Genomic DNA, 119,951 nt, shown 5'->3' with positions numbered 1-119,951 from the left:
TTTAATATCTTCTTGAAACCAGACAAGCCTCAACTACATTCTGTGGGAGTGAATTCCATACATTCACCACCCTCTGGATGAAGAAATTTCTCCTCACCTCAGTTCTAAAAGTTTTATCCCTTATCCTCAAACTATGACACCTCTAGTTCTGGACTCCCTGCCATTGGGAGCATTCTTCCTGAATCTACCCTGTCCAACTAACACTGTTAAAATTCTATAAGTTTCTATGAGATTCCCTCTCATTCTACTAAACCCCAGTGAATATAACCCTAACTGACGTAGTCTCTCCTCATAAGACAGACCTGCCATCCCGGAATCAGCCTGGGAATCCTTCGCTGTACTCTCTCTATAGCAAGGACATCCTTCCTCAATAAGGATGGAAAAATTGCATACAATGTTCCAATATTAGTGAGAAGAATGCTTTGAAGGAGAATTTTACAATTAGCAAATACTTGAAAGTTCAACTTGTGCCAGTTGGCTCAGAGATCAAACCCGTATTTTTTTTTCCCACAATGTTTAAAGCGTACTTTTACACATCCTGTCGTCATGCGGGTGTTTATTTAGTAATTTAGATACATTTCCTGTTCCGGTTGTCATATTCGAAGCCAAGCGTTTCTTTGCCAGATAACATTGATATAGAGAGGGCACAGAGTTGCACGTGCGCTTGATATTTTAGTTCAGTTTATCAACAGCAACTTGCATTTATGTAGCGTCTTTAACATGAATATGAAACATCACAAGGGGTTTCTTAAAGGAAAATTTGACACTAAGTTACATAAAGCAATATTGGGACAGATGGAAAAAATCTTGGGAAAAAAGGGGGGTTTTGAAGAGAAAGAAATATTAAGGGAAGGGGATTCCAGAGTTTAATGCCAATATAATTGAGGAAGTTAAAGGATCCAGAATTAAATAGGGGCAGGTGTGATCCTGGAGGAGATTAGAGACATAGAGAAGAGTAAAGCAACGGAAAGATGTGAAAACAGGAAGCAAGAATGAGAATTTTGAAATCAAGATGTTGCTTTACTGAAAGCTATTTAGGTCAGCTTGAGCAGGGACATGAGCTTTTGACAACATGAAGTTTACAGAAGGTTTAATGTGGCATGCTAGCCAGAGGAATTAAGAGCAAAGGACAAAGAAAAGTACAGCACAGGAACAGACCCTTCGGCCCTCCAAGCCTGTGTTGATCATGATGCCTAACCAAACTAAAAAAAAATCCTTCTGCCCTTACTCGATCCGTATCCATCTATTCCCTCCCTATTCATGTACTCATCCAAATGCCTCGTAATGTTGTTAATGTTCCTGTTTCCACCACTTCCTTTGGCAGCACATTCCAGGCACCCACCACTCTCTGAATGAAAAACTTCTCCTGAGCATCTCCTTTAAACTTTCCCCCTCTCACCTTGAACCTATGCGCCTTCTAATTGATACTTCTACCCTTGGAATAAACCTCTGATTATTCACCCTGTCTATGCCTCTCATAATTTTGTAGCCCTCTATCAGGTCTCCCCTCAACCTCTGTTTTTCCAGTGAAAACAATCCTAGCTTATTCAACCCCTCCTCGTAGTCAGCGCACTTGAACCAGACAACATACTGGGTGAACCTTCTTTGCACTCTGTCCAAAGCTTCCATGTCCTTCCCATAGCGCGGTGACCAGAACTGCATGCAATATTCCAAATGCAGCCTAACTAACGTTTTATATAGCTGCAACGTTGTACTTAATTTTGTACATTTGTAGGAATGCTTCATCAGGCTCTGCCTTGAGCCTAGGCTAATTGAAAATATTTAAGATTATGATTGATATTTTGTTATTAAGGGTATTAAAAGATATGAATCCTGATGAAGCATTCCTAAAAATGTATAGCTATATACATATACCTTAAGTGTACACGTGAGATTTTCCAGTCCTTCCTGCTGGCAGGATCTTCCAGTCTCGCCAAAGCCAATCCCCGTCATGGGGTTTCTGGTGACAGGACAGCAAAACCATGCAAATTGTTATTGACTTTGGCAGATGGAGTTTAATCTGGACAAATGTGAGGTGATGCATTTTGGAAGATCAAATTAAGATGTGAATTATACAGTAAATGGCAGGATCCTGAAGAATATTAATGTACAGAGGGATCTGGGCGTACATACCCACAGATCCTTGAAAGTGGCAGCACAGGTGGATAAGATGGTCAAGAAGGCATACAGCATGCTTGCCTTCATCAGCCAGGACATCAAGTATAAAGGTTGGCAAGTTACGTTACAGCTGTATGAAAGTTTAGTTTGGCCACATTTGGAATATTGCATGCAGTTCTGGTTGTCACCCTACCAGAAGGATGTGGATGCTTTGGGAAGAGTGCAAAGAAGATTTACCAGGATGTTTCCTGATCTGGAGGGCTTTAGGCTTTTAATAAACTTTAAAGCTTATTTATTAGTATCACAAGTAGGCTTGCATTAACACTGCAATAAAGTTACTGTGAAAAGGCATGTAGTAGGCATGCAAAATAGGCATGTTAGCAACATTCAAAGCATATCTTGATGGACACATGAATAGGAGGCAAACTGAGGGAGAAAAATTGTGAATAGACAAAAAGTATGGATCAAAATAAATGTTAGGAATCGGCGTAAGCTTGATGGGCCAAAGGGCCTGTGCCTGTGCTATATCGTTCTTTGCTCTTTGATTTTAGTGGGACTGGAAGATCCTGCCAGCAGTCAATGGCGAGCATTCCCTGTCGCAAAGGGGCTGGAAAATTCCGGCCTATATCTCAACAATTGGCAGTTCACATCATATTCCACAGGAGGTCTTTGCCTGTATCTCATCAAACCTCACATCAAAATTCCAACTTAATTCCATGCATTACCATTCCATTCCTCTGATATGAACACTGGTAATTTTGCTGTGTAAATACCATTAAACTTGTCATGTTTTTATTTGTTCGTGGGAAGTGGGCATCGCTGGCTGGGTCAGCAAATATTGCCTATCCCTAACTGCCCTTGAAGAGGCAGTTATGAATCAACTACATGCTGTGGACCTGGAGTCACATGTTGGCCACACTGGGTTAAGAAGGGAAGATGTCCTTCCCTAAAGGACATTAGTGAATCAGATGGGTTTTTACAGCAATCGGCAATGGTCATTGTTAGACTTTTAATTCCAGAATTTTATTGAATGCAAATTTCATCATCTGCAGTGGCAGGATTTAAACCCAGGACCCCAGAGGATTACCCTGGGTCTCTGGATTAGTAGTCCAGTGACAATACCATAATGCTATCGCCTGCTGTGTTTCTATTTGAAGGTCCTCGCTTCTGCTAATTATTGCTTTCTATGAACATCTGATGAGCCTCTTGTCATGCTTGAATTTGCTCTTCCAAAAGCGATGTTGCCCTTCCATGTTTTGGCCACCGGTTGAATCTGCTGAGAAATCCTTGGGCCAAGATATTTCAGATGCCGGTGTTTCCCTTCTCGCCCACCAAAGAGTTGGCAGGAACACACATTCGTACCGTCTCCGCCTGCCCCACAGCCATTTCACCCTTAAACGAGCGTCAACTGGCTGCAGATGGAACTCCTACTCCTCACTTGGAAGGAAGACCCACTTTTGAAAGCTGCCGATCAGTATGATTGGCTGGCAGCTCTCTTGTACCTGAAGTGCCAAGAATTGGAGTGGACAGAAGAAGAATTGCATGAAGGTGATGGTATGTTTTTGTGGTTGCAAGGGGAGGAGGGTAGATGAAACCTGGGGACTGAAGAGTGGACAGCTGGGGGGTTTGCAGGAGAGGCAAGTGGGCGGGGAAGGATGTCCAGTGGCCACTGGTGGGAAATGGCTCTTGAGTGGCCAATAATTGGGCACTTAAGGACCTCAGTTGGGGAAAGGGAGGGTGGCCGATCAGAGCCCTTGCTCTCTCCCCTGAATAAAATCTCTACAAGGTCAGAATGGGTAGAAATTCAAGGGGAAGCCCATTCCTTCTATCTCATGCCACCCACCAATGCTCCCCCCCCCACAACAATGGGCTGGTGGGGAAGCAGGAAATTCAGGCCTTGCTCTACATTCGTGGAAAGTAAGATATAGAACATAGAACATAGAACATTACAGCGCAGAACAGGCCCTTCGACCCACGATGTTGCGCCGACCAGTTAAAAAGCAATGACCCGCTAACCTAAACCAAAAGCTTTCCATCCATAAACCTATCCACGGATCTCTTAAACGCCCCCAAACTAGGCGCATTTACAACTGCAGCAGGCAGGGCATTCCAATCCCTCACCACCCTCTGGGTAAAGAACCTACCCCTGACATCCGTCCTATAACTACCACCCCTTAATTTAAAGCTATGCCCCCTCGTGCTAGCTTTCTCCATCCGAGGAAAAAGGCTATCACTGTCCATCCTATCTAAACCTCTAATCATCTTATATGTTTCAATAAGGTCCCCTCGTAGCCGCCTTCTTTCTAACGAAAACAACCTCAAATCCCTCAGTCTCCCCTCATAGGACCTCCCCTCCATACCAGGCAACATCCTGGTAAACCTCCTCTGCACCCTCTCCAAAGCTTCCACATCCTTCCTATAATGTGGGGACCAGAACTGCACACTATACTCCAAGTGCAGCCGCACCAGAGTTTTGTACAGTTGCAACATGACGCTGCGGCTCCTAAATTCAATCCCCCTACCAATAAACGCCAAGACACCGTATGCCTTCCTAACAACCCTATCTACTTGATTCCCAACTTTCAGGGATCTATGTACACATACACCTAGATCCCTCTGTTCATCCACACTATTCAGAGTCCTACCGTTAGCCCTATACTCTACACATCCGTTATTCCTGCCAAAGTGAATTACCTCACACTTTTCCGCATTAAACTCCATCCGCCACCTCTCGGCCCAGCTCTGCAACTTGTCCAAGTCTCCCTGTAAACTAAGACACCCCTCCTCATTATCTACCACACCTCTGACTTTGGTGTCATCAGCAAATTTACTAATCCACCCAACTATACCCTCATCCAGATCATTTATAAAAATTACAAACAGCAGTGGCCCCAAAACAGATCCCTGAGGCACACCACTCGTAACTGAACTCCATGACGAATACTTACCATCAACCACCACCCTCTGTCTCCTATCCGCCAGCCAATTCCTGATCCAATTTCCTAGATTACCCTCAATCCCATACATCTGCATTTTCTGCAGAAGCCTTCCATGGTGAACCTTATCAAACGCCTTACTAAAGTCCATATATACCACGTCAACTGCCTTACCCCCATCCACCTCTTTAGTCACTTTCTCAAAAAACTCAATAAGGTTAGTAAGGCACGACCTACCCTCCACAAAACCGTGCTGACTATCTCCAATCAATTCATTACTCTCCAAATAACTATAAATCCTATCCCTAATAATTTTTTCTAAAACCTTGCCCACAACAGAAGTAAGACTCACCGGTCTATAATTTAGACTTCTCGTTTGTTTCAGTAATTTGTGGAACCTGGTTTTCCTAACACAGGAACTTTTTCTCCTGAGCAATCGACCCTGAATTTGAAAAAAGGAAACAACCTGAGAACAGGAGGAGTGGGAACCAAAAGAAAGGTGAATTAACTGAAGGGGAACTAGTGAGCAGAGCCAGTAAGACTCAGAGAAACAGCAGGCACGGAGTGGTTGCTAATCATAGAGGGTCTGGTGGACTGAGGTGCATTTGTTTCAATGCGAGAAGTGTAACAGGTAAGGCAGCTGAATTTAGAGATTGGATTAGCACTTGGAACTATGATGACATTGCTATTACAGAGACTTGGTTAAGGGAAAGATAGGATTGGCAGCTTAATATTCCAGGATACAGATGTTTCAGGCAGCATAGAGGGGGATGTAAAAGTGATGGAGGAGTTGCGCTACTGGTTAAGGAGAACATCACAGCTGTACAGTGGGAGGACAGCTTGGAAGGCTCATACAGTAAGGCTTTATGGGTAGAGCTCAGGAACAGGAAGGGTATAGTCACAATATTCAGGTTCACTATAGTCTGCCTAACAGCCAGCGGGAAATAAGAACATAAGAACATAAGAAATAGGAGCAGGAGTAGGCCATCTAGCCCCTCGAGCCTGCCCCGCCATTCAATAAGATCATGGCTGATCTGAAGTGGCTCAGTTCCACTTTCCCACTTTCTCCCCATAACCCTTAATTCCCTTGCCTACCAAAAACCTATCCACCCGTGACTTAAATATATTTAGCGAGGTAGCCTCTACCACTTCAACGGGCAGAGAATTCCAGAGATTCACCACCCTTTGAGTGAAGAAGTTCCTCCTCAACTCCGATCTAAACTGCCCCCCCCCCCTTATCTTGAGGCTGTGCCCTCTAGTTCTGCTGTCCTTTCTGATCGGGAAGAACCTCTCAACCTCTACCCTATCCATCCCCTTCATCATCTTATACGTCTCAATAAGACCCCCCTCACCCTTCTAAACTCCAACGAGGACAAGTCTCTCTTCATAGTTCAACTCCCTCAACTCCGGTATCAGCCTAGTGAACCTCCTCTGCACTCCCTCCAAGGCCAAAATATCCTTGCGCAAGTGCGGCGACCAAAACTCCAGCTGCAGCCTCACCAGTGCCCTGTACAGTTGCAGCAAGACCTCCCTACTTTTATATCCTATCCCCCTCGCTATGAAGGCCAGCATCCCATTTGCCTTCCTGATCACCTGCTGCACCTGCAGACTGGGTTTTTGCGACTCATGCACAAGGACCCCAGGTCCCTCTGCACCGTAGCATGCTGCAGCTTTTCACCCTTTAAATAGTAATCCCTCCTACTATTATTCCTGCCAAAGTGGATAACCTCACATTTGCCAACATTGTATTCCATCTGCCGAGTCCTCGCCCACTCGCTCAGCCTATCTAGATCCCTCTGCAGACTTTCTACACCCTCCGCACAATTTGCTTTTCCACTTATCTTCATGTCATCAGCAAATTTTGACACCCTACACTCAGCTCCCTCCTCCAGATCATCTATATAAATGGTAAATAGCTGAGGCCCCAGCACCGATCCCTGGGGCACTCCACTAGTCACCAACCGCCAATCCGAATAGCACCCATTGACACCCACTCTCTGCCTCCTATTTGACAACCAATCCTCTATCCACACTAACACCTTACCCCCAACTCCATGCCCCCTGACCTTCTGTAACAACCTTTTGTGCGGCACCTTATCAAATGCCTACTGAAAATCGAGAAACACCACATCCACCGGTTCCCCTCCGTCCGCTGCACTAGACACATCCTCATAGAATTCCAATAAATTCGTCAGACACGACTTCCCCTTAACGAATCCGTGCTGCGTCTGCTCTATCAAACAATTCTTCTCAAGGTGCCTCGCCATTTCTTCTTTGATGATGGATTCAAGCATTTTTCCTACAACAGACGTTAAACTAACCGGCCTATAATTCCCTGCCTTTTGCCTGCTACCCTTTTTGAACAGTGGCGTAACATTAGCCGTTTTCTAATCTTCCGGCACTTCCCCGGAATCCAGCGAGGTTTGGAAAATAATCACTAAGGCATCCATTATCACCTCTGCTATTTCCTTCAGAACCCTGGGATGCATTCCATGCGGTCCTGGGGACTTGTCCACCATCAGTCCCGCTAGTCTATCGAGCACTACCTCTCTAGTGACAGTGATCGCATTCAGGCCTTCAACTCCTACCATCCTTCTATCTTTAATACTTGGCAAACTATTCGCGTCCTTCTCCGTGAAGACCTAAGCAAAAAGCTTATTTAAGGCCTCAACCATTTCCTCATCCCCCACCACTAAATAGAGGAACAGATGTGTAGGTGGATTTTGGCAAAGTGTAAAAGTAACAGGGTTGTTGTGGTGGGAGATTTTAACTTCCCCTATATTGACTGGGACTCACTTAGTACTAGGGGCATGAATGGGGCAGAGTTTGTAAGAAGCATCCAGAGGGGTTTCTTGAAACAGTATGTAGATAGTCCAACTAAGGAAGGGGCCATACTGGACCTGGTATTGGGGAATGAGCCTGGCCAGGTGATCAAAATTTCAGTAGGGGAGCAGTGACCACAATTCAGTAAGATTTAAGGTTCTGATAGATAAAGATAAGTGTAGTCCTCAAGTGAAATTGCTAAACTGGGGGAAGGCTAATGACAACAATATTAGGCAGGAACTGAAGAATGTACATTAGGGGCAGATGTTTGAGGGCAAATCAACATCTGGCATGTGGGAGGCTTTCAAGTGTAAGCTGATAGGAATTCAGGACTGACACATTCCTGTAAAGATGTAGGTTAAGTATGGCAAGTTTTGGGAACCTTGGATAACAGATATTGTGAGTCTAGTCAAAGAGAAAATAAAAGCATTTGTCAAGACTAGGAGGCTGGGAACACACAAAACAAGTTTGGAATACAGGGAAAGTAGAAAGAAACTTAAGCAAGGAGTAAGGAGGGCTAAAAGGGGTCATGAAGAGTCATGGGCAGCAGGATTAAGGGAAATCTCAAGGCTTTTTATACATATGTAAAGAGCAAGAGAGTAACCAGGGAGAGGGTTGACCCACTCAAGGACAGGAGAGGGAATCTGTACCTGGAGCCAGAAGAAATGGGTGAGGTATTAAATGAGTACTTTGCATCAGTATTTACCTAGTGGATGATGAGTATTGGGAAGAGTGTGTAGATCATTTGAGTCATGTTGAGATCAAAAAGGAGGAGGTATTGGGGGTCTTGAGGAACATTAAGGTAGAGGGGTCTCCAGGGCCTGATGGGATATACCCTAAAACACTGAGAGAGGCAAGGGAAGAAATTGCTGGGGCCTTGAGGGAGATCTTTGTATCCTCATTGGCTACAGGGGAGATCCCAGAGAACTGGAGAATAGCTAATGCAATTCCTTTGTTTAAGAAGGATAGCAAGGATAATCCAGGTAATTACAGGCTAGTGAGTCTTATGTCAGTGGTAGGGAAATTATTAGAGAGGATTCTTTGAGACTGGATTTATTCCCACCTGGAAATAATTGGATGTATTAGTGAGAGGCAGCATGGTTTTGTGAAGGGGAGGTCGTGTCTCACGAACTTGATCAAGTTTTTTGAGGAAGTGATGAGAGTGATTGATGAGGTAGGGCAGTGCATGTTGTCTACATGGACTTCAGTAAGGCCTTTGACAAGGCCCCTCATGGCAGACTGGTACAAAAGATGAAGTTGCATGGGATCAGAGGTGAGCTGGCAAGATGGGTACAGAACTGACTCAGTCATAGAAGACAGAGGGTTGCAGTGGATGGGTGCATTTCTAAATGGAGGGCTGTGACAAGTGGCATTCCTCAGGGTTCCTCAGGTGCTGGGTCCCTTGCCGTTTGCAATATATATAAATGATTTGGCGGAAAATATAACTGGATTGATTAGTAAGTTTGTGGACAACACAAGGTTGGTGAATTTGCGGATAGCGATGAGGACCATCAGAGGATAGATTGGTTGGAAACTTGGACAAAGAGAGATGGCAGATGGAATTTAATCTTGACAAATGTGAGTTAATGCATTTTGGAAGGTCTAATATAGATAGGAAATATATAGTAAATGGCAGAACACTTAGAAGTATTGATAAGCAGAGGATCTGGGTGTACAGGTACACAGGTCACTGAAAGTGACAACACAGGTGGAGAAGTAGTCAAGAAGGCATACAGCATGCTTGCCTTCATCAGCTGGAGCAACGTGTTTAACAATTGCCAAGTCATGCTGCAGCTTTATAGAACCTTTGTTAGATCGCACTTGGAATATAGTGTTCAATTTTGGTCACCACACTTCCAGAAAGATGTGAAGGCTTTGGAGAGGGTACAGAAAAGATTTACCAGGATGTTGCTTGGTATGGGGAGGACATTAGCTATGAGGAGAGGTTGGAGAAGCTTGGTTTGTTCTCACTGGAGCAACAGATGTTGAGGGGCAATCTGATAGAAGGGATCTAGTGTTCATGTCACTTTACCTGTAACCCCTACGCCTGGACTTACCAAATCCTACTAACTATGCTGGCTTGAGACAATTCACATCTCTTTAACCTGTGATTAACCCTCTCTCCACTCACATTGTCTCTATGTCTAGAGACTTAATTACTGTAAAGACTCACATTCCAACCATTATCTTGCAATTGAGTCTTTGTCTATGTGTGCCCTGTTTGTGAACACAACACTCCACTCACCTGAAAGCTCGTGATACCAAATAAACCTGTTGAACTTTAACCTGAAGTTGTGAGACATCTTACTGTGCCCATGTCAGCCCAACACCGGCAGCTCCACATCAAGACTCCACAGAGACAGTGACCCAAGTGGGAATCGAACCTGGGTCCCTGGTGCTGTGAGGCAGCAGTGCTAACCACAATGCCACCACGCCACCCCATCAGCTTTGAAATTCTTTCATTGACAATGTTTGTATTATAAAAACAAACTGTTCTTTCAGCTCCAGTTAGGTGTTGTGTTGTACGTTAGATGCATTTTTACTGCAGTGATTGATTATATGCCTCTGTCCTGCAAAGATAAGCTGTGGAACCATTGAGATGCAGTACCTTTCCCAGTGAAGAAAAAAACGCTTTGGGACTTTAATTGTTATGATCTGAAGTGATTTAAATATTCGCGTCCCTTTAAAATTGAAAACAAACTGTCAGCTTTCCCTTGGGAGAAGAAAAAATACCTTTTCTTGGTATGCATCAATTAACAGGCCACCTGATATAACCTAGAAAAAAATCAGGCCACCAGGTCTTGCCGTTTGAATTGGCTCCATTATCTGTATTCTGCAATGGTTTGTAATGATAGCTGAGTCCATTATGAATGCTTGATTGAGTTTCAAAAGCTACATAACCACGATCATAGCTGGGGGTTCACAGTTTGATTGAGAGTCTTGAGTTAACAGAGGATTAACTGTCTTTTATCTGGCTTCATTGGGAATTGACTGGTCAAAGTCGAGACACTGTCATTCCACATATGGTTCCCTGCATGCTATGTGTCACACATGGGAATCTTGCCGTTCTGTAACTCCACCGTTCTATGACTTTGTTTAAGAAGGGTAACAAGAATAATTCAAGTAATTACAGGCCGGTGAGCCATACATCAGTGGTAGGGAAATTATTGGAGAGGATTCTTCAAGACAGGATTTATTCGCACTTGGAAATAAGTGAAACTATTAATGAGAGGCAACAAGGTTTTGTGAAGGGGAGATCGTGTCTCATGAACTTGATTGAGTTTTTCAAGGACGTGACAAAGATGATTGATGAAGGTAGGGCAGTGGATGTTGTCTACATGGACTTCAGTAAAGTCTTTGACAAGGTCCCTCATGGCAGACTGGTGTAGAGGGTGCATGGGATCAGAGGTGAGTAGCAAGGTGGATACAAAAGTGGCTCGGTCAAAGAAGACAGAGGGTAGCAGTGGAAGGGTGTGTTTTTGAATGGAGGGCTGTGACAAGTGGTGTTCCTCAGGGATCAGTACTGGGACCTTTGCTGTTTGTAATATATATAAATGATTGGGAAGAAAATGTAACTAGCTTGATTAGTAAGCTTGCGGACGACACAAAGGTTGGTGGATTTGTGGACAGCGATGAGGACCAACAAAGGATACATCAGGATATAGATCAGTTGGAGAATTGGGCAGAGAGATGGCAGAAGAAGTTTTATCCGGACAAATGTGAGGTAGTGTATTTTGGAAGGTCTAATACACATAGGAAATATACAGTAAATGGCAGAACCCTTAAGAGTATTGATAGGCAAAGGGATTTGGGTGTACAGGTACATAGGTCACTGAAAGTGGCAATGCAGGTGGAGAAGGCAGTCAAGAATTCATCGGCCAGGATATTGAGTTTAAAAATTGGCAAGTCATGTTGCAACTTTATAGAACATTAGTTAGGCCGCACTCGGAATATAGTGATTAATTCTGATTGCCACACAATCAGAAGAACGTGGAGGCTTTGGAGAGGGTACAGAAAAGATTTATCAGGGTGTTGCCTGGTATGGAGGGCATTAGCTGTGAGGAGAGGTTGGAGAAACTTGGTTTGTTTTCACTGGAGCGATGGAGGTTGAGGGGAAACCTGATAGAAGTTTACAAGATTATGAGAGGCATGGACAAAGTGGATAGTCAGAAGCTTTTTCCTAGAGTGGAAGAGTCAATTACTAGGGGGCATAGGTTTAAGGTGCGAGGGCAAGGTTTAAAGGAGATGAACGAGAGATTTTTTACGCAGAGAGTAGTGTGTGCTTGGAACTTGTTGCCGGGGGAGGTAGTGGAAGCGGATAAGGTAGTGACTTTTAAGGGGCATCTTGACAAGTACAGGAATAGGATGGGAATAAAGGGATATGGTCCCTGGAAGGGTAGAGGGTCTTAATTAAATCAGGCAGTATGGTCGGTGCAGGCTTGGAGGGCTGAAGGGCCTGTTCCTGTGCTGTAATTTTCTTTGTTCTTTGTTCTGAAACTCAGAGCTCTTCATAGAATCCCTATAGTGCATAAGAAGGCCATTTGGCCCATCAAGCCTTTACTGACAATTATCTCATCCAGGCCCTATCCCTATAATCCCACAAATTTACCCTGCTAGTGTCCCTCCTACCTCCGGTTGGAGTCTGATAAATCAATTCTGTTTATGGAGAGGATATCTATGTGGATCCTGATGCGGCAGTGGACTGCAACCAGACTAATGTTACTCTAATATTGCCTGTTGGGACCTGGAGACTGAGACACTTAAGGCCGCAGGTTTCAATATCATAGATTCCCTTCAGTGCACAAGAGGCCAATCGGCCCACTGAGTCCGCATCGATTCTTTTACAGATGATCTTACCCAGGCCCTCTCCCTGTCCTATCCCTGTAACCCCAGCCATTTACCATGGCTAATCCATCTAATCTACTCATCTTGGGACACGAAAGGGCAATTTGCGTGAGTTTCCTGCGGTGCTCTGGTTTCCTCCCACAATACAAAGATGTGCAGGTTAGATGCATCGGCCAGGCTAAATTGCCCCTTAGTGTCCTGGGATGCATAGGTTAGAAGGGTAAATATGTGGGGTTACAGGGATAGGGCCTGGGTGGCCTACTGCACTGTAGAGATTCTATGGTTTACCATGGCCAATTCACCTTTGGAATGTGGGAGGAAACCCACGCAGACAGGGAGAATGTGCAGAATCCATATAGACAGTCACTCAAGGGCCAGAATTGAACCTGGGTTCTTGGCGCTGTGAGGCACAGTGCTAACTGCTAACCACTATGCCACTGTGCCACCCATATAGCTGCACCCTGTGAATGTGTGAGTGTATGTGCGTGCGTGTCTGTGTGTGTGTATGCGTGTGCGTGTGTGTGCATATGTGTATGTGTGTGCGTATGTGTGCGTGTGCGTGTGTGTGTGTACCCTGCCGAAGTTACAGCACCTGAAAATAGCTGTCTCATTGCCTCTCTGAGGGAGAGATTATTTATTCTCTCTGCCAATTGTTAAATATATCTACAATGCCTGAATTTTTTAACAAATATAGCAGCTTGATGCAACAATCTAAAACACCCTTAAAATAAAATTCCTTCCTGAAAAAAGATGAGTATAAGGCTGCCTGGAAATCTGTCCCAAACACAGGAAAAGGAACATCTGATTGTCAGATGCGCAAACAAAACAGTGTTATAATTTCCAAAGATACATCGCTACATTTGGTAATGCTAGTGCACATTGTTCAACGTTGCCTGAATGTGTTTGCTATGTTGACGGAATAGTCAACCTGTTTAAGTCAAATTTAAAGTTGATAAGTGGCGTTTACAAAGCAGACTGAAGAGAGTTCATAAATCCATAAGATATAGGAACAGAATTAGGCAATTCGGCCCATCGGGTCCACAGCACCATTGGCTGATATGCTCCTCCTTCCCATTTTCCTGCCTTCTCCCCATAACCCTTCAACCCATTGCCAATTAAAAATCTGCCTAACTCCTCCTTAAATTTACTCCCTGTTCCAGCATCCTTTGGGGTAGCGAATTCCACAGACTCACAACTCTTTGGGAGAAGTTATGTTAACCATTCCTCTGCTAATGTCACCAACTGGAATTTCCCAGTTAAAGGTTACACTCAAGACTGCTGAAGTGGCAGAATGTTCAGGCCCAGATGTGATGACCCTCCAGACTCCTGGGATATGGTTATAGACTTGGTCAGGTAACGGAACACAGCCTGAAAGCCTGTGACAAATGAGCGCGCTGAGTTTGGTGCAGAGGAGTATGACAAAGCTGAGAATCGCCTACGGGAACTGAAAGCATAATGGGGTAAAACATCATTGTACCTATTTTACAGGCAAATTTTTTGGAAGCAAAAATGTCCAATTTCAGGACGCAATGCCCCATCTTGTATTGTGCCTGTATTAGGGGCACATTTGGGTTGTCACAGTTCAACAGGCATCTTGTGTCATTGCCTCAAGATGGCAGCAAGCTCCTTGACTATGTTAATGACAGGCCTATTAATCATTTACAGACCTGTGCAGCAATTTGTTGGCGTTCAAGGAGCAAGAGTGGGGAATTTGGCCAGCTTGCAGGCTCGATGGGCTGAATGGCCTCCTTCTGCACCATAGGATTCAATGATTCTCTGTGCAACCTAGCAAATGTTTCCTGAAGCAACCTTTTTTTAAAAAATTACACTTACAGAATTGCTTAAGACGACTGTTGACCCTCGGTCAGTTCTCCTCCATTTCCCCCTTAACAGTCCAAAATTGTCCTTCGTGCCACTAGTGAACTGCCTGAGAATACAGGGGTGTGTTTGCAGACCATAAATGAGAGCTAAGCATGAGAGTAGACCTGTGCATGCATTCTGTCAGATCCTTATTTGGGTGGCATGGCGACACAGTGGGTAGCATTAGGGTTAGGATTAGGGTTAGGGAACCGTGTGACTGTGTGGAGTTTGCATGTTCTCCCCATATCTGCATGGGTTTCCTCCAGCTGCTCCAATCTCCCCTCATAGTCCAAAGATGCACGGTTAGGTTGAATGGCCATGTCAAGTTACTCCTTAGTGTAGGGGGATTAGCAGAGTAAATATGTGGGATTATGGGGATAGGGCCTGGGTGGGATTGTTGTTGGTGCAGGTTTGATGAATGGCCTCCTTCTGTACTGTAGGGCTTCTATTATTCTATAATATAAGCCATATTTGCTCAGGTACAGGACTTCCCCCCTGTTGTCCAGTCTGTGCCAGCCTACTGGCACCAACAAATTTCCACTCAAAGTTGTAATTTTAAAAATTGGCTTTTCCATTGGAATTTGCTTGTTCTGAGAGGAAAATGGCTGAACAGTTATGGCAGAAGATTGGCTGATGCAGTGGACAAAATACTGGACATTTACCTTTAGGGCCCGTCCAAATTGTTGAACATCTCCTCCATGTGCTGGACTGCAATGATGGCACGTGACGTTAGCTTGGAAAGTTCCTTGCAAATATCAGCAACAGCACCAAAGCTTCTATTTTGGCACAAGCCATCAATCCATCTCTGGCATTGGGTTATGGAAAATGAGAACTGTTTGAATTGGGAATTTATTGAGACTCGATTTAAGGCAGGTTGCTGGAGCAGAGCAGAGGACACTTTGCTATGCTATAACTGATGGCTGGATTGTTTGATGCCAATACTGAATGCCTGAAATGGAAAAGTGTTGAGTTCCCTCAAAAAATTCATAATTAAATAGTACAATGTAACTAAAATCAAAGGTATGTGAATGGGTCAAGTCATTAACAGGTTCAATTCAAAGTCAACACTCATAAGTTTGAGAAAGATAGATCTTTTGTTCTGGCACATGTATTCTAAATCATCCATCTGTTCACTATTTCAAACACCACATCACTTCAATTCTTGAACTAAGAAGCAAACTAAGTTTTATTACAGTCATTACACTTTAACTGCAAGCCAAAGTTAGGAATACAAATAATAAAAAGAACACTATCACATGACTACAATTCACACACAGCAGGATTAATGTTAGTGCTATGCAGAAATGTTGTGGTCCTTGATACATTAAACATTTATAAAGAAAACCCTGACCCAAGAATGACTCTACATCACGGAGTTATTTATTTTAATGAATGCCTGCGTTCAAAATCAGGTCCCAAAAGTAAATCTAGCATTTGTGTCCAAAAAACAGCTCCAGTTAAAAATCGATTCAGCTGCAGTGGTGAAGAAGTGGATAACATTGTGAGTTGCATTTAGAACCTTCCCTCCCAATTCTGAAAACAACTTTTAGCAGCAGGCGAGTTTGTACATCTTAAGGCAAACAGTGAAATTCTCAAAGGCGGGCCTGAGAACCTTTATACCACAGAACCACAGAATCTCTACAACACAGACAGAGGCCATTTGGCTCACTGTTAGACAGTTACATGGGTAAGATGGGTATCAAATGCAGGCAATTGGGACTAGTTCGGGGTTTACAATAAGGGCAGCATGGACAAGTTGGGCCGAAGGGCTTGTTTCCATGCTGTCAGCCTCTATGACTCTACAAAAGAGCACCCCACCCAGGGTCTCCTGTCCGGTCTATCCCCATAATCCCTTGCATTTGCCATAGTTAATCCACCTAATCTACACACCTCGGGACAATAAGGGGTAATTTAGCAAGATCAATCTAACCTGCACATCTTTGGACATGTGGGAGGAAACCAGAGCACCCAGAGGAAACCTACGCAGACACGAGGAGAATGTGCAGACTCTGCACAGTCACCCAAGACCAGAATTGAACCTAGATCCCTGGAACTGTGAGGTGCCACCATGCCCCATGTTCTCAATGTTCAGATTATTATCGTTGTTTATAACATTCCTAGATGCATTGGGAATGCTGCCTTTGGCTATTTACTCTTTGTGTGCACGTGTATCTATTTGAGAATTTTTCTCTGGTTAGACAGGCAGTTATTGAAGATTTAAAGTTTGTTTATCTTGCCCACTCGTGCGATTTGAGGATTCTAAAGTTATTATAACATGGAACTGACAATCTTACACTTTGATGTTTTATGTCAATAAGTTTGGTTTGTGTATTTGAGTCTCCATTTATCATGATCTTAACCTATGCCATTAGACAGAGGTTCAATGGCCCCTCCATCACTGTCTGTTCACTAAATGCACACAGCTTCAAACTTGATTTGCCATGAACTGAGCCTCAATATAATTTTCCCTGAGCAAGATTCACCATATATGAACAAAGCTAATTTACCTCAGTGATTTACAGATGGGACTATCCATATATTTTTTACTCAAGTTGTCCAAATGTGTAGCCTTTCTGGACCATCACTGGGCAGCACGGTGGCACAGTGGTTAGCACTGCTGCCTCACAGCACCAGGAACCCGGGTTCGATTCCCGGCTTGGGTCACTGTCTGTGTGGAATCTGCATGTTCTCCTCATGTCTGCATGGGTTTTCCCTCACAGTCTGAGAGACATGCTGGCTAGATGCATTGGCCAGGCTGAATTCCCCCTCAGTGTGCCAGAACAGGTGCCCGAGCGTGGTGACGAGGGGATTTTCACAGTATGCTATTGAGTAAACTTTAAACTTTTACTGACAAATACAAAAAATGCTTAAAATCTATATCCACTCTTCGAGAACAGTCATTCTCAGTGACCTTTCTATGAGCCAAGGATTACAGTTGGTGAAAGCGGATGGACATTTCTTGCATTCACATTTACTACTTAACAAAGACAATCGCCGGAACTCTACCACCCCCCCTGCCACGGAATTGGAGTGGGTGAGGGGTGGACAACAGAAATGTCTGTTGACCTCAAACAGGATTTTCTAGTCACGGGTCGAGTGAGGCTGTAAAATCCTGCTAAATATTTGTATAAAATAAATGGAGAAGCCTCCAATGCAGCAATGGATATAGAAAAAAAATTGTAATTTGACTGAAACCTTTGAGACTTTGGATGGAATTGATGGGGTTGAAGAGAAAAGTTGCTCCTACTGATGGGAGTGTCAAGGACATAGGATCATGATTAACCTTCAAATTCACGGCGAGCTATTTTGAAGAGAAGTTGGGAATCACTTCTCCACAAAAAGTGTGCTAGAAATCTGGAATGCGGGCCCACAAAAAGCAATGTGTGTCATGTTATTATAATAATATAGTACCTTGAGTTTATTCACTATTCAAGATACATGACACCAATCACTCATAACAGATTGGTAAACAGGTTGTGGCTTCATTGATCAAGATTAGGCACATGAGAATAGTAATACGTAGGTCTAAAGCTGCAAGACATCAGAGCTGGGCAAGTATGCTCTGTTCAGAGCCAAAGTGAAACTAAGACTGGATAGCATGATATATTTCCTTTCTATTGATGTAATGCTGATATCCCTTAAAGACATATTGAAAAGGTTGGGATCAGCTTAACGAATAATTTTACATCTGACATTTAGACAAGGATATAATAGAAATGGAGTCAGAGTAGGCAGATGCAGTTAGTAATCAGTTTAGCCATGATCTCCTTGAATGGTGAAACAGGTCCAAGGGGCTGAATAATTTATGTTTCTTCCTACGTGGCTCCTTCCATTTAAATCACAGCTAATGTGCCCAGGTGAAGGTGATGGCAAGCCTTTCTGCTATCTTCACTTCCTTTAGCAGTATACTCCTTAACCAGTATGTTCTCATAATAGCTGCCTATCTTATTATATTAGTTCAACCATTGGGCCTAGGATTATCTAGCAAGATGAGAACGTGTGTTGGCAATTGCCAGATTGTTGACCTTTCAATTCCTGTAAGACAGTTGCTGTGAAATAGCAGTAAAGTTATGTTGCGTCACAAGTTTGGAAAGCTGCAAAAATAGCAGATCCAGCTTTTGGCTTCATTTCTAAAGAGATAGAATTGAAAGTAAGGATGCCATGCTTAATCTGTGTCAAGCCTTGCTTTCAAGTACATTTAGAGTACTGTGTACAGTTCTGGTCACTAAATTATTTAAAGGATATAGAAAGGGTGCAAGGAAGATTAACAAGAATAATAGCAAAAATGTCTGGGTATTTATCACAGAATAGAAGCATAGAATCCTTACAGTGCAGAATGAGACCATTTGGCCCATCGAGCCTGCACCAACAGGCAGTTATGATCCAGCTATGGAGGGAGCATTACTGGATTTGGTGCTGAGAAATGAATGGACTAAATGGGAACCTTTGGATAAGGATGATCATTGCGCCCATTAGGTTTTGAATAGCAATGGTGTAAAGCAAGGAACATTCTCAAGTGGAAGTGCCAAATTGGAAGAGACTAACTGCAATGGGATGAATGGGAGCTAGACAGGATAAAATGGAAACAAAGATTGACAGGGAAAAAAACTGTATAATGGATGAGGTTTAAGAAAGAGATGTTGCAGGAATAGGCTGCCAATACAGGCAAAATATAAGTGAACCAAAGCCAAGACTCCTTGGATGACAAGGAGAGTGGAGAATATTATGAAACAAGAAAAAGTCTGCAATATTGTCAGTTGAATTCTTCGAGCAGGAACATAGCGCAATGCAAGGTGTTGAGAGGGGAAACAAAGGGGAAAATAAGACTGGCAAAGAGAGAATATGAGAATACAATGATATAAAAGGGTGGCACAGTGGCACAGTGATCAGCACTGCTGCCTCACAGTGGTAGGGTCCCAGGCTCAATTCCCGGCTTGGGTGATTGTCTGTGCGGAGTTTGCACAGACTGTTGGTGCAGGCTTGATGGGCCAAATGGTCTCATTCTGCACTGTAGGGATTCTATGCTTCTATTCTGTGATAAATACCCAGACATTTTTGCTACTATTCTTGTTAATCTTCCCTGCACCCTTCCTATATCCTTTAAATAATTTAGTGACCAGAACTGTACACAGTACTCTAAATGTATTTGAAAGCAAGGCTTGACACAGATTAAGCATGGCATCCTTACTTTCAATTCTATCTCTTTAGAAATGAAGCCAAAAGCTGGATCTGCTATTTTTGCAGCTTTCCGAACTTGTGACGCAACATAACTTTACTGCTATTTCACAGCAACTGTCTTACAGGAATTGAAAGGTCAACAATCTGGCAATTGCCAACACACGTTCTCATCTTGCTAGATAATCCTAGGCCCAATGGTTGAGCTAATATAATAAGACAGGCAGCTATTATGTGTGATTCTAAATCTCTGCTGCTAATGACTTCAACAACATTGGGATTTGGTTTTGATTATCTTAAAGGCTCCTTTTTTAAATAGTTCAAAATGCGTAACTTTTAACAAGCTTTCTCATGAATTGAACACTACTTTCAAACCATCTCAGGGTATACTTTTTTCAAAAAAAGTGTAATTCAATGACCCTTTAAAAATTCTGGTTAGTATTAAGCTTATGTGGTGTCACCAATATCGCAAATTTTATCATAGGTCACTAGTCAGATGATACGCAAGGCATGAAGTGAACATAATCAATACTTTAGTGATGCGTTACTGAAGAATAATTAGTAGATTAGTGAGCCATGGTGGCACAGTAAATAGTTACAGTGCCAGTGTCCTGGGTTCGATTCACAGTCTGAAAGGTGTCCTGGTTCAATGCATTGGCCATGCTAAATTCTCCCTCAGTGTATCCAAACTGGCATCGGAGTGTGGCGACTGGGGGATTTTTGCAGTAAATTCATTGCAGTGTTAATGTAAGCCTATTTGTGATACTAATAAATAAACTTAAAGTCTTTGTACTGGTGTGTCTTTAAGTACAACACTTGCAATTAAAAAAACAATGCCAGTTTACTGTTGAATTATTCAATCATTGTTAAGATGCCATGCAGTTTTATATCAATTCACTGCTGCACATCTTAACTCAATCACGATTAAGATCCAAAATCTAACTGGAATAAGCAATCCAGAAGTTTCTTTTATGTAACTTAGCATTTTCCTTGATCCATGAATTATTTTTTGCCTTCATTATATTTTCACAAAATGAAGATGTCTGCACTGCTACCAAAGTTTAACTTTTAAAAAAAAATCTTCAAGGTAGAATCAAACTATGCAAAGTCCAATCCAAAGCTGTAATTTTCCTACGAGCTGACAACTTGGAGACCATCATGTTTTTTGAGGCTGACTTCTTTACTGTCATGTCTACTATCTTATAAATTAGAAGAATGTTCTGCTTGGAAGTATTCACAACTATTCGTAAATCTAAACTAAAAAGTTTGTTTGCAAGATTAACAACACAAAAAAACAACATTGAATACAATTACAATAATAGTAGTCATCATCAGTTCTCTATGCGAAAAAGTATTATATTCTTTTTTTGTCTGACTTGTTTTCTTTCCTCTCTTCTTGAAGATATCTTTTGGAAATGTAACTTCAAGGGGGCTAGTCACCATTCATGCATGGGTCTTGGGAGTGAGTGTTTATAGGTTATTTGACTATGGCAGGAGCAGCATTAGAACTGAGCCCCCACTCAATGTCCATTCCACTTCCATGATCAAGAGCAAAAATCCTTGGCTGGTGTTCCCATCTGGTTTACCCTCAGGGTTAACCACGCAGCCTTTAACCTCAGCCTGAGCTATCCCTCTTTTGTGTCATAGACTTTTCAAATCATGAAGGGATTTTGACAGAGGGAATAAATAGAAACCGCTCCCAACGGCATAAAATTTGGTAACCATTGGAGCTAGATTTGAGATAATTGGCAAAACAACCAATGGGGTAGAATTTCTTTAAGCAGCGAGTTGCGTCTTGAAATGCATTATCTGAAAGGGTGGCGGAAGCTGATTGAACAATAATGTACAAAGAAGTGTTGAATAAATGCTCAAAGAGAGAATATTTGGATGGCTATGGGGAAAGAACAAGTGAGTGGAACTAATAGAGTAGTTCTTTTAAAGAGCTATCACCTCTGTGATGGGCTGAATGGCTTCCTTCAGTGCTGTACCATTTCATGATGGTTGCAAAGCTACTTACAGATCCTTCACGACTGTTGACTGAAAGAATCTCACTTGGAGAATGGAATTTCTGCCCAAACCAGAGAATTTGGTGAATACTCTCCTTGGGTTACAAAGACGTTGGGTGGGATTTTCTGGCCTTTCCTGCTAGTGGGATCTGCCAGTCCCGCCAAAGGCAACTCACCCCTCCAGTGGTGGGTTCCCCAGCAGAAGGGGCAGGTGAGCCACACAAAATGCCTTCGACATTGGTGGGACCGCGAGATCCTGCCAGTGGCCAGTGGCGAGCTACCTTTGCTGCTGGAAACATGCCACGGGGGCAGGGGAATGCTGGCAAATCCAGGTGTTTGTGCTTTCATGTTATATTGTGAATTACAAATGAACAAAAAGTATGCTGAGAATCCAAAGAATGTCATCAAACTGGATCCTCAAAGAAAGGCACAGAAAATGTTCCAGTTGTGGGACTTTTATGCATGAGATTCCACAGCGACAATCGGAATCTTAAAAAACGGTTGTAATTTTATTACAATTTTGAGATCATGAAAGTTTACTTGCGGCTTCAAAAGGCTAATTGCATCATTGGGGTAATATCAACAATTTATTAAAAGGAAGAGCCTCATTGGTATCTGTCTACTGTCGAACAGGGTCGTGCTGATAGACAATTAACTTGCTATTTGTAACAAAACTAGCGATAGTGATATTTAAACTCGTCTCAGCCTTTCAGAGGACCATATAGTTTTGTTAATTGTTGCAGACGTTTCTGTACAGATGTTAGTGGAAATTGCATCGGTTTCTGTATACAATTTCGGACAGTAAGTTTTCATTCAAAGAGTATCTGCTCCATTTTTGAAGAGTAAAAACTATCAGCATTGTCCTTTCATTAAAGCATGATGAAGTAATTTAGAGCGTGATCACTCCTGTCTTAAATGGCCCACTTCAGTTAATCTTTGCCAATATGATATGCAGACCAAAATCTCAATCTTCAACATATGTGAAGAAAATAAACGTTACCACGGACTTCAAAGGAGCAGAATTCATGTTGAGCCTTTCATGTCAGTAACTTTGTAGCACCATGCCAAATGAAATTAAACTATAATTTTAACCAACCTTTTTTACCCATGATTTGATTAGTGGAGTGGTTCTTTCACAAAGTGCTTCTCACTCGGTGAATTAATTAAAGTTGCAACTTAAGACTAAATGTCTGCCAAAGGAACCCAACATTGCATCTGTTTTTTTCTGGGACTAGTTTCTAATGCTACCCCATTATGTTCCAAAGTCATACAGTTACATTTATTTATTCTTACTTATAAAATATGATTCAATGTGACTAAAAAGACTATAATTTGACTGTTTATTTTTAAGCACTATTGAAAAAAAGAGACTGGCTATCAAAATTTTTCACCTTCCGCTCATCAGGACAGCTCACAGATAAAGCAACAATAAAAGGAACAACTATTTACACTGTGTGAGAAGAGTTTGGTTGGCAAGTGGGCTCCAACTGATTGAGTTATTGCCATGGAGAATGTAGTAGGGAATAGTTAACTGCTCAGTTTCTGTTCAAATTCAAACCAGGCAGGTCATCATTGATTGATCAAGGCATTGTCATGGGGAATGAACTGGTATAATTGAATGAACGCAATACAACTTGTTGTTCCCTTTTACTGTTTGTTTACCTTCAAGGTGCCCTGATGAGTTCAGGATGAAAAACTTTGATACCATATCTTTTTTTTTCAGTTCAAATTCTATATCACATGTTAATTCTTACTCAATTTTTTCTTAATGCGCACCAATGAATTTTACTAACAATGTGCTTACATTCTTTTTCAATTACTACTTAATGTAGTAAAAATGGTCGGCTATTAGCTTGCTTTAAGCTAGTTTTGTTAAACTCATCTACTTCTGAAAAACAATGAAAAGTCAAGACGTTAGACTATAACCTCAGTTGGATGCATTACACACAAGAATAACTACGATGCTATATACGACCATTTTTGGCATCTCCTATCGCTCCCCACACATCAAAAACAAATTCATCTGGAAATGCAAAATCACCAAGGACTGAGTCCAACGCTTCTGCAAACTCATCTGGATTCTTCTTGTCTTTTCCAGTCTCCACCATCGTGGCAGCTGAATGAGAAAAGAATAAAAACAGGGAGTAATATGTTACATATTGTGGATGTAGTGGCACGATTGACCTTCAACATTTTTTCTGAATTCTTAGGGACTGATACATACCAAAGAGAAGCCTAATACTTTGGAATATCTACACTTTCTTTTGATTCTATTTACGATGATAGAGGAAGATTCCAGATGCCTTAGCAACAGCTGGAATCCATAAAGTGCAGCTAGGGTTTCATTAGATTGAAGACGTTTAAAGATCAGAAGTGGTTTTAGAAGGTTTAATGCGTCATAAGTGTAATATCAGCAATTTGCTCAAAATAATAGTTTCATTGTTATCTGTCTCCTGCCAGAATAGCAGCACTTCCTATTGCTGACTGACATACAATTAACTTGCTGTCCGGGCTATGATTAGCTATAGCAATATTTACACTCAACTCAACCTTTCAAAGGAGCATTTGTGTAACATTGTGGATTTTTAAAGACATCTAAAAAATAATCTAATACTCGATCTGCTGTATACCCATGTAAACATTAAATGATTGCTTTCAAACTGGCTGCATTAGATGGCGATTAGTTGTCAAGGTGAGACCGACAGCATGAAGGGCAGGACTTTTTGTTTTCTGTCCAAGGTCAACGGAACTCTGCATAGTCCTCCGCACCCCGCCCTCTGCACCCTTTGTCATTCGATTCCCATGGCAAATGGGATGGGGAAATTACCCCTGAAGGCAGAATTTTATGGCTCCCCCCACAGTGAGTTTGCAGGGGGCATAAAATTTTACTTATAGAGCTGTAGAAATATACAGAAGGGAAACAGGCCCTTCAGCCCAACTTGTCCATGCTGACCAGGTTTCCTAAACTGAACTAGTCCCATTTGCCTGCATTTGGCCCGTGTCCCTCTGAACCTTCCTATCCATGTACCTGTCCAAATGATTTTTAAATGTTGTAATTGCACCAGGTTCTATGACCTCCACTGGCCGCTCATTCCATGTACGCACCACTCTCTATGTGAAAAAGTTGCCCCTCAGGTCTCTTTTAAATCTTTCCCTTCTCAACTTAAACCTATGCCCTCTAGTTTTGGACCCCTCTACCTTGGATAAAAGACCTTGGCTATTCACCTTATCTATGCCCCTCATGATTTTATATAGCTCTATAAGGTCACCCCTCATCTTCCTACGCTCCAGGGAAAAAAAGTTACTTGTGTCCTTTCTGCCATCCACCCACCTGTCTCTGACCAGCAGCAATTTAACTAGCACGGCATGGCCTACAAAGGCCCTGCCTCCCCTTGTCCTAACTGAGGTCCTTAAATGGTCAATTAATGGACACTTAATTAATTATAGGTCATAGAATCCTACAGTGCAGAAGGAGACCATTCAGCCCATCGAGTCTGTACTGACCACAATTCCACCCAGGCACTATCCCCATAACCCCTTGCCTTTACCCTAGCTAGTCCCCCCAACACTAAGGGGCAATTTAGAATGGCCAATTCACCTAACCCGCACATCTTTGGGAGGAAACCGGAGCACCCGGAGGAAACCCATGCAGACACAGGGAGAACATACAAACTCTACACAGGCAGTAACCCAAGCCGGAATCGAACCTGGGTCTCTGGCGCTGTGAGGCAGCAGTGCCACTGTGCCACCATGCCGTCCAAAAAAAACTCTTTCTCAGTTCATGTTGCTTCTCTTGCCAATTACCTTAAATCAGTGTCCTGGCACAATTTTAGGCTGACCAAAGGAGAATTGGTCTAATCCCGGCAGGTTATTAGCGCCTAGCAGACTCCCCCTCCCAGGTATCCCCTCCTCTGGCCTTTACAACCCAGCCCCACACAGCCACCACCCTTCCCAACCTCCAGGGTCTCCTGTCCGAGCCCACATAGAGCCCCTGACTCACCAGCACCCTGGAGTTCCAGTGTTTGTTCAACAATGAGTTCTTTTAGCACTCAGAAATAGCAGAGATGACTGAATAAACTGTGGTTACATGTATTCCCTGAGATTGTTTGTTAGCTGCACGTATTTCTGCCCTCAGCAATGAGTCAGAAATACTCCTGCCTTGGAGTCAAAGACTGAGCTTAAGTCTCACTCCAAACACTTAAATGCGAAGTTTAGGTGATAGATTAGTGCAGTGCTGAGGGAACCTGCTGCCACTGGAAGAGGCATCCTTTGGATGAGATGTTCAACCCAGCCCCAGCCTCCCCTCATCTCAGTTGAATGTAAAAAATAACAACATGGCAGTATTTGAAGAGAAGAAAGAGATTTCCTTTCAGAGTCCTGGACATAAACCCTCATGCACCAATCATAATAGAAACCGTACAATGTAGACGGAGGCCATTTGACCCATCGAATCTGCACTGATAGCAATCCCACCCAGGCCCTTTTCCCATAATCCCACATATTTTCCCCACTAATCTCTGTAACCTAAGTACCCTGAGACACTAAGGGTCAATTTAGCATGGCCAATGCACCTAACCAGCACATCTTTCAAATGGTGGGAGGAAACTGGGGCACCCAGGGGTAACCCATGCAGACATGGGGAGAATGTGCAGGCTGCGCACAGATAGTGACCCAAACCCAGGAATCGAACCTGGGTCCCATTTGTATGTGTAGCAGAAGGGTCTGGCATCTATAGGATCAATGTAGCACTGAGTACAGTATCACCCACACTGAAATGTAAGAAGGCATATAACCTAGACCTAGCGGTGTTGGCTGGAGGTGTGTCAATGCCTTGGTTGGAGATAGTTCTACATTGGAAGACTTTAGTGTATATGTATGTATGATATCACAGCAATCCAGAAGATACTGTACAATCAGATTGGCCAGCAGCTGTCTGAGGCAGGACACCCACCCCATTGAGGGGGCAGGAGCAGAATCAATAGATTCAAAAGATAATTGAATACTTGAAGGGGAGAAAATGACAGAATAATAAGTCACATGAATTGAACAGTTCAACCAAAAAGCCAGTGCAGGCATGATGTGCCAAATGGCTTCCTTCTTTGTTGCACCATTCTATGGCTGGGATTTTCTGCACCCCACTCCCAACCCTGGTGTTTTATGGTGGCCTGTCATTGCCAGCAGTGGGGGATATTCCAGTCCTATTGCTGTCAGTGGGGATCTCCATTATTCGCACTTCCCGTGGGTTCCTACCATCCTACTATTAGAAACAGTCAGAAATCCTGCCCTATGATTCAATTCCAATTCTCTTTTTGCATCTTGTGGTGCACTAACGCAGACTTTTGTCTATTTCCATAGATAGTAATTCCTGCAACAAGTTGCTAGTCTGTCTCCAGGGATTTATAGCTTGAGGGTGTCACTCCATCTAAAATGTGGCTGAATTCTCTCCCGCTCTTACTACTATTGGCGTGTTTGGAAGGATTTATAGGTGGACCTCATTATGAACATATCATCCTTGGCCTTCAAGTCCTGGGGTGGGACTCGAACCCAGAGCTTCTGAATCAAAGGTGGGGATGCGCCACAAGCCCTCATCTATGCTTCTATACTTTCCAAACAATAAATTAAAGAAAACACGAGGAAGCTTGCTGAAATGTTCTGTCTTGTTAATTGCTAACTGGTGCACAGAGAAAAAAAACAGATAATTTTCCAAGTCAAAAGCGTCCTTTTGACTCCTGATCCACACTTTACCATATTAGGACTCATCAATCTTCAAATTCCTTCAGTTCATTCCCGAGCGGCAGAAACTTTTAACATGAGAAATAGCTGTTAGCCAGCCTTTTTAATTCAATTATTTCCACAGAAAAGCTGATTTGCAGGTTGAACTTGAATGGGCATGCAGCAAAGTTTAAAGTTTATTTATTAGTCACAAGTAAGGCTTGTATTAATACTGCAATGACGTTACTGTGAAATTCTCCTAGTCACCACACTCCGGCGCCTGTTCTGGTCAATGCACCTAACCAGCATGAGTTTTAGACTGTGGGAGGAAACGCACGCAGATATAGGGAGAACACACAAACTCCACACAGACAGTGACCCAAGCTGAGAATTGAACCCGGGTCCCTGGTGCTGTGGGGCAGCAGTGCTAACCACTGTGCCACTGTGCTGCCCCTATGCAAATGCATATGTTCACAAAGGCGTTTCATGAACCAAGGCATTCCACTGCATTCTTAATGAAGCTATCAGTTAACCTGTTTTGGATCATGATAAGACATAGCTAAGAATGAATTGAAACAAACTGGATAGAACAATCCGAACTGTGGTCCAATTTTCATTTGAACTTCACTGTTCTTTGTGATGAGATGTCTGCACAGATATTTTCAATATTTATTTTTGTCCTGAACACAGTGTACCAAAGATTGTCTCCATAAGCTCAGTCCATTCACAATCATAGGGCAGAGTAATTTTAGGTTATCTGGATCTTGCAGCTGAAGGAGAATGTTCAGCAATGATTTAGCCACAAGGAAAAGCTGGATAAACTCGGCTTGTTCTCACTGGAATGACTGAGGTTGTGGGGAGGAGGTGGTGACCCCCCCCCCAAGATTATGAGTGGCGTGGAAAGAGTAGATAGGCAGATACAGGGTAGAAAAGTCAAGTACTAGAGGACGTGCGCAGGGAAAAGTTTAGAGGAGATGTGCGAGACGTGTTTTTTTGACATAGAGGTGGTGAATGTCTGGAATTCGCTGCCTGGCGAGGTGATGGGAGCAGGTGCTATAGCTGCATTTAAGAGGCAACAATACATGAATAGGATGGGAATGAAAAGATGTGGACTCTGTAAGTGCACATGGTTTTAGTTTAGGCAGGCATCATGATTGGTGCAGGATTGGAGGGCCGAAGAGCCTGTTTCTGTGTTGTACTTTTCTTTGTTTTTCATTATTAATCAAATCTAGGTGTGAAACATTTAATTAGGTGCTACCCTTTCATATTGGTTGATCAATATTCATAGTTCCGCAGTGCCCAGTCACAAATTAATCTATGATGGACTTTAAATGATTTTTTAGCTGCACAGTGTAATCAGTGTGCCTGAATTCCTGGCAGTAATATGCTGCTCTGTGTGATGCAGTTAAGCTCCATATCTTGTTTTCTTTATAGTACAGTGGAGTTCCGTTGTTTTGATTTCTTTTTCGCTGCATTCTTAGCTGGTAGCAATTTTCTCAGCATTTAAATGTCACTGAGGAGCCCCCTTGCCAGAACCACCATTCCTAGCCTCATTATAAAAAGGGCAAAAGGAAGGTAAATCACCTGAACTAGGGGGAGCAATTCTCCCAATGGGAAGACTCAAGCGGAGGCTGTTTAGGAGCTTCCCACACCTGAACGCTCGTCTCTGGCCACTGGATTTCCGGCACAGAGCTGGATAAGTTATGCGAATGGAGATTTTCAGCTCAGTAGTGGCCTGGGACTGAAGTCTCTGGGCTTGCCAGTGCCTCCCACCCCATCAGGAGTGTTTCAGGGGATTACAATAGCACCCCACCAGGGCGGAGTTGGCGGCCCAGCCTGTGGAGTGAAGGTGGGCCACGGAGGCCCCCCTCAAGAGGTCGGGGGGGGGTAAAGGGGGTGCCCCTTGGACATTCCCATACCTGGCACTGCCAAGGAGCAAAGTGACAATTCCCAGGTGGCACCTTGGCACTGCACAGTGGGCATGAGTCCCTTCGCCGCTCTGCACTGGGATCAGGGAGGGAATCCAGCGATTGGGGCTGGCCATCAGTGTTGAGTGGAGGGGGTGGCGGGGGGGCTGCTGGTGGTGGTGGTGGTGGTCAGCCTGCCGGGGGGTCGGGGTGCAGGGGGGCAGGGAGGGTCAGGACTGTGGAGGAGGGTCATGACTGTAGGGAGGGGCTGATCAGAGCTGCAGGTGGTGGCTGCTGGGAGGCATTGGGAGATTGAGAATGCCAGGCTGGGGGGTATCAAGGTGGGCTGTGGGGAGTTTGGTGTCAGGGCTGGCCCGGACACATCCAGGAGGTCAGTGGTTGGGGTGTGGTGGGGGGGTGGTGGAAACCAGATGGCTAGCGATGTGGAATCATGTGGCTGATCAGCGATCGAGCTGGTCAGTGATCGAGAGGCTGGCTGTACAGGGCTACTGCGCATGTGCCAACTTCCATGCTGGCAGATCAGCGCATGCGCAATTGGCCACTCAATGCAACGCTGTTGGCCTCTTCACCAGAAATAGGCTCCGCCCACTAATTTTTAGCAAGATTTGCGCTGGGGAACAGAGTGTGGGAGATCCATTTTGAAAATCCTGTTAAAAAAACCAATGGGATTTACTCCAGTTTTTATGCAAATTTGGCACTTAGAATTTTTAGATGGGAAAGGAAAGATTTTCCAATGAAATCAGAAATAGGGTGGCATGGTCGTTAGCACTGCTGCTTCACAGCTCCAGAAACCCGGGTTCAATTCCCTACTTGGGTCTGTGCAGAGTCTATATGTATTCCCTGTGTTTGCATGGGTTTCCTCTGGGTGCTCCAGTTTCCTCCCACACTCCAAAGATATGCAGGTTAGGTTAATTAGCCATGATAAATTGACCCTTAGTGTCAGAGGTAAATACGTGGGGCTGCGGGAATAGGGCCTGGTGGGACTGTTGTCAGTGCAGGTTCAATGGGCCAAATGACCTCCTTCTGCACTGTCAGGATTCTATGATTCTAACTGAAGAAGGCATTCGGCATGCTTGGTTTCATCAGTCAGACCATTGAATACAGGAGTTGGGACGTCTTGTTGAAGTTGTACAAGACATTGGTAAGGCCACACTTGAATCCCAAAGTAAATAAGGAAGCTCACTCCCCCATATCAATGTGTTGCACTGAGGCGTCATTGAGTTACCCTATGAGACATACTGGAAAACTAGCAAGTACAGTGATTATATGCTGTTCTCACTTGGCTGAGGAGTAGAACCCATTATAATGTTGCTATTGAAGATGATAATTCTTACTTGGAGGTGGAACATATTGATCCATTCACTTGAGAAGGTATTAACAAACACCAAACACCGCAGTTTAGTTGAACTCTAATTCCTTTTAATTGCGAGCAGTGACTGAAAGGTGACAGGCATACAAAAGTTATTTTTCTATAACTAAACCCCGATACTGAATCACTAATCAACAGATTGTTGGGTCAAATTAAGATCTACACCCTAGCTATGACTACACCACTATATTCAGCACCCTCCCCTTCCATTTTCTCTAAGTCATTGAGTCATAGAAATTTACAGCATGGAAACAGCCTCTTCGGCCCAATTTGTCCATGCCACCCCTTTGTTTTTAACTACTAAGCTAGTCCCAATTACCTGCTTTTGGCCCATATCCCTCTATACCCATCTTACCCATGTAATTGTCTAAATGCTTTTTAAAAGACAAAATTGTACCCACCTCTACTATTACCTCTGGCAGCTTGTTCCAGACACTCACCACGCTCTGTGTGAAAAATTGCCCCCTGGACCCTTTTGTATCTCTCCCCAGTCACCTTAAATCTATGCCCTCTAGTTTTAGACTCCCCTAACTTGGAGAAAAGATGTTGACTATCTAGCTGACCTATGCCCCTCATTATTTTGTAGACCTCTATAAATCACTCCTTGGCCTCCTACGTTCCAAAGAAAAACATCCCAGATCATCCAGCCTCTCCTTATAACTCAAACCATCAAGTCCCGGTATCCTAATAAATCTTTTCTGCACTCTTTCTAGTTTGATAATATCCTTTCTATAATAGAACTGTATTCCAAGTGTGGCCTTACCAATGTCTTGTACAACTTCAACAAGATATCCCAACTCATGTATTCATTGTTCTGACCAATGAAACCAAGTATGCTGAATGCCTTCTTCACTACTCTGTCCACCTGTGACTCCATTTTCAAGGAGCTATGAACCTGTACCCCTACATCTCTTTATTCTACAACACTCCCCAATACCCTACCGTTGACTGAGTAAGTCCTGCCCTGGTTCGATCTTCCAAAATGCATCAAATCACATTTATCTAAATTAAACTCTATCTGTCATTTGTCAGCCCACAGGCCAACTGATCAAGATCCCCTTGCAATCCTTGATAACCTTCTTCACTGTCCACTATGCCACCAATCTTGATTCATCTACAAACTTATGAACCGCGCTTCCTAAATTTTCATCCAAATCATTAATATAAATGACAAGTAACAGTGGACCCAGAACCGATTCCTGAGGCACACCACTGGCCATAGGTCTCCAGTTTGAAAAACAAACCTCTACAACCACGCTTTGGCTTTTGTCATCAAGCCAATTTTGTATCCATTTAGCTACCTTACACTGGATCCCATGAGACTTAACCTTATGCAACAATCTACCATGCGGTACTTTGTCAAAGGCTTTGTTAAAGTCCAAGGAGCCAACATCAACTGCACTGCCCTCATCTACCTGCTCGCTTACCTTTTCAAAAAACTCAATCAAATTTGTGAGACATGATTTTTCACTCACAAAGCCATGCTGACTGTCCTTTATCAGTCCTTGCATCTCTAAATGTCTGTAGATCCTGTCTCTCAAAATACCTTCAAACAGCTTACCCACTACAGATGTGAGGCTCACTGGCCTGTAGTTCCCAGGCTTTTCCCTGCAGCCCGTTGTAAACAAAGGCACAACATTTGCCACCCTCCAATCTTCTTGCACCTCACCTGTGGCTATTGATGACTCAAGTATCTCTGCTAGGGACTCACAATTTCCTCCCTAGCCTCGCACAATGACTTGGGATACACTTCATCAAGTCCCAGAGATTTATCGACCTTGATGCACTTTAAGGCTTCCAGCACCTCCTTTTCTGTAGTACGTACACTCCTCATGCCAAAGCTATGTATTCCCTCAAGTTCCATAACATCTAAGACTTTTGCAACAATGAATACTGATGTATGTACTCTATGAACAGTATGTTTAGTCCATATACCACACAAGAAACAATATTTTTCACTGTATCCCAATATATGTGACAATAATAAATCAAATCCAATCAAAAGAAAGTTGTTGAAGTTGAAAGAGCTCATCCATGGGAAATTATGCTGCAATAAAGGCAGGAAGTGGGGCAGCACAATGGCACAGTGGTTAGCACTGCTGTCTCATAGTGCCAGAGACCTGGGTTCAATTCCCGGCTTGGGTCACTGTCTGTGTGGAGTTTGTGCATTCTCTCTGTGTCAGCGTGGGTTTCCTCCCACAGTCCAAGAGATGTGCTGGTTAGGTATATTGCTCATGCTAAACTCTCCGTCAGTGTACCCGAACAGGCACCGGAGTGTGGCGAAGAGGCGATTTTCACAGTAACTTCGCTGCAGTGTTAACTTCAGCCTACTTGTGACGCTAATAAATAAGTGCTGGAAAACTCAGCAGATCTGGCAACATCTATGGAGAACCAGAGTTAACATCTCGAGTCGGTACGATTGTTCTTCAGAGCAGAAGAGAGGAAGAAAAGCACTGGGAATTATGCTGCATCTGCTCTATATTAATGAGAATAAGTGTTGCCTGTCTTTCGCAATTGGAACATGTCCGTGAGAAGTACAACTGGAATCAGACGATGAAGCTGAATTTCCCAAAGTAACTCCCCTTAGAACCCTTCTCATCATGATGAATGAGTTTCCATTTGGCTAATTGGATAGCTGACATCAAGCTCAGTAGCAAAAGGGCAGTGATCTAAATTACTGTGCTGTCATTAAAAGCCAATATGTGCCCTGTAGAATATCTGTCTTATAAAGGAATACAACTTAAAAGGGCAGTGCATAAAAGAAAAGCATCTGAGTGTAATTGAGTTCTGGAAAATGGACAAGTGTGAATGACCTGAGAGGTTTACTGGCATCTTTTAAACCATAATGAAAAGCATGATAAAAGTTTTTTCTACGTTCTTCTTGGTAGAAGTAGGGAACTCTGGATGATTCAGGATATTGAGGCTCTGGTCAAGAAGAAGGAGGAAGCACATGACATGCATAGATAGCTAGGATCAAGTAGATCCCTTGAAGAGTATAGAGGGTGTAGGAGTAGAGTTAAGAGAGGAATCAGGACGGCATAAAGGGGACACGAGATTGTTTTGGCAGATAAGGAAAAGGAGAATCCAAAGAGCTTCTACAAATACATAAAGGGCAAAAGAGTAACTTGGGAGAGAGTAGGGCCTCTTAAGGATCAACAAGGTCATCTATGTACTGATCCGCAAGAGATGGGTGAGATCCTGAATGATTATTTCTCATTAGTATTCACTGTTGAGGAAAGCATGGATGTTAGGGAATTTGGGGAAATAAATAGTGATGTCTTAGAGTCAAAGAGGTTTACAGCATGGAAACAGGCTTTTTGGTTCAACTTGACCATGCTGCCCATTTTTTAAAGCCCTAAGCTAGTCCCAGTTGTCCACATTTGGCCCATATCCCTCTATACCCATCTTACCCATGTAACTGTCTAAAAGCTTTTTAAAGACAAAAATTGTACCCGCCTCTACTACTACATCTGGCAGCTTATTCCAGACATTCACCATCCTCTGTATGAAAAAATTGCCCCTCTGGACACTTTTGTATCTCTCCCCTCTCACCTTAAACCTATACCCTCTAGTTTTAGACTCCCCTATCTTTCGGAAAATACATTGCCTATCTAGCTGATCTATGCCCCTCATTATTTTATAGACTGAATAAGATCACCCCTCAGTCTCCTATGCTCCAGAGAAAAAAGTCTCAGCCTCTCCTTATAACTCAAACCATCAAGTCCCGATAGCATCCTAATAAATCTTTTCTGCGCTCTTTCTAGTTTAATAACATCCTTTCTATAATAGGGTGACAGAATTGTACACAGTATTCCAAGTGTGGCCTTACCAATGTCTTGTACGATTTCAACAAGGCATCTCAACTCTGGTATTCAATTTTCTGACCAATGAAACCAAACATACTGAATGCCTTCTTCACTACTAGGTCCATCTGTGATTCACTTTCAAGGAGCTATGAACATGTATCTCTAGATCTCTTTGTTCTGTAATACTCCCGAATGCTCTACCATTAACTGAGTAAGTTCTGCCCCGTTTCGATCTACAAAAATGCATCACCCTCACATTTATCTAAAATAAACTCCACCTGCCATTCATCAGTTCACTGGCCCAATTGATCAAGATCCTGTTGCAATCCTCTATAACCTTCTTCACCATCCACTATGCTACCAATCTTGATGTCATCTGCAAGCTTACTAACCATGCCTCCTAAATTTTCATTCAAATCATTAATATAAATGACAAATAACAGTGGATCCAGCACCAATCCCTGAGGCACACCACTGGTCACAGGCCTCCAGTTTGAAAAACAACCCTCCACAACCACACTCTGTCTTCTGCTATGCAGCCAATTTTGTATCTATTTACTTCCCTCACCCTGGATCCCATGAGATTTAACTTTATGCAACAATCTACCATGCAGTACTTTGTCAAAGCCTTTACTGAAGTCCATGTAGACAACATCAACTGCACTGCCTTCATCTACCTTCTTGATTACCCCTTCAAAAAACTCAATCAAATTTGTGAGACATGATTTTCAGCTCACAATGCCATGCTGACTGCCCTTAATTAGTCCTTGCTGCTCTAAATGCCTATCAATTCTCTTTCTCAGAATACCTCCTAACAACTTACCCACTACAGATGTGAGACTCACCAGTCTGTAGTCCCCAGGCTTTTCCCTGCAGCCCTTTGTAAACAAAGGCGCAACATTTGCCACCCTCCAATATTTAGGCACTTCACCTGTGACTATCGGTGATTCAAGTATCTTGACTAGGGACCCGCAATTTCATCCCTAGCCTCGCACAATGTCTTGGGATGCACTTCATCAGGTCCCAGGGATTTGTCAACCTTGATGCACCTCCTTCTCTGTTAAACGTACACTCCTCAAGACAGCACAATTTATCTCCTCAAGTTCCCTAACATTCATGCCTTTCTCAACAGTAAATACTGAAGTCTGTACTCTATGAACGGTATGTTTTGTATGTATAGAATGCAAAAAGTAATATTTTTCACTGTATCCCAATACATATGACAATAATAAATCAAGTCCAATCAAAAGAAAGTTGTTGAAGTTGAAGGAGCTCATCCATGGGGAATTATGCTGTAATAAAGGCAGGAAGTGGGGCAGCATGATGGCACAGTGGTTAGTACTACTGTGTCACAGTGCCAGGGACCTGGGTTCGATTCCCAGCTTGGGTCACTGTCTGTGTGGAGTTTGTATGTTCTCCCCATGTCTGTGTGGGTTTCCTCCCACAGTCCAAAAGATGTGCTGGTTAGGTACATTGGCCACGCTAAACTCTCAATCAGTGTACCCGAACAGGCACCAGAGTGTGGCAAAGAGACAATTTTCACAGTAACTTCATTGCAGTGTTAATTTCAGCCTACTTGTGACACTAATAATTAAAATAAATAAATGCTGAAAAGCTCAGAAGATCTGAAGCATCTGTGGAGAACCAGAGTTAACATCTCGAGTCAGTATGATTGTTTTTCAGAGAGGGAGAAAGGCAATGGGAATTATGCTGCATGTGCTTTACATTAATGAGGATAATGTTGTCTTTCTTCCGCAATTTGAACATGTCCGTGAGAAGTACAACTGGAATCAGGAGATGAAGCTGACTTTCCCAAAGTAACTTCCCTTAGAACCCTTATCAACCCTTCTCATTATGATGAATGAGTTTCCATTTGGCTTAATTGGACAGCTGACCTCAAGCTCAGTAGCAAAAGGGCAGTGATCTAAGTTACTGCGCTCTCATTAAAAGCCAATATGTGCTCTGTAGAATATCTGTCATATAAAGGAATACAACTTAAAAGGGAAGTGCATGAAAGAAAAACATCTGAGTGTAACTGAGGCCTGGAAAATGGATAAATGTGAATGACCTCGGAGGTTTATTGGCATCTTTTAAACCATAATGAAAAACATGATAAAATGTTCTTTCTACTTTCTTCTTGGTAGCAGAAGGGAACCCTGGATGATTCAGGACATTAAGGCCCTGGTCAAGAAGAAGAAGGAGGCACATGACATGCATACATAGTTGGGATCGAGTGGATGTCTTGAAGAGTACAGAGGGTGTAGGAATAGAGCTAAGAGAGAAATCAGGAGGGCATAAAGGGGATACGAGAATGTTTTGGCAGATAAGCAAAGGAGAATCCAAAGAGTTTTTACACGGCAGAGTAGCACAGTGGTTAGCACTGCTGCTTCACAGCTTCAGGGACCTGGGTTCGATTCCCGGCTTGGGTCACTGTCTGTGTGGAGTTTGCACATTCTCCTCGTGCCTGCGTGGGTTGTTCCGGTTTCCTCCCACAGTCCAAAGATGAGCAGGTTATGTTGATCGACCAGGGAAAATTAACTCTAGGGGATTAGTAGGGTAAGTATGAGAGGTTACAAGATAGGGCCTGGGTGGTATTGTGGTCAGTGCAGACTCGGTGGGCTGAATGGCCTCCTTCTGCACTGTAGAGATTCTAATTAAGCAGCAAATTTCTATTTTTCACCGTGCGAAATGTGAATCAGAGCTTAAGATCAGATTGAAGAGATCAGGTTTGTGATGTTTTAAACAAAACTGGAAGATTTGCTTAACTTTATCCAGAGGGAGGGATTCCACAGTAACCCATATTGTAAATGATAGTTTGAGAATTAGAAGTCATTCAGCTGAATAAGGAAAAAGGAACTGAGAATCACTTTGGGCCGGCTCCAAGAGAATAGAGAAGTGACCATTGAAGGACATTTTCTGCCATTTTAAATGTTAAATGAGGATCTTAAAATATACATTGACAACAAAAACAATGCTTAGTCTTGTGGCTTTTAATTTATTACAATAAAACTCTTAAAATTGAAATCTTGTCATCTGACCCTTCCTCGGTCATTCATTGGAACTTTGAATTTCTTTTCAAAAGTTACTGGTCTTCATGGAAATCATGACATTTACAGAGTTGATGTCAGCCTGAGGGCTATCGAAGGTTGTCCAAAGATATGCAGCTTAGGTGCATTGGCCATGCTAAATTGCCCCTTACTGTGTCAGGATGCATGAGTTACAGGGATTAACAGGGTCAATATGTGGAGTTGCAGGGGAGGGCGGAGGTGGGATTGTTGTCGGTGCAGACTCGATGGGCTGAATGATCTCCTTCTTCACTATAGGGATTGTATGATTCTAAGTATACTTCCACAGTGGAATGCCATTATCTTGTAAATTGAGTTTGTGTCTAAGTATGCCCTGTTTGTGAACACAAGTCCTCACTCACCTGATGAAGGAGCGAGACTCCAAAAGCTCGTGCTGCCAAATAAACCTGTTGGACTTTAACCTGGTGTTGTGAGACTTCTTACTGTTTTCGTTACCTACCGTGAAGAAATCTTTATCCTGTGAGTAACTTGCCAATGATAAGGGCTGGGGTTTTTTCTGTTTTATTCAATTCTTTTCCTAGCTTCAGGTGCCAGAGGCTGGCCTCTTCATCCAGAACAAATAACCTAATCCAGATCATGATTACTGTCTCCAGATCCTCAAATAAACATTTTCCATGTAGGCGCCACAAGAAAAATAAACAGCTTCATGTATTTGACAAACTCATTGTGATTAGTACAAGACTCACCCAGCTCTGTATCTCTGATGCCCATGTAACTTTCCAGTAAATCATCCACCTTTTTAGTTGCTCGTTCTTCATACTCTGTTGGCTAAAGAAATGGAAACTTTGATTGTTTTCCCAAAAAAATGATGGATTCCCTTTGAAACCACATTGGCTCTGGATTCTCCTGTAAGCTCAGAGTGGGGCACTTTGCACCTTTGAAATTGCACACATGACTGATGGGTGATTTTGCCTAGAAACTTCTTGTTTTATACAAGGGGTAAGATTTGCTTTCGACTGGTTCTGGGAGAATAGACTGCCGACTTAATGACAAAGTATAATCATTGAAGGAGGTTTTCCATAATTTTAAATGTGAATCATGATGGAGTGAGTGAGAAATATGGTTGTGGTGGAGAGCCAGTTAGAAGCACTCCTTGGTTCACCAATATATCACTCTGCTCCCAATATTGTTTGAAGGCTCCCAAATCACATTCTTCACCTCGCCAACCCTCCCATCCATCCAATGGCCCCCGAGATTGCTCATGCCAATTTTATATCCCCTCCATGCCTTATAAATCCTCCATAGTCGTCACCTCATATCTACCAAACACAGTGCTCAGCAGCCATGCAATGGCAACTGGAATTATTTTCAAATCATTGGAAAAAATTCAACGTGTAACAATCTACTAAGATCATGAATTCAAATACAATATCATTGATACTGGAAAGAATAAAAAGAAACTATTTCAATATTAAAGAGCGTCTAATCCTTTAAGTGACTACTCAGTTTATAAATAAATAAGAGATCATAGCAAATACATAATCTGTTATTATAGCTTCTTAAAAGTGCCAGTCATTCTTGGATTAAGAGACCACTTGCTGAGCTGAAACAATTATTAGCTTTGGAAACTCAGCCAAGCATTCATAATGGCTACAGCTGTCATAACAAAAACTTCCAGCTACATTTCTTGAGACTGACAGAAAAGAATGGTGTCCCATTTCCATTTCAAAGCAAAGTGTCTGCTAGTCAGTGGAGAAGAGCAGATGCAGACTTTTTTCAACTTTCAAATTATGTTTTTTTTAAACAACCAAAGCTGGCAGTTTCATTCACAGAACTGAACATCACAGCAGAATCTGACAGGCCACTTTCTTTAAATATTTTATACATAATTGCACTTCCTTCAATTGAAAAAGTACTATAATGTATGACAGCACTTAGACAATGGTGGCCAGCCTAAAGGGTAACAGGATGGATGCATCCATCCTGTTACCCTTTAGGCTGGCCACCTATGACTCTGCATTATAAGCACATCTAGATCTAGGGTGGCACGGTGGCACAGTAATTAGCGCTGCTGCCTCACAGCACCAGGGGTCACTGTCTGTATGGAGTTTGCACATTCTCCCCGTGTCTGTGTGGGTTTCCTCCGCGTGCTCTGGTTTTCTCCCACAGTATGGGTTAGGTAGATTAGTCATTCTAAATTGCCATTGAGTGTCAAGGGGACTGGCTAGGGTAAATGCATGGGGTTGTGGGGATAGGGCCTGGGTGGGATTGTGGTCAGTGCATACTTGATAGGCCAAATGGCCTCCTTTTGCACTGTAGGGATTCTATGATTCTAAATACAGCATCTAACAGTGACATTTGAAGGTGTCTTAACATTTTACATTTGCCTTTCAGAATGTTTCCAACTGCTCAGCAGGCTTCCCTGGTAGCCACTAATTCTCCAAAGGGGTATGTTTGTTAGGGCTTCCAAAACCCACACCAGTACAAAACAGTGCTTTAACTCTCCCAGATGTGTCCCTCCACCTTCCATCCACAAGGTTACCCTGCCTCTCCAAGTTGATGCCCCATCGATCAAAATAGCCTGGGCAGCTTTGGACTTCTCGTGAAATATCCGAAGCTGGATTTTGGACATCCCACAAGCAAAATTGGATCTGACTGCAGACAGCTGCACTTTAACATGTACAGCTGTGTGCATGAACCATGGATGTGAAAATTACAACCCTCCCCCATGCCCCCAGTGAATATTACGGATACCGGGTTCAGGATTGGGGCCACCTGTGCTTTTTTCTATAAAATGGAGACCTCTCCATTGTGGGGAAAATTCAGGCCTTAATTTCCTGGGTCCACATTTTTTGAGTTACCCCCTTCTTTCAATCCTTCACAGCCTTGCAGAGTAACACAAGAATTTCCTTGCAAGCTTCCATTTCATTTTAAATGCCATATCACAAATTCTTAAGAGATGACACAGGTTATTTTACATTTTTTTTGGCAACTTTCCACTTGCAGGTTCAATCCAGGCCAACAATTTGCTTTGTTTATTAAGCCTATCTTGAGAGTTCCAACAGTATTGATCATTGTGGCATTGTGGCCACTCTCACAAGTGGCAGGCTTTCTGTTTCACTGCCAGGCTGGACATTCACAACAAGAAAAGAAACTGCATGAAGCTTGTTCTAAAGTGCCATGACCTGTGGGATTGGCAATCTGCCTTGTTCAACACTTATAAAGATGGCCGTTCCCAATTTCAATCCATTCAATCCCTCCACCATCGATGCTCAGTAGCAGCAGTGTGTACTATCTACAAGATGCACTGCAGCAATTCACCAAAGATCCTTAGGCAGCACCTTCCAAACCCATGACCACTTCCATTTAGAAGGACAAGGGCAGCAAATAAATGGGAATACCATCACCTGCAACTTCCCCTCCAAGCCACTCACCATCCTGACTTGGAAATATATTACCATTCCTTCGCAGTTGCTAGGTCAAAATCCTGGAATTCCCTCCATAATGTCATTGTGGGTCAACCCATAGCATGTGGACAACAGCGATTCAAGAAGACAGCTCATCACCACCCTCTCAAGGGCAATTAGAGATGGGCAATAAATGTTGGCCAGCTAGCAATGCCCATATCCCATGAAGGAATAAAAAAAATTCATCTCAAAACCTAAAATGAAAGATATAGATCTTGCTTTCGCACCCTCAGATGGGGCAGGCTTCCCCATACGCTAATGCAAAATATGGCATAATGACATTGGGTCGACAATCTGACCTCATCCTGCCTGAGGGTAGGTGATGGCCTAGTGATATTATCGCTAGACCATTAATCTAGAAACTCAGTGAATGTTCTGGGGACTCGTGTTTGAATCCCACCAAAGCAGAAGTGGAATTTGAATTCAGTAAAAATATCTGGAATTAAGAATCTACTGATGACCATGAAACTTTTGTCGATTGTCTGAAAAACCCATCTGGTTCGCTAATGGTCTTTAGGGAAGGAAATCTGCCGTCCTTACCTGGTCTGACCTACATGTGACTCCAGAGCTACAGCAATGTGGCTCTCAACTGCCCTCCAAGGGCAACTAGGGATGGGCAATAAATGCTGGCCAGCCAGTGACGCCCATGTCCCACAAATGAATAAAAAATATGTAAGGCGAGCGGATGCTAAACTCGGAAGCCTGTCTGCCCTTTAAGTAGAGTAATAAACCTATTATGTTAAAAAAAATCAATTGATTGCAATTGTTTTTGTGCCCATTCCTCCCAAAAGGATTGGGAGGAGTTATACCAGGTATGAGGAAGCAAGGGTGGATGAAAAGGTCTGTGAACGGGAAGCTGGCTGCCTTTGGCAGTATTTGATTGTTAGTAGACTTCATTTGTTCAGTTTTTATGGACTGATGTTACAGTTAGGGAGAGACAGAGAGAGAGCGAAAGGACCGTTTAAATTGACTTCCAGTGAATGATCTGACACCACTCTCACTGAACCTGATTGGATACTGAGCTGCCCTGCAGGCTAACTGGCCAACATTTCCAGCAGCCGGCTGTTAATTGGTCAACATTCCCACATGCTGGAATGGAGGGAGTGGGAGAAAACAGACTACGCATTTCCAGTTCTGTCTCCTTTACCAACTAGTAACCCTAAAATCCACCACATGCTTAAACATTTTTGTGCTGCTTTTTTACAACAGTACATAACTTGCTGGTACTTGGATTTGAATCCCTTATCACCTGCTTCCTATTTATCCAGCCAGAACTAGAAAATCAATGTTTTCTCCTCCCACTCCCTCACCATTCCTTGGGAGTCTCCCCAGTTTCTAGCCTTAAGTTCCTTCTTTTTGTCATGAAAAGCTACCATCCCCTGAAAAGATGTTCCACAAAGGCACTGATGACACTTAGTTCTTACCACCAGCTCTCTCAGCTACTTTGCCACTTGTGACATGTTGTACAGTTTGGTCAACTTCTAGTGCTGGATGGATTGACATTTCTTTCAAGTATCATGAACCCCATACCCTGGCCACTGATTCATCCCTCCCTGCTGGCCACACTGTGAGGGTGAACCAGACTGTTCACAACTTTAACATTGGAATGACCCCAATGTGAGAATGGGACCCCAATACCCTCTTCATTACCAAGGCCACCTTTTACTTCTGTAAGATTGCCTGACTATCCGTAACTTGGCTCACCTGTGGCCAAAACCTTTATCCAATTGATGCCACTGGACTTGAATATTCCAATCCTTCAATGGTCTGACTCACATCTTGCACCCTCTGTCAACTTCAGCTCATCCCATTCTCTGCTGCTTCTTTCCTAACTCAATCACCCAAGACAGCAAGAAACTACAAAACGTTGTGAATGTATCCCAATCCATCACGCAAACCAGCCTCCCATCCATTGACTCTGTCTACGCTTACCGCTGCCTCAGCAAAGCAACCAGCATAATTAAGGACCCCACGCACCCCAGATATTCTCTCTACCACCTTCTTCTGTTAGGAAAAAGATACAGAAGCCTGAGATCACCAACTCAAGAAAAGCTTCTTCCCTGCTGCCATCAGACTTTTGAATGGACCTACCTAGCACTAAGTTGATCTTTCTCTATACCCTAGCTGTGACTGTAACACTACATTCTGCACTCTCCTTTCCTTTTCTATGAACGGCATGCTTTGTCTGTATAGCGCGCAAGAAACAATACTTTTCAACGTATACCAATACATGTGACAATAATAAATCAAATCAAATCATCCAGCACCCTGTACTTGCTGACCTACAATTGCTCTTGGACAGGCAACACTTCGATTTTAAGATCCTCATCCTTGTTTTCAAATCCATCCATGGAACACGCCCTTCCCAAGGTACCTCCTCCAGCCCTACAACTAGGTCTTGAGAATTCTTCACTTCATTATGGGCAGCCAGGGCCCTGGGCTCTCTCCAAACCTTTCCACCTCTATTTCTTTCATTAACTTACTCCTTTGACCATGATTTTGGTCACCAGTCCTAACATAACTTTTGGGGTCAAATTTCATTTGACAATGTCTTCCGTGGGGAACTGTGGGATGTTTTGCTATGTTAAAGGCACTATTTAAATGCAGCGGTTGAAAAAAATACATCATATCACTGAGAAAATGGAAAAGGCATCTGACTTAATTTAAATTTGAACTTAAGTTCATTGGAATTGCAGAGAATGAGGAAATGGACATTTGTGTTCATTTTCTGCGAAGATAGACATTAGCCAAACGATGAACAAATTAAATTCTGACGAATTTATTGGAGTTCTATGAGGATGTGTCTAGGGCGGTGGATAGAGGAGAGCCGGTGGATGTGGTGTTTCTTGGTTTTCAGAAGGCGTTTGATAAGGTGTCGCACAAGAGGTTATTACAGAAGGTCAGGGGGCATGGAGTTGGGGGTAGGGTGTTAGCGTGGATAGGGGATTGGCTGTCAAATAGGAGGTAGAGAGTAGGGGTCAATGGGTGCTATTCGGATTGGTGGTTGGTGACAAGTGGAGTGCCCCAGGGGCCTCAGCTATTTACCATTTATATAGATGATCTGGAGGAGGGAACCGAGCGTATGGTGTCGAAATTTGCTGATGACACCAAGATTGGTGGAACGGCAAATTGTGCGGAGGGTGTGGAAAGTCTGCAGAAGGATCTAGACAGGCTGGGCGAATGGGCCAGGAACTGGCAAATGGAATTTAATGTTGGCAAGTGTGAAGTTGTCCACTTTGGTAGGAATAATGGTAGGAAGGACAATTACTTACATGGCGAAAAACTGCAGCATGCAACGGTGCAGAGGGACCTTGGGGTCCTTGTGCATGAGTCGCAAAAACCCAGCCTGCAGGTGCAGCGGGTGGTCAGGAAGGCGAATGGGATGCTGGCCTTCATAGCGAGGGGGATTGAATATAAAAGTAGGGAGGTCTTGCTGCAACTGCACAGGGCACTGGTGAGGACGCAGCTGGAGTACTGTGTGTAGTTTTGGTCGTCGCACTTATGCAAGGATATTTTGGCCTTGGAGGGAGTGCAGAGGAGGTTTACTAGGCTGATACTGGAGTTGAGGGGGTTGAACTATGAGAAGAGGCTGAATAAACTAGGCTTGTACTTGTTAGAGTTTAGAAGAATGAGGGGAGATCTCATTGAGACATATAAGATAATGAATGGGATGGATAGGATAGAGGTGGAGAGGCTCTTCCCGCTTAGAAAGGACAGTAGGACTAGAGGGCACAGCCTCAAGATAAAGGGGGTGCAGTTTAGAACAGAGTTGAGGAGGAACTTCTTCACTCAAAGGGTGGTGAATCTCTGGAATTCTCTGCCTGTTGAAGTGGTGGAGGCTGCCTCGCTAAATATTTTTAAGACACGGGTTGATAGGTTTTTGATAGGCAAGGGGATTAAAGGTTATGGGGAGAGGGCGGGAAAGTGGAACTGAGACACGACAGATCAGCCATGATCTTATTGAATGGCGGGGCAGGATCGAAGGGCTAGATGGCCTACTCCTGCTCCTATTTCTTATGTTCTTATGAACAAAATCTAAAGCTTTACTTACAGCCTCTTCCACAGTTGCAGCACCTTTTGACCTTAAACGCAACGTTTCCCTTCCACTTCCAACCTTGCCCTCACCTGTAGACTTGCCACACTTTGTCCTCCGAGCAATCATGTCTGTAAAATTCAGATTAAGAAGTTATTCATAAATTGAAAGAAGGGTAGACAGTGGCCCTGGTACAACATCAAGACTCAATTCTGTCCTAGAAATATAGCCAATATAATGCTGAGGTGACTGTACATCCTATTCAGCCTCCACAGACTCAGTGGAAATTAAAAGCAGGAGGTAGAACATAATTCATCGTCACCCATTTTACACAAAGTCAAAATTACCCCTAAGACTTTTAAAATGAAGAAGTGCAGGTTGAATAGATCATAGAAAGGATATTGGGGAGGCCTCCAGAATCATCCTCATGGGGGAATGCTCCCCCCTCCCCCCCAGTTATGTGGCGCATGGAGGGTGTGCCTGGGTGGGTTGCTCTTCAGAGGATCAGTACAGACTCAATGGGCCAAATGGCCTTCTTCTGCACTGTTGGGGGTTCAATGGTATAGGTGCATTGGCCATGCTAAATTCCCCCTCAGTCTACCCAAACTGGCGCAGGAGTGAGGTGACGAGAGGATTTTCACTTCATTGCAGTGTTACCTACTGGTGACACTGATAAATAAATTTAAAAACAATGTGTTGTTCTTGTGAAAAATAATGGATGGGACTTTACAGCCACGAAGGGCCAGAAATTCCTGCCCCAGGCCAATCTTTAAATGGTCTACCAAATTTCCTGTCCCGCCTGTTACAATATCCATAGCAGGCGGGACCAGAAGACCTCGTCAAATATCTTTTTCTGCATTAAGCTGTCAACGCAAACTAAGTTCACATTTCCTTCGAATGCTTTCAGACATCAGTGAATCCAATTTAATAACTGTGCCACAGAATGACTTCACCATCATCTCCACCAGCACTGACATATTTATATATAAACTTCCAAATATGGCTAATTTGCTCTGCACACAATTGATTAAAAGCTGTCAGGATGGTTAATCAGAAATTCAAAATAAATTTTTTTAAAAAGTTGGGAACAGTTCCCAGTGCGCAAGTTATATTAAAACTTGAGTGTTGGGTCTCTAAGGTGTCCTGTTTTCAATTACGAGTAAATTCAATCTGTGACATGAACTGCAAATCCAAGAATTTCTTTCTTTCAATGCAGGGAAGAAAATCTCAGTGCCTGGAACTGTTTCTAATCAGCAGAGCTGGTTCTTATTTCATTCCAGGTCCATACAAAGCAGTGCATTAAGACAGCAAAATTAATAATATTTGTCTGGGAGTGAAATGAGGGACTGGTAAAGATTCTGAACTCCAAGGCACTGACGGAGATATCAAGGAAAGAAACATACTTGGTAATGGAAAATATGAGAGGAAAATCGTAATCTAGAAACTATCTGGGAGGCTTGAGTTCATTTTAAGAAACTATGGTTCATCCTTAAATGTTAAAACTAATAAAGCTTATAGCGGGAATCTCCCTTCCCCCGTGGGGGAATTTGAAACTTGCATGTCAGAACCCCCTTCCCAATGTTCTCCTGCTTCCAAGTGATCTTGTCTAAGGTGAGGAATGGTGGCACAGTGATTAGCACTGCTGCCTCACAGCACCAGGGATCCAGGTTCAATTCCTAGCTTGGGTCACTGTCTGTGTGGAGTTTGCACATTCTCCCCATATCTGTATGGGTTTCCTCCGGGTGCTCCAGTTTCCTTTTACATTCCAAAGATGTGTGGGTTAGATGGATTGACCATGCTAAATTGCCCCTTAATGTCAGAGGGACTAGTTAGGGTAAATGCAAGGGGTTGTGGGGATCCACTTCAGATTAGCCATGATCTTATTGAATGGCAGGGCAGGCTTGAAGGGCTAGATGGCCTACTCCTGCTCCTATTTTTTATGTTCTTATGCTCTTCAGTTTTTTTCATTGTGGCACCAATTGTCTGTTAAATATCCTTATATTGCTGCTTCAATGGCTTAAGTTTTGTTTATTTTTCCTCTAGGCCTCTGGTACTTTCTGGGATTTGCTTCATGACCCTGCATTGTGAGAGAGAAGACTGGTGGGCAGGTAGTCTGTTTTTGACAATTTTTGTCTCTTCATAGTGAATTCAAGGTTTCACTTTTAATTTGGCTGCTGGCTGCGGTTTCAGTTTGGGGGGGGGGGGGGGGGGGCGAGTGGATATCAGATCGAAAGCAATGTTTTTTTTCTCTCTCTCTCCCTGGTATGATAGAATCTGGCCAGCTGGAATCAGATCTCCTACCCTTCTGGGAGTGGAATCTGCTGTTGGTGGTTGGCTTGCCTGGAGTTTCTCCCTCCCCAGTATTTTGGGAAGCTGTTCTGACTTCAATCTGTTCTGTATGTATATTAAGAGGGCTGCTGGAAATGACAAGGCTGGGAATTCAGAGTTTTAATTTCCCAACCAAAGGACTAAGTTCCCGCATGACGTGAGCATTCGTATTTTCTGTATTAAACCTGTGGCAAGGGTTTTGTTTGTGCAATTTGTTTGGTTGGAACGGCATTTAGCTGTTAAGGTTTATATAATATTATGACTTTTTTCTTGCTTGTAAAAGTTATTGCTAATTTTCTTTCCATACATGTTAACTGTATACTTAAATAAACCTTGTTTGGCAAAAGCTCCCCAGTGGGTCAGTTGAGTCATACTGGAAAGGAAATATCTCCAGCTCACCCTAGCCAAATTCAAAGTGCAAAACGTATGACCCAGATGGATTTCATAAACACTTTAGAGCTTTAGACCCGAATTATAACAAAGGATTCATACAGATGAGGTTAAATAGTGAATCTTTGTTTATGGTGTGTCAATAATAGAATCCCTACAGTGCAGAAAGAAGCCATTCAGTCCATTGAGTCTGCATCCATTCTCCAACAGAACAATTTCCAGACTTATCTCTGCCCTATCCCTGAAATCACACAGATTTACCCCACTAATAAAATAAACACACTTAGCTCTAAACCTTCAAGTTCAAGTCCCACTCCAGGGCTTGAGCATTCCAGTGCAATATTTTGCGGGCATTGCATTGTCAGTTGTGCTGTCCCATAGATGGGATGTTAGTTAAACCGAGGCCCCATCTGCCAGCCAAGGTAAATGGAAATGATTCCCTGGCACCACTTCGAGGAAGAGTGGAGGAGTTATCACCATGTTCAGGCTAATGTTTATCCCTCAATCAACAACATAACAAAAAAGGTCACTATCATACTGTCATTATTGGGAGCTTGCTATGCACAATTTGGCTGCCATGTTCTGGCATTAAAAGTTTATTTATTTATTAGTCTCAAGTAGGCTTACATTCACACTGTAATGAAGTTACTATGAAAATCCCCCAGTCGCCACACTCTGGTGATTGTTCGGGTAAGTGAGGGAGAATTTAGCAAGGGCAATGCCCCTAAACAGCACGACTTTCGGACTGTAGGAGGAAACCTGCACAGACACATAGGGAAACATGCAAGCTCTGCACAAACAGTGATCCAAGTCGGGAATCGAACTCGGGATCCTGGCGCTGTGAGGCAGCAGCCCTAACCACTGTGCTACCGTGCTGCCCATTACAACAGTGACTACACTTCAAAAAGTGCTCCATTGGCTGTAAAATACTTTGGGGGGAGCTTTCCCGTTCCTCCCACCACAGGAATCGGAGTGGGCAGGGGGCAGACAAGTTTCGTTGACCTCAGGCAGGATTTTCCAGTTTTGGGCCAAGCGCAGCTGGAAAATCCAGCCCTTGACACATCTGGTGGTACGAGCAGGGCTATATAAATGCAGGTCATTCCCTTCATGATTGTTAAAATGTTTAGAACCATTCCACAACTCAATATTAGCCACTGTGTGTGTGTGTGTGTGTGTGTGTGTGTGTGTGTGTGTGTGTGTGTGTGTGTGTGTGTGTGTGTGTGTGTGTGTGTGTGTGTGTGTGTGTTTGATGGAAAACTTCTCAGAAGTACAGTGGCTTTAGATAAAGATCCATAAAGGCACAACACCATTAATGGATTGTCTCCATTGTCCCCCTTTGTAGTTTGTTAGACATTTTTTGAGAATCTCTGCCTTTGACTGGGATACTTACTGCAGTAGTATTGCTAAGCCAGACACAGAGCAGGACATCTGAGACAAGAAATACAATGAAAGTAGAAAGTAGAAGAGTAATAGCTTATTTGCTTGATCTGGCGTTCCGCAAAAACCGCTTTGAATCTTGTTATGAATTTGCATTCTTCACACATAAACAAGCGAGTCAAGTTAAAATATATTGTTTAAACTGAAAAAAGTGTGCTTGCACCAGGCTCCAAAGCCAATGGCTCAGTGCAGAAGTGGTTTAAACAGCCTAATAAATGCACCAGAAATTTCTCCACCCAACCTCACTGATCCCCCTTAGGGCTAGGGAGAAAAATTCAAGGGTCCTAGTGCTTTTCCTATTTTTGCACCCCTTGTTACCCTCCTTTTAACTCCCTCCCCTCATATCGTTCAGATTCTGGATTTGGGAACTATTGTCAGTGTTAAGCAAAACTTCTGAACTTTGGACTCTGATATGCCTCTATTTATAAAGTCCATCGAGATGTTTCAGTATACTTTACAGCCATGGCTTTGTCAGGCAATTACATACAACTTGATCATTCGTTTGACGCAATCAGCAATGCTTCTTTGAACTTGGCTAAGTGCACTATCTGGCAGCAACATCCAAAAGAATTGAACCTCACAAGCACTGCAAACAACAATCCTATGTACAAATGAGAATATCTTGAACTAAGAGTGACATATTCAATTGACGCATGCTGCTGGCTTCATTTCCAAGTTTAAAAATGGCAAAACATTCCAGTAAGTTGGGAGCAACCAATTCATCTGCAATAATTGTGGGCAACACGGTGGCACAGTGGTCAGCACTGCTGTCTCCCAGCCCCAGGGACCTGGGTTCAATTCCAGCCTTGGATCACTGTCTGTGTGGAGTTTGCACGTTCTCCCTGTGTCTGTATGGGTTTCCCCTGGGTGCTTTGGTTTCCTCCTACAGTCCAAAGATTGGCCATGCTAGTTTTCCCTTGTGAGAATTAGCAGGGTAAATATGTGGGGTTATGGTGATACAGCCTGGGTGGGATTGTTGTCGGTGCAAGCTCAATGGGCTGAAAGGCCTCCTTCTGCGCTGTAGGGATTCCACCATTCTATATGCTATTTCTAGCCACAAAAGCCTATGTTAGCAGAAAAATTATATTTTGCATTAAATGATAAATACCTTCTCGTTTAAAATTAATGCTAATCACACCTACAAATAATAGGAAAGTAAAGTGCTGCAGATGCTGGAAATTTGAAATATAAACAGAAAATATTGGAAATATTCCGCAAGCCTAATAGCAACTGTGGAGAGAGAAAGAGAGATGATGTTTTGGGGTCGACTTCTGCACGGGTTCTGGTCCCTGACTCTGTTTCCCTGCACGGATGCTGCCTGACTTGCTGAACATTTCCAACAGTTTCCATTTCTACTGGAGCAAAATGAACTCCTCGATCCAGCCCCTCCAAAAAGCAATCAAACTCTTGTGAGCTTCTCATTCTCCTTGAGTAAGAAACACAGCAACAGCTGCCTGAGATCTGGTTGGGCGCAACATTAAACATGAATTTTAAAAAGAAGTAAACACATGAAGAAAACACAGATTGCTGTGGAAAAATAAATTCATTTCAAAGCAATAAATTGATAACTTTTTTTAAAAAGTGTAAATCATAAAAAATGACCATCAAAAAGCACCCGCCAGGTCAGTGTGATGACTTTAATCAGGCAATTGAGGTTGGCATGCTTGAGCATGCTTTGGCATGCTCCCTGATTGAGAGCCTTGGTGGGCCTTGTTGCTGCCGGGCGGCAGAGGTCCCCAGTGGAGGTCCTTCTATAGAGGGGTCTCCCCCAATTGTCTTGGGGACCTGGGGTGGAGGGTGTTGAACGCAGCGGTTCCTTACAACCGTCGGTTTTTCCGGTTCACAGGCTCCCAAGCTTGCTCCTCCTGTGGCCTTGTGGAGTCCGTGGACCATTTTGCATCTTCGGTTGCACTCCTTTTTTGTTTACCTTTTATTGATGTTTTGTTTGCCCCACACTCCCGATCTATGGGCACCTGGTGCAGAGAGGGGCGGGTCAGGATGGCGACCTCCTCGCGAAACTGCTCCTGGGCCTGGCTAGGCGAGCTATCAACAGGTCCAGGCAGCAGGCGATCGATGCGGTCGGCCATCCTGACTGTCTGCCCCTCTACTGCGGCTACATTCATGGCCAGGTGTCCCTGAAGAGGGAGCATGTGGTGTCCACTGCGCCTTCCACGCCTGCTGGGTACTGCAGAGGCTGGGGTGTATTATAGACCCCAAAAATCACATTATGATTTAATGTTTAAGTTTCCTTTTGTTTATTGTTCGGGGTCCTTTTGGGGAAATGCCCCTTTTCATTTGTCCCTCAGTTAATTTGAGTTCGTTTATTTGGCTGGTATTCAAAGATATCCCCAATTGAGAGCTAATTAATGGCCCAAACAGGGAGTCTTGTATCATATTATTCACCCCTTTAATCAGATTTTAATTTGATGTTTTAAGTTTCCTTTCCACTTTGTGTTTTGTTTCAGGCGGTTCCCCTTTTTAGGCAGCTGCCCCTTTTGAGTTATTCTTAAGTTAATTTGATTTTGCTTATTTGGTTGGACAAAAAGAGTTCCCGTGTCCTATATTTAAACAGAATACTCAGTCCCTCTGGACTGCTAATGCAGATAGCACATTGTGAGCACTCTGTATAGCATGGTGGGATCTTGTAAATAAAGGAACTTTGGTGATGAGACTTTTGCCTCTGTGGACTTATTACAGACAGCTAACTTATAAAACCTCTTAAGCCTCAAGTGAGCACTGGAGAGAGACAGACAAGGCCCCAAGTCCTGGTCACCAGGAAAGTGTGAAGGGACTGGAGCCAAGCTAAGGTTATCTAGCACTGAATTAGCATCTGCCTCTGATGGTGCACTATCTGGATTGTCCTCAGTGGAGTTCATGTGAAAGTAGTGTTTGAAAGCCACTGCTTTTCAACGTAGGTTTTCCTTTTCTGGTGTGGATAGGTTTTTAAGGAGGGAAGGCAAGGGTGTGTGTTCCCACATTAAGTGCGATGTGTGCACTATGAACATATGAATCAGGAGCAGGAGTAGGCCACTTGGCCCCTCGAGCCTGCTCCACCGTTCAATAAGATCATGGCTGATCTGATTGTAACCCATACCCCACATTCCTACCTATTCCCAATAACCTTTTGTCCCCTTGGTAATCAAGAATCTATCTACCTCTGCCTCAAAATATTCAAAGGTTCTGCTTCCACTGTTTTTTGAGGAAGAGAATTCCAGAGATTTACAAGATTTTCTGAGAGAAAAACTTGCTCCTCATCTCTGTCTTAAATGAGTTAATTATTATTCTGAAACAGTGACCACTAATTGAAGATCCTCTGACAAGATAAAACATCCTCCCGACATCCACCCTGTCAATACACCAGAGAATTTTAAAGATTTCCTCTTAGTCTTCTAAACGCTAGTCGATACAAACATAACCTAGCCAATATTTTTCCACATAAGACAACTTGTCCATTCCTTGTATCATTTGTATTATTCTAGTAAATTTTCTCTGAACTTTTTCAAATGCATTTGTTTCTTTTCTTCAATGTGTGTGTGCGTGTGTGTGTATTTAAAAGTTTAGTTATTGGTCACAAATAAGACTTACATTAACACTGCAATGAAGTTACTGTGAAATTCCCCTAGTCACCATACTCTGGTGCCTGTTTGGATTAATGAACCTAATCAGCACATCTTTCAGAATGTGGGAGGAAACCAGAACACCTGAAGGAAACTCACACAGACACGGGAGAACATGCAAACTCCACACAGACAGTGACCCAACCCAGGAATCGAACCCGGGTCCCTGGCACTGTCGAAGCAGCAGTGCTAACCACTGCGCTATGTACTGCCCTGTGTGTGTGCATGTATATATTTCTGCCTGTGTGCGTTTCTGTGTGTGTGTGTCTTTGTCTGTGTGTGTTTCTGTGTGTCCATTTATGTATATGTGTATGTGCATGCATGTGTGTGTATCTGTGTGTATATTTTTGTGTATTTCTATGTGTGTGTACGTGTGTGTGTGTGTGCATGTATGTGTGTGTGTGTATGTTTTTGTGTGTGTATGTGCATGTGTGTGTGTGTGTGTGTGTGCGTGTGCATGTGTGGGTGTGTATGACTCACTCCCAGTCTCAGGGTTCTCACTCTTTCAAATATACTCATTCAAATCAGACAAAAAGATATGTTTATTCACACCACACCCGAGATTTAAACATAACAAAAACACTCACTCCCTCAATCACATAGACCAACATGAACAAGAAAAAAAATGAGTTCTAGTTTCGAAGCATGCACTTGGATTATTAACAATTAACAAACCACCTGAGATTTTTATAGTAAAAACGTCCATTGCCAATTCTTATGTGAGCATCACCACATGCAGACTAAAATGTCTTCAAACATACACAAGTTCTAGATTATTGTTATGAGTAACATTTGCTAGGCCAGCATTCATTATCCATTCTTAGGTCATTTATTTTATTCTATTCCAAAATTGATTTTGAATGAATGAAAATCGGAACACCCCAGACTCATCAACATCACAAAATTACTGAGTCCCCACCATCAACATGTTGGGAGTCACTTCTGAACCAAAATTTAACTGGCCACCATATTCATGTTTGCACACACATCAGGGAGCCACTTGCTGGAGTGGGCTTTATCAGCGGAAATACGTCTATCAGGATGTGGGTCGCAGACTTTGTCAACCAGAGACAAAAAGTGAATTGCAGATGCAATATTTCTATGTGGATGTTTTGAAATTGTCTGAAGAAAACAACTCGGTCCAACTGTGTGTGAAACGTATAGAGCATTTTGTCCTGAGAATCTCCAGCACGCTCCAGCAATTGGCTCCCCATATTGCAATCAGGTATGGAGATCCAAATTGACACTTTCCCCTTCCTAATCAGTGACACTGAAGCAAATTGTCAAGTTCACTTTTACTCAGACAAATTAATTGGGCACACATCAATGAATAAACTGAACTTCCCTGATGTATCATGCCAAGCAGTCTAACTACCCACAGGATAGTTAGGGCACAGGTAATCTGTCCAGAATGATTGTCTAAAATGAGATTAGAGGATGAATTTTGGTCCTGTTTCCTGCATGGTGGTCATTGTCTATTGACGGTGGGGGTTGCAGTGTTTTTGTTTTATTTATTTGTGGGACGTGGGCTTCGCTGGCTGGCCAGCATTTATTGCCCATCCTGATTGCCCGAGGGCAGCTGAGAGTCAACCACATTGCTGTGGCTCCACATTCACATGTAGGTCAGACTGGGTAAGGATGGCAGATTTCCTCCCATTAGTGAACCAGATGGGTTTTTCACATTAGTGAACCTCTTGGGTTTATTTGACAATTGTTGATGGGCTTTTTAATTCCAGACATTTTTTACTGAATTCAAATTTCACCATCTGCCATGGTGGGATTCGAACTCAGGTCCCCAGAATATTACCTGGTTTGCTGGATTAATAGCCTAGCGATAATACCACTAGGCCACTGTCTCTCCACGTGTGTTTGTTACTAATCCAGGAGGAAGATCTGTATCTAAAGAAGGTTTGACAGGGTCACTGGTCCAAGAAGTCCTCTATGATAGCAATAATTGAGCCTGAGCTCTTAAAAGCCTAAGATAAAGTGACAAATTAATTTCACTGTGACTTTAATCTCAGTTTGGGGTTTTCTTCTACCATTCCAGCCTTACCACCTGCTAATTCCTGGGAATTCAGTGGGAACAGTGTTGAATGAGAGGAATGCATGATCGAGTAGGGATGGAATGTTCTAGCAGAGACAGGGATAATGTAGAGATGCCGGCGTTGGACTGGGGTCAACACAATAAGAAGTCTCACAACGCCAGGTTTAAGTCCAACCAGTTTATTTGATAGTAATCCCACAAGCTTTTGGAAACGGTGGTCCGAAAACTTGTGGGATTACTATCAAATAAAGTGGTTGGACTTCAACCTGGTGTTGTGAGACTTTTTACAGAGACAGGAATAGCAGAGGCAGTTTCAGCACTTAAACTTACATCAAACAATTTAACTTCAGAGAAAACCCCAGCACAAGAGTGGAAAGCTCTTTTGTAGTTGAATCTAAACATGGACCTACAAATGAAGGGATTAAATAGCATTCTGCTGTGAAAGGAAACCTGATGTCATGATTTAATTCAGCGAGTGAATATGTGGCTGGCCATTTTATTCTCGATGCAGACATCTGTACTAAAGGTCTACAACATTGGGCCCTTTGGCCCGATTTGTCCATGCCACCCTGTTTTTATCACTCAGCTGGTCTCAATTGTCCGCAGTAGGCCCAAATCCTTCTACACTCATCTTGCCCATGTAACTCTCTAAATGGCTTTATAAAAGACAAAATAGAGTCATGTACAATAAATTTCTGTGATTCAGTTTACAAGGCAGACACATGTTGGCAAGATACGATCAACAGAGTGTCATAGATAACAAATTTCACTGTTCTCCATTTGGCGCCAGGGCATAATACTTTTGGAACAGAATGACAGGGAATATTATGGAGGCCAACAGCTTGCGGTTTAACTAGCACAGTCACATTGGAATCTGAACACAAGAGACACAAAGCAATGGAACGCCTAATGCTGTTGAATTGCTAAAGCAATATTACAAGTCTCACTCCAATGATCCATCAAACAATTACGTACTTACAGCATTTTAAAAAACCATTTGGATGAGAAAGGATGAGAGGGAGTTGAGCCAAACACAGGCAATTGCGACTAGCTTGGAGGACACCGTGGTCAGCATGGACCAGTTGGGCCGAAGGGCCTGTTTCTGTGCTGCATCGTTCTATGGCTCTATGGCTGCAACTTTATCTCTCCGTCTGCCAGAGGTATCAGAGTGGGTGAGGGGCAGACAATAGGAAGACTCATCGATGTCAGGAGGGATTTCATGGTTTTGGGACAAGTGAGGCAGCAAAATCCCGCCCAAGATATTTAAAAATACTGAATTCAAATTAGAAAACTAACAACACTGAACAGTCAAAATATTCATCTATCTCAACCTACATGGAATTCAATAGGAAATGTAAGAGCCTGGTACCATTCATTTTGACTTGTTTTTAAAATTCTCCCTTTCCTTGGGAAATTTTGGTAATTTGGATGTCTGGTATCAAATTCATTTTATGGGAGCTTTCTTATCCAATTAGTTTCCTTTTTGACAATAATAATGTTTTTTAGGTGATACCCACTTTTCTTGAAATCCTAAGAGCAGCTATTGAATTGGCTGCCTCCCATTTTTATATAGAATCTTACATAGAATCCTTACAGATCAGAAGGAGGTTATTTGGCCCATCAAGTCAACACCAACTCTCCAATCCTATCCCTGCAAACTCCATATATTTATCCCAATATCTCCCTAACACAAGGGAGCAATTTAGCATGGCCAATCTAACTAACCTGCACATCTTTGGGCTGTGGGAGGAAACCAGATCACCCGGAGGAAACCCATGCAGGCACGAGGAAAATGAGCAAACTCTACACAGTGACCCAAGGCTGGAATTGAACCCAGGTCCCTGGCGCTTGTGACACAGCAATGCTAATCACCGTGCCGCCCATCATTTAATGATAAACAGAGAGAGGTGGAGGTGTAAAATGGAGAGGGCTGCAGAATTGGGAGGCCAATGTCGAAATTACGTTTATGAAGCATCTAGATGAATGTTTGAAACACCAGGCAGACAAGGTTATGGATCAAGTATTGAGAAATGGGATTAGAATAGATAGGTGCTTGATGACTGGCACAGACACAATGGGCCAAAGGGTCTCTTTCTGTGCTGTTAAGTTCGATTTCTCAACTCTATCAAAGTGTCTCGAACTGAGGGATTTTACGTGCTGTTTTTCGCACAGCAATGACCAGGTTAACGTTAATTTTGTGGCTGTTACATTTTAACATATGTTTAAAATAAATCACGCCCTCCTGCCCAGCCACATGGGCCCTGTGCCTCCGAACTCGCCTGCGGGTAGCATTAGATGACACCCATGAACGCCCTAACCTCAGCTTGAATGTCCCTTGGTGGATTATATGGGAAAGCTACACTGCTGGGAGTGCTGTCCTTCCAATGAGATCTTAAACTGGGGATCTCTCTGTCAATTTGCTTAAAGTGATGCAGGGAGAAATAGAGGGACTCAATGAGTACAATTTACATAAAGGGCGTCAGGTTAGTTTGCTGTTCACTTCAGCTATTTTAGAATCTTGGAGCAGTTCAGATGGAATCAGTAGAGGAAACTGAGTTTTCCAAGTTCAATTGGAAACATTCCAATTTATTTGTGACTCTGGATTGTATTACCCTGTGTAATTGTTTGCTGTAACATAAGTTTGCTTCATGTCAGTTGTTCCCTGGAACGTTCATTTTTTTCATGCCATCACTGCAAAGAAAACCCTGGAATGAGAATTAAGTGAACAGTGGTCCGTTCCTGAGAACCGGGAACCCACTGTAGCAGTGAAAATGAGAAATGTGAAAGAGCTTGTTTCGCTTTCGACACAAACAGGCAGGGATGAGGGTGTTACCCTTTTAGCACAGATGTGAGGAGACATTTTCTTCTCTCTGAGGATTGTGTGACTTTGGAAGTCTCAGGGCGGAATTTTCCCATCCCACCCACGACGGGAATTGTAGGGGGCGGGATACGGACCATGCGTTGACCTCAGGTTGGATTTTCCAAGCTTGGGGCGAGGGCAGAAAATCCCGCCCTCTGCCTCAGAAGGCGGTGGGAGTGAGTTATCAAATATTTTTAAGGTGGAGGTGGATAGATTCTTGTCAGGCAAGGGAATCAAAGGTTATCAGCGGATGGCGAGGGGAGTTGATTGAGAATGTGTAACCCAACATAAACAGATCAGACATGATCTTATTGAATGGCAAAGCAGGCTCAAGGAGCTGAATGGTCAGCTTCTGTTCCTATTTCGTATGTTTGTATGCAAGAATGTAAATATTGGGTACTACTATCAATTATTGTTCACTGTCTTTCTCTAGGTAATACAAGCAATGGTTTGCTTCACAGTGCCAGAAACCCGGGTTCAATTCCAGCCTCGGGTCGCTGTCCATGTGGAGTTGAACGTTTTCCCTTTGTCTGCATGGGTTTCCTCCAGGTGCCCCGGTTTTCTCCCACAGTCAAAAGATGTGCGGGTTAGGTTGATTGGCTATGCTAAATTGCCCCTTAGAGTCATGGGGACTAGCTAGGGTAGATATATGGGATTATGGGGATACGGCCTGGATGGGATTGTTGTCAGTGCAGGCTCGATGGGCCGAATGGCCTCTTTCTGCACTGTAGGGATTCTATGATTCTATAAATCTCAGTGTTTTTATCTTTCTTTCCTCCTTTAAGTTTTCCTTAGAAGCTACCTCTCAGATCAGACTATTGGTCATCAGTCCTAAGATCTCCTTATTTGACAATGTCAAATGTTCTTCAGTAACACCCCTACGAAGGAGACATTTTACTGTGATGAGGTGTTATATAAATACAAGTTGTTGTTGCAGGCAGTTTTTTTTTGCTCTGGCTGTGAGTTTCATTACTTACAGCAACAGGAAGGGATGATGTATTTGAGGGTTCAAGGCCAAATCAATTTGGTTCGAATCAAAGAACAATGAAGGAGTTATTAGACTGCTGGGTGTGTCTGACAGACCACCAGATAGTGGTAAAAGAGGAGTAAATCATGAGGAAAGTTGCAAGAACTTGATAAAGTTATTCTATAATAGACTGGGGAAATAGCAACCTAAAGGGGGAAAGGGGGGAAGAACTCTTGAATGTGTAAAAATAGAACTTTTTTGATCAGTTTCTTTCCAAACCACTACGAGCACATGATGAGGGGTAAATGTTGATTTACCACTCCAGCACTGGCTGTAACAGAGCTTTGTTGTAGATTTAGTGAGGATCTGAACCACTAGTAGTGGAGGAATCCTACTATGCAAACACACAGATTATAAAGAATTAATCGGAGAGGTTTTCTGAGTTCAAATCAAATAAAGAGATAAGATTATTGACCCTACTTGCCAAATTTTTTAAAAGGTAAATCGTAACACCCATTCATACATCATGGGCGGCACGGAGGCACAGTGCTTAGGACTGATGCCTCACAGCGCCAAGGACCTGGGTTCAGTTCCAGCCTTGGGTAACTGTGTGGAATTTGTACATTCTCCCCATAAATTTTCTCCAGGTGCTCTGGTTTCCACCCACCGTCCAAAAATGTGCAGGTTAGGTGAACTGGCAGTGCTAAATTGCCCCTTAGTATCCAAAGGTGTGTATGTTAGGTGGATTAGCTGTGGCAAATGTGGGGGCTTATAGGGATGGGGTGGGGAAAGGGATTGAGCCTGGGTGTAATGCTGTCTTGGAGAGTTAGTGCAGACTCGATGAGCTGCAGTGCCTCTTTCTGCACAGTAGGGATTCTAATGTTTTATGGTTCTGTGGTCACACAGACCCACTGGGCCTCCCATACACACACATTAATACAGATGGTTTATGGCCTGAGACTGGGATTCTCTAGTCCTGCTGCTGTGAACAGGATATTTGGCTGAGCCCAAATTTTCTGTTCTAAATGACAGTGCAAGACTGAAGAATTCCAATTTTACAGCAGGATTTTCTGGCCCCTTTGTGGGATCTTCCAGTCTACTGAAGTCAATGGAGATTTGAACGTCTTGCCACATTCGCTATGGCAGGGCCAGAAAATTCCAGCCTTAGATTTGGAAGACCTCCCATGTCTGGAGACAAAGCATAGGATTACATCTGCTTTCTGTGGCTGTTTTCTCCTGCAACAGATTGCTAGCCTGAAGCTAGAGATTGGTGGGCTGACCAGTAATCTCACCATCTCTGACTGCCTTCCAAAGGCATACTGGAAAGATTTACAACTTGACCATCAGTCTATCTAACCACATTATCAACATCCCTTTCGGCACCATCAGGTCTGGAGTGCAACTCAAATCCAGAGGTTCTGACTCAGAGGCAGGGATGCTATCAACTTTCTTTTGTTTTAAACAATTTATCCAAATACATTATAAATTCAAGTACATTATGGGAGTGATCTTACCCGCTGCAGCAAGGTCGGAGAATTTGGTGGCCAGTTCATGCCACTCTCCATTCTCTGCAGCGGGATGGGAAAACGGGATTCCAACCTCTAATTTAATCCATTTTATCAGCCTCTTGAAAATAGCTGCTACTGAGCATGGTTTAGAATTAATTAATCAATGAAGCTTCACAGATGGCCATTCCCCATTATGCTCCCCATGTCTCCCTGTGGGTTTCTCCTGGATGCTCCAGTTTCCTCCCACAATCCAAAGATATGCGGGTTAGATGGATTAGCCATGCTAAATTGCCCCTTAGAGTCAGTGAGGCTAGCTAGGGTAAATGCATGGGGATATGGGGATAGGGTCTAGGTGGGATTGTGGTCGGTGCAGGCTCGATGGGCTGAATAGCCTCCATCTGACTGTAGGATTCTAACTGTCACGGTATTAGACAAACTGCCACAGTCAGTCTTGATACAAAACCGTGGCAACCCCATTAACATGATAGGAAGCAGCATCAGCCTCTTTCCTACAGCATCTCGAGCAGATGCCAACTCAACTGAAAATTTTAAATCTGAGATTGACAGATGTTTGTAAGCTAAAGGGATGTGAATTCCAAGCAGGTGAATGGAATTAGGATACCAATCAATGTTGATTTAACTGACTGGCAGCCAAGCTTGAATAACTGACTGGCCTTCTCCTGATCCTCTTGTTACTCAATATTGTAGAGAAATGTGACAGCAGGTCAGAGACTCACCTCCTGACTCCCCAAAGCCTGCCTACCATCTACAAGACACAAGTCAGGGCTTTAATGGAATACTCTGCACTTGCCTGGATGGGACATGAACAAAGTAGCCGACTTGATTGGCATCACATCCACAAACATTCTCCACCATCAACACTCAGTAGCAGCAGTGTACACTATCTACAAGATGCACTGCAGCAATTCACCAAAGATTCTTAGACAGCATCTTCCAAACCCACGATCACTTCCATCTAGATAGACAGGGGCAGCAATACATGAGAACACCGCCAATTGCAAGTTCCCCTCCAAGCCACTCACCATCCTGACTTAGATGGTCAACTTTCTTCCCGCAACTGCTCACTCCTCCTGAAAAACAAATCTAAAATTCCAGGTGTGGCTTTGTTGGACCAGTAATGCTCATACATGTGTGGCCAAAGTTAATTCAAAACAAAGTTATGGTATTCCACTGGATTTGTGATATGCAGGCTAAAATACCCATAGATTCCATTGTGGGATATAACATTATTATTTATATTTACATCATACAAGTCCTGTCCCTCAGACTGACAGGAATTATATTAGTGTGAAATCCCAAGTTATAACAATAAAGGATCATTACAAAGGTACACATGAAGGTGTGGGACCCTCTGTGTATGTGTGTCTGTGCAATGTCCTATATGTTTCCCTTCCACAAAATAGTAGGGACAGTGGTACGGTGGCACAGTGATTAGCACCGCTGCCTCACAGCGCCAGGGACCTGGACTCTGATGTTGGGTGACTATCTGTGTGGAGTTTGCATGTTCTCCAAGTCTGTGTGAGCTTCCTCCAGGTGCTCTGGTTTCCTCCCACAGTCCAAAGATGTGTAGGTTAGGTGGATTGGCCATTCTAACTTGCCCCTTAGTGTCCCAAGAAAGGTAGGTTTGGGGCATTAGTGGGGTTACGGGTATAGGATCTGGGTAAGGTGTTCTATTGGAGAATCGGTGCAGACTCGATGGGCCAAGTGGCCTCCTTCTGCACTGTAGTGATTCTATGAGTCAGACTTGTGCTGTCATAGGTATATACTAACAGCAAAGTATAGAAATGCCACAAACTCAACAAATCAGTTCTTCACTATGCCACAGAATCAAGCCTGATAGGAACACTTCCAAAGATGTGCAGGTTAGGTGAATTGGCCACGCTGAATTGTCCCTAAATGTCAGGAGAATTAGCAGGACAAATATGTGGGGCTGTGAAGATCGGGACTGGGTGGGATATTCTGTTGGAGAGTTGGTGCAGAGTTGATAGGCCAAATGGCCTCCTCTGCACTATTCTATGATTCAATGATTTGAAGATCCCAGTCCCTGAGGGCTAATATTTAATTGTGAAGACTGCTATGTAGCAGGTAACACAGTGCTAACCACTGTGCCTCACAGTGCCAGGAACTTGGGTTCGATTCCCAGTTTGGGTCATTGTCTGTGCGGAGTCTGCACGTTCTCCCCATGTCTGTATGGGTTTCCTCCAGGTGCTCCAGTTTCCGCCCACAGTCTGAAAGATGTGCTACTTAGGTGCATTGTGCTAGAATGTAACCAGTGACAAATTTGTGTTTGATGTGATGCGACCAATGGGAACAAGGTGTAAGACCCAGTAAAAATTGGAATCAATCACAGAGTGATGTAATAGTCAGCTACTTCACTATAAATAAGGAACTATGTAGAATTGTGGGAAGCTTGGAATGGCCTAGGACGAGGCCCCAAGTTTGGAGTAATGATGTTTCTTTACTAAACCCTTTCTTTGATTTATAAGTTGGAGTAAGTTTTGTTGTTGTTTCATTTGCTGCATGAGGAAACATAATTGGCCATGCTAAATTTTCCCTCAGTGTACCCGAACAGGTAGACTAGAGGATTTTTACAATAACTTCATTCCAGTGTTAATGTCAGAGAGGTTTACAGCATGGAAACAGGTCCTTTGGCCCAACTTGTCCATGCTGCCCTTTTTTTTGAAACCGCTAAGCTAATCCAATTGCTCACATTTGGCCCATATCCCTCTATACCCATCGTACCCAGGTAACTATCCAAATGCTTTTTAAAAAACAAAGTTGTACCCACCTCTACTGTTACCTCTGGCAGCTCGTTCCAGACACTCACCATCCTCTCTTTTGTATCTCTCCCCTCTCACCTTAAACCTATGCCCTCTCGTTTTAGACTCCCCTACCTTTGGGAAAAGATATTGACTATCTAGCTGATCTAAGCCCCTCATTATTTTATAGGCCTCTATAAGATCACCCCTCTGGCTCCTATGTTCCAGAGAAAAAAGTCCCAGTCTATTCAGCCTCTCCTTATAACTCAATCCATCAAGCCCCAGTAGAATCCTAGTAAAGCTTTCCTACACTCTTTCTAATTTAATAATATCCTTTCTATAATAGGGTGACCAGAACTGCATCCATTATTCCAAGTGTGGCCTTACCAATGTTTCATACAACTTCAACAAGACATTCCAACTCCTGCATTTAATGTTCTGACTGATGAAACCAAGCATGTCGAATGCCTTTTTCACCACTCTGTCCACCTGTGGCTCCACTTTCAAGGAGCCATGAACATGTACCCCTAGATCTCTTTGTTCTGTAACTCTCCTCTACCATTAACTGAGTAAGTCCTGCCCTGGTTCAATCTACTAAAATGCATCACCTCCCATTTTTCTAAATTAAACTCCATCTGCCATTCATCAGCCCACTGGCCCAATTGATCAAGATCCCATTGCAATTGAAGATAACTTTCTTCGTGGTCTACTATGTCACTAATCCTGGTGTCACCTGCAAACTTACTAACTATGCCTCCTATATTCTCATCCAAATCATTAATATAAATAACAAATAACAGTGGACCTAGCACTGATCCCTAGGGCACACCGCTGGTCACTAGCCTCCAGTCTGAAAAACAACCCTCTACAACCACTCTTTGGCTTCTGTCAAGAAACCAATTTTGTATCCATTTAGCTACCTCACCCTGGATCCCATGTAATGTAAGCCTACTTATGACAGTAATGAATGAACTTTAGCTTATCTTCTACATTAAATATGTAAATTGTCAGAAATATCTACCTTACTTAAATCTGCAATACGCAAGAGTTAATCAAGTGCAGGAAGTCGATGGGGACAAAGGGTAGGTGATGGCATGACCAATCTTACACAAAGAACAACATCAAAGATCTGAGGTGCACAGAGAAGCTTTTCTGTGAATTGCAACTCTTCATAAATAAATAAGAAGCTGGCGGTGATGAATAATGAAACATGTTTGTGCTCTGCTGTTACCAGCTGAAGCTACATTTAGGATCTTTAGGGCTTTAAACCTAACAATAAGAACTATCATCAAATCCACACTGCAGCTGGGAGATTTCTGAGGCCATCTTGAAGCAACTGTGAATATTAACCTACAATAAAACCTTTAGCAATCAGCAGCTAAAACCATTTTTCACTCTATTTTTAACCAACTCAAATTAAAAATTCAGATGCCTGAGCAATCATCTTTCAAGACATCAGGTTAGGGTTTCAAATTTATGCAAATACCGGTAGCTCAAATAGACCTGATGAGGGTCACAATTGGGCTGCTGAACGGCTGCTATAGAATGACAAAATATTTTATTCAGGAGAAGGAGTTCTCTCTAAATCATTAAAAACTGTTAAATAAGAACAACTTTATGTACTGGACTGGTAAAGAATGAGAATTACATAACATCATTCAACATAAAACAACAACAACCCACGATTACATAGGACCTTATAAAAGGCCCACAGTACTATGCAGGAACTCATTTAAACCACAATTTGACACTAAAGAGGTATTACAGGAGATGACCAAATGCTTGAACGAAGTGGTAGGTTTTAAAGAGTGTTTGAAAATAAAGAAAAATGGAAAGATGGAAAGATTTAACCTGTCTCAACACAATCAGCATTGCTTTAACTCCCTGCCCTGGGTGGCACAGTGGTACAGTGGTTAGCACGGCTGCCTCACAGTGAGGCAGTGACCAGGGTTTGATTCCTGGATTGGGTCACTGTCTGTTAGATTTTGCATGTTCCCCCTGTGTTTGTGTGGGTTTCCCCCTGGAGATGTGACAGAGAAGGTTGGGTATGAGGATACTATCATCTTCAATAGCTTTAGCCCCACCATTGGGTCATGGCCTCAGCATTGGCCACCCCAATAGGTCAGTAGCATTTCCTCCAGTAGGACACAGAAGCATGCCTGTCTCCTGTTCCCTCCAACTGTTCACCATCTTGTCCCGCAAGAGTGAGTGCGGCCCCATTGGTACAGATGATAGATGATGTTGTGTTTGAATTTAGCACGGCCAATGCACATAACCAGCACGCCTTTTGGACTGAGAAAGGAAACTGGAGCACCCGGAGGAAACCCACGCAGTCACAGGGAGGCCTTGCAGATTCCACACAGACAGTGACCTGAGCTGGCAATCAAACTTGGGTCCCTGGCTCTGTGAAGCAGCAGTGCTAACCACTGTGCAACTGTACTAACCCCTGCGTTAATGTGTGTGGGTGAGATGAAACATATTGACATCAGGGAAATCATGAATCATGGAATCCTTACAGTGCAGAAGGAGGCCATTCAGCCCACTGAGCCTGCACTGGCTCTCTGACAACAATTCCATCCAGTCTTATCCCTGTAACTCCAGTTTTTACATAGCTAATCCCCTTTACCTACACAACTTGGAACACTAAGGCACAATTTATCATGGCCATCCTTGGAGTGTGGGAGGAAACCGGAGCACATGAAGGAAACCATGCAGACACAGAGAGAATGTGCAAACTCCACAACCGTCATTCTAGGACGGAATTGAACCTTGGTCGCTGGTGCTGTGACGCAGCAATGCTAACCACTATCTTGGAGGTGTGATGATTTAAACTGTGATTACTGGCACGGAAAGTAGAATCTGGCAATTCAAAATTCATTCACTGGTCTTGGCCACTGTGTGAGGTCATTGAATTTCTTGCGGGATTGCATCCACTCCCTCTTGGCGTTGACATCCACGGCCTGGCTTTTGGATGAGGGAACAAAATGTAACATCCCAAAGTTTGCAGGTGAAACCAGGTTGGGTGGGAGGGTGAATTGTGACGAGGATGCAGAGATCCTTCAGAATGATCTGGACAGGTTGGGTGAGTGGGTTACTCAATGGCAGATGCAGTATAATTTGGACAAGTGTGAGATTATTTACTTTGGAAACAAAAACAAGAAGTCAGATTACTGCCCGAATGGCTGCAAATTGTGCAGCAGGACCTAGGTGTCCTTGTGCACCAGTCACTGAAGATAAGCATGTAGGTGCAGCAGGCAGTAAAGAAGGAAAATGGCATGTTGGCCTTCATTGCAAGAGGTTTCATGTGCAGGAGCAGGGATGTGTTGTTGCAAACATACAGGACCTTGGTGAGGCCACATCTAAAATATTGTCTTCTTTTCTGAGAAGGATGTTCTTGCTGTCAAGGGAGTGCAGCGAAAGTTTACCAGGCTGGTTCTAGGGATGTCGGGACTGATGTATGAGGAGAGATTGACTAGGTTAGGATTGTTTTTGCTTGAGTTCAGATGAATGAGGGGAGATCTCACAGAGACTTATAAAATTCTAACAGGTCTAGGCAGGATAGATGCAGGGAGGATGTTCCCGATGGTGGGGTAGTCCAGAACAAGGGATCGCAGTCAAAGGATTCAGGATAGACCATTTAGGATGGAGATGAGGGAGCATTTCTTTACCCAGAGTGGTGAGCCTGTGGAATTCATTACCACAGGAAGTAGTTGATGCCAAAAAATTGAATGTATTCAAGAGGTGGCTGGTTATAGCAACTTGGGACAAATGGGATCAAAGGTTATGGGGAAAAAGCAGGATTAGGCTATTGAGTTGGATGCTCAGCCATGAATGGTGGAGCAGGCTTGAAGGGCCAAATGGCCTCCTCCTGCTCCTATCTTCTATGTTGCTATGTTTTTTTCCTGAGGGATGTCACTACAAGCATTGTACATCATCATTACTTTTTGACATTGTTCCAAGACAGCATAGAATACTTTCTATGTAAGACAATAGACCATAATTAGGCCATTCGGCCCATCACGTCTGCTCCACATTCAATCATGGCTGATATGATTCTCTTCCCTATTCTCCTGCCTTCTCCCCGTAACCTTTGATCCCCTTATTGATTAAGAACCTATTTATCTCTATCTTAAAGATATTCAATGACCTGGCCTCCACAGCCCTCAGTGGCAATGAGTTCCACAGATTCACCACCTTCTGGCTGAAGAAATTCCTCCTCATCTCAGTTTTAACTGTGTCCCTTCACTCTGAGGTTGTGCCCTCGAATTCTAGCCTCTCCCATTAGTGGAAACATCCTCTTCACGACCACTCTATCCATGCTTCTCAGTATTCTGTAATCTTCAATTAGATCCCCCCCCCAGCTCGTCCTTCTAAATTCCTTCCAATATAGGTCCAAACTCTTCAATCGCTCCTCATATGACAAACCGTTCATTCTTGGGATCATTCTCATGATCTCCTCTGGACCCGCTCCAAGGCCAACACATCCTTTCTTAGGTATGGGGCCCAAAGCTGCTCACAATATTCCAAATGGGATCTGACCAGAGCCTTATCCAGCCTCAGCAGTACATCCCAGCTATTGTATTCTAGCTCTCTAGAAATGAATGCTAACATTGTAAGCCGCAGAAGGAGTTAGATATTAGCATTGCCAAGCTGGGGGTACTCCTCCAGTGACAGGTGGCATGGAGCCAGCTAGCACAGGGAACCTTTAAATTCACCCCCCAGGACACTGCACTCTGCTATGGGCAGCTTCATGAATTAAAATAAGTTATGAATTAACCTTTTTGTATTTCACTGTGTTTGTTATGAATGCATTATCCCTCACAAAAACAACAAGCCCAGTTACCGTATATCTTACCCATGGTGGCACAGTGGTTAGCACTGCTGCCTCACAGCACCAAAGACCCAAGTTCAACTCCGGCCTCGGGTCACTGTCTGTGCAGAGTCTGCACATTCTCCACGTGTCGGCGTGGGTTTCCTCCAGGTGCTCCAGTTTCCTCCCACAGTCCAAAAATGTACAGGTTAGATGGATTGGCCATGCTAAATTGTCCCCAGATGCGTAAATTAGGTACCAAAGGAGAAAATGCTGGAAAATCTCAGCAGCATCGTAAGAAGAGAAAAGAGCTGATGTTTCGAATCCAGATGATCCTTTGTCAAAACTAAAAGGCATAGAAAGTGGGAGATATTTATACTGCAGGGTGAGGGAATGAAAGATGAGCCAGAGCCACAAATACCAGGGGAAAGGCTGCCAATAGCAGTCGACAGAGAGAATAAAAGGTGCGAATGGCCAAAGGGCGCAGAAGAAGAAATCAGAGGTTAAGCTGTGACAGATGAAGTTGTTGGGGAAAGTGGGGGGATGGGTGGTGGATGGATGAGAAAGGTAAAATTTAGATAAGGGGAAGTAAAAGGGGGTGAAAAGGCAAGGGAAGGGGGGATAAAGGAGGAGGAAAGAGTGGAGCAGGAAAGTAAAATGAAGGAAGCTAACACTAAGAGAGAAATGGAAAGCAGTGAAGATGGATTGGGTGGAGGAGAGACATACGGAAATCCTGTTGGAGAGAAGAGCAGCACTTTTTCAGGGTAGGCACAACTTATTTCAGCTTCTCTGCCGTTTGGCCATTCACACCTTTTATTCCCTCTGTGGATGCTATTGGCAGCCTTTTCCCCTGGTTTTTGTGGCTATGACTCATCTTTCATTTCCTCCTCCTGCAGTACAAATATCTCCTGCTTTCTATGCCTTTTAGCTTTGACAAAGGCTCATCTGGACTTGAAACATCAGCTCTTTTCTCTCCTTATAGATGCTGCGATTTTCCTGCATTTTCTCTTTTGGTTTCAGATTCCAGCATCCACATTAATTTGCCTTTCTAAATTAGGTAGATTGGCCATGGTAAATGTGTGGGGTTACGGAAATAGGGTGGGTTGGAGAGAGTTGGCGCAGGAACAATGGGCGGAATTTTCCTTTCCCGCCCGCAATGGGTCATGAACTACGCAAAGTTCCGTTGACCTTGAGCGTGCTTTTTGTGTCTTGTGGCGAGCACAGCCAGAAAATCCCACCCAATGGGTCAAATGGCCTCATTCTGCACTGTAGGGATCCAATGCTTCTATAGTTCCCTCTAACACAGCCATCAGCAACAGATTCACAACTAAGAAAACAAAATGTTTATCTACTGGCTAATGCGGAGTATCTGATCCTTTGCTCACAGCGTCATAATGGAATTGCGTTCAACAGTCAGGGCATTTTGAATCCAACCTTGAAATGGATGGTAACTCCGAGAGTAATGAAGCAAATGTAACAAATGTTACAATTACAGAAGCTCTTCCAAGTCATCCATTAATGGATGATAGCACATCACATGTTGGATTTTGTTTCTTGAGAATAGATCAAGAATGTAGTCTAAAAATAAATATTGCCTGATATGGAAGATACTAAAGGCATTTGATTTGAACGTGGACTGTTTTGCTGATTGACTCACCAAAAGCCTTTCTTGGTTCCACTAATCCAAGTATGAACGGTTGACCTTTGGGCAAATCTTTCAACATCTTGGCAACTTCGTAATGTCGGCAACCTACTATTGTTTGGTTGTTTATTCCCTCTATGTGGTCTCCGACACAGACGGTTTTGATTCTGTCAATGGTGCTGCCTTCTTTTATCCGCTGAGAAATCAAAAATTATTGTTTAGTTAAAAAAAAGTTTAATTAGCCATCTGAAAGAAATCATTTTTCCGTAATGATCAGCAAAGTTAAGAGAGGCACACTTTATGCAATTTATCAAGTAACAACAGGAGGAAATCATTAATCTGACTTTAGCTGACAATTAAGCTCAAAGGCTGTCCCTTTCCATGTAAAAACAAAATTCAACCTCACCCAGAGATGAGATGATGGCTTTGCTTAATGATTACTTCGTGCTCACATTGGAAATTGTTTCCGTTGTAGGGTGGCACAATGGAGCGTAGCTGGTTAGCGTAGCTGCCTCACAACCCCAGGCACCCGGGTTTGAGTCTACCTTGGGTCACTGTCTATACAGAGTCTGCACGTTCTCCCCTTATCTGCGTGGGTTTCCTCCGGGTGATCCGGTTCCCTCCCACAGTCTGAATAACGTGCTGGTTAGGTGCATTGACCGTGCTAAATTCTCCCTCAGTGTACCCAAATAGGCACCCAAATGTGGCGACTAGGGGATTTTCACAGTAACTTCATTGCAATGTCAACAGAAATATGGAGGCTGTGGGGTGACCTGATAGACGTCAACAAAATTATGAGAGGCATAGACAGGGTGGATAGTCAGAGGCCTTTTCCCACGGTGGAAGTGTCAATTACAAGGAGGCACAGGTTCAAAGTGAGAGGGGGAAAGTTTAAGGGAGATGTGCAGGGGAAGCTTTTCACACAGAGCGCTGCCAAAGGAGGTGATGGAAGCAGACACACCAGTGGCCTTAAGAGGCATCTGGCTGGGTACATGAATAGGGAGGGAATAGAGGGATATGGACCGAGTAAGGACAGAAGGTTTTATTTAGTTTAGTTTGGGCATCATGATCAGCACAGGCTTGAAGGCCAAAGGTCATGCTTATATGCTGTATTTTTCTTTGTTCTTTGTTGTTTTTAATGCAAGCCTATTTGTGACACTAATAGATAAACTTTTTTTTATTTTTTACAATCATGTTTTACTCAGAAATCTATACAATATATAATTAGGGCAATTTAGTCCCAAAAGAACATAAAACCTTTTCTCTGATAATGTAGAATCAAGTTATGCAAAACAGTGTCAGCAAAACCCAGGGAAAAGAATGAGAAAAGATCAGCAGTGTCACATAAAAGTCTATGAGGATGTGTTCCAAACTACTGGAATGTAGCACATTGCAATAAAATGAGCAGCAACTTTTCCACACTTTCTTACCCTGTGCGTACTAAAGTTATTAACACAAGTGTTCTGGCAGTAATTTAGCAGCCACTGCTCATTAAACCCACTTCAACAGTTCCTTTTCTTGTTCAATGCAATACTTACTCACATAGGAAACATGCAAAAGTCACTCAGCCAGTGATCACATTGGATGTGCAACTTAATGAAACAGCAGAATGAGCGAGAAAACGAGGGGCCTACTTCTGGGCGAGTTGTGTTCTTATGGCAAAAACGGGGGAGAGGGTGGTAATAACTGGAGCCTGAGCATACCAGGGACACCGGCTGCTGAGCTTCATGGGTGCCATTATGCAGGGTCCCCGTCTTCCAGTGTGCTGGGAGATTTCCTGTTGCTGGCTCCACTTGCCCCACATGCATCAGGAAACCTCCCCATTCCCCCATGCAGATCAAGTCCTGGGCCAGTGTACGGATGCATGGGATTGAGCGTGATTTAGCAGTTTGGATCAGGAATTGGCTAGCTGATAGAAGACAGAGGGTGGTGGTTGATGGGAAATATTCAACCTGGTGTTCAGTTACTAGTGGTGTACTGCAGGGATCTGTTTTGGGGCCAACGCTGTTTGTCATTTTTATAAATGACCTAGATGAGGGTGTAGGAGGATGGGTTAGTAAATTTGTGGATGACACTAAAGTTGGAGGAGTTGTAGACAGTGAGGATGGATGTTACAGTTTGAAGAGGGACATAGATAAGCTGCAGAGCTGGACTGAGAGGTGGCAAATGGAGTTTAATGTGGAAAAGTGTGAGGTGATTCACTTTGGAAAGAGTAACAGGATTACAGAATATAGGGCTAATGGAAGGACTCTTGGTAGTGTCGGCGAGCAGAGAGATCTCGGTGTACATGTGCATAGATCCCTGAAAGTTGGCACCCAGGTTGATAAGGTTGTTAAAAAGGCATACGGTGTGTTAGCTTTTATTGGTAGAGGGATTGAATTTCGGAGCCATGAGATCATGTTGCAACTGCACAAAACTCTGGGGTTGCCGCACTTGGAGTATTGTGTACAGTTCTGGTCACCGCATTATAAGAAAGATGTGGAAGCATTGGAAAGGGTGCAGAGGGGGTTTATCAGGATGTTGCCTGGTATGGTGGGAAAGTCTTATGAGGAAAGGCTAAGGGATTTGAAGTTGTTTTCATTAGAGAGAAGAAGGTTAAGAGATGACCTAATTGAGGCATACAAGATGATCAGAGGATTAGATAGGGTGGACAGTGGGAGCCTTTTTGCTCGGATGGTGATGGCTAACATGAGGGGACATAGCTTTAAATTGAGGGGTGATAAATATTGGATGGATGTCAGAGGTAGGTTCTTTACTCAGAGGGTAGTAAGGGTGTGGAATGCCCTGCCTGCAGCAGTTGTGGACTCGCCAACTTTAAGGGCGTTCAAATGGTCATTGGATAGGCATATGGATAACATTGGAATAGTTTAGGTTAGAGGGTCATTAGATTTGTTCCACTGGTCGGCGCAATATCGAGGGCCGAAGGGCCTGTACTGCGCTGTAATGTTCTAGTTTACCCTCCCACCCATCCCACACATATCTGCAGATAGGGCTGATCACCCCATCTGCAGAGCTCCCCCTCTGCAGTATTCCCTCCCCCCACTCCAATCGCCCCCACACCTCCAGGAGAGTACTCCTTTCTTCCCACCCTGGCAGATGCCCCCTTCCCTCCCACCCTGGTAGAGTTCTCCCCTTCCCTCCCATCCCTGCAGAGCTCTCCTTCCCCCTCCTTATCATAGCTCCGCCCCCACTCAAGCCCCACCTCCTTGGCAATGCCCTAAAACAGTTATGGTGCCCTGTGGTCAGTGCCAGTGTGCAGGGTAGGAGTGCCAGGATGCCAGGTGGGCACTGCTAGGTTGCTAGGTGGGCACTACCAGCTGGCACTGCATCATGGGCATTGCCTGATCTTGCCCCTGAGCACTTAGGTGGGCTTCAATGGCCGCTGATTCCCCTGGCAAGGTCATCATGTCTGGTTTCCGTTGGTGGAGACCATCCATGAATTTCGCCAAGGGAGTAGCTCGACCGACAAGGTGGTAAAAATAGATAGCCTGGACACGAAGCTGAAACAGGGCCGGTACAATCAGGGGAAGCAAGAAACTGGGTGTGTCTCTCGTTTTTTGCTCCCTGCCTGATCTTACCACCTCATCTTGCCAAAAGTCGAGCTGGGCGAGGTCATGAGATTGCGCCCATTATGTTACATCTGCTTCAAGCAGCAGAACTTTAACTTTAATCAGTTAAATGTTTCAAAATATTGGAGTACTGAGATTGGTTGTTAGCTTTGGTATCATTAGGAGATTATTTTGCAGAGAGATTTAATGCAAAATACTTTCTCCTGGTTTATTATCCCAATCAAAATCCATTTGTTCAGTTTGTTCAGCTGTGGAACATAGAAACGTAGAAAACAGGAGCAGGAGTAGGCCATTTGGCCCTTCGGGCCTGCACCGCCATTCAATATGATTACGGCTGATCCATTATCTCAACGCCATGCTCTCACGCTCTCCCCATGGCTCTTAATAACTTTAGAGTCTAGAAATCTACTTCCTTCTTAAATATTCAGTGGCTTGGCCTTCACACCCTCCCGTGGTAGAGAATTCCATAGGTTAACAACCCTCTGTGTGAGGGATTTTCTCCCCATCTCTGTCCTAAATGGCCAACCCCATATCCTGAATCTGTGACCCTGGTTCTAGATCTTCCATAGACAGAGGAGCAATATCTCTGCATCCAGTCTGTCCAGTTCTGACAGAATTTTATACATTTCAATTAGAACGTCTCTCAATTTTCTAAATTCCAATCAATACAGGCACAGTTGACCCAATCTCTTCTCATCTGGCTGCCTGATGAACTTTTGCTGCACTTCCTCTATGACAAATGTATCCTTTCTTAGAGAAAGAGACCAAAGCTGCTCACAATACTCTAGGTGTTGTCTCACCAAGGCCCTGTACAGCTGTAGTAAGACATCCTTGCTCTTGTGTGCAAGAGCTCTTGCAATGAAAGTTAACATACTATTTGCCTTCCTGACTGCTTGCTACACCTTAATGCTTGCTTTCAGTGATTGGTATACCAGAACACCCTTTTTACGTCAACATTCCCCAATCTATCACTATTTAAATAGGACTCAGTCATTCTGTTCTTCTATTAAAGTGGATACCTTCACATGCATCCATGCTATACTGCACCTGCCATGTATTTGCCCACTCACTCAACTTGTCTAAATCACCTTGAAGCCTCTTAACATTCTCTTCACCCCCAACATTCCCACCATGTTTTGTGTTGTCAGCAAACTTGGAAATATTACATTTGGTTAACTCGCCCAAATCATTGACGTGTATTGTGAATAGCTGGGGCCCAAGCACTATAGACTCCACTAATCACCACCTGCCACTCCAAAAGAGAGTGCCCCCGACAGTGCCCTTTGACACCTGGCAGTGACACGCTGGCAGTGAGAACCTGGCAGTGCAAACCTGTGTCAGTGAGCGGGTGCCAGTGGGAGCCTCACTAGGGGGTTGGAATTCATGCAGCGTGATTGGGGGCCACCAATGATTCGACGAGCAAGGGATGCCAGAATGGCCATTGAACGGGAGGCTGTCAGTTCTGACTGTGGGAAGGTAGCAGCCAATGATTGTGCTGGGGAGAGGAGGGGAGGGGGCGCAATGATTGCAGGGGGTCAGAGTAAATGCTCACTCCCATTGGGGGAGGGGAGGGGACCCCCTGAGGCCTCAGTGGCGGGGTAGGTGGGAGGTTAATTGCAGTTCTAATCGTGACACCCTTTAAAGATGGCTGTCCGATCTTTGAGCAGTCGGGTTTTGCCAACATGCTTAAGCCCCACCGCACTCTATGACTGTATGAATCGTGCCCTCTTGATTATTTTTGGTAGAATTTGGTAGAATCTGGAGACAAATCCGACCAGTTTCTCTGGAGAGAAATACACTTTTTTCTCACCAGAAACAATACTCTGCCATTTTTTGATAAGATTTCCCCCAATACAGCTCCAAGTGTTTTCAATTGTCTTTCAGACAGCTACCTTTGCTCATGGAATCAGTGTTTGTGATCCTTCATTGGGTTTTCCTTTCATTTCACATGGCTCTTGTAATAAGTCTGCAGAAATCCCGTCAACAAAATCCCTTTATTTATGAGTACACAGTGAGTTACTAGTTAGCAGTCTCTATCCAGGGTGTCAGAAGAACTGACACGGCCAGTTAAGTACGAAGCAAAGACTCCCCGATTGGCCTATCAATTGGATCCTTAATCAGGTGGTTCATACTCCGATAGGCCAACCTCAATGTGCTCATTGAAGACATTCCTCTTCATTCCTGAACCCGGGCAGACTGACAGATATCTGAAAGTGCTATCAAAGCTTCACAATGCCATAACAACTACTTGTGGCTGTGCTGACAACTTCCTTTATTTAAACACATCCCTTTAAATTGGACTTGCCAGCGAAACACCGCCCACACAGGGCCAGCTTGTGCCAACCTGCGACATAAAAACCCTGTCCCGCATCATGGGCACAATTCAAGGTTGAGTCATTTTAAGTTTCTTACCTATTTTGTTTAGTTTCTGTCGAACATTAGGGAAGAGCTTTATAACTAAAAGCAGAATTTGCTCCCCCCACCCCCGTCCCCTGTTCCCCTCAGGGTGTTTTCCAGCAGAAGAGGAGAATTGCCATTGGCCACCGATAGGATTTTCCAGTCACGCCAAAATCAATGGTGTTTTGCGTGGCTCGCCCGCTCTTCGCCAGAGGACCCACCGCGGCAGGAGGGGAATCGCCTTCACCAGGATCAGAAGATCCCCTGCTGGTGGGAAGGGAGAGAAAATTCCTCTCCCCCCATCTTCCGCAACTATAATCCTCTTTTTATCTACCTCATTCTTTACATCCTTCTGACCTCCCCACCCCCAAAGCATGATTTATTGAGCCATACTTGCAGGACAGTGTCCACAAACTATACTTCTGGTACCTTAATGAAGGCATAGCCCGTTCCATTGTCCGTGATGGTCAGGCCAAGAGCATCCTCTGATTTTGTCACCTCCACTTCCTTCAGTTGTCCTTTCACATGGGCAAAGATAAAGTCCTCTAGTCCAATCTGGCCTCCCAATAACTTTTGCATGTCGACTTTGTGAGTGTTTAATGTGCAGAAGAGAATCTGCTGGGACAAGTAAAAGGAAACACTTAAAATTTGTCATAAACACGGTGCAGAAGGGAATCTGCTGGGACAAGTTAAAGGAAGCACTTAAAATACGTCATAAACACAGTGGAAATGTTCAGTGCTCACCAGAAAGATAAAGGTTTGTGTTCCAGCTGCAAGATTTATATGATTACAGGCATGATTATATGGGCATGTACATATTTATTCAGTCAGATTGAGCTGGAAAGTTACCTCTGTTTTTATAATTATTTTCTGCAGGACCAGGACAGGACTGGTGGAGAGAGCAGGTTAATAACATATAGAGTATTCTGGGTTTTATTAATAGGCATGATGTGGAGATGCTGGCGTTGGACGGGGGTAAACACAGTAAGAAGTCTCACAACACCAGGTTAAAGTCCAACAGGTTTATTTGGAATCACAAGTTTTCGGAGTGTTGTTCCTTCCTCAGGTGAGCGAACTTACACAAGATACTAGTTAGACCTCAGCTGGGATATTGTACACTGTTCTGGGTGCCGCATTATGGAAAGAATGTGAACGCATTGGAGAGAGAGCAGAAGAGGTTTCCGAGAACGGTTCCAGTAATGAGAAACTTCAGTTATGAGGATAGATTGGAGAGATCGGACTGTTCTCCCTGGAGAGAAGAAGGCTGAGAGGAGATTTGATAGAGATGTTCCAAAGCAAGAGGAAGCTGGACAGAGTAGATTCCTTGGAAAAGAATCAAAGAGAAGCATAGATGTAAAATGATTTGCAAAAGAAGCAAATGTGATGTGAAAAAAATATTTTTTCACACAACAGATGGTTCAGGTCTGGAATGCACTGCCTGGAAGTGTGGTAGAGGCAGGTTCCATTGAGGCATTCAAGAGGGCATTAGATGATTACTTGAATAGAAACAATGTGCAGGGGTACAGGGAAAAGACAGGGGAATGGCACTAATTTATGATGCTCATTTGGAGAGCCCGTGCAGACATGATGGGCCAAATGGCCTCCTTCTGAGATGTAGCAATTCTGTGAACTTCCTAACTTGCCCTTCCCAACAGCACTGTGGGTGTACCTACACCACATGAACTGCAGCGGCTCAAGGACACTGCTCACTTTCACCAAGGGCAATTAGGGATGGGCAACAAATGCTGACCTAGACAAAGGTGCCCCACAGTCTGTGAAAGAATAAACAAAAGGGCCTGAAAATAAAGATGAGAGTATCATTGATGGCACAGATTGTAATAAGAACAATAATAGTATAGTGTTACATTACCACTGAAATAATACCACAATGAGTACTATTGTTTATGAGTCATAGAAGAACAGCCAGTTGGTTAATATTGCTGAAGGCATAACAGAAATTCTTATCTTTTATTTATTCGGTCATGGACATGTGCGTCACTGGCTGTCCAGCATTTATTGCCTATACCTAGTTGCCTCTGAACTGCATGGCATTTCAGAGGGCAGTTGAGTGTCAAACATATTGCTGTGACACTGGAGTCACATATAGGCCAGACCACGTATGGACAGCAGATTTCCATTCCGAAAGGACATGAGTGAACCAGATGGGTTTTTCCGACAATTGACAATGGTTTCATGGTCATCAGTGGGCTCTTAATTCCAGATTTTTTTTAAACTCAAATTCCACCATTTGCCATGATGGGATTTGAATCTGGGTCCGCAGAACATTAGCTGAGTTTCTGGATTAATAGTCTAATGATAATATCATAAGGGCATCGCTTCACTTAAATATGTTTAATAGGTTTATCATGAAGATATTTATGGGGGGGGATGTTTACCTGCCATGGGAATTGTAGTGGGCTGGAGATGGACCACGCAAATGTCCGTTGACCTCAGGCTGGATTTTCCAGTTTTGATGTGAGGGCGGCTGGAAAAATCCTGCCTGTAGTATTACCATCCCCATCTTACTAACACTTCCTCCTGAATCCATCACACTGAGCATCATAAACTGCCCTATGTTACAATCCCTCAGCAAGCGACAGTTATTCTGAGTTTAATAAGCAAGCATACATAAGACTAACTTTGACCTACATTTTAATTTGAATCCCATGAACACATTAATGTGCGACCATATAGGTCATTCTGAAATCACTTTGCCTGCTGCAGGATTGAACGCACACTTTTATCCTAATTCCCTTATCTCTTCACCACGATTTCTGGACCTTTTCATTTTTGTACTGCTAGTTCCTCTGGGTGTTAAACAAATAGGTTGATCAGTCAGTTGAAATCCACCATAGGAATTTTCTGCCGACACATTACGGCTGACAGTTAAAACTGGAAATACCACTTTGACCATTTAATCTCACAGTTCTGACAATATTGAGTCTCTGACTGTGCAAGTAAGTAACAGGCTGCAGCTGTTTCTTATGAGTTAACAAAAACAATGCACACTTAAATCACAAATGAGCCCATGCCAGGGCAAAACAAAATGAAAATGTTTACGGATTAGTGCTGCTTCATCTTGAACTTTTCAATATGTAATTGTGGTTAGCACAACCTATAGTTAGAAGCCACCATTATTATTATATGGTGATGGTTCAGTGACCTTGAGGAATTGCTGTGAATTATGACATTGTTTTGCCATTTTTTTTGTTTCTGTATAATGTCATCAAGCACATTAATTATTCAAACATGACAAATTCTAATAACACACTTGAATAAAGGGATATGTAAAAACGTCAATGTTTTTTTTGAAACTGATATCCTTTCTAAAGAGGTCTTTGGGGCAATTTTCTTGGGTTTCTTTGGCAGAATGGCGCAGCGAGCATGAGGAATGATGTTAAAGCTGTCGACCCAATGGCGGCTTTCTCCAGTATATCATATAATCCCTACAGTACAGAAAAAAGCCATTCGGGCCATTGAGTCTGCACCAACAACAATCCCACCCAAGCATCATTCCCGTAACCCCACACATTTACCCTGCTAATCCCCCTGACACTGCAGTCAATTGATCTTTCTCTACACCCTAGCTATGACTGTAACACTACATTCTGCGCTCTCTCATTTCCTTCTCTATGAGCGGCATGCTTTGTCTATATAGCACACTGGAAACAATACTTTTCACTGTATACTAATAATACTAATAAATCAGATCAATTCAGCATGGCCAATCAACCTAACCCGCACATCTTTGGAGTGTGGGGGGAAACCGGAGCACTCGGAGGAAACCCACGCAGACACGAGGAGAAACTGCAAGCTCCACACAGACAGTGACCCAAGGCCAAAATTGAACCTGTGTCCCTGGCATTGTGAGGCAGCAATGCTAACAACTGTGCCCCATTGGTAAAACAAATTGTCTTCCTTTCTTCACACTTTCTTCAATACTTTCAAATTGTTTTATTCTCTTTCAGATTTTAGTGCCTCTGAATTTGTACTCCTTTATATCTGCTTGAGTTTATTTTTCTTTTCTTCCTTCTCCCTCTTCTACAAGTCATTATTACTCTTTCATTTAATTTAATACTCAAGTATTTTCAGGTGAGTACCTCTGCCTGTCGGTTGTCTGCTCCAGAGTCACATTTGATGCAGGTAAAAGCTAAATGAAATAGATGAGTGAACGGATAACTTTGATCTAGGATTTCCTGAAGAAATGAGGCTTGTGTACACCTTTGTTCTAGCTTGCAGGAAATAACTTGTTGGTGGCCTGGTAACAGTGTGAGCACAGTGGCACAGTGGTTAGCACTGCCACCCGACAGCACCAGGGACCTGGGCGAATTCAATTTAATTCGGTTCAATTCAACTCAAGAACAGCTTCTTCCCTGCTGCCATCAGACTTATGAATGGACTTACCTCGCACTAAGTTGATCTTTCTCTACACCCTAGCTATGACTGTAACACTATATTCTGTGGTCTCTCCTTTCCGTCTCTATGAACGGTAAATTTGTCTGTATAGCGCACAAGAAACAACACTTTTCACTGCATACTAATACATGTGACAACAATAAATCAGATCAAATCCCAGCTTGGGTCACTATCTGTGTGGAGTTTTGTGCATTCTCCTCTTGTCTGCGTGGGTTTCCTCCGGGTGCTCCGGTTTCCTCCCACAGTCAGAAAGATGTGTTGGTTAGTGTATTGGCATTACTAAATTCTCCTTCAGTGTATCCGAACAGGCGCTGGAGTGTGACGACTAGGGGATTTACACAGTAACTTCATTGCAGTGTTAATGTAAGCCTACTTGTAACACTAATAAATAAACATTAAACTTATTGCTCTTTGATCAATTCCTTTAAACAGCCATCCAAAGTACACGAGAAATATTATCATCCGTGTCAGCAATAGCAGTTAGACTGGAGGTCTGGCACCTGTGGCTAGAATACTTGCCCAGCACACACTTGGAAGAACAATGTTAGCTTTATCTAACATTATTGCTGATTCTTACATACTCTGGAAGCAGAGCAAGCGTCTTTCGTATCACCAAGAAGCTCTTATCTCTGAAATTTGGTCATCCCAACTGTTACCTTCCTCTTCTCAGGTTCTTCTATGTGGCTATATTTTAGGGGCAGGATCTAAAAATCATTGTCCCCCCTGTAAGATCTCAAGAAAGTTGAAGACGAAGTCTCATGCATCAAATATCCTCCAGATGTTGGCCTTGAACTGATGTGTGACGTAAATGGGCTGTTGACTTTGGCAGGCCTGCCAGACCCTACAGATAGGAGGTGTGAGCCAACTCCATCGCCGGAAACAGCAGTGTGGGGGGAGGGGTGGGGGGCCTAGTTTCTACATTAACCACAAGTTTTAATGTTCTGAGCACCTGTACCCGTCAGTCTCTCCACTCATCCACAGTGCCGAGCTGTCTTCCATTCAGAGTAGAATTATAGCTGTCATTTTTCTTTTCAAACTAAAATAGGCCATTATGGGCACTGAACTCCTCCAGCCACTGTTGAGCCAATGGCATCTTATCAATAACTATCTATAACTCCAATGTTTGGATCACCTGCAAAATAACAGAAGGGAAACTTAAGAAAGACAGATTTTGAGCTTTTAAAGAGAGAGATGAAACTAAAGGAATTTTGGATTGGTGGGCAAGGGGAAGAGTTGGACGTGGGGCGGGGGGGGTGCAATGCGACAATAGACACTTTGATGTGCAATAGACACTTTGGACAAGCTGGTCCCCATGTTGGTGACAAAGAAATCTGTCAGCCCCTCTCACTTGTTGGTGGTAATGAATAAAGGGACAAATGAGAGGAATTTAAGGCCTTTGTTATTGGTCATTTGGCAGTGCAGAAATGGAGTGTTGCTGAAAAAAAAGAGATATTTTGTCAAAGCTTTTCATCTTGTACTCATCAGAACATTCACATGTCAGGGGTAAAGTCCACACTGATTGGTAAAGTCCACTTGCCAACCAATCAGCACTCTCTTCTCTTACAGCATAAATTGTTCATTTCCTTCACATTCTTTCTTGCGAATGTCCTGATGAGTGCATTATGAAAAGCTTTGACAAATAATGCCTCTTTTGCAGCAATGCCACTGTAGATAGTAGAGAAAAAAACAGGACCACGCGAGGATGTGAACTGTTTCGGCAAAGGAAAGGGAGGCCTGATAGCACTTGTTCTGTACCAGCTGGATTCTGATGATAGATGCCCAAGTTATAGTTGGTAAACGTTGAACTGACATTTGGTGATGAGTGGCAAAGCAACATTTATGCAACCAGTGGTCCTAACTGACCATTGCACAGTCTGGACTTTGTTGGTATCTGAATGTGATATTGTCTCTATCAGAAGCAAATGTAATATACAAGTGTAGAGACTACTATTGAAAATATTACTGTATTATCACATAATGGCCATTTAGCTATGGAGTGCCATTTTGGGGTATTAATTGTCTCTAATATGGTGGCCAGTAAGTGTAACTCCATGATGAACTAGAAGTGCACTGCCTACAATATTGGGAAACGTCAAAATATAGCTAAGCAGTGTCCATGACTATAACAAGTTTGCACACGAAAATAAGGGCCAGATGCCTATTTTAGGTGCTCACTCCATGACTGTTTACCTTGAATCACCTGGCACTGATATGTGGCCTCAGGCAAACCAGGCCCCAGTTAACAATGTAAATTTTACCAAATACTCATGTGAATCTAGGACTGGAAAGGGCAGGAGTGAATCTCCCAACACCACAGTAAAAGTACATGAGCCACCTCTGCTCCTGCTGTCAAAAATCCTACCACCCTTCATGACTAATCCTGCCCCACTGCCACACGCCATTCCCCACCCACTGCCCCCACCCTCTTCTGCTTGTGAAGGTCTTACAGTAGCACAATTTTCAAGCCAGCTTTGTGAGTAAGAGGTATCTTTCCCTCACATTAGGAATGAGCCCCCAAGCCTAATATTAGGGAGAGAGAAGCCTCACTCTTCAGGCAGAGAGATCAGGATGCCTCTTCCACCAGCCCCCAAAACAGGAATCCCAAAGCTAATGTGTTCATCCAGCATTTCTTTCTCACATTCTGTTAGTTTGTTTACTTTTAACCATGGCAACCTCTCCACTGAAATCATGGAGAGAGCAACATCATCGAAAACCACTGACTGTATTCAAAGTTGAAGTTTATTTATTAGTCACAATTTGGCTTAGAACATAGAACACTACAGCACAAACAGGCCCTTTGGCCCACAAGTTGCACTGATCATATCCCTACCTACCAGGCCTATCTATAACCCTCAATCCCATTAAGGCTTACATTAACACTGCAATGAAGTCACTGTAAAAATTCCCGAGTTGCCATACTCCGGTGCCTGTTCGGGTACACTAAGGGAGAATTTAGCATGGCCAATTCACCTAGCCAGCATTTCAAACTGTGGGAGGAAACCAGAACACCTGGAGGAAACCCAGGAAGACACGGGGAGAACATGCAGACTCTGCATAGACAGTGATCCAAGGCAGGAACTGAACGCGGATCCCTGGCACTGTGAGACAGCAGTGTAAACCACTGTTCCACCGTGCCACCTCAAGTCAATGTGTAAAAATTACAAATAAAACAGACTTTGAAACCTATGTGAAATATTCATAAAATATCTACTATAATATCTGGTGTCTGGTCTGATATATAACTAGCACACAATTACACAACGGTCTCCAGGAAGAGCTCTTCATTGAAACCTTTTGGAGCAGCATTGAACAAAAATGAATTTTCTTTTCTCTCTCTGGCAATATCCCGGTATTGAAGCCAGGAGATTAATCCACAGCTGATAAAGGGTACCAGAAAATGTTGGCTTGCTCTCCCTACGGGTACCCACCTCTGTCGGTGAGATGTCGAAAACCTCTGCAATTTTGGCATACAGTTCCTTAACATTGGTGAAGCCTTCAATCCTGCCGGTAGGACTGCCGTGAGCCAGCTGTGTGTGAAATATCAGCCTGGGCCTAATCCGTGGAGCAGGAGGGGGAGGAGGAGGGAGGGGAACCCCGGAATCTGCAGTACCCTGCCTCTGTCCTTGCACGGTGGGACTCATTTGACTTTCATCCGCAACTCCGTTCTCCATCAGTTTGTTTTCTTCTGACTTTGTTGCCTTTTTGCATTTTCTCCTAGATCCACGCAGCATCTTGGTCTGGAAAGTAGAATTACCTGCATCTGAATTAAAGATGACTTTGCCACACGTTGGGAGCTTACATGAGTAATACGAGACCTCTGAGCACAAAACCTTATACATATCTTGCTCAGTAATCTCATTAATATAAAAAGAGATGCTACAGTATCCTTTCATTAGAATGTCAACCACAGTACTGACTGTCAAAAGACAAATTCTAAGTATTTGTTTTTAGAGTCTAAAGTCTTTTGACTCCATATCAATTTAGAAGCAACGTCCAAATTAATGCATTGCTTTACAAGGGCAACTTCTGGGATGATAGAATCATTTTCCACAGGATTTTTTAGCCTGCTAAAGGAGCACATTTACCAAGCTGTCTTCTGTGGCAGTGTCCATACAAGTGCATGTAGACGGCCTGCCAATATGAACATAAGAACATAAGAACATAAGAAATAGGAGCAGGAGTAGGCCATCTGGCCCTTCGAGCCTGCCCCGCCATTCAATAAGATCATGGCTGATCTGTCGTGGCTGATCTGTCGTGGCTCAGTTCCACTTTCCCGCCCTCTCCCCATAACCCTTAATCCCCTCTCTTATCAAAAACCCATCAACCCGCTTCTTAAAAATATTTAGCGAGGCAGCCTCCACCACTTCAACGGGCAGAGAATTCCAGAGATTCACCACCCTTTGAGTGAAGAAGTTCCTCCTCAACTCCGTTCTGAACCGCCCCCCCTTTATCTTGAGGCTGTGCCCCCTAGTCCTACTGTCTTTTTTGAGCGGGAAGAGTCTTTCCACCTCTATCCTATCCATCCCATTCATCATCTTATACGTCTCAATGAGATCTCCCCTCATTCTTCTAAACTCTAACGAGTACAAGCCTAGTTTATTCAGCCTCTCCTCATAGCTCAACCCCCTCAACTCCGGTATCAGCCTAGTAAACCTCCTCTGCACTCCCTCCAAGGCCAAAATATCCTTGCGCAGGTGCGGCGCCCAAAACTGCACACAGTACTCCAGCTGCGGCCTCACCAATGCCCTATACAGCTGCAGCAAGACCTCCCTACTTTTATATTCAATCCCCCTCGCTATGAAGGCCAGCATCCCATTCGCCTTCCTGACCACCTGCTGCACCTGCAGGCTGGGTTTTTGCGACTCATGCACAAGGACCCCGAGGTCCCTCTGCACCGTCGCCTGCTGCAGTTTTTCGCCACGTAAGTAATAGTCCTTCCTACCATTCTTCCTACCAAAGTGGACCACCTCACACTTGCCAACATTAAATTCCATTTGCCATTTCCTATGATAGGGGTAAAAAGGGCTAAGAGGCAGTTGATCTAATTAGGATTGGTTAATTTATGGTGGCCAGTTTTCAAAGGAGAAAATAAGTGTGGCAGGCAATCTTTTCAATTTAGTGGCTGGAATTCTCCAATGTTGTACCGCAGCCAGTGAGAATGGAGAATTTGGCACTCAGCGCTGTGCCACAGTGTAACCACGGTGCCACTGTGCCACCTCAAGTCAATGTATAAAAATTACAAATAAAACAGACTTTGAAACCTATGTGAAATATTCATAAAATATCTACTATAATATCTGGTGCTTGGTCTGATATATAACTAGCACACAATTACACAACGGTCTCCAGGAAGAACTCTTCATATTAATTCCAGCCGTGGGCGAGATCAGAGAATTCCAGTCCATCTTTCCCATTTAATGGGTACCACAGCCAAGTAAGGCCTTCTGAGTTTTCTTTTTATCTTTGGACAATATCATGTCAAGTTGACATGTTATTGCCCGAGATTATATCTGTTTCCAGTGTATCAAGATTCAAAACGAAACTCACATCCAAGCAGACTTTGAGTGAGTGGGTAGCAGCCCATCCCTTACAATAGAGAGTAGGTTCCGACTATATTAACTAGGCCTCATTGCAAATGCTCCAGCCCAGCTCACCCTGAAGGTGGAGGAAGTGGGTAGGAAGTGGTCACCAGCCTGTACGGTGAAGGGTGGCATTTCCAGAGATTCTTATAAGAGGAAAGGGGCAGAGTCCAGGAAAGTAAAGACCTTAACATCTTGTGAGTTTCCAGAGGGAGATTCCTGCTCCTCATGGACCCTATAAAGGAAGTTTAAAAACAACTAAGTAAGCCACCGTCTTCTCTTTCACAATCTTCTTCTCACTCAATTTTACCTGGTGGAAAAGTCAAACTTCCTTGCCCAGGTCAGTGTTAAAATAGCAGTTGAGGCCCAACAGTGGAATCAGACCATTATCTGCTTATGTCAGTAAGGACCCCCATTGGTGGCAGATGGCTTAGTCGTTCATTCAAAAGCCTGAGTTAAAATTGTGAGCAGGGCAGCATTAGGATGAGTAAGCACCGCAGGTATTTTAATTTCTCCTCCCTCCCTGGAGGAAGGTAGGGTGGGATTTTACAACCTTGTTCGTCCCGAAATCATAAAATCCCGCCCGAGGTCAGCGGACTTTTTCATTGTCTGCCCCTCACCTACTCCAATTTCCAGGTGGGCAAGATGGTAAAATTCCAGCCATAGAGTTAAAATTACACTCGCCCCACCACCCCCCCCCACAGCCCCGACCCTCTGTCAAACATTACATTAAAGCCATTACATAAATGCATATCGTTTTTGCATAATTTTAATAAATGATAAATAAAGGGAGCATGAATTCCAGACGAATGCATCCCATAATTAATAAATTATCAAAGTTCGCACTCATACTTTACACTTCTATTATAATAGCTAATCAATAATTAATATCCTGCAGTGCAGAAGAGGCCATCTACACCGACTCCCTGACAGACCATCTCACCAAGGCCCTCTCCCCCCACCTTATCCTCGTAACCCCATACATTTCCCATGGCTAATCTGGCAAAACTACACATCTTGGGACACTGAGGGGCAAGTCAGCATGCCCAATACACCTAACCTGCACATCTTTGGAGTGTGGGAGGAAAGTGGAGCACATGGAGGAAATCCATGCAGACATGGGGAGGATGTGCAAACTCCACACAGACAGTCAACTAAGGCCGGAATTGAACCTGGGTTCCTGGAGCTGTGAGGCAGCAGTGCTGACCACTGTGCGACTGTGCTGTCCAGCTGCTTTGTCTTTACCTTTCCTTTTCCATTTTACTATTTTCCTGATGAGTGGCAGTTTAATTGTATTTTGTCTGGAAATACATATGTCTACAATACATTTTTTATAGACTTCCTGTTTATAAAATCCTACTTCCTGTTTCATATTTTTGTCGTGCATTTGTGTCAACCTTTTTTTTGCCATTAGAATATTGTATAACGCTTGATGGATGGAGGACAAACAAAAATGAGTTGTGGAATGGACAGTTCCCTCACAAACCCAAACAATGCAGGTCAGTTTAGTTAAGAACATAAGAACATAAGAAATAGGAGCAGGAGTAGGCCATCTGGCCCTTCGAGCCTGCCCCGCCATTCAATAAGATCGTGGCTGATCTGTCGTGGCTCAGTTCCACTTTCCCGCCCTCTCCCCATAACCCTTAATCCCCTCTCTTATCAAAAACCCATCAACCCGCTTCTTAAAAATATTTAGCGAGGCAGCCTCCACCACTTCAACGGGCAGAGAATTCCAGATATTCACCACCCTTTGAGTGAAGAAGTTCCTCCTCAACTCCGCTCTAAACCGCCCCCCCTTTATCTTGAGGCTGTGCCCCCTAGTCCTACTGTCTTTTTTGAGCGGGAAGAGTCTCTCCACCTCTATCCTATCCATCCCATTCATCATCTTATACGTCTCAATGAGATCTCCCCTCATTCTTCTAAACTCTAACGAGTACAAGCCTAGTTTATTCAGCCTCTCCTCATAGCTCAACCCCCTCAACTCCGGTATCAGCCTAGTAAACCTCCTCTGCACTCCCTCCAAGGCCAAAATATCCTTGCGCAGGTGCGGCGCCCAAAACTGCACACAGTACTCCAGCTGCGGCCTCACCAATGCCCTATACAGCTGCAGCAAGACCTCCCTACTTTTATATTCAATCCCCCTCGCTATGAAGGCCAGCATCCCATTCTCCTTCCTGACCACCTGCTGCACCTGCAGGCTGGGTTTTTGCGACTCATGCACAAGGACCCCGAGGTCCCTCTGCACCACAAGTAGGCTTACATTAACACTGTAATGAACTTATTGTGAAAATTCCCGTCGCCACACTCCGGCGCCTGTTTGGGCACACTGAGGGAGAATCTACCATGGCTAATCCACCTAACTACATGTATTTTGGACTGTCGGAGTCTGCAGAGGCAGAAGTCCCTTCACCAAAATCCTTTATTTACAACTTGAACCGCAGTACACAGAATGCTAGCAGTTAGCAGTCTACCTCCAGAGGTGTCAGAGGAACTGACACTCCTGGACAAGTACAAGGCAAAGACTCCCTGATTGGAACATCAATTGGATCCTTAACCAGGGAGTTCATATTCCAATAGACCAACCTCAATGGCCTGGTTGAAGTCATTACAGGGAGGAAGCCGGACCATTTGCAAGAAATCCACCCAGACCCGGGGAGAACAAACAGACTCTACGCAGGTGGTGACCCAAGCTGGGAATCAAACTCGGATCCCTGGCGCTGTGAGGCAGCAGTGCAAACCATTGTGCCAACGTGTGCCCCTAGGTCAACGGGTGAGAAAGGTCAATGACTTAGCAAAACAAAGCTTTCGTCTTTCTTGCTGATTGTTAAATATACCAATGTAGAGTTGCGATGCTAGGCTGGTGAATCATTCACTGGGACTTTTGGAGAATAAAGTGATTTTATCAACTGCTTTTCTCAGAATTGTTCTGTGATCGTGTCAACACAAAAAGCTTAATTGGACTTTACCAGAAGTCATTTGAGGCCATTCTTTCCAATGAAATGGCAGCTAGGTAACATAATATGAAACGTGTTTTAATATTGTGCTGCTCACAGGTCATGGCTATAATATTACTGTAATAGGATATGATAATGTTAGAAAATCTCCTGATAATTATTTTCAATGGATAATTTTCAAACTGTTACTGGTTTGAAAGGGGGTGAGCATTCCTCACAAAAATCACAAATGAAAATAACACTTTTGTGTTGAACTTTAATTCTTTCTGTACTAATTCCAAGAAACTTAGCACACCAGAAACTACCAGTGCAATTCAATTCAACCATGTCCAAATTGACCATGCCATTCATACTAAATGGGGTATGAATTAATGCATGCACAGACTTGTACATTTACTTTGGCATTTCTCCTGACATCATTAAACTTTTTTCTTAATTGTGTCTGGGACTTAAGGATACGCAATACCCAATACAGCCTCTCCACTACTTACATGAATGCAAGTTCATTCACTTGAGAGTAGCAAAGCACCTAAAGCATCCTGCTCCTCTGCAACTTGCATGTTGACAATTTGGTATGAATTTGTGAGTTTAGGTTTATTAATTAATGTCACAGGCAGGCTTACATTACTGAAGTTACTGTGAAAATCCTGTAGTCGCCACACTCCCGCACCTGTTCGGGTACATCGAGGGAGAGTTTAGCATGGCCAATGCATCTAACCAGCACATCTTTAAGATGTGGGAGGAAACCAGAGCACCTGGAGGAAACCCACACAGACACGTGAAGAGCGTACAGGCTCCACACAGACAGCGACCCAAGCCATGGATTGAACCCAGATCCCTGGCACTGTGAGGTAGCAGTGCCAACAACATGTCACCGTGCTGCCCACAGCTTTCACTATTTACCATTTTAGCTTTAAGAACACATGAATTAGGTGGTGGAGTAGGCCATTTGGCCCCTCAAGCCTGCCCTGCCATTCGATAATCTGGCCATGGCCTCAATTCCAAGTTCCCATTTGCACCTACCCCCCATCATCCACCCACTCCCCGCCCTCACGTCCTCTCCCACTCCATTGCTTTCTAGGGCCAACAGGTTCCACAGGCTATCAATCCTCTGTGAGAAAAAATTCCCCTCAACTCAGTCTTAAATAGGAGACTTATTATTTCATAGAATAATATTTTAGGATATAGTACATGGGTATCTGGAGATATCATGGTACATTTGGCATGTTTGGGAGAAACAGCGGACTTTGTGTCTATGGTTCTCACAGCTTTCCAGCATTGGAGTTTCCATACTTCATATTGTAGACTCACTCATAGAGATTGAGTGCTACGGCTGGTTTACAACTCCATTATTGTTGTATCATGTCACTGATGGCATGGTGGAAGGCAAACTAGATGAACCTTTTTATTTACCCAAAAACTCTTTTGTTCTTATTCTACTTCACTGATTATAATTATCATGACTACCGACGTAATGCCAGAGTGAAGAAAACCCACAATCTACAAGCTACATACATATTGAACTGTCTAGAGAGGACCTGATTTTTTGAAAAAAGACATACAAGAAAAGAAACGGATCAGAAGATGGCTGACACAGTCAAAGAACCCCTACTGGAAAATTCCTGGAAAGGTGTCGAGGCCCCACTTCAAACAGAGAGACTTGAAAAAAGATATAGAAAATGCTGGACTAACCTCCAGGATTTGGAAGACAGAGGACACTATTTCAAATGTCCCACCAGAAATCCAAAACCTCTCATGATTTGGATGAGAATTTAAGAGGCAAGGTTGGTAAGTTTGCAGATGACACCAAGCTTGGTGGCATAATAGACAGTGAAGAAGGTTGTCTCAGATTGCAATGGGGTCTTGATCAATTGGACCAGTCGGCTGATGAATTGCACAAGGAGTTTAATTTAGATGAATGCGAGGTGATGCATTTTGATAGATCGAATCAGTTAATTGTGGGGCATTGAGAAGGATTATAGAACAAAAAGGTCTAGGGGTGCAGGTTCATAGTTCCTTGAAAGGAGAGTCACAGATGGACAAGGTGGTGAAGAAGGCATTCGGCATGCTTGGTTTCATTGTTCAGAACATAGAATACAGGAGTTGAGACATCTTGTTGAAGTTGTAAAAGGCATTGGTAAGGCCATACTTGGAGTACTGTGTACAGTTTTGGCTACCCTATTATATAAAGGATATTATTAAACTAGAAAGAATGCAGAAAAGATTTACTGGATTGCTCCAGGGACATGATGGTTTGAGTTATAAGGAGAAGCTGGATAGACTGGGACCTTTTTTCCTGAAGAGTAGGAGACTTTGGGGTGATCTTATAGAGGTCTATAAAATAATGAGGGGCATAGATCAGCTAGATAGTCAACATTTTTTCCCAAAGGTAGGGGAGTCTAAAACTAGAGGACATAGGCTCAAGCTGAGAGGGGAGAGATACAAAAGAGTCCAGAGAGCCATTTTTTTTCCACACAGAGGGTGGTGAGATTCTGGAATGAGCTGCCAGAGGCAGTAATAGAGACAGGTTCAATTTTGTCATTTAAAAAGCATTTAGACAGTTACATGGGTAAAATGGGTATAGATATGTGCCAATGTGGGCAATTGGGAATAGCTTAGTGGTGAAAAACTGGGTGGCAAGGACAAGTTGGACCAAAGGGCTTGTCTTCATGCTGTAAACCTCTATGACTCTATGACACTCATTTCCTGGTGACTTAGATTTCAGAATGTATAAAAAGTTCTGAGATGAATACAAGACATGACTATTTTCCTGCAAAGTGGATTAAAAACTGACAGATCATCAGGAGATGAGTGGAAGATGCAAGAACAAGTGTGTGTGTGTGTGTGTGTGTGTGTGTGTGTGTGTGTGTGTGTGTGTGTGTGTGTGTGTGTGTGTGTGTGTGTGTGTGTGTGTGTCAACGTAATAAGCTTGTTCTTTCTTGAACTGAAGAAAGCCTGGTAGCACAATGGTTAGCACTGCTGTCTCACAGTGCCAGGAACCCAGGTTCAATTCTGGCCTTGGGTCACCGTCAGTGCGTAGTTTGCTCATTTATCTGTGGCTGTGCTGATTGCCCTGGGTGGATCGGTTTCCCCCCACAAATTATGTGGATTGGCCATGCTAAATTTTCCTTTAGGTTCTCAAGATCTGTAGACTAGTCGGGTAAATTAGCTCTCTATAAAAGGTAAATACATTTGGATTGGGAAAAAGATGTCCATTGGGAAAGTATTTCAAACAAATCTTTCTCACGACCAACCAAAAAAGTTGGAAAAATAGCTCATTCCTCCTCACAGAGTCATAACATAATTTATGTTCTATTCATTAAACCATAAAATAAAAGTTCATTATTACATCTTGTTTAATATCTATGTATAATGAATAACGCTCTTGAGAAGAAAATCCCACATGTTATATATAGATTTAACTAGGAATATTCATTATTCAATAAATGCATGTTGAAGATAAAACAGACGCATACCCATTGATAGCAAGGGCACAATACCTGCAATGCTTAGCACTCAGTTTCTGTGGTTTAAGATAATTTGGCAAAGCTTTGAAAGTAACAAGTTTTATATTTTCCGCTGGGAGTTGGCAAAATAATGAAAACTCCAGGATTAAGATGCACACAGATGTGACGCAAAGACCTTGCATCTTTGCAGCTCAGAGCAGATAGATTTTATGAATGTGAGACATACAGGAAGGAACACGTTTGATTTTACTGACGGTGATAAATATTGTAGCAATGACACCATAAAGAGGTTTCGCTCATAATCTCAAAAAGTATATTCATTGGATGCCATAAAAACCACTGCACAGGAAGCTTCTGCACCGGCAGAAACTTTGTTCAGGCTGGTTAGAAACAGGCCTTATTTTGATGGTGCAGAAAGAATGCCGTCTTTATAGAACAGCAGACAACATGGAACATGGTGAGTTACTGTAGGAGCGCCGCAAGAGACGAAACAACTTCTATGGACGATTTAACTTAAGAAGGGCTACCGCTGAGCGTTAGAAAAAGGCACTGAGAAGATGGAACGCAAGGCTACAATCATAGGCAGGAAGCAAGAGAATAGCAGAATAATTGGCCCAATTTATACTTGATTCTTCCCCACGCCTGTGACAATCCTGTCCAAGAAAACACATTTGTACACAATGAATACCACTGTTACGAGGATTGCTCTTGAAACTTTAAATTAGAAGATGGTCTTCGACTGTTCCTGTTAATCTACTCATCACAGCAAGAATTATTTACATCCTAATCACCTTCAATTCAAAATTCTAATGTTTTAAAGGAAATAGTATCAACGTGAGCAGGCATGCTGTCATTTTCTGCTCTAAATGGAAGTAGGCATGGATTGAAGGGATTTTAAAATGGAAGATGATTATTGCAATTTTCCTTCACAACGTTGCAGGACGGCAGCAAGGAAAGCAGCAGATCTACAAAGCGGAGGATTATCCAGTAACTCCTCCAGATCATATACATTGATGCCTTCCAAAAGCCGACCACAAGGAGGTGAACCTCACAAGGTGGCAAAGAACGGTGCCATGTGGAAAAGGCAGCAATTCTTTAGTAACCCTAACCCTTGGAAAGGTAAAAAGAGCAGCTCTGAATCGCCAACCAAGGATAATAGGAGGTCCTGTCACACTGTGCAGTATATCAGCCCTCAACGAATTGTGTTAAACACAAACCAAAGCTGCAGGGGAGCATTCATCGATACTAAGGCCAAGAATTCTGAGCAGATGTCAGATGAAGAGAATGTGTATGAGAATTTGGATGCATATTGGCACCAGGCACAATATCAGAGATGTAATGATAAAACAATCACCTACACAACCCCATCTGAGCTCTTTGTGAGTGCCGACAGAAGAATGACACTGAGCAAAGCCCAAATACAGATGTCCGATTCTTCAAGCGTGCAGCCACCACCATTGCCTGCAAAGTTGAGAAGGTATTGTGCTCATGCTGAAAGCAAATATCACACCATAGATACCGAATAGATAGCTGGATTGAAAAGCATAATGGAGTGCCTGCTCTTAAATGCATTTCACCCTTACCATTTAGTTACCTAAATAGCCTGTCCAACCTCAGACAGTGTCTTTTAGCTGTGATATCACATCTGTACCATTTATTGCATGAACGCGGTAAGTTATTCTGAAGTATGGAATGACATGGAATAAGCTTTGACCATTCCCAATGGAATGGATATTTTTTAATGGATTGTTTCTGTTTGACATTTTGATTTAAAGGGAATATTTAACAGTCTTGGCTCATTGATAGCAGTTGGGTTCCTGAGTCAGAGATTGTAGGTTGAAGCCATACTCCAGAGATTTGTGCACGCAATCTAGGCTGACATGTAGTACCCGAGGAGTGGAACACTTTCAGAGGTGAAACATTTAAATTGAGGGCCCGTTTACCCAATGAGAGTTTTGATTTGATTTATTATTGTCACATGTATTAACATACAATGAAAAGAATTGTTTTGTGCGTGCTATACAGACAAAACATAGAGGAGGAAAGGAGAGTGTAATGTTATAGTTGTAGCTAGGGTGTGGAGAAAGATCAATTTAATGCAAGGTAGGTCCATTCAAAAGGCTGATGGCAGCAGGAAAGAAGCTGTTCTTGAGTCAGTTGGTACATGACCTCAGACTCTTTTTCCAGATGGAAGAAGGTGGAAGAGAGAATGTCTGGGGTCCTTGGTTATGCTAGCTGCTTTTCCGAGGCAGCGGGAAGTGTAGACAGAGTCAATGGATGGGAGGCTGGTTTGCATGATGGACTTGATTCTTGGGATCTTCACTTGATGTTATGTGAAGAAGAGGTGGGGGGGCTTTCCTGATCGTGGTCAACTAAGATCATTAAAACATCAAGGTTGGTTAGACCTTTGCTGCATGCAATTTGATTGCGATATTAGGTTTGAGGTATCCTGAGATTTTGATTGCTGTGATATTGACTTGGATTTTTTCCTTTTCCTTTCATGCTTTAAGAACACTAGAACAGAGAACATAGAATTAAGAATAGGTGATGCAGTCCCTCAAGCCAGCACTGTCATTTATAAGGCCGTGACTGATGTGATCTTGTTCTCAGCGTCGCTTTCTTGCTTGTCCCCCTTAACCCTTCACTCCCCTAAAGTCCAAAAATCTGTCCCACTCAGCCTTGAATATGTTCAGTAACTCAGCTTCTACTATTCTCTGGTGTATAGAATTTCAAAGATGTGAGAGAAAAAGTTCCCTCTTGTCTCCGTTTTAAATGAAGGATGTCTTATTCCGAGGCTTTGCTCCATTGTTCTAGATTCTCCCACGAGGGAAATTGTTGTCCATAAGTTGTGTATGCAGAGCTGTGGAAATTCCCATTTCTGCAAACTGTTTAAAAATGCTACTTACACTCCTGATTTTCAGTGCAGAGGGACAGGCTAGCTTAGGGGTCGAGGCAGCTGACCCTGGAAGTAGCGGGGAGGATGCCACGTGCGGAGGCAAGCTTGGCGGAAGGCCTGCCCAGAGCTCTGGCATTGCGTCCAAAAATAATTTAAGAAGAATAAATCATAAAATATCAGTCCAGCTCTTACCCCTCATCCCCCCCCATACACTTCCATGCCAATCCACCCCATTTCATGCCCTGTATCCATAGCCCATGGCCCCCATATCTTCTATGCCAAGCTATACCCCTCTACCAATCCCTTATGGAACTTCATACCCTCCATACCAACCTACTTCCCTGACCCTATGGCCTTTCCTAGTCCTCTTGCCAACTTAGAACATCTCATGCCAACACAAGTCATCTACCCATGACCATTTGTCCTTCCACGTTAACTCACCCAGTATCGACATGGGAGGACATCAGGACACGTGCAAGGTCAGATCAAGTAAAGTTTGATCAAATAAAGTTCAAAGTATATATTGCAGACTTCACTACATTGAAAATAAAATCCTCAATGATAAAAATAAGCCATTCATTACCTTCATTACCATTCTATAAGATAATGGCTCATCTGGTTGTGGTTTCAGCTCCATTTGAAACCATAACCAGATGAGCCATTATCTTATTGAATGGTAATGAAGGTAATGAATGGCTTATTCTTATCATTGAGAATTTTATTTTCATTTTCCTGCCTACACCCCCCGCAACCCACCCTGTCTACAAACATCCATCCAACTCTGCCTAAAATAAATTCAAAGACCCAGCCTCCACAATATTCTGGGGAAGAGAATTCCACACACCAACATCTCTTTGGAGCAAAGATTTCTCTTCATTAAATAGAAGAAGGGGACTTCTATTTAAACCATCCCTATAGTTCTAGTCTCCTCCATAGGATGAAACATCCTCCGGGTATCCATCCTATCAAATCCTTACAGGATCTAATGTGTTTCAATAAGGTTACCTCTCATTCTTCTGAACTCCAATGGATCTAAGCCAAACATTTTGAACCTTTCTTCATAAGACTAACCTCCTTATTCCAGGACTGATCCAATGAACCATCTCTGAACTGTTTCCAAAATAAGGAGACCAAAACTGCACATAGTACTCCAGATGTAGTCTCACCAAAGCCCTGTACAGCTGAAGAAAAACATCCCTGCATTAATATTCCATTCCTCTTGCAATAAATGTCAACATTCCATTTGACATCCTAATGGCTTGCAATATCTACTTGCTAACTTTATCTGATTTATGTGGGCGGCATGGTGACAGAGTTGTTAGCACTGCTGCCTCACAGCGCCAGGGACCCCGGTTCAATTCTGGCCTCGAGTGACTGTCTGTGTGGGGTTTGCACATTCTCCCTATGTCTGCATGGGTTTCCTTTGGGTGCTCCAGTTTCCTCCCACACTTCAAAGATGTACATGTCAGGTGTGCTAAATTGCCCCTTAGTGTCCCAAGATGTGTAGGTTAGGAGGATTAGTGGGCAAATACTTGGAGTTACGGGGAACAGGTCTGGGGTTACAAGGATAGGGCCTGGGTGGGATTGTTGTTGGTGCAGACTCAATGGACCAAATGGCCTTCTGCACTATAGGGATTCTATGGCACCCAGATCTCTCTACCACCATGTTCTTCATCCAAGTTATGAAAATCTATTTAATAAATTTACATTCCTTGAACTACATAAAGACAACAACATTTTATTTAAGTGCACAATCCTTTATAACAAGCATTGGAATTCATAGTCCTACTTCAAAGAGTCTGTTACCACTTGCAGCTGTCAAACTGAAATGGCAGGCACCTGTTTGGGATGGTGGATGGTTGTGAAACCAGTCATGCAGCAGTAATCTAACAATGGAAGCCCTTAGTCTTACCTCAACAGACAAGGTGAAATTCATCCCCATCTCTTCAGAACAAAACTTGGGTCTAACAGTACCCATTAATCTGTGGGTGGGTCTTTCAAGTAAGAAATTTCCTGACTCAAACTATCTGCCTTGATAGGAAAAATCCTCCCTTTGTGTCCTCCCCACAACTTGCTTTCACCTATCTTTGCATCATCGGCAACAGTCTCTTCATCCAAATCCAAAGTGGATTATAAATACTTTTGAGGCCCCGGTCATGATCCCTATGGCAGTTATAGTATCCCAGTTATGGTTTTCCAGCCTAAAATTACCCAAATTTCATTTTCTGTTAATCATTCTAATACATAACCCCAAATGCCATGAACTCTTAATATTACATAGTAACCGTGGCATCTTATTGAATGCAAGTCCAAATATACTACATCTGCTGGTTTACCTTTATCTACCCTTTTGTTACATCGTCAAAGAACTCTAAAAAAATTGTCAAACACAAATTTCCTTTCATAAAACCATGTTGACTCTGCTGGGAAATATTAGGATTCTCTAAACATCATGCGACTAATTCCTTAATAATGGATTCTAGTATTTTTCACAATGACAGGTGTTAAACCAAGTGCTTTCTGTCTCCCTCCTTTCTTTACTTTTGCAGTTCTCCACTCCACTAGGACTTTTCCAGAATCAGGGGGATTTTGGAAGATTGGACGCAGTGCATCCACAATCTCTTTTTGTGTTAAGACCCTAGGACGAAGGTCATCAGAACCAAGATACTTTTCAGGGTTTAGTCCCATTTGTTTGCCTCGGAATTTCTCTAGTGGAAGTGACGGGGTGGCACAGTGGAACGATGGTTAGCACTGCTGCCTTGCAGTGCCAGGGACCCGGGTTCGATTCCTGGCTTAGGTCACTGTCTGTGTGGAGTTTGCATGTTCCCCCCACGTCTGCATGGGTTTCCTCCAGATGCTCCAGTTTCCTCCCACAGTCTGAAAGACATGCTGGTTAGGTGCATTGACACAAACAGGCACCATAGTGTGGTGACTAGCAGAATTTCACAGTAACTTCATTGCAGGGTTAATGTAAACCTTACTTGTGGCTAATAAATAATACTCTGAAATTGATTGTTTTAAGCTCCTCTGTTTTGCCCCCTGATTTTCAGCTACGATTTTGTTGATTTTTGGAAAATGTGTTGAAAAATAAGTTGACATTTAAGGAGGTATTTTGTCATTTTTACAAAAACATATTCTATTGAGAAAGAAAGCCCCGACAAGAAGGATGGTCATCTGTAGCTAAAACTAAGCAAATTTGTCTGTAACGGCCATGAAGCCAAATATAAATGTTTAAAAGCCTGGCTATTTCCTTGGGTAAACACAGTAAGAAGCCTCACAACACCAGGTTAATGTCCAACAGGTTTATTTGGTAGCAAAAGCCACTAGCTTTCAGAGCGCTTACTACTCCTTCGTCAGGTGAGTGTGAGTTCTATTCACAAACAGGGCTTATAAAGGAACAAACTCAATTTACAAAATAATGGTTGGAATGCGGATCTTTACAGGTAATCATGTCTCAAAGGTACAGACAATGTGAGTGGAGAGAGCATTAAGCACAGATTAAAGAGATGTGTATTGTCTCCAGACAGGACAGTTAGTGAGATTTTACAAGCCCAGGCAAGTCATGGGGGTTACAGACAGCCAAGAGAGCAGAGACTGATAGCCAAGTTCTGCACACGTGACAACGGACTCAACCAGGGTCTTGGGTTCATGTCACACTATCTGTAACCCCCATGACTTGCCTGGACTTGCAAAATTTCACTAACTGTCCTGCCTGGAGACAATACACATTTCTTTAACCTATGCTTAACGGTCTGTCCACTCGCGTTGTCTGTACCTTTGAGATCAAACCTGTAAAGATTTGCATTACAATCATTATTTTATAAATTGACTTTGTGTCTTTATATGCCCTGTCTGTGATTAGAACTCCCACTTACCTGACGAAGGAGCAGCAAGCACTCTGAAAGCTAGTGGATTTTGCTACCAAATAAACCTTTTTGACTTTAACCTGGTGTCGTGCAACTTCTTACAGTGTTTACCCCAGTCCAATGCCAACATCTCCACATCATTATTTCCTTGGGTCACAGTATTCATTCCCATGTATCATCCTGGACAGAAACAATACTTACTTCAGCTGATTTTGTTCTTTTTTTGATACTTGTTGAGGCTCTTACTGTCTTTTAAATATTCCTTTCTAGTTTAATCTCATAACCTATTTTCTCTTGCGTTATTATTTTTAGTTATCCTTTGCTGCTATCTAAAATTTGACCAGTCACTTTGCCTACCACTAATCTTGCAGCCATCAGGCCCATTTTCAGCCTCTGTTCTCCGTCAGGGAGAATGGCGACGTAGATTGAAAATCTAGATAGAATCGGGAAACACAATTTTCTCCAAAGGGTGAGAATCTCATTTAACTGGGCGAAACCTCACCAAAAAATGGCAGAGTTTCATTTCTGGCAAGAAAATCGGGTGTGTTTCTGTCTGGAGAAATCAATCAGTTTTCTCTCCATATCCTACCGCACTCTACCAAAAAATATCAAGGGGGCGTGTTTCACGCTGTCAAATTGGGGGCGTTGGGTGGGGGGGGGGGGGGGGGTGCCTCAACACGCTGGCAAAACTCCGCTGCTCAGGTCAGGGAACCATCTTTAAACTGCACCCTGATCAGGACCTGAGTAAACCCCCCTCCCCCCACACCACCCCACCCCCACCCCCCCCCCAACTGCCCACCAAAGAGGTCTCAGAGGCTCCCCTCCCCACCCCTGAAAGGAGTTGGCACTTGTCTACATTCTGACTCCAACAATCACCACCGCCTTCCTGCCTTCTCCACCATCGTTCAGTCTGAGTTGATACCCATTTCCTTGGCATGGTGCCAACCTGGCAGTGCCAACCTGTGCCAAGAGGCTACCTAGTTACCTAACTATATCTTTCTGCCCCAGGGGCTTTATTTACCTTTATGACCCGGGGAGGCCCCCACGACAGCATCACGTCTCGTCAAACCTTGTAAATGACCCCAGGTGTGATAGCACGCCAATGCCCGCAGAATATTCAGTGACGGTGAGGTTCCAGAGAGAGCGCTCACTATTGACATGCTGATGTATTAAAATAAGCTTTCCGTGGTTGTGTATCACACAAGGCCGGTAAGAATGGAATGCTGAAACTCGGTGGCGCGAATCGCTCTCCCCAGTTTTGGAGCACATGCCACCGTTCCCGCAGAGGGCGAGTGTGGACTCAAAATCACCCACATTGTATTTGAATCAATTTTAGCATAATTATCTGCCCCCCACCTGCCATATTATCCCCCCTCGCCAAATTTTCAAGCCATCCTGACAAGACATCACACTAGCAAGGTTGGCAAGTGTTAATCTGTCAAGGGGATTTCTCTGGGGCAGCAGAGGTAAGTGTATCCCCCGGGGAAAGGGTTAACCTGGGAGTGCCAACCTGTGCCAGGGGCAGTGGGAACCTCATGGGAAGGGGGGACACGTACGTGGAGAGAAACAAGCCAGTTTTCAGTCAAATTCTGACACTTTGCTTTTGTTGGTGAGGTTCTGCCCCATGTCTCACTGCCATATTAATCTCATCCTTTATTAGTAGAGCTACCTAACCTTCTTTCCCTTCTTCCTATCCTTCCCAAATGTCATGTACCCTCGAATATTTAGTTCCTAGTCTTGGTTGCCTTCAAATCATGTCTATGTCATCACGATCAGATGATACTCTATTTTAATGTGTGCCATCTATCTTGTTATAAATGCTGCTTGGATTCAGATAGCGAACCTTTGTCTTTTCACCATTTCCTCCCCACCCTATTTGCTAGTGCAGAGGATTGTAACCTCCATCCCACTGTGTCACACCCTGCTCATCATGATCCATATTGATATCCTGATCTAAGTCCTTGTCTTATCTTGTTAATTTTCTAAATATCTAACCACCTGAACCCTCCTCTATTTGAATTGTTTAGTTTAAAGCCCTAACCACAACCCTAGTTGAGGAAGGTCTTGTGACACAGTGGGGCGCGTCCCTTCCTCTGAGCCAGAAGCTTCAGGTTCAAGTCCCCCTCCAGGACTTGACAGCCCAAGGAAGGTGCATTCATAATCTGGTCAAACAGGCCGAGTGTCAAACTGCAAATCCTTCCAACATGCCAATGGTAGGCGGTAAGAGCAGGAGAGACTCCTGGTCAGCCATGCTTGATGTGGAAGGGCTTCCCTCAAGCTATAAGACCCTGGAGACAGACTAGCGACCTGTTCCAGGAATTACTTGTTATGGAACTTTTTACCACAAAAGGCTGTGGAGGCCAGGTCATTGAAGTGTCTTTAAGACAGAGATAGATAGGTTCTTGATTGATAAGGAGATCAGGGGTTATGGGGAAAAGGCAGGAGAATGGGGATGAGAAAAATATCAGCCATGATTGAATGGTGGAGCAGATTTGATGGGCTGAGTGGCCTAATTCTGCTCCTAAGTCTTATGGAAAAGTCTGTCCACTGGGCGCTGGAAGAGAATTGGAATGAACAACCTCAGTTATTTGATTCACTAAGGCACTGTTCCCAGCACAGTTCAGCTGAAGGCCATTCCAATAGTACATCTCCCTGTTTGCCCAATACCATTCGTCCCACATCAGTCTTTCAATCACGCATTTAACTCTTTAATCTTATTCACCCAATGTCAATATGCTTAGGTAGTAATCCGGAGATGATTACTTTTATGGTTCTACTTTTTAATTTAGCCTCTAGCTGTTCAAAAGAGAAAATGCAGCAGACCTGGCAGTATCTATTAGGAGAGAAAGGAGCTGATGTTTCGAGTCCAGATGACCCTTTGTCAAAGCCCAGCTGTTCATATTCCTCCAGCTGAACAGTAATGTTTTGGCAATAGAGATGGGTGATCTTGATGATGATTTGTGTGCAAGCTCTGAAGCTCAGCTCAGGGTTGGGAACAACTCGACACTCCCAAATTCAGCGGGTGTTACTCGCAAGGCCAGCCCTTGGTACCCATGGACTGACCTTGTTAGGACATTTCAGAGGGCAGTTAAGAGTCAACCACATTGCTGTGGCTCTGGAGTCAAATGTAGGCCAGACCAGGTAAGGGTGGCAGTTTTCATTCCCATAGGACATTAGTAAACCAGATAAGTTTTTACAATAATCGATGATTGTTTCACAGTCACCATTACTGAGACTAGTTTTCAAATGCAGATTTATTAACTGATTAACTGGAACACAGTGGCACAGTGGTTAGCGTTGCTGCTACACAGCGCCAGGAACCCAGGTTCGATTTCCAGCTCGGGTCACAGCCTGTGTGGAGTTTGCATGTTCTCCCCGTGTCTGCGTGGGTTTCCTCCAGGTGCTCTGGTTTCCTCCCACAGTCTGAAAGACGTGCTGGTTAGGTGCATTGATCCAAACAGGCACCAGAGTGTAGCAACTAGGGAAATTTCACAGTAATTTCACTGCAGTGTTATGAAAGCCTCACTTGTGACTAATAAATAACCTTTAAACTCTCTGACTCAGAAGGCAGTGAAAGTGGGGGTCACTGAATTTTTTTTAAATTAATTATGGGATGTGGGCATTGCTGGCTGGCTAGCATTTATTGCCTATCCCTAGTTGCCCTTGGAGGGCACTTGAGAGTCAACCACATTGCTGTGGCTCTGGAGACACGCATCGACCAGAGCAAGAAAGGATGGCAGATTTCCTCCCTGAAGGCTGTTAGTGAATCAGGTGAGTTTTTCCAACAATTAGTAATGTTTCATGGTTATCAGTAGATTCCAGATTTTTTTTAATTGAATTTAAACTCTACCCTCTGCCCCATGGCAGGATTCGAACCCAGGTCTGAGAACATTAGCTGTGCTCCTGGATGAATAGTCCAATGATAATACCACGAGGCCATCACCTCCCCTATTTTTAAGGCAGAGGTAGATATGTTCTCCTTGGGCAAAGGAATCAAAAGTTATCAGAGATAGATGGGAATTTGGAAGCCAACACAAACAAATTAGCCATGATCTTATTGAATGGTGGGGCAGAGTTAAGGGGGCAGGCCAAATGGTCCATTTCTCCTCCTATTTCTTATATTCCTATTATTTCAAATTCAACAAGCCGCCATGGTGGGAGACACACCTGATGAAGGAGCAACGCTCCATAAGCTTGTGATACCAAATAAATCTGTTGGGCTTTAACCTGATGTTGTGAGACTACTTACTGGTGGGATTTGGACACATGCCCTCAAAGCATTAGTCTGGGTCTCTGGATTACTATCGAGCAACAATATCATTATTCCACCACCTCCCCATTGACTACATAAGGTTGGGTAGGAATAAAACCATGGGCCCCACATAAAACAAAAATAAGTTTTAAAATATGTTCAAGCCTATGCCATTTATGTGTTACCATGGAACTTGGAGCTCTTTATCTCCCTGATGCCTTCTCCATAGCAATGTCTTAGCCAATCAGAGTTAACTTGCCAACAAATCAGCCCCTTTGCTCTTGTAGCATAAATTGTTGCAATCATTTGAAATTTGGTATTCTTGCATTTGTCCTGATGAGTGCAAGACAAAGAGTTTCAGTAACATGTCTCTCTTTTCAGGAATATTCAAAGTTAGATCTGTTTAAAAGAAATTTTTGAGGAAATGAGTGTAACAAACCAGATATATCTTTACAAATGGATTAACTGTTCATAGAGTATGGTTATACAGTGCTTTCTAGAGTTTGTCATCTTACATTTTATATCCTAAGCATGGCTGACTGCATCATACATTGTTGGAGTCTCTTACTTTCCATCAGCGTAGCAAAGTCTTTCCTTATCACACCATTTTGACCACCAAAAATTAATGTACATCTTTATATTGTGGCAGGAAGTTTCTTTTTTAACCTGATGTTAACAGCAGATGAAAGTTTATCAGTGGAAAATAAACCCTGCATGAGCACATAACAGGAAATGGTAGTTTGACTGAAAAATCATAAAAGCTCTTTTAGGAGACAGTAACATCACAAGGTTTCTTTTACAGTCACCAGTTGTTGAACTGGCTGATAACGTTAACTATCACTGCTGCACCATCTTCAGTTTCCACCACATTCCTTATGAACTGTGTGTTAGCAGTGACGATAATACCAGCTTACTCGCCCTCAGTCATCTCCAAACCCACCATTGAAAACAAGAAAGTGTCTGCTTCATTGACTTATCTTGCTCCTGATGCTGCTATAATGTTAGAATGGTGCATCAATTAATAAGAATGTGACTTGCTACAATGATTTGTGGCAGTAAAACTGATAACAGCATCGAAACAAATGTGCGCCTGCCTAAGTTGGAAAGAAGAGGGATTGGAGAGGAGTTAATTAAGTATATCAAACCCTCATTGCATCAGTGGCTGGTAATATAAGAAATGGGGACTGCAATGGAATTAATTTGCAATTAATGCTGGCTAGCATTTATTGCCCATCCCTACTTGTCCTTCTCAAGGTCAACTAGGGCTGAGCGATAAATGCTGGCCAGCCAGAGACCCCATGTTCCATGAACGGATTTTAAAAAATTGGAATTACCAGCTGCAGTAACATGTGGACTGTGCAAAAGTTAAATCCAAATTGGACCTGATCATCACTTCTGTTGCCAAAGGCTATTTTTTCACATATTTTCATGAAACCTAACAGAGACTTCCAGATAAAATCGAATCCATAAATCTTAAGATGTGACCCTGTTGAGTATGAGTTAATAAATATGAATACTTTCACCTGCTAGCAGTATAACAGTGCCAAGGACCTAATAAGCTCAGAAAAGGGAATAAAACAGCAAAGTTAAAAATAATGCACAGGATACAGGCTTCTTTTGAACCTTCATGTCATATTGAGCAAAGGAAAACATTAGTATTAAAGTGGTAAAGGTGAATGGTTCTATGTTTTAATTGTAAAACATAGAAACTAGAAGCAGGGCCAGGCCATTTGGCCTTTGAGCCAGTTCCACCATTCATTTTGATCATGGCTGAACATCAAATTCAATATCCTGATTCTCCCTTTCCCCCCATATCCCTTGATCCCTCTAACCTCAAGAGCTTTGTCTGCTTTCTCCTTGAAATCACACAACATTTTGGCCTCAACAAAACTACTTTCTGTGGTAGTAAATTCCACACATTCACCACCCTCTGGGTGAAGAAAGTTCTCCTCACCTCAGTTCTGAAAGGTTTACTCCTTATCCTCAAACTAGTTCTGGACTCCCCCACCATAGGGAACATTCTTTCTGAATCTACCCTGTTAGAATTGTATGCAATTCTATGAGATCCCCTCTCACTCTTCTAAACTCTAGTGACTTTTATCCTAACTGACTTAGTCTCTCCTCATATGACAGACCTGCCATCCCAGGAATCAGCCTGGTAAACCTTTGCCTCCACCGTAAGGAGATCCTACCTCAAATAAGGACATCAAAAACTGCAGGTGTGGCCTCACAACGTCCTATACAATTGCAACAAAATCTTCCTATCCCAACACGCAAATCAGCCCGCAACAAAGGTCAACATACCATTTGCCTTCTTTACAACCTACTGTACCTGCGCGCTTACTTTCAGCGACTGATGCACGAGGACTCCAAGGTCTTGTTGAGTATCCACTTTTCTCAACTTACACCCATTCAAGTAATGATCCATCTTCCTATTATTGCTATCAAAGTGGATAGCCTCACATTTATTAGTCCATGAAATTCTCTTTCTCAGAGAGGTTAAGGCTGCATCATTGAACAGAGAGAAACATGCCATTTTTCTGATCAGAAACAACACTTTACCATTCATTGGCAAGATTTAGCCCCACAATCAGATCAGCCATGATCTTATTGAGTGGCAGAACAGACTCGAGGGGCCGAATGGCCTATTCCTGCTCCTGATGCTTGCTTATTAACAACCAGAATTTAAAAGCAATCAGCAGAGAAGGGCATTTGGGGACCTGTTTGCAATTGGATCCAGACCCTCTCTTACCATATTGCAGTGCAACCTACAGACAATCAGTTATGGCAGTAAGCTGAACATGATGAAGGCTAGAACTGCGTGTTACAGCTTCAGTTTTCTCCTGTTGTACTCTATCACCTGATTGTGGAGTAGGTACTGCTTGCTACAACATGAAAACAAGCAGCTGTGAAAATGATCTGTGAATACCCCCATCAGTTTTCAACTGGCCTCATTTGAAAAGTTTACAGGCACACAGAGAGTATTATGCAATTCAGTGCAGTGGCTGTGTTCTGTCTAAGTGCACAATGCTGTTAGCTGGAATCTGAAGTAGTTTCTTTGAACAAAGCTGCGCTGTTTAAAACAAGTTGACAGGGAACTGATCAAATTGCAAACCAACGGCTGTGGTCATCAGACGACCACAATATTAGTCAGGTCAAACAGAAACCGAGGTGACCACAAGCACCAATACCTTCCAATATTTTCTGCTGACATTTAATTACTGTGGTCACATTTCTGCATCAAGGTGGCTGAAATCTGTCACTTAATTTAGTAAATAATCTAAAAAAATGAGTTACCACAATTTATTTTTATTTTATTGACACTACACATTTAATACTGAAAAATGTGTACTTTTTTCATTCATTGGTGGGATGTGGCAGTGCTGGCTGGCCAGCATTTATTGCCCATTCCTAGTTGCCCTTGGAGAGCAGTTGAGAGTCAACCACTTAACTGTGGTTCTGGAGTCACATGTAGGTCAGACCAGGTAAGGACAGCAGATTCCCTTCCCTAAAGGGCATTAGTGAGCCAGTTGGATTTTTCAGACATTTGGCAATGGTTTCATGGTGATTAGTTGATTCTTAATAGCAGATTTCTTTCTTTGGGTTCCACCATTTGCCATGGCAGGATTTGAATCTGGGTCACCAGCACATTCGTTGCATTAATAGTCTAGCAATAATAACATAAGGACTTCGCCTCTCTGACTCTTGTGGGGTGGAAATGCGTGTGTTGTCAAAACTGCAATGGGAAATCCGAGACTCTGTTTTGCTAGTTTTGAACAGGCAATCATTATCGTGATTTTTTTTAAATTTGTACTTGTATGCATGAATGTTATGTGTACAGATCTATATCGTGATCCAAATAGATGCAATTGATTCTTCAGCCATCAGCAGTTCCTCAGAATGACCCAAGTAATCTGTAAATTGCTTCCTCACACTCATGTCAACATTTTATTAACCGCACAGTTTCATTCAAAGAAACCATTTCAGATTCCAACTAACAGCATTGTGCACTTAGACAGAAGACAGCCACCGCATTGAATCTCATAACATGCCCTATGCACCTGTAAACTTTCCAAATGAAGCCAGTTGAAAAATGATGGGGGTGTTCGCAGATCATTTTCACAGTTGCTTGTTTTCATGTTCGCAAGCAGTATCTCCTCTACAATCAGGCGACAGAGTACAACAAGAGAAAGCTGAAACTGTAACACGCAGTTCTAGCTTTCTTTAGCGTAATAACTTCACGGAGGCAGTAGTCCCGTCACCAAGTTACTTTATTTACACCACACATCTGTACACAGCCAGCTCTCCAGTTGCTCCCTGCTGAATGCAGGCTGGATATATGACAAATCTGCTTTAAATAGGAGCATGAGGCTCCCTGATTTAACCATCAGTTAAGACTCATCACGTAGTTAATACCTTAGCAAGCCAACCTCATTAGCCTGGCTGAAGTCATCACAGTTAGATTCAGCTTACTGTCATAACACACACTATGTTGGTTGTATTACAATATGGTAAGAGTGGTTCTGGATCCGGTTGCAGATAGGCCCCCAAATCCCCCTCTCTGTTAATTACTCTTTAAATTCTGGTTAAGATTTACCCAGTAACACAAACATTAGAAGGAGCAGGCCACTTGGCCCTTTGAGCCTGTTCTGTCATTCTGATTATGGGCTCAATTCCGCTTTCCTTCCAGTTCGGGTTGTAACCTAACCCACTTGGCCGAAATAGGCCACTTCCAGATCTTTAACCTCTGTTCAATTTCATTTACTGCTCAAGACTTGAAGCCACCATGTTCTTTCCAGGAAGATTAAATTGTCAGATTGTAAAGCAGGAACAACGGGAACTCCTTAGACTGCCAGTAGATACAGAAAATGCATGTTCCCAGACTGATATCTTTGTTTTCCTCTCAGTTTGTGAGTGGCATGGTGGCACAGTAGTTAGCACTGCTGCCTCACAGCGCCCGTGACTTGGGTTCGATTCCTGGCTTGGGTCATTGTTTCTGCGGAGTCTCCCCGCGTGGGTTTCCTCCGGGTGCTCCGGTTTTCTCCCACAGTTTGAAAGACATGCTGGTTAGGTGCATTGGCCGTGCTAAATTCCCCCTCAGTGTACCCGAACAGGTGCCAGAGTGTGGCGATTAGGGGATTTTCACAGTAACTTCATTGCAGTGTTGATGTAAGCCTAGTAGTGACACTAATAAATAAACTTAAACATAAATAGTTCACGGTATCAATGTGGTAATAATGTGCCTCAAGCAGTAATATCATGAACATAGGAGTTAGGATTAGGAGTAGCCCATTCAGCCCATGATCCTGCCCTACTATTCAATAAGATTATGGCTGACCTGATTTTAACCTCTGCTCCACATTCCCATGTATCACTCCATAACCTTTCGCCCCTTATTTATCAAGAACTTACCTAACTCTGCCTTAAAAATATTCAAAGATTCTGCTTTCACCACCTATTAAGGAAGAGTGCTCCAAAACCTCACAACTCTGTGAAAAGAAAATTCTCCTCATCTCTGTCTTAAATGAGCAGCCCCTTATTTTTAAACAGTGACCCTTTGTTCCAGATTCTCCCACAAGAGGAAACATCCTCTCCACATCCACACTCTCAAAACCCCTCAGGATCTTAAATATTTCAATCAAGTCACTTTTTGCTCTTCTAAACTCCAATGCATACAAGCCTCGCCTCTCCAACCTTTCCCCTTAAGACAACCCACCCATTCCAGGTACAAGTCTAGTCAACATTGTCTGAATTGCTTCCAATACATTTACATCTTCCCTTAAACTAGGAGACCAATATTATGCACAGTAATCAAGATATGGTGGACTATGAAGAGAGACTAAATAAACTGGGTCTGTACTCGTTGGAGTTTAGAAGGATGAGGGGGGATCTTATAGAGACGTATAAGATAATGAAAGGGATGGATAGGGTAGAGGTAGAGAGATTCTTCCCACTCAGAAAGGACAGCAGGACTAGAGGGCACAGCCTCAAGATAAGGCGGGGGCAGTTTAGAACGGAGTTGAGGAGGAACTTCTTCACTCAAAGGGTGGTGAATCTCTGGAATTCTCTGCCTGTTGAAGTGGTGGAGGCTACCTCGCTAAGTATATTTAAGTCACGGGTAGATAGGTTTTTGACAGACAAGGGAATTAAGGGTTATGGGGAGAAAGCGGGAAAGTGGAACTGATCCACTTCAGATCAGCCATGATCTTATTGAATGGCGGGGCAGGCTCGAAGGGCGAGATGGCCTACTCCTGCTCCTATTTCTTATGTTCTTATGTTCTTATGTCACTAATGCATAACTTTCCTACTTCTGTATTCAATTTCCTTCCCAATAAACAATAACACTCTAGTAGCTTTCTATTAACTTGCTATACCTGCATATTAATTATTTGTGATTCATGCACAAGGACACCAAGATCCCTCTGCATCTCAGAGTTCTGCAATTTATCACCATTTAGAAAATAAGCTTCTCTTTTATTCTTTCTGCCAAAATGAACAATTTCACATTATACTCTATTTGCCAGAACACTGCCCACTCAGTTAACCTATCTATGTCCCCTGTAGCCCCATATATCCACTTCATAATTTAATTTCCTGCCTTTTTTCTATCATCAGCAAATGTGATTACCATGCTTTCAGTCTCTTCATCAAAGTCATTTATAGAAATTGTAAAACATTGAGGGCCCAGCACTGATCCTCATAGAATATCACTTGTTACATCTTGCCAACCAGAAAATGACCCATTTATGCCTACTCCGTGTTTCCTGCTAGCTAGCCAATCCTCTTTCCATGCCAATATATTTTCCCTAAGCATGAGATTTCATTTTCCATGATAACATTTGATATGGCAGTTTATCGAATATCTTATTTCCCTGTTGTAATTGTTAGCAACTATCTTTTATTTATAGTCCATTGTTTTGGACTCTTTCAATAGTGAAAATATTCTCTCCACATCCACGCTATCCAACCCTTTCTCATCATTTTAACAAACTCTATCAGATCACCTTGAAAAATTCTCTATTCTTAATGAAAAAGCCGAAAATCTTTCAATCTTTTGATTCTGGAACCAGCCTTTTTTGTGCAATTTTGTCACTGCCTTCAGGTCTTGGATTATTTAAGAAGAAAATAGATGGATTTCTAGACTCTGAAGGTATGACAAAGGAGTGTGGCCTGAGACAGAGGATCAGCCATGATAAGGTTGAATGGTGGAGAAGGCTCATAGGGCCAGCTTCCTGCTCCTAATTTCTACATTTCTATGTTTACCAGACATCTGGAGATGGGTTTTGAGGTAGGAAACCTCATGAGGTGGTGGTAGAAGGTATCCAGAGGGTGACCCAACATCCAATCATTCCCAATAGAGCAAGCAGCTCTGCCCACTGACCTATCAGAGCAGGCCGGCAGAGCTCCGGCCAATTAAACTAATGAGTGACTAATTATCAGTACCTTTCTTTCAACCCCCCCCACCCCCCCCAATTTCCAGATTTGGAAATTTCCCGACTCGACCATCTCACCTCCTTCATGAAAATCTGGCCCCCTCACAGTGTGTAAGTGCCTCAATCCCGTGGGCTGAGGAAAGAGGCTCACCATCAGCTTCTCAACAAAAGAACATAACAAATAGGAGCAGGAGTAGGCCATCCAGCCCTTCGAGCCTGCCCCGCCATTCAATAAGATCATGGCTGATCTGTCGTGGCTCAGTTCCACTTTCCTGCCCTTTCCCCATAACCCTTAATCCCTTCGCTTATCAAAAACCCATCAACCCACGTCTTAAAAATATTTAGCGAGGCAGCCTCCACCACTTCAACGGGCAGAGAATTCCAGAGATTCACCGCCCTTTGGGTGAAGAAGTTCCCCCTCAACTCCGTTCTAAACCGCCCCCCCCCTTTATCTTGAGGCTGTGCCCCCTAGTCCTACTATCCTTTCTGAGCGGGAAGAGTCTCTCCACCTCTATCCTATCCATCCCATTCATCATCTTATATGTCTCAATGAGATCTCCCCTCATTCTTCTAAACTCTAACGAGTACAAGCCTAGTTTATTCAGCCTCTCCTCATAGCTCAACCCCCTCAACTCCGGCATCAGCCTAGTAAACCTCCTCTGCACTCCCTCCAAGGCCAAAATATCCTTGTGTGTAAGTACGGCAACCAAAACTGCACACAGTACTCCAGCTGTGGCCTCACCAGTGTCCTATACAGCTGCAGCAAGACCTCCCTACTTTTATATTCAATCCCCCTCGCTATGAAGGCCAGCATCCCATTAGCCTTCCTGACCAAAGGCCATTAGAGATGGGCAATGATGCTCACATCTCATGAAAGACTTTTTAAAAACTCAGTTCAGAGATCTTGAATTGTTCTGTATTTCATATCCCCCTCCACCTACAAAAAAAATTAAATTAATTATTAATTAACTAAATAAATAAATTATTACATACTTACATATCCCTCAGTTGGCTATTAAGCAACTCTCCTTAGCCAGGCGCCATGGTGGCACAGTGGCTAGCACTGCTGCCTCACAGCACCAGGAACCCCGGTTTGGTTCCCGGCTCGGGTTACTTTCTGTGTGGAGTTTGTACATTCTCCCCATGTCTGTGTGGGTTTCCTCTGGGTGCTCTGGTTTCCTCCCACAGTCCAAAGATGTGCAGGTTAGTTGGATTGGCCACGCTAAATTGACCCTAGTGTTAGAGGAATAACACTAGAGGGTAAATATGTGGAGTTATGGGAGTAGGCCGGGGTGGAACGTGGTCGCTATAGACTCGAAGGGCCAAATGGCCTCCTTCTGTACAGCAGCAATTCTATGATTCTAGATAGTAGGCTCTGGTTAGCAAGAGTTGAAGTTAACAGATCCTAAATGTTTGATCAGGGTAATGTCAGCTAAACTACACAGCTTATTGGCAGTATGTGCTTGTAACCTTTCTGCTCATTGTCCCGCTACCGTACTTAACTATTAAAGCATTCAGTTCCTACCTTACAGCAGCGACTACAAGTTAAGAGTGCTTCATTGCTCTCAAATGATGCTTTGGCACTCGTTTTTATTAGGCAGGGTGTAGACCAGGCACTGGAGGGCACTCTTGGACTTCAGAATGCTAATAACTGCATGTTTTGACCATCTCTAAAGGAGAAGTCCACACCCACAGAGAGATAAGCGAGACTGAATGTGAAAAGCCAGCCTTACAAATAATCAGTGTGGATCCGACAGGGTTATGGCTAAAGGAAAGCTTGATTTCAGCTGAATGAGGCAGGCAACCTTTATTTACTTCATTATCAAACTCACTGGGTCAGAAAGACTCAGTCAAATTCTCTATGGCGACCACATGTGTCACACTCCCCTAAGCACCAGTTCCAGACGATTCCACCCGACGGATTCACTTAGCCAGAATCAGGAAGTAACACCACAAACTGCACAGCAAATGTAAGGAGCAAATAGAGGTGGTAGCAGAGGGGAGAGACTAGCTGAATGGATACCCAGCTGCAGGGGGTCAAATGTATCATGTGCAGCCTGTAGAGGAATATTTTTATAGAGTCTAAGTACTGCATACAGTCTTTAGACAATCTTAATAACAGGCTGCATGTAAGAGACTGCGGAAATGCTGATCAACCCTCGCTCAAGCGATGGGTGAGGGATTAAGTGAAGCCTGCCACCCATCATAAAGTGAGTAGTGACCCCATAGACTTCTGCAGGGGGACACCTGAGAGCAGAGATCCAAAATACAGACACTGACTGGAATTTTGCTGGCACACCACCCCATGGCTCATAGAAGGGAGTTCTCCATTGGCTTCGGGCAGGATTTTACGAGCCTCACCCAAACGAGGTCATAAAATATCAGCCAGGGTTCTCTGTCTCTCCAGTTTACAGAACCTCACATCTGGGTTAGAGATGGAAAGCAAGACTTGCACTTATATAGCACCACTCATGACCTCAGGCCATTCTAATGCACTTTACTACCTTTGAAGAATATTCCTTGTTGTAATGTTGGGAAAATGTAGAAGCCAATTTTACACTGAAAGCTTTCGCCATCAGCAATGTGATAATGAGAAGAAAATTTGTTTACTGATGTGAGAGAGATAGATATTGGTCAATATAATGCCTGCTCTTCCTTCCTGCTGGTAGTCTGAATAAGTTCAGCTGTAGCAGGCGAACAAACAGGTGCCGCAGTTTGGAGTGAATGATGACAATGTTACCCATTTAAAGAACACAATTATTAGCTTCATTTAGTTGCCTCATGAGGGAGAAGGCTGTGAACTCAAGTCTGACCCTGAGGCTTAAAACATCTAAACCTGACACTTCAGCGCAATGCTGCATTGTTATAAAGACATGAGTCTGCTCTGAGAGATGTTAAAAATTCTACACTACTATTCAAAGAAAATTGGGGTCTTCTTCAACTAAAAAGAGTGGCAGAGTGGCACAATGGTTAGCACTTCTATCTCTCAGTGTCAGGGACCCAGGTTCAATTCCAACCTTGGGTGATTGTCCGTGTGGAGTTTGCACGTTCTCTCTGTGTCTGCATGAGCTTCTTCCGAATGCTTCAGTTTCCTCCCACAGTCCGAAGATGTGCAGGTTAGGTGGATTGGCCATGCTAAATTGCCCCTTTATGTCCCAAGATGTGTAGGATTAGTAGGGTAAAAGCAGATTAACTGATCATGTGACTCAGTATTGAGGTGGAATCTTGCTGTGCGCAATATGAGAGTTATATGTCCCCACATAACAAGAGTGACCATACTTCAAAGCAATTTATTGTGTTTTGTATAAATACGAGTCCCTCTCAAGGACTGGTCAAATGCCCCTATTGTCGACAGAAAACAAATGTTCTGTGTACACAGAACAGGAGCAACTAAAATCAGACAAGGATACTGTAGCTAAATAGGGTTAATATAAATTGAAATATATTTCCTGCATATTTAAATAATCACAAATTGGTTCACTCAGAATTCTACATTGCCTTAGAACAAGTGTTAGTGTAATATTGCAATGAGCTAAAAATCCATTAGTGGGAGCTCTTCACCAAAGGTTTGTTGAGAAAACGCAGCGAACAGCAAAGTGTTGAACGCAGTGCTCTGCAATGAAAATATAATTTCTGGGGACAAGTTGATTGAAGTACAGAAACGGGTAATACTCTACCTATACCAGCATGGAGGATTTCCTCAAACATTTCACTGGAAATAGAACTCGATAACATCTGCTGGATTGTAACTTCCTATTTTTGTTACTTTAGTTCCACAATTTCTGTCTGCTTGAGAGAGACAAAGATTCTCAGAATTAACAAAAAAAATAGCCTTTTCAAAGCAATTACCTGACATTAGTCAACACATTTAGCTTCTGGTTATTTCAACTGCAGACACAGTGCATAAAGAGTGAATGAAAAATTAAATATAAAGGGTGGGATTTTCCAACTCGTCCCAAAACCGTAAAATCCGTACCCCCCCCACCCCCGTCTGCCGAGGTCAAAGGACCTTTCCGTGATTCACCCCTTGCCCATTCTTATTCCCGTGATGGATGGGGGTGGGTGAAATTCCGGCCAAGATGTCCAATTGGTGATTTTGAAAGGTCTTCAAATCGATGGTGAGGAGCTTTGGACCAAAGAAACATTATGAGCTCTTTCATTATGCTTTTTCTATAATAATTTTACAAAGATACAAGCAAAGAATGACACAAAGCTTCATTCTGTTGCAAGGAATGAATAATGGGAACCCACATTCAAGCCTTAAATAAATTGAGTCAACCAAGCAACGAGGAAAGGCTGGAGAAATGACATCGGTGGGAAAGCGGGGCTAGCATTAAATGACATTTTAGATATTTTAAATGCTATTAGTAGGCCCGGAACTGAATTTTCTGGGTCCGTGTTTTACTCCAGCAACAGTAGCTCCCCACTTTTGGGGGAACTGGTGACCTGACCCCGCTGGAGTGAAGGGAGGGCAATTGGGGCCCCCAAAGGAGTTAGGTGTAGGGTGGAGACCCCTGTATATGGGTACCCTGACAGTGCTAGTCAATGCCCCAGTACTGCCCAAAGGCAAAGTGCCCATGTCCAGGGGGCACCTTGGCACTGCACACAAGGCAGTGTCGAAGGGGTGCGGCATATGAACATAAACATAGACATAGAACAGTGCAGCACAGTACAAGCCCTTCAGCCCTCGACGTTGCGCCGAGCTTTGTCCGAAACCAAGATCAAGCTATCCCACTCCCTATCATTCTTGTGTGCTCCATGTGCCTATCCAATAACCACTTGAAAGTTCCTGAAGTGCAATGGAGGGCGATTGATGGGGACGGGGGGTCATAGAATCCCTACAGTACAGAAGGAGGCCATTTGGCCCATTAAGCCTGCACTGACAACAATCCCCGTAACCCCACATGTTTACCCTGCTAATCCCCTCAAAACTAAGGGCAATTTAGCATGGTCAATCAACCTAACCTGCATGTATTTGGACTGTGGGAGGAAACCGGAGGCCTCGGAGGAAACACACACACACACACACACACACACAGGGAGAACGAACAACTCCACACACACAGTGGCCAGGAATCAAACCCGGGTCCCTGGCGCTGTGGGGTAACAATGCTAACCACTGTGCCACCGTGCTTGTCCACTGCCACTGGGATGGATGGGGGTCAGAGGGAGGCCAGCGATCGGGGTGGGTTGGGAGGGGGGATCTGCCTAGAGGGGGTTGCCCGCAGGGGTGTCTGCACTGTGGATGGTGGGGGGATTGGCACTGTGGGGGGTGGAATTACCATCACGCTGACCAGCAAACGGGAGGCTGACATTTCGAGGCCACTGTGCATGAAGCCCACCGGTTACAGCCTCCTAGGCAGGAATAGCCCCCACCCACTAAAACCTAATGATATTCGCACTGGTGCTCACTGCACTGCACAGAGAGTCTATTTGACTATTTTGATTCTAAATGCTGGGCAGACTTGAGACTGGAAATGTTTCAGATCTGACTTTTAGGCCCATTTTGAGGCGTTTCAGACTGTGCCTGAAGAAATATCAGCGCTTCTGAATCGTGCTGCACAAGCCTGTGGGCGAGGCTTAATGCGCCCAAAATCCTGCAGCTCCGATCGGCGCCTCCAACTGCACACGCACGAGAAAAAAATGATAGAATGCTGCTCCCCTGCCACATCACTCCCGGGACAGAAAATGTCTCCCCATGGCCCCCACAGACATTGCCCCAATCCCACAACAATACTGACCCTCTCATCCCCCCAACACCCTGCCACCCAGACTGATAACAGGCCCCTCACCAATCTTAGGCAGAGTGGCAACGGACCCCCCCCCGCTTCCCCCTCCATTGATCTCAGGCAGAGTGGCAGAAGAACTCCCCCCACCTCCTGATCTCAAGCAGAGAGCCGTCGGACGCTCGGCACCTACCTCCTCACTAACTGGAGCGCCCGAATTGGACTTCTGTGGAGCATGTCTGTTTCGCACCGATTCTGGATGGGTGAACGCGGTGGTAAAGGGGGAAGCGCCAGTAAGGTTAGACGTGCAACCCATTAAGTCACTTTAAATGGATGCAAATGAATTTAAAAGGCCGTCGTGCCTGTTTTGGGCGCAGTCCATATCATGGCCATTTTCGGGCCTTGGTAAAGGGAGAACCAGCGCAGGGGTGGATGCAGATTGCGCTACTCGCCTCATGCCCGACTGTACCAAGCTTTCGTGCCTGAAAACAGGCACAACGCGATGGTAAAATTGGGCCTAGAGTGCAGCATATTCTAGAGTGAACTCCAACTGAAAAAACCAACGTGAATTACTCCCGTTTTCCTGCAAATTCAACACTTAGAATTTTTTGGGGAGAATTCCGCCCACTGTCTCTAAGTTGAAATATAAAAGCTTTATATTAGCAGAAGTAAAGTTCAAGTATAAATGTTGGGACTGGTTTCGTGTTGATCCAGGTTCCTACTCTATTCCGATCAAGATTCATCGCACCATCTGCTGCTCTAGAACCACAGAACTGAGGAAGTTTAACCTTCCTCATTCTTCCCTTCCTCCTTTCAAATGTGGGGTGGAGGAATTGGGCTCTGTGAACTCCATTCTCTGGGCGGTGCTGCTGCCCTTGGGATTTCTAACTGACATCCACAGCATACGTGGACACTTCTGATGCAAAGCGCACCAAATAGCATCTTGGTGAAGGGGCCAGGTGCAAGTTTTAACGTCTGCTGGAAACACACAAGGCAGGCAGATCGTGACATCAGTCGGAGTGCTGCGCTGGTCTGATTTGATTCCCTCGCTGCCAATTTGGAGCTCTGCATTACAGCTGATGCGCTCTCCTAATCTGGCCCAGCTGAAAGTGGGCTAAGCAGCACAAAGGTCCCTGGCACTGTGAGGCAGCAGTGCTATCCACTATGGAGGGCAGATCGCTAGACAGCCGTGCCACCTCGAAAGCCCTGTTGAACACTGGTGTCGACAAAAATAGCAACCTGACTTAACATAGAACCATAGAATCACTACGGTGCAGAAAGAGGCCATTTGACCCATTGAGCCCGCACCAGCAACAATCCCACCCTATTCCCGTACCCCCACGTAATTACCCTACTAATCCCCCTGACACCAAGGGGCAACTTAGCATGGCCAATCAACCTGCACATCTTTGGACATAATGGGGAGGCAGCGGCATAGTGGTATTATGGATGGACTGGTAATCCAGAAAACCAGGATAACTCTCTGCATTCTTGGGTTCAAATCCCGTCATGCCAGGTGCTGGAATTTGAATGCATTAGCAAAGGAAATCTGCAATTAAAAGTCCAATGATGACCAGGATGTCAATTGTTGCAAAACTCCTCTGGTTCACTAATGTCCCTTAAGAGAGGAAATCTACCTTTCTTACTTGGTCTGGTCTACACATGACTCCAGACTCACAGCAATCTGGCTAACTCTGAAATACCCTTTAAAATAGGCTAGCAAATCACTCAGTTCAAGGGCAATTAGGGATGGGCAACAAATGCTGGCCCAGCCAGAGATGCCCAGGTCCCAAGGAAGAATAAAGAATAAAGGAACTCCATATTGAGCTTCCATTGCAGAAGCTGCTTGTGCTGCACCATGAGACATTATCATAGAATCCTTACTGTGCAGAAGGAGGCCATTCGGCCCATCAAGTCTGCACTGATCACAATTCCAGCCAGGCCCTATCCTCATAGCCCCAAGCACCTACCCTCGCCAGTCCCCCTGACACTAAGGGGTAATTTAGCATGGCCAATCCGCCTAACCTGCACATCCTGTGGGAGGAAACCGGAGAAAACCCACGCAGACACAGGGACAATGTGCAAATTCCACACAGACAGTGACCCAAGCCAGGAATTGAACCCGGGTCCCTGGCGCTGTGAGGCAGCAGTGCTAACCACTGTGCCATCATCCCGGCTCCAAAGCTGCTGTCCAATTACGTGCAGTAGCAGAGAAAGCTATAAACCCCACACCATGTTGGGTCCACATGTGTATTGAGGGAGGTGGCTATCAGCTCTGTGCTAGAAAGGTACAGCTCCAAGCCACATGTAAAGCCAAGTTTGTGTTAGATCTCTCCACACTCATTGACATAATTACCATGGGAAGCTTCCCAATCCATCAATCATCCATCAGCTTTCATCTGTAGCCTGGCCCAGTGAAATTCTCACTGGAATCCGCCACAGCAAAACCTTGTCCTCCGACAAGCTGGCACTAATCCTTTGTGCTATCCTTTGTCCCTGCCCAGGCTGCAGAGATCTAGTACCATGTGTTCACCATGTGCAGATCCCACTACAATGTTATACAAAGATACATAGAGTCAGTCTCTGAGCTAGGGTCTCCAATAATCAGGTGATAGTCTGTCTCCATCATCATTGTAATCTTGCTCTAGCTCCACTCCCTGATCATTTTGCAATTCTTGGGCACCTGAAAGGACAAAGGTACAAGGGTAGATTTAGATGGAAAGTAAGCAAGCTTACACCCTCACCAGCTTCTAAAGCAGAAGAGATTCTGGGATGAAGGGAATATGGAGTTCTTTTTATCCATTCATGAGATTTGGGCATCATTGCAGCACAGTGGCACAGTGGTTATTACCACTGCCTCACTGCGCCAGGGACCCAGATTCAATTCTTGGGTCACTGTTTATGTGGAGTTTGCACATTCTCCCCAGGTCTGCGTGGGTTTCCTCTGGGTGCTCCGGTTTGCTCCCACAGTCTGAAAGTCCCTCAGTGTACCCAAACAGGCACCGGAGTGTGGCAACTAGGTGATTTTCACAGTAACTTCATTGCAGTAAGCCAACTTGTGACGCTAATAAATACACTTTATTTATTGTCCATTCTTAATTGCCCTTGAGAAAGTGGTGAGCTACCTTCTTGAACCATTGCAGTGAGGAGAAAGATTGGATCCTGAGGAGATTGTCATGTGTTGATGGCCATGACCGTCTCCTCCACATGTATGTAGGCATTCCTCTCCCCTCCAATTAACCCTACTGCCAGCAGTTATGTGCCACCTTCCCCTGCGAAAGAGAGGGAGGAGTGCCAGTGAGGTGCAGTGAAATCTGTTTGGGTAATGTGGCTGTCAGTTGGTGGCCTGTGCAAGCTACAAGATGTGGTTCTCTGATATCCCATTGCACAGACCAGCAGGGTGAGATTGGGAGATGTCCAAGTAATGATTACCTGTTGCCTTCTGAAGTCCAGTTCACTGTGTATGCACAGGGTGTTTCTCAATTTCAATATAGATTCATAGTACACTGTATACTTGACTAGCTTTAAGAGCTGATTTATAAACTTGATTTCGGCCTGAGAGAATTAGAAGGAAAAATTGAACAGTTAAAAGGTCTCTTGAGCCACCCCCTTCATAGACTTTACACAGATATGCAGCAGGTGAGTTTTGAAATGTTGCAGAGATCCACTGCCATGCTGTTCTCACGATGCCATCTGACAAAACTTTCTGAGTGTGATATTATCAAACCACAGTGAGTTATTTTCCACCACTTATCACCTGATGATCTTCTTCAGAGTTGCTGGCAAATTAGTCAATGCATTTCACCCAATTGTGAATTTTTTAAAAATATTTATTCATGGAATGTGGGCATTGCTGGCTGGCCCAGCATTTAGCGTCCATCCCAAGCTGCCTTCAAAATGGATGGCTTG

The 119,951-nt window shown here is 43.5% G+C and overlaps 1 protein-coding gene across 1 annotated transcript; it reads right to left on the bottom strand.

Moving 5' to 3' along the window:
- Positions 1-22,725: 22,725 nt before the first annotated feature.
- Positions 22,726-83,600, bottom strand: LOC145358562 (PDZ domain-containing protein GIPC3-like). Its single transcript, XM_080212721.1, has 6 exons — positions 83,298-83,600; positions 75,883-76,068; positions 69,503-69,683; positions 45,123-45,235; positions 38,351-38,432; positions 22,726-23,879 (listed from the first exon to the last, which is right to left on the bottom strand). The coding sequence occupies exons 1-6, from the start codon at positions 83,598-83,600 to the stop codon at positions 23,728-23,730; spliced, it is 1,017 nt and encodes a 338-aa protein (XP_080068847.1). The 3' UTR covers positions 22,726-23,727.
- Positions 83,601-119,951: the final 36,351 nt, after the last annotated feature.

The sequence above is a fragment of the Carcharhinus amblyrhynchos genome, chromosome 26 (genome assembly GCF_965287045.1).
Source record: "Carcharhinus amblyrhynchos chromosome 26, sCarAmb.v2.hapA, whole genome shotgun sequence".
Taxonomy (NCBI): Eukaryota; Metazoa; Chordata; class Chondrichthyes; order Carcharhiniformes; family Carcharhinidae; genus Carcharhinus; species Carcharhinus amblyrhynchos.
This window is presented reverse-complemented; position numbering and strand designations above follow the sequence as displayed.

Excerpts from the sequence above, each read along its gene's own strand:
- LOC145358562 (XM_080212721.1), bottom strand. The coding sequence starts at position 83,600 with ATGCTGCGTGGATCTAGGAGAAAATGCAAAAAGGCAACAAAGTCAGAA. Across the intron at positions 69,684-75,882 it reads CGGGCTATGCCTTCATTAAG|CGGATAAAAGAAGGCAGCAC; the intron begins GTACCAGAAGTA and ends TTGATTTCTCAG. Across the intron at positions 45,236-69,502 it reads GGAACCAAGAAAGGCTTTTG|ACATGATTGCTCGGAGGACA; the intron begins GTGAGTCAATCA and ends TGAATTTTACAG.